This window comes from Myotis nattereri (assembly GCF_964212035.1).
Source record: "Myotis nattereri genome assembly, chromosome: 3".
In the NCBI taxonomy this organism is placed as follows: Eukaryota; Metazoa; Chordata; class Mammalia; order Chiroptera; family Vespertilionidae; genus Myotis; species Myotis nattereri.
The window spans coordinates 187,945,257-188,083,390 of record NC_138077.1 but is presented as its reverse complement, the minus strand read 5'-3'; the positions used below and the strand labels follow the sequence as shown (position 1 = coordinate 188,083,390).

Here is a 138,134-nt window from a genome sequence, read left to right as displayed (position 1 = left end):
GAAACTTTGCAGGCCAGAAGGGAATGACAAGAAATATTCAAAGTGATGAATGCCAAGAACCTACAACCAAGATTACTTTATCCAGCAAAGCTATCATTCAGAATTGACGGTCAGATAAAGAGCTTCACAGATAAGGAAAAGCTAAAGGAGTTCATCACCACCAAACCAGTATTATATGAAATGCTGAAAGGTATCCTTTAAGAAGAGGAAGAAGAAAAAGGTAAAGATACAAATTAAGAACAACAAATACACATCTATCAACAAGTGAATCTAAAAATCAAGTGAATAAATAATCTGATGAACAGAATAAACTGGTGAATATAATAGAATCAGGGGCATAGAAAGGGAGTGGATTGACTATTCTTGGGGGGAAAGGGGTGTGGGGGATGCGGGAAGAGACTGGACAAAAATCGTGCACCTATGAATGAGGACAGTGGGGGGGGGGGGGGCGGAGGGTGGTAAGGGAATCGGGTGGAGGGGAGCTATTGGAAAAAAGAGGAACAATTATAATAATCTGAACTATAAAGATTTAATTAAAAAAAAAAAAAAAGGAAATTGCCGGACGCTGGTCCATTCTTGCTGCTTGACACAGTCGCTGCAGGGAAGAAATATCTGCACAGCATATGTTTCAAGGGACCTGGGGTATATGGAAGGGGTCCTCAAACTTTTTAAACAGGGTGCCAGTTCACTGTCCCTCAGACCGTTGGAGGGCCAGACTATAGTTTAAAAAAAAAATTATGAACAAATTCCTATGCACACTGCACATTTCTTATTTTGAAGTAAAAAAACAAAACGGGAACAAATACAATATTTGTATTTGCATGTGGCCCACAGGCCATAGTTTGAGGACCCCTGGTATATGGCATACTGTTCTTAATATGTTTGCTCCCCTTCTTAGCGCTATGTGTTTTAGCCAAGGTCACCTCTCTGGGAAAGGTTGTTTCCCCAGGTGGGTATTTTCCCCTGGAGTTAGGAATTAACAGGACTAAGGAAGGGAATCAGTAAAACCCCTTAACTAAGTGCCAGGCAGGTAGTTAATCACTTTAACTAGGAACAATCACGCTTAACTACATAATCTTTACTTAGGATAATCTCCTTCAGTTACTTCCTTGTAGCTTAACAGAACAATTGACTAGTGACCTTGGAATTGAGATAACAAATGCCCTAACCTTTGGAATAGAATGGATAGGATTAAAATCAAACGGTATAAATACAGATGTAACAGGAGAATAAAAAGAGACAGAACTTGGCTGGAGAACCTGGCTAGGCTGCTGATCAACTGAATGCTGTCTCTGTGTCATTCCTTCTTCGCAGACTCCATCCACACCTTTGGAGACCCCTGGACCTGTTGGGGTTGGACCCCAACATCTGGCACCCAAACAGGGACCCTTAGGATGCAGACTCACCTGTGTGGATTCCAGACCGTCTAGTCGGACCTTATGTCTCACTGCCCTCCGTCTCCACCTCACCCTAGCACACCTGACCAGTGCCGATGTGCAGCCCTGAGCTGGAACAACCTGTCCATTGGGAGGATCGCATGTGTCTGTCCATATGTCCCAGCTTTGCCCCACATCTCCTTTCCTCTTTTTTTTTTTTTCTTTTCTTTCTTCTTCTTTTTTTTAAATCTGACTACTTGTTTGCTGGTTCTTTGGCCTTTCTCCTTCTCTCCTGAACACAGCCTTTTCTAGAATCTCCCTACCCTACTGTTCCAGGAAGAGCACCTCCTTTCTCTGCCATGACTGGGGGTGTCTGGTATATGCCCCATACGTGGAGTTGTCTTGTGCCAAGAGCCTGGCATCCTGGGCTTAGAAAGCCCTGTCCGGGGACTTCCTTTGTCCAGTATTGGCCCCTTGTGTCAAGAGGGACCACCTTCTCACAGTCCATTTGCCCACAGCTGTTGCCTGGGCTTTCTGTTCACGCTGAGGTTGAGGCCTTGTGGTGGCCGGTGCCATGGATCTGTCTCTTGCCCAGTGGTGTGAGCTGGGCCTTCCCTGGAGAAGAAACCTTGGTTCCCCAAGATATGTGACCAGAGCTGGGGCCCCGCCAGCAGGCGAGGGGAGCCCAAGGCAGGTGCTGGGCATGGAGGCCATGGGCGCATAGGCTACCAAGGAGACAGAACTGAACCTCTTGCGGGGGCTGGGGGGGGGGGGGCACTGCCCCTCCCTCATTCGCACACCTCACATCACACTGTTTGGCCCCAGAGGATGGCTGGTTAGCCAGAGACAGGTAAGATTCCTCAGGGAAGGAACAACCTAAAACAGGCACGTCGCAGAGGGGGCCATCAGGAGACAACTTAGGGGTCAACAGAGGTCGGGCACAGACCCTCACCCCCCCAACTTTGCAGAGGCCTGAACCCTCACCCCTTCTGAGGAAGGTCTCCTGCCCCCATGGCTGCTTCGCTTCCCACGCCCAGCTTTGATCGGGACCCAGGTAAAGACAAACTGGCTGACAGCAGCTGCCCTCTCACTGCAACAGGACTTGTTTCCCATTTCTACCTTGGACCACAGGGAAAGGGGCAGCTGAAGGAAAGGGCTGTTTCAGGATGCTGCCTTCTTCCCTTTCTTCTCCCTCTTTTTTCTAAACACTTCCACCTCATCCTCCTCGGTATCATCCATATCAGCCGACCCAGAGGGCGCAGCTGACTCCTCCCCGGACACTGACACCACCATCAAGCGCAGCCCTGATGGACCCTTTGATCCAGCCCTTCAACTCGCTGACGCCTTGGGAAGCCCATCGCCAATGACACTGCCTGCTAGCCAGATCAACAAGGACAACCAAACCCCTGACTTGAGGACAGCTGAAATCCCTTGACTGAAGAGGCCAGCAACCTTCTATAGGAACAAGGCTCCGTGTGCACTCCATCCACTATGTTTATAGCCATGCTCGCTATGATTGCTTGTCAGTCTTCTTCCAAGTCTTAAACAACCCAATCTGAGAGGTGGCCACTGATTTACATGCACTATCATTTTAAAAAATAAAAAAGGGGGAATTTGCCGGAAGCCGGTCCACCCTTGCTGCTTGACACAGCCGCTGCAGGGAAGAAACATCTGCACAGCATATGTTTCAAGGGACCTGGCGTATATGGCATACTGTTCTTAATGTTTGCTCACCTTTTTGGCATTATGCGTCTTAACCGAGGTCACCTCTCCGAGAAAGGTTGTTTCCCCAGGTAGGAATTTTTCCCTAAAGTTAGGGAGGGAATAAAACCCCTTAACTAAGTGCCAGGCGGGTAGTTAATCACTTTAACTACAAACAATCACCCTTAAGCTACATAATCTTTACTCCCTGGAATGGAGATAAGAAACACCCTAACCTTTGGAATAGAAATTGACAGGATTAAAATAAACTGATATAAATACAGATGTAACAAGACAATAAAACACAGAACTTGGCTGGAAAAAAAAAAAAGAACCTCGCTATGCTGATCAACTGAACGCTGTCTCCATGTCATTCCTTCTTCGCCGACTCCGTCCGTATCTTTGGGAACCCCTGGACCTGTTGGGGCTGGACCTCAACAGGGAATGAGGAAGTGATGTGGATGGAGAGGGACACTGCATTTTTTTAAATGGGCTAAGCCCTCCACTTTTTAAAAATATGTGTTTTTATTGCTTTTAGAGAGAGAGGAAGGGAGAGGGAGAGAAAGAATAGAAACATCAATAATGAGAATAATGGACTGGCTGCCTCCTGCATGCCCCCTACTGGGGATTAAACCCAAAACTCAGGCATATGCCTTGATGGGGAATCAAACCATGACCTCCTGGTTCATGGGTCAATATTCAATCCCAGAGCCACAGGCAAAACACTGCATGTTGATGGCAAGAGAATGGAATGGGAGAGAGTAGAACAGAGACAGTATTTGAAACAGGGATGAGTCTAGCCATAATGATGGGATCAAGATAAGGAGATGGAATGTGGGGAGGAGATTAAGATGAGGGACAAAGGAGATAAGACACAGATAAGATGGGATAGATGCACATAGGATAAGGATAGTATATGGGGGATGGTGTGGGGTCATGAGAATACCAATGGAGATGAAACTGAATATTTTCTTGAATGAAAAGGGAAGTAGAATGGGCTAAAAAAAGAATGTAATAAAAATAAGAATGGAATGAGATGGAGTGTGTTATAATGGGCAGGGGGAAAGATTCACTTGTTCCTTCATTCCCAAATATTTACTGAGCAGACACAGGGGTGAACAAGAGCAAGTCTCTCCTTACATAGAATTTATATTCTAATGATGAAGGCAGAAAATAAACAAATCTGTTATATAATGTTGCCATAAGAAAGGCTACAGGAGAAAATGACAGAGAGTGATGGGTCGCTCCATTCTGGAAGGGTGGTCAGGAAAGGTCTCTCCAAAGAGCAGACACAGGAGGGAGTGAAGGGAGAGAGGAGGTCACCCGAATAGCTTAGAAGAGCTTCTGTCTCAGGCAACCTCTCTGCTCGGGGAATAGGTCCCTTCCTCTCCTAACCCCTCAAAGATTCTGGTCTTTGAATATTTCTTCTCTTGCTTCATCAGTCTTTTCCTCTCTACTGGATTAATCCCATAAACATACAGAAATAGTCTGCTGTTCTTTATCCAGCAGACAAACAAACCTTTCATGGCTCTAACTCGTCCTCCAGCTAGCATCTACTTTACTGCACCTTTTAACAGAAAAATTCCTCAAAATAATTGTCTAGCCACCGAACTCCAACTCCTCTCTGTCCATTCTCTTTGGAATACTCCCATGAGCTTTTGCTCATACCATTTTCTAAACTGCTCTGGTCAACACCACCAATGACCTTCCTGTTATTAAATCCAGTGGCCAATTCTCAGACCTCAGTTTACTTGGCCTTTGACACAAGTGACCACTTCCTCCTCCATCAAATCTCTTTTCCACGAAGCTTCCAGGATGCTGCGTTTTCCTGCATTTATTCTGCTTTTCCTCCTACATCACTGTCTTTTTCTTCCGGGGCTCATCTCTCCTGCCCCTTAATATTGGAAGGTCGTGGGCCTCTTCTGATTTCTATCTACCCTTATATCCTTGGTGGTCTCATCCAGTCTTCTGACTTTAAATTCCACTTTCACACTGATAATTCACAGCTCAGGTCAGTCCCCTGAATCCAGACTCATACACCCAACTGGATTCCTAACAGGCATTTCCATGAGCACATCCAAAACTGAACTCCTTACCGTCCCACCCAAACCCACTGTCTTCCCGACTCTGTTAGCAGAACTCATTCTTTCTAGTTACTCAGGCAAAAACAAACAAACAAACAAAAAACAACAACACCCACACACTGGGAGTAATCTTGGGCTCCTTTCTTTTTATCTCCCCACTTCCAAGTCTATCAACAAGTCCTGTTGTATCTGCCTTCAAAGTATGGTCAGAATGTCTCCAGTTCTTACCACATCCATCATCATCACCTAAATCCAAGTCACCGTATCTCTGGCCTGGTTCTTATTGTCCCAGAGAAGGAGGAGGAGAGGGAAAGGGCAGTCCAAGCAGCAGAGGGGAGGAACCCTGTGATGGGGCAGAGGACCAGTTCCGGGCAGTTACACAGGATTGGAGCTGAGAGTGGGTGACAAACAGTGGGGAGAACTAATGCTGAGGAGGTGTCAGGAGTCACAGTGTGGAAAGCCTGAGATGCCACCTTAAGGAGCTGGGCTTATCCTGAACCAATGAGGAGTCATTGAAACCCAGCACAGAAAGCCACTCTATCAACACAGGGAAGCAATAAAAAATGCAGAGACAAAGAAACAGATCACAAATGACAGAAATGGAGGAAAGCAAACTACTGGATATAGAGTTCAAAACCACGGTTATAAGGTTTTTCAAGAATTTAGTGAGACCCTCAAGGATATGAAAAAAGACCAACTAGAAATTAAGCATACACTGACTGAAATAACGAATAACATACAGAGATCCAACAGCAGACAAGAGGATCCCAAGAACCAAGTCAAAGATGTGAAATATGAAGAACCAAAAAACACGCAACCAGAAAAGCAAAAAGAAAAAAGAATCCAAAAATATCAAGATAGTGTAAGGAGCCTCTGGGACAACTTCAAGCATCCCAACATCCCAATTATAGGGGTGCCAGAAGAAGAGAGAGAGCAAGATATTGAAAACTTATTTGAAGAAATAATGACAGAAAACTTCCCCCATGTGGTGAAAGAAATAGACTTACAAGTCCAGGAAGCGCAGAGAACCCCAAACAAAAGGAATCCCAAGAGGACCACACCAAGACACATCATAATTAAAATGCCAAGAGCAAAAGACAAAGAGAGAATCTTCAAAGCAGCAAGGGAGAGACAGTCAGTTACCTACAAGGGAGTACCCATATGACTGTCAGCTGATTTCTCAACAGAAACTATGCAGGCCAGAAGGGAGTGGCAAGAAATATTCAAAGTGATGAATAGCAAGAACCTACAACCAAGATTACTTTATCCAGCAAAGCTATCATTCAGAATTGAAGGTCAGATAAAGAGCTTCACAGATAAGAAAAGCTAAAGGAGTTCATCACCACCAAACCAGTATTATATGAAATGCTGAAAGGTATTCTTTAAGAAGAGAAAGAAGAAAAAGGTAAAGATAAAAATTATGAACAACAAATACATATCTATCAAGTGAATCTAAAAATCAAGTGGATCAAAAATCTGATGAACAGAGTAAACTGGTGAATATAATAGAATCAGGGGCATAGAAAGGGAGTGGACTGACAATTCTCGGAGGGGGAGGGAATGGGGGGTGTGGGAAGAGACTGGACAAAAATCGTACACCTATGAATGAGGACAGTGGGGGGGTAAGGGCAGAGGGTGGGGTGGGAACTGGGTGGAGGGGAGCTATGGGGGTAAAAAAGAGGAACAACTGTAACAATCTGAACAATAAAGATTTATTTTAAAAAAATAAAATAAAATAAAATATCAGTACCTTGGGTCTACCCATGTGCTCCTCTCCTATCCAGTACACATGCATCCCCAAGACGTCACCACTATCTGAGGGTTTTATTACATAAGTAGATGCTTAAGGAAGATATTGTTTGGTTATCTTTGTTTTCCATCTTTATGAAAATGTAGTTTTTTGAGCCCTGGCCAGTTTTCTCAATGGTTAGAGCATCGGCTCGCGTATCAGAGGGTCTCAGGTTTGATTCCCAGTCAAGGGCACATACCTTGGTTGCAGGTTCCCTGGCCCTGGTGGGGGTGCATGCAGGAAGCAACTAATCAATGTTTCGCTCTCTCCCCCTCCTCCCTAATTTTCCACTCTCTCTAGAAATCAGTGGAAAAAATATCCTCGGGTGAGGATTAAAAAAAAAAAAAAGAGTAGTCTTTTGAGATGTGCTTTTTCACTCACAATTATGCTACCAGGAATATTCTGTGGTAAACGGATATTTGAAGTGTTCCATTTTTTGGATCTTACAGATAGTGCTATTGGCAACATCCTTATCACATGTCTTCTGATGTGCAAGGCAAAATTTTCCCTTGGGTATATATCTCAGAGTTGAATTTCTTGGCATGTGACTGTGCAATAGCATAAGATAAGGCCAAATTGTTTTCCACTGTAGCTGTTCAATTTTCAAACCCACTATTAATGTATAAGAGATCTCATTGCTCAAAATTCTCTTCAGAAGATATTGTCATACTTAGTTTTTGCCAATTGAATGCATGTAAAATGGTATCTCATTCTGGTCTTGATTTACATTTCCCTGATTATTAATACAGTTAATCATTTTCATCAGTGTATTGACCATACATGATTCATTTTCTGAGAATGCCTTTGTCAATTTTTTCACAAAATTGCTTCCCTTTTTCTTATTGTTTTAGAGGAGTTATTTATACATACCAAATATTAATCTCTTGTTGATTACCTGAGTTATAAATATCTTCCCCTTATTTGTGGTTTGAATTTTTATTTTTTCTGAGGTGTCTTTTAATAAATAGAAGTAATATTAAAGAGTATTAAAGAGCTATTAAAGAGTATTTTGATTAATGTTATAAGTGCTGTTATACCAAACAATTCTCTAACATTGGAATTATGATAAAATTTGATCACTTGTTCAGATTTGTATTATTTAAAGGGTTATCAGAGTTCCTTTTTGGCATTGATGTTGATATTATTCTCTTTTTTAAAGACTTCATTTTTTTTCAGTTACAGCTGACATGCAATATTACATTTGTCTCAGGTGTACAGATAGTGATTAGACATTTACATAACTTGCAACATGAACCCCTGGTATGTCTAGTACACATCTGACATCATACATAGTTATTACTGACTTTATTGACAATATTCCCTATGCTGTACTTTACATCCTCATGTTTTGTAACTACCAATTTGTACTTCTTAATCCCTTCACCTTTTTCACCCAGCCTTTTAAACTTCCTCCCATCTGGTGACCATCTATTTATTTTCTGTACCTGTGAGTCTTTGTTATAGCAGCCTGAGCAGACTAACATAGTTATGTTTGCACTGATGTGTTCAAGTTGTAATGCATTAAGCTACACTTTATGATTTATGAACTTTTCTGTGTAATGATTTCAATTAAGTTCATTAAACTAATATGTTTATGTATTATTTGCACACACAAAGCTAAAAAACTTAACATCATTATCAAAATAAGTCAACTTTTCAACCTTTCTAATTTATAGATGAATCTTACTGTGTTCATAAATTAAGTATTATTAAATTATACCATGGCCAAAGACAATTTCACCAGGAGAAATTTGCTGGATAGGCTCACAATGAAGCAATTCATTTACATACTTAATAGAAGCCATTCAAGCAAAAAGAATGTTTTCTAAATTCCCGAACACTAATTTGTAACCAATTAGCTTTAAATTCAATCATATCAGAACTAGAGGCCCAGTGCATGAATTCATGCATGGGTGGGGTCCTGCCAGCCCCACCCCCTGGTCAAACTCTGGGTGGAACTCCCGGTTGAGGGAACAATTTGCATATTAGCCTTTTATTATATAGGAAAGTTTCAGGTTCGAAACACAAAGAGTATGGTACCTTCTTAGAAGGAGAAAACAGTTTAGAGACAAAAATAGTTACCGTTAAGAAACCTCTGCACTGACTGGGTGGCTCAGTCGTTTGAAGAGTCCTCCCGTACACCAAAAGGTTGTGGGTTTGATCCCTGATCAGGGCAAGTCTGGGAGGCAACTGATGGATGTTTCTCTCTCACATCAATGTTTCTCTCACTCTCTCCCTTCTCTCTCTAAAATCAATAAAAACATTTCCTGGGTGGGAATAAAAAATACTTTTTAAAAAGAAGAAACCTCAGAGGAACCAAGATGGCGGCATAGGTAAACACCTGAACGTGTTGCCTCGCTCAACCACATCAAAACTACAACTAAAAGACAAAACGGATATCGCCCAGAACCACAGGAAGGCTGGCTGAGTGGAAGTCTGACAACTAGAGGGAAAGAGAAAAGTGCATTTAGACTGGTAGGAGGTGCAGAGGTGCGAAAGAGCGGAGATACAGAGGCGCGCGAGATGGGCTGGCAACTGGGTATGCTGCGGTCTTTTTCAATCAGGAGGGAGATACAAACTCCTGACTGCTCTGAACTCCAGTTCCGGGTAAGACTCTGGGGACCCAGACTCATACAGGGAGAAACTGGACTGTCTGGCATTGGGCTGGAACGCGAGGGCAGCTTTCTCTCAGAGGTGCTCACAGCGATCATTGTTCCTGCACAGGGCCACAGGACACAGAGACCCAGGGATCTTTCCAGGGCAGGGCTGACAGGCAACCATCGCTGTTTGCACCGCCCTGTGATTCCCTGAGACCCCGCCCTACCCAATTTACAACCCCACCCAAGCTGTGTGCATCGGCTTTTGCATAGCATCGGCTTTTGCATATGAGTGGCCTGGCCTTTTGCAATCTAAAACCTAACAAACTGCAGCTGGGTCAAAGAACCCCAGAGCTTCCAAAAGAAGACCTAAGGCTCCTCAGCAGCCTGCATTGCTTCACATCTGCGCCTCATCTGGGCACCTCCAAACCCCAAACAAAGAGGAGGAATCTGCAGATCTCTCTGTAGCTCCTGCTGGATGGCCTCAGGCAGTGGCTGACTTTGCACCTCTTTGGAGATCCAAGAGCCAGTGTACCCAGTGGTCAGAGTGAGACCACACCAGATTTACAGCTCTTCAGATCCATAGGAGACACACTCAGGGGGCAGACTCAGTGAGCACCAAAGCCCCACTGAAGCAAGTCCTGCCCCATAAGGGTGTCTCCTGCACAGCAGTTCTCCTACTATAGACACAACTGGTCCTCACAGCCAATTGGTCTGGAGGTCAAATCCTCCCAGTGATACCAACAGCAATCAAGGCTTAACTACAAGACTGTGCACACAGCCCACAAAGGGGTGCACCAAGAGCGTCCACCTCAGGTGACTGGGAAGGCTGAGACACTGGGCCCTATAGGACATCTAGCACACAAAGCCACTCTATCAACACAGGAAAGCAGCCAAAATGTGGAGACAAAGAAATAGGTCACAAATGAAAGAAATGGAGGAAAGCAAACTACTGGATATAGAGTTCAAAACCACGGTTATAAGGTTACTCAAGAATCTTCTAGAAATCTCCGAGAAATTTAGAGAGACCTTCAAGGATATTAAAAAGGATCAATTAGAAATTAAGCATACACTGACTGAAATAAAGAATAATATACAGAGATTCAACAGCACACTTAGAGGATCCCAAGAATTAAGTCAAAGATTTGAAATATGAAGAAGCAAAAAGGACACCCAACCAGAAAAGCAAAAAGAATCCAAAAATATAGTGTAAGGAGCCTTGGGACAATTTCAAGTGTACCAACATCAGAATTATAGGGGTGCCAGAAGAAGAGAGAGAGCAAGATATTAAAAACCTATTTGAAGAAATAATGACAGAAAACTTCCCCTACCTGGTGAAAGAAATAGACTTACCAAGACCAGGAAGCGCAGAGAACCCCAAACAAAAGGAATCCAAAGAGGACCACATCAAGACACATCATAATTAAAATGCCAAGGGCAAAAGACAAAGAAGGTCAAGGGGGGAAAAAAGGAGACAAATGTACTACTCTTTGTAATACTTTAAGCAATAAAAAAAATTATGTATATATAAAAAAAGAAAAAGGTAAAGATAAAAATTATGAACAACAAAGTGACAACAAATACATATCTATCAACAAGTGAATCTAAAAATCAAGTGAATAAATAATCTGATGAACAGAATAATCTGGTGAATATAATAGAATCAGGGCATAGAAAGGGAGTGGACTGACATTTCTCGGGGGGAAGGAGGTGTGGGGGTGCGGGAAGAGACTGGACAAAAATCGAACACCTATGGACGAGGACAATGTGGGGGGGGTGGTAAGGGCATGGGGTGGGGTGGGAACCGGGTAGAGGGGAGCTATGGGGAGAAAAAAGAGGAACAACTATAATAATCTGAACAATAAAGACTTATTTTAAAAATAAATAAATAAATAAAAATATTTATAACACACACAGAAGGAGGAGAAGAAGAAGAAGAAGAAGAAGAAGAAGAAGAAGAAGAAGAAGAAGAAGAAGAAGAAGGAGAAGAAGAAGAAGAAGAAGAAGAAGAAGAAGAAGAAGAAGAAGAAGAAGAAGAAGAAGAAGAAACCTCTAACTCATTCACTTTTATCTTTCCTTCCCCCACCAAGCCCTTCTTTTCTCCGGTTCTGACAAACACCGCCTCGTTTCACTGTGGGTATGATATCTCTGAGTCCTCCTTCTGCTCCGGGTGAGTCAAGGGAATCAGTAGAATCAGAGTATTTCTCATTTAACTGGAATCCACAATCACCAGGCATGCATCCAGTTCCACTTGGAAAGTTACTGGCTGTACCTTCGTATTAAAATCACCTCACTCCGTCTGCTTCAAGAAAGGGAAAGTTCCTACCTCCACAGTCTTTGGTTTTCTCACTTTTTTTTTTTTTTTTTTTGTCATTGCCATCAGCTACTCCCACATTTTGCCTCTTTAACCATTTTCCTGACTTTTGCTGGTGAAGTTAGGAGAAGCCACACACACACACACACACACACATACACACACCCGCTATGACCTCCTATGGGCCTGCTTGCTTGCTTTATTTTATTTTATTGTTGACAGTATTACAGATGTCCCCCAGTTTCCCTTGGTGGCGTTAGCCTGCCTTACTTTGCCACGTCCCAAATCCGATATTGCGTAAATTCCTAAAGTATCCATGCGAGGGCACCATAACCCTTCCTCTGACTAAGTTGTTGCAGAATGGGTTCTGGGAATTCCCAGGGGCATCTTCCTCTTCCTATCTAACTCACCCAGTTTTTCTGATTATCCCTAAGCACCTAAGAAGGAAATAGGTGACAAGAATCAAAGAGGAAGTAGCACCCCATCCATGCCCCTATTCTTGTGCCCTGGCCCCAGGACAAGATACTCTCATGATCCAGGCATTCTTCCCCTCATGACGTGACTGATGGCAGATGCGTCATTAGTGAAGTTGATTTGACTGCGCTGGATCTTTGCCAATGCTCCAGGGAAAGGCAGCGGGTGGAGTTGGTCTTGGGTATCATTCAAACGTAAAGGATTTGTCAGCCATGGCAGTCCCATCTCCTGGCCAGGCTGGGTCCTATCTAGACTAGTTCTCCTGGTCGTCACCACTCTTTCCTCCTCCTTCTCCTCCTTCCTGCTCTTCCCACCCTTCACCCCAGGACCAGCTCTTATAGTTTTATCTCCCCAAGTTTTATATATATATGAGAATATTTACTTGATAAATCAAAGAGATAGAAAAAGTAATTCCTAGAAGAAATGGGATTAGAAAACAAGTTCTAGAACTAGCAGAAGGGCCGAAACCGGTTTGGCTCAGTGGATAGAGCGTCAGCCTGCGGACTGAGAGGTCCCAGGTTCGATTCCGGTCAAGGGCATGTACCTGGGTTGCGGGCATATCCCCAGTAGGAGATGTGCAGGAGGCAGCTGATCGATGTTTCTCTCTCATCGATGTTTCTAACTCTCTGTCTCTCTCCCTTCCTCTCTGTAAAAGATCAATAAAATATATTTAAAAAAAAAAATAGAACTAGCAGAAGGGCCCTTGGAGCTTGGGCGTGAGGAAGCTAATTAATGGAAAACCCCTGGGGGGTGGGAAAGGGGAAGGTGTAGAGAAAGAGAAAGAGAAAGGGAAACAGAAAGGGAAAGGGAAACAAGGCATGGGTGTGCCCCCCCCACCCCACCCCCCCCCCCCGGAGGGAGTGCTCACGGGCTCCTCCGCCCGAAATCCCCAAGGTTTTTTCATCAAACGTCATGATTAATCCCTTATCAGCCCACTCAGAGGAAGGGGCGGCTTAATGCTATCAGCGCACGGCTTTATCTTAGAAAAACAACAATGAGCAAACTTTCATAAGGGAAACATGTCTATGACCAAACCTTGCTAACTGTACATCACTTCTTACTGAACATAAATATAGTCTAGATGGTGGCTGTTGGGAGTGTATGTTTTAAAGCCAGACTGCCTTGGAGCAAATCCTGGATTTGCTATTTACTAGTGATGTCGCCTTGGGCAAGTTACTTAACCTCTGAGCATTGGCTTCCTCCGCTGGCTTTTATGTTTTTAAGTTTTTTCTGCTATAACATTTTAAAAAATAAGTGTTTATTGTTGAAAGTATTACATATGTCCTCTTCCCCCCCCCCCTTGCCCTCTCTTCCCCCCCCCCACATCCCCCCCTGCAAGGGTGTGACCTTTGCCCTTCTCTCTCCTAGGCTCCAAGGACCCTTCTTTTTCTTCTGTAACTTGTTTCCTGAGCCTACGCAGCCCAGTTGGCTCACCTCTACTACCTCTGTGACTCTCTAAATAAACTTTCTTTTGAATAAATAAATAAATAAATAAATAAGAATATCAGCAGCTGGGGAGAGATCAGTGGCGGGGGGAGGGGGAGGAGGAGACATGTAATACTTTAAACCAGTGGTTCTCAACCTTCTGGCCCTTTAAATATAGTTCCTCATGTTGTGACCCAACCATAAAATTATTTTCGTTGCTACTTCATAACTGTAATGTTGCTACTGTTATGAATCGTAATGTAAATATCTGACATGCAGGATGGTCTTAGGCGACCCTTGTGAAAGGGTCGTTTGACCGCCAAGGGGTCGCGACCCACAGGTTGAGAATCGCTGCTTTAAACAATAAAGAATTTAAATTAAAAAAAAAAAGAAGAAGCCGGAACCGGTTTGGCTCAGTGGATAGAGCGTCGGCCTGCGGACTGGAAGGTCCCAGGTTCGATTCCGGTCAAGGGCATGTACCTGGGTTGCGGGCATATCCCCAGTAGGAGATGTGCAAGAGGCAGCTGATTGATGTTTCTCTCTCATCGATGTTTCTAACTCTCTATCTCTCTCCCTTCCTCTCTGTAAAAAAATCAATAAAATATATTTAAAAAAAAAAAAAGAAGAAGAAGAAGAAAGTAAGAGTATCTACTCCACCGGATTGTGGTAAAGGTTAGAAGAGTTAATATATATGTATGTGACCCTATACTAGTAAGTTCTCAATAAGTGTTCGCTATCATTATTATTATCCTTCACCAAATCTTGTGGAAAATTCCTCAGACACAGGCTGACATCTGTTTCATTTTTCTTTATTTGTATTTCCAAGTAAGCTCATCCTAAATGGAATATCAATAAGTTTTCTAATACAACAAGACTGGGTGATGATGACTTATGTCTGGGTGGCACAAATCTGTGTCCCATTAGCTAGTGATGACATTGGATGACGCGCACCCGAGTAAGAGCGATTCCGTATGCTGATGACAGTGTCTGGAGAATATTGAATGGCAAATGACCATGGAAGATACGTACCCTGGATGAAAATGGGTTTAGGATTAATTAAACAGGGTTAAAATAGTTTTAGTGTAACACTGGGTTGTGTGTGAAACTGGGTTATAGTGGAGAAAGGATTTGAGTGACATGGGGTTGTGGGTAAGACAAGATCTAGATCAAAGCAAGTTTTCGTGTCAATGGGCAGTAATAACTGTTTAACTATTGTCTGTCCAACAAAAACAAGAAACTCTGAGTTGTAGCCTTTTCATATCCTGTGGTGTAAATACTCCCACAATGGCTATTTCAAGCTCCCACTGAGGTAGCACAATGAACCACATCGAAAGGGCTGAGAAAGAGGAGAGCCTCTGGGATCGAGCTCTGAGCACCTCCACCATTTTAGGATTGGCAGAAGAAAACAGAAGGGAGGCCAAGAAGTTGCCACCAGAAAGGAAGGAGGGCAATCAAGCAATTATGTTATCAAAAAAGCTAGAGAAGAAAAGTGTTATAAGAAGGAGAGTGGTCAACAGAGTTGAAAGTTTCTGAGAAGTTAAGACAGATTCACTCACAGAAGGCATGTGAGGGCACCCATAGCCCTCATGGATCAGATCCTGCATCAACCCAGGTTCATCCACAACCCCTGCACAAGGGGCATCTGTCATCTTGGCCTGCTCAGGTGGCCTTCTCTCCTGGGTAGCAGCACCCTCCTTGTGAAAAATAACTTTCCCTCCCAATCAGTGGTTCTGGTCTCAATTAGAGCGCCCTGCAAAACACTGGCAATCACAGGGCCACGCTAGCCAATCAGCTGGTCTCTGGATGTCAAAGTGCAGTACTGAAGTGGGTGGGGGGAGCGTGTGCCTTGTCTTCTGACATCACTAAGCCGGCATGATGTAGGACTTTCGGCCATGTGGCTTCCTGGAATGGAAGAAGCCTGTCTGAAATAGAAACTGTAAGTAGAAAGGGAAAGAATGTTTGACTCCCTGAACCCGGATCTATTGTTCTTCTCTCCAAAGGAGTCAACACATTTACTATTGCCGGGCACTATTCTAACCACTGTGCAAGTATCAACTCAGTCATGCCCATCATCTTGGGAGGGTGCTGCTCGGGCACTCCCTGTTAGAGATGAGGTTTCCCCAGGTCTCAGAGCGTAAGAGCTGAGAGTCAGATAACTCTCTGCTGTGAGGAACTGTCTTGTGCTTTGTGGGATGTTGAGCGGGACCCGGGCCTCTCCCCAGCACTTGCTGGTCGCACACCTTCCCCCTAGTTGTGACAACCAAAAGTGTGTGTCCAGGCACAGCCAAATGTCCCCGGGGAGGGGAGGATTGCCCCCCATTGAAAACCACTGCTGCTGCTCTCCTGCCTCCCAAATCCCTTCTGAATTGCTATCAAGTCACCCAGATCCTGTGTTGGCCCAACTCAGGGTCACCGAATCTGTGTGTCAAATACAAACACAGATGTCCCTCAAACACCCAGTGTCCCTCAAACCCTGGGTCACCTACAATGCATTGCCACCTAGAACCTGTTGTCTAAAATCCCATGTCACCTACCAGTCTGTGTCACCCACTGTCCTATGGTTGAGATCCGTGTAACCTGTCACCCGTGATCCATGCCCTCTGTCACCAACCAGTTTCCCAGTCATGGCCACAGAGCTCTTCACAGAGACAAGGAGACAGAAACACAGCCGCACTACACAAGGCAGGGAGGGGCAGACACTCACAGAGATGGAGACAAAAAGAGGCCTGACCCCCACAAGGCCACAGCTGGTCATGCTAAATGGGTCACTGGGGACCCACCAAGCTCCCTCCCCCCACCTCTGGATTAGCCCTGGGGGTGGGCAGGCTAGATTCTGAGAGTAAGGAGCTTAGACCCAATGTGACAGCTAATCGCCCACACAAGGCCTCTGTCTAGGTCACCAAGCCCTGAGCGGCCCTACCACCCAGGTTCACTCTTGTTCCTCCATCAGGTACTCCATTGACAAAAACTCATCCTGATATACATGGGGGCGGGAAGGGGGGAGGGCGGTTTGGTGGGCAGCGGGGGGGAAGAGGTCAAACCCTCTCAGCTTCCCCTCTAGTTCTTCTACCAGAATACCAACAGGAGGCAAGAGACATCCACCAGCATCTAGCGTGTTGGTGAGGGCTGGGTGGGTGTCTGGACAGAGAGCTTGAGTTTCCCACTAGATTGTGTCAGGAAGGATCTGGCTGGGACCGGAGAAACTTCTTCCTCTGAGCTGAAAGACATGGTGGGAAGTGGATGGTCCCTTCTTTTCAGGACCCCCCTAATCCACAGGGCCCCTGAGCATTACCAATATGAGATAACTAGAGGCCCGGTGCATGAAATTTGTGCACGGGGCGAGTCCCCCTCAGCCCAGCCAGCACCCCCTCCAATCCAGGACCCCTTGGGGGATGTCTGACTGCTGGTTTAGGCCTGATCCCAGGGCAGTCGGACATCCCTCTCACAATCCAGGACCACTGGCTCCTAATTGCTCACCTGCCTGCCTGCCTGGTCGCCCCTAACTGCCCTCTTCCCCCCTAACTGCCCTCTTCCCCCCTCCCCTGCTGGCCTGATTGCCCCTAACTGCCCCTTCTCTGCTGGCCTGGTCTCTCCTAACTGACCCCCGCCCTGCCAGCCTGGTCACCCCTTACTGCCCCCCCCCGCCAGCCTGATCATCCCCAACTGCCCCCCTGCCAGCCTAGTCACCCCTCACTGTCCCCCCCTGACAGCCTAATAGCCCCAAACTGCTTCCCCTGCCGGCCTGGTTGCCCCATGCGGCCTGCTGTTCAGTCGTTTGGTCGTCCCTCGCTAATCCCCCCTGCCAGCCTGGTTGTAGGCCTCCATCTCGTGAGGGTGTGAGGGTTAATTTGCATATCACCTCTTTATTAGATAAGATTAGGCCTATGATTGGGGGCAATAAAAGACTTTAAAGCAGCCCCACCCCACACACATTGCTGGCCTGGCCCTGTTGCCATGGTGATGCCCTCGTTGCTCCAGAGGTGGCTATTGGCTCTTGGGGGGCGAGGGGGTACTAGGGGCAGTGGATCCTTGAGCTGAGGCGGGTTGGGGTGAGAGGTCAGTGCTGTCTGGGAACATTCTTGACTGTGGCGGGGCCTGAAAGCCCAGGGTTCGTCTCCACTCCTGCTTGTCTCAGCTCAGGCCCATCTCCACTCACTCCCCTCACCTCTGGCTTCACACCCTCCGCTGCTCCCGAGAGGGTGTCTCAGAGTCGGAATCCACCTGTAGCTCAAGGCCCAAGTGCAGGCTCTGGTATGAGGGCTGGTCAAGGGGTTCAGGTGGGGAGCACAGCATGTTGCCCCAGGTAAGGACTCAGATTCAGTGAGGAGGATGGAGCGTGAAGGCTTGGCATAAAGGCTCTGGGGGGAAATCCAGGCAAGTCATTTGTTCGAGGGTTCAGGTTTGGGACAGACGTGCCCTGGACATGACATGGGCTTTAGTGGAGGCTCAGAGTTAAGGACCCGAGAGTGAGGGCTCAGGTGGGGCTCAGGTGAGGGTCTGTGCTGGTCTCTCCCTTTGGTGGTAATTTGTTATTAAAAACAATTGTTAAAGTACTAAACTTTAGGTGAGTAACTTTTTGAACGTATACATTAAAAGGGATTTAAGGGCAGTTACATGCCTAGAGGCTTCTCTTAACCTCTCTGAGGTTGAGTTTTCTTATCTCTAAATTGTACCTTGCTCATAGAGTCATGGTGAGGATTAAATGAGGAAATGAATTAAAGTTAACATAGAATGATCTCAATAAATAATAGCTTTTTTAAAGCGTGTGCTTAGAAACAGAAGAGATCCAATGAAGAACACCAGTACCGTAATTGTGTGGAGCCCTGCCCAGCCAGCCAGCTGATGTTATCGGTCCTGGAGGCAGCAGCTATTGAATGATCAATGTTTTCCTGCTCATGGAGGAAGACCAGGCTGTACAGGGAGAAAGTGACAACATGCACATACACCAAAGGAGAGAGAATGTCGTGAACCACTCTGGGAACATGCTGAAAATCTGTAGCTCGTATGCATTGTAATGTAAGCAGCTGATTCTCTAATAGTACATTAATAATAACAAAGACCTCGCGCAAAAAAACAAAGGCCCTTTCTAAAGCTGGATGTAATTGACATATAATATTGTATAAGTGTAAGGTGAACAAGATATTGATCTGATACAGTTATATAGCAATATGATCGCCACTGTAATGCTAATACCTCTATCAAATCACATAACTATCATTTCTTCTAGTCGCAGGAACAATTAAGATCTTGTCTCTTGGTAAGTTTAAGGTTTATAATATAGTTGAGTTGTCTTTTTTTTTTTTTTTTTAAATATATTTTATTGATTTTTCACAGAGAGGAAGGGAGAGAGACAGAGAGCCAGAAACATCGATCAGCCGCCTCCTGCACATCTCCCACTGGGGATATGCCCGCAACTCAGGCACATGCCCTTGACCGGAACCGAACCTGGGATCCTTCAGTCCGCAGGCCAATGCCCTATCCACTGAGCCAAACCGGTTTCGGCAGTTGAGTTGTCTTTAAAAAAAAAACTCTAATTCAGTGGCTCTCCAACTTTTTGAACCCAGGATCCCTTTTACATTTTTTAAAATAATTGTGGACCCAAAGGGTTTTATTTTAGTGGGTTTTATCTATTGATATTATTGTGTTCTAAATTAAAACTGTAGGAAATTTAAAATATGTATTAATTCAAAATAATAATATAGATGTATTATATGTTAACAGAAAGAAAATAGTTACATATTTTCCAAAATAAAAACTTTAGTGAGGACAGTGTCACTTTTGGAAATCTCTTTAATGTCTGGCTTAATAGGAGACAGCTGGACTCTCAGATCCACTTCTGCATTCAATCTGTTGCAATATGTGTTTTTTGTTGAAATATGTGAAGGAAACCCAGCCTTACAACATACATATTTTGAAAAGAAAGAAGTATTTTAATAGCCCTCTCAGTTAATTGCAGCTATGCTTCTGTGATAATATACCAAAACTCAACAGGTGTAGTTTCTTAAAGGTCAATTGCAGTATGAATCTGAAACTATATAAATGAATTTGTTTCATATTCTGTTACATTAAAATCCATTGGGCAGTCTTGCACTTTTTTCCCTCTTTATTTTGTTATTGGGGGACAGTCTTGCACTTTTTTTCTTTTTTAATCCTCACCTGGGGATGTTTCCACTGATTTTAGAGAGAGAGGAAGGGAGAGAAACACAGATGTGAGAGAGAAACATTGATCAGTTGCCTCCCATACGTGCCCTGACCAGGAATCAAAACTGCCACCTTTTTGGTGTGTGGGACAACGCCCCAACCAGCTGAGCCACCTGGCCAGTGCACGTCTTTTATCTCTGGACAATTTGGTTCTAGTACTAGTTATCTGGTTCATTGACAAATATTGATTCACTGAGTCATGCAACCTTCCAAATATTGACACATTTCATTTTAAAAAAAACACAAAACACCCACATACATTCGTTAATGTCCTTACCAATCTCATCAAGATTGGGAAGCTTTCAAATTCACGGTAGCAAATACAAGTTTTTAAAGTTCTAACTTTCTCTTGAAAGCTCTAATTTTATCATTGGCAACAAACACTAATAGTTTTTCTCTCCTGAAGTGACAGGCTCACTCCATTCATTTTCCAGAAAAATGTATGTCAAACATCCCAGTCTGAATAACTATTTTTTTGTCATTTGTTCTTTTTCAGTGAGAAAAGCGGCTTTCGGCTCACACCTCAACCTCAGGAGTGCTTTTCCTTGATATAATGATCACACTTCAGTAGGCAGCAGACATGCTTTATATAGACTTCACATTAGTCACACAAAATATTAAGACGACATGTACTCACAGGCTGAAAGTTAATAATATCAGTAATTTTACTGCTTCATTAAGGAAATTTCTAAGTGAAACTAGTCTTTTTTTTCTTCCTTTCTCCTTCCCTCATCCCTTCCCTTTCCTTTTTTCTTTCTTTCCCGTGCATGCATCTGGGTGAGGCACATGCAAGGACTGCTAGTGCAGCTGGGAGCCACACCTCAGTCCCTAACTGGGTGCCAGCAGCTTACCCACTGCTGCTCTTGCATCATCAGCACAAATATCAACAAAGCGAAAACGGCAAGTCACAATGTAGTTTTCTTATGAAATGATTTTGGCCTGCGGATCCCCTGGAAGGGTCTTGGAGACCCCCAGATTCTGTGAACAACACCTTGAGAACCAATGAGAACCGATACATTCAAATTAAATAATTAGAATAGCTTAATGTCCCTTTTTAATGATTTTTTTGAGATATCACTCAAAGGTTTGTAAAATGCTTTCATAAATATCCCGGGGGTGAGGGGTGGGGAATGAAAGCCAATTCCATTTGTGGTACTATTTACTTTACTTCGCCAAAAAAAAAAAAAAAGGCAGGGGATAGGGAGGAATTAGAACCGGCAGGCCCGTGGGAGTGCATCAGGCATGTGAAGTCATCCATCATGTGTGTCATGGTGAGCAGTCACAGTCCGGGGACTGCAAAGGCAAGTGGCGCTGGGAACTCAGGGCCCTCTGTCACCTCCCCCCACACAGTTTCACTAGCCACACCACGCCCCTCCACGACACACATACAGGCGGACTGATTTCACAACACACAAATGACGAGCCCAGCGGTGGTTATACTCACACCATACAATCACACAGCCACAGCAAAGCCACACAAAAAGTCCCAACAGCCCCGCACTCAACCTTACTGTGCTCAAAAACAAGTCACACTATTTTATAACTGTGATTGGAGAATTTCAATGGCCATACCCCCAATCATGGTTTCACCCAAACTATCAGTACGGCACATAAAACCTCTCCTGGGTCACCATGGGTCTGTGTGCATAATGTCCTCAGGTGAGAACATGGGTTTTGGAGACAGGCCAACCTGGGTTCAAATTCAAGTTCTACCACTTACTAGTTCTGTAATCTTGGGCACATTATTTAACCTGTGGGAGCCTTCGTTCTAGAAAATGGAGATAACTCCTACCTTGTAAACTTGATGTGAGGGTGACATAAAATAACCAGACAAGTGACAGTGTCTTGTCTGGCCAGATGTGCCCTGGGGACCCAGCTGTAATTGCCATGTATGGCAATTGTCACCAGAGGGCACCAGGGCTCTAAGGTGTCTGTCCAGGTTGCTAGAAGAAACTAGGCCAGAAAAGCCAAGGGTGAGGATGTGTATGAGGCTGCGAAGACTCTGAAAACCCCAGTGATGCCCAAGCCACCCAAATGTGCTGCTGGGTAAGTTAGGTACCTCCTGGGGAGCATCCTGATCTCACCCAGGAAGCAGGATGGGTACGACCTATATACCAGGCTTTCTTCTATGCCTCCCTCACACATATTTAATCCTCACAATAATACTGTGATTGAGTGGCTACTAGTAGTATTTTTATTGAGGAATGTTAAAGAAACTGAGGTCCCAGTTTACTCCCTATTAAATGGAAGACCTAAGTGAGTGGTTGGCAAACCCGGCTCGCGAGCCACATGCGGCTCTTTGGCCCCTTGAGTGTGGCTCTTTCACAAAATACCACGTGCGGGCGCGCACATACAGGGAACGCTGTGGAGTGAAAGAAGATGTAGTGTCGAGGATTGAGAAAGGTATGTTGAGATGGTTTGGACATATAGAGAGGATGAACGAAAGCAGATAGACGAAACAAGTATACAAGACGAGTGTGGATGGGAGAGTTGGAAGGGGTCAACCTCAGCGAACGTACCTCAATCAGATTGAGGACGTTTTTAGCAAAGGCCAGCTTAGGAGTACCCTAATTAAGTTAATAACAATGTACCCACCTATATAGTTTCAGTTTAAAAAATTTGGCTCTCAAAAGAAATTTCAATCATTGTACTGTTGATATTTGGCTCTGTTGACTAATGAGTTTGCCGACCACGGACCTAGGCTATGAATGAGGAAGCCTGGCTTCAGAATTCATATTCCTAACCATTGCTCTACATTGCTCTCCCAGGGACCCTTCCCCTCCTTCTTCCTGGGGCTCTGCCAGGACTCTGACCTGGGCCATCTGTCCTGGAGCTCAGCCAGCCCCAGCTGGTCCCTGCCTGCTCTCTGGGACAACTCATAGTAATAGACTTATCAGGCATGTGGGCGAGACAGATAAGGCAGGGCCCTTGAGCATGGCCTTATCCAGTCCTGCTATCCCCAGCTGCTGGAAGTTGTGGGGAGGTGCCAACAGATGGAGCCACACCCACCCAGGCAATCATACCACCCATGCCCAAGGCTGCTGTCAATCCCTATGATGTCATAATTCCCTATGATATCATAATTTGTAGTGACATCATTGCTCTGTCCCTCCTTCAAATCTGAAGGGGTTACTTAATGGGAATTGGGGAAGCAGAGTTAGGCAGGAGCCCAGTCTCCAGGTCACTAGGCCCAGTTGGGTGGCCTGGGCAGAGGGGTCACAGGATCCTCCCCAGGTGGACGGCTATTTGGGTGTTGGTTGTTCCATTTATAGCCACCACTCTTCCTATCTTCCCAATCCAAAGAGGCATTGCATCCGGTGGGGACAGGGGTTGTGGGGAGGACTCTCAGGCCTACTGCAGGCAGCTCTGGGGTCAGCCCGCTGCTCCCCACAGAAAGGCCTGCACCTCAGAACCTGGGGGTCTGAAGGAAAAAAGGCCTTATATCCCATCTTTTGGAAAAGCAGTGAAGCAGGGAAGTTTTATAAGCATGGCCAGACAGATGGATGTAATCAGACCCACTCTGACATGTCAACTTGCTGACACAGTCTGTGCTCACAGCCTCACACCAACACCATCACATGCCAGCAGCCATTCATTTTCACACATGGGCCACAAGCAGCAACATCGTGCCCCGGCGAGAATAGACAGGCACATTGTTGCATGATCCATATAGAAGAACAGGAGCCCCTTTTCTTTCATGACTATTCCTAGAGATTAGCACAATTCCCAGCACACAGTAAACATACACTCACAGGTGGTGAGTAAATGCACACTCATTACACAGGTCTTGCAACCCCGGGGAGGGCAGGGCCTGGAGGAAAATCTATCCCTCCTGTTGCCCCTCTTGATCTCTGCAGACCCAGAAAGGGAGCATCAAAGGAACACTGCTGCTGCTTCCAGCACCGCCCCCTCCCACCCCCCCGTTCCAGCCCAGCTTCAGTAATGTCCATTCCCCAGGTAGCACCGGTCACTGAAGGGACTTGGGTCATGCAGGACACCACTCCTTCCCCTCCAGGTTCTTTCCCAGTGAGTTGGACATTGGCTCTCTGAAAGTTGGGTGTTGAGAACATTGAGTGGGTCCTAGCTGGTTTGGCTCAGTGGATTAAAGCATCGGCCTGTGGACTGAAGGGTCACAGGTTTGATTCTGGTCAAGGGCATATGCCCGGGGTTTCGGGCCCAATCCCCAGTAGGGGGAGTGCAGGAGGCAGCTGGTCAGTGATTCTCATCATTGATGTTTCTATCTCTTTCTCTCCCTCTCCCTTCCTCTCTGAAATCAATAAAAAATATATATATACTAGAGGCCCAGTGCACAAAAATTTGTGCACTTGGGGGTGGGGGGGCGCATCCCACAGCCTGGTCTGTGCCCTCTTGCAGTCTGGGACCCCTCGGGGGATGTCCACCTGCTGGATTAGGCCCGCTCCCCAGGGGATTGGACATAAACTGGCAATCAGACATCCCTCTGGCAGCCCGGCAGCCCTTGGGGGATGTCCACTTGCCAGCGGGGAGCAGACCTAAGCTGCAGTCGGACATCTTTAGCGCTGCTGAGGAGGCAAGAGAGGCTCCCACCACCACCGCTGTACTGGCAGCCATCAGCCTGGCTTGTGGCTGAGCAGAGCTCCCCCATGTGGGAGTGCCCTGACCACCAGAGGGCAGCTCCTGCATTGAGCGTCTGCCCCCTGGTGGTCAGTGTGTGTCATAGTGACCAGTCATTCCCAGTCTTTCTGCCGTTAGGGTCAGTTTGCATATTACCCTTTTACTATATAGGATAGAGGCCTTTTGCACGGGTGGGGACCAGCTGGTTTGCCCTGAAGGGTGTCCCGGATCAGGGTGGGGGTCCCGCTTGGGTGCCTGGCCAGCCTGGGTGAGGGGCTGATGGCTGTTTGCAGCTGGTCACACCCCCTTCAGGGTGGGGGTCCCAACTGGGGTGCCTGGCCAGCCTGGATGAGGGGCTGATGGCTGTTTTCAGGCAGGCCACACCCTCTGTAGGGTGGGGGTCCCCACTGGGTTGCCTGGCCAGTTTGGGTGAGGGGCTGAGGGCCGTTTTCAGGCTGGCCAGCGACTGAAGCTCCCAGCCTCTCCTTTTTTTCTTTTTTTTTCTTTTTTATTCTGAGGTTTGTTTGGCTTCTATAATTGAAACTTTGTTGCCATCCTGCTCACTCCAGCTCTGAGGCCACAGCTGGCTGAAAGCAGGTATCTGGGGTTTGCTAAGCTCAGGGGTCCTCAAACTATGGCCCGCAGGCCACATGCAAATACAAATATTGTATTTGTTCCCGTTTTGTTTTTTTACTTCAAAATAAGATATGTGCAGTGTGCATAGGAATTTGTTCATAGTTGTTGTTTTTTTAAACTATAGTCCGGCCCTCCAACGGTCTGAGGGACAGTGAACTGGCCCCTGTTTAAAAAGTTTGAGGACCCTTGGTTTAGCTTCTATAATTGAAACATTGTTGCTTTTGGGCTCAGAGCCGGGCCACGGCAGGTGGGGAACCTTGGCTTCCTCCATCACTGGAGCAAGCAAGCCTCCTGCTCACTTCAGCTGCGTGGCTACCGGTCACCATCTTTGTCGGCAGTTAATTTGCATATCTCACTGATTAGCCCATGGGAAGCGTAGCAGAGGTACCGTTAATTAACCTTTTTGTCTTTTATTAGATAGGACTTTTTTATTTTATTGGTTTTGTACAGAGAGGAAGGGAGAGAGATAGAGAGTTAGAAACATCGATGAGAGAGAAACATCCATCAGCTGCCTCCTGCACACTTCCTACTGGGAATGTGCCCGCAACCAAGGTACATGCCCTTGACCAGAATCGAACCTGGGACCTTTCAGTCCTCAGGCCGACGCTCTATCCACTGGGCCAAACCGGTTTCGACTATATATTTTTTTTTAATTAAATCTTTATTGTTCAGATTATTACATTGGTTCCTCTTTTTTCCCCCCATAACTCCCCTACACCCAGTTCCCACCCCACCCTCTGCCCTCACTCCCCACCCACTGTCCTCATCCATAGGTGCATGATTATTGTCCAATCTCTTCCCGCACCCCCCACACCCCTTTCCCCCCCAAGAATAGTCAGTCCATTCCCTTTCTATGTCCCTGATTCTATTATAATCACCAGTTCATACTGTTCATCAGATTACTTATTCACTTGATTTTTAGATTCACTTGTTGATAGATGTGTATTTGTTGTTCATAATTTGTATCTTTACCTTTTTCTTCCTCTTCCTCTTCTTAAAGGATACCTTTCAGCATTTCATATAATACTGGTTTGGTGGTGATGAACTCCTTTAGCTTTTCCTTATCTGTGAAGCTCTTTATCTGACCTTCAATTCTGAATGATAGCTTTGCTGGGTAAAGTAATCTTGGTTGTAGGTTCTTGCTATTCATCACTTTGAATATTTCTTCAGTGGATGGCCTGCAAAGTTTCTGTTGAGAAATCAGCTGACAGTCGTATGGGTACTCCCTTGTAGGTAACTGACTTTCTTTCTCTTGCTGCTTTGAAGATTCTCTCTTTGTCTTTTGCTCTTTGCATTTTAATTATGATGTGTCTTGGTGTGGTCCTCTTTGGATTCCTTTTGTTTGGGGTTCTCTGCACTTCCTGGACTTGTAAGTCTATTTCTTTCACCAGGTAGGGGAAGTTTTCTGTCATGATTTCTTCAAATAGGTTTTCAATATCTTGCTCTCTCTCTTCTTCTGGCACCCCTATAATTCGGATGTTGGTACGCTTGAAGCTGTCCCAGAGGCTCCTTACACTATCTTTGTATTTTTGGATTCTTCTTTCATTTGGCTTTTCCAGTTGGGTGCTTTTTGCTTCTTCGCATTTCAAATCTTTGACTTGATTCTTGTGATCCTCTGGTCTGCTGTTGGGAGTCTGTATAATATTCTTTATTTCAGTCAGTGTATGCTTAATTTCTAGGTGGTCCTTTATCACAACATCGAGGGTCTCACTAGATTTCTTGAGGATCTCACTACATTTATTGGCAGTTTCTAGAAAATTCTTGAAAAACCTAAAAAGTGTGGTTTTGAACTCTATATCCAATAGTTTGCTTTCCTCCATTTCTGTCATTTGTGTCCTGTTTCTTTGTCTCTGCATTTTTTATGCTTCGCTGTGTCGATAGAGTGGCTTTCTGTGCTAAGTGTCCCAATTACCTGAGGTAGACACTCTTGGTGCACCCCCTTGTGGGCTTTGTGCACAGTCTTGTTGTAGTTAAGCCTTGATTGTTGTAGGTAAAACTGGGAGGATTTGACCTCCAGGCCAATTGTCTGTGAGAATCAGCTGTGGCTACAGTGGGAGAACTTCTGTGCTGAAGACACCCTTATGGGGCAAGACTTGCTTCAGTGGGGCTTTGGTGCTCACTGAGTCTGCTCCCTGAGTGTGTCCCTTGTAGATCTGAGGAGTTATAATTGGATGGTCCCACTCTGACCACTGGGTACACTGGCTCTTGGATCTAAGGAGGTGCTAATCTAGCCTCTGCCTGTGGCTACCCAGCAGAAGCCAGATGTAAAGCAATGCAAGTTGCCCTGGGGCCCTGGGGCAGCTGCAGTTTGTTAAGTTATTTTCAGATTGCAAAGGGCCAGGCCTTTCATATGCAAAAGCCTCTGTGCAGGCCTTGGGCGGGGTGGGTCCCAGGGGATCAACAGGGCCGGCAGAGCGAGTAGTATGGCTGCTCTCAGACCTGCCTTTAGAGGTCCTGGCAATCGCCGAGAGTGCCTCCGAGAGAAAGCTGCCCTCGAGTTCCCACCGATGCCAGACAGTCCCGTTTCTCCCGTATGAGTCTGGGTCCCCAGAGACTCGCCCGGAACTGGAGCTCAGAGCCTGAGACTCCCTCTCAATTGAAAAAGACAACCGTGTCCTCAGCTGCCAGTCCTCTCAGCATGCACCTCCGCACCTTTGTATTTTACTTCTGCACCGGACCTCCTCTGAGTCTTGGTATGCTTTTCTCTTTCCTTCTAGTTGTAGAATTTCCACTCAGCCAGCTTTCCTGTGGTTCTGGATGATGTCCGTTATGTCTTTTAGTTGTATTTTTGAAGTGGTTGTGCGAGGCAGCAATCTCTGGTGTTTACCTATGCTGCCATCTTGGTTTCTCTCTCCGCTATATATATTTTTAAAAGAACATTGAGTTGTCTAGATGTTGGGCTCTGGCCATTAGGCCCCCTGGGTGTGGGCACTGGAGGTTCTGGGTATTGGGAACTCTGAGTTGGGGGTTTTCTACAGTGTGGGGAGCTTTGACACCCTTGACGTTTGGGAATTCTGGACTTTGGGAGCTCTAAGGTGTTTAGGTGCCTGGGCAATAAATGCTCTGGACGTCAGTGCTGCCGCCCCACCCCAGGGAGGGCCAAAGTCGGTGTTCCCAGCCTGTATGCCTAATTTACCTGCAGCCACTGAGGTCCAGCCTGGAGCTCTGCTCTGAGCCCCGTGATTGGTTCGTGCTGGCCCGATGGGTCAGGGCCAGAGAAAGTACAACAGAGTGTCCTGAGGGGCACATGGAGCCCTGGAGACAGCTCTTGGATCTAGAACCAATCTAACTTGCTCCTCTGCCTTGGGACAGAGGAGGGAAGGTGCCAGGCACTGATCACTGCGCTTGCTCCAAGTTCAAGGGAGAAAGAACCTGATGGCCGAGCCCAGACCGGCCACTGACAATCGTGTTTTCCAGCTGCTGGGGCTCCTAGGAGGTAGAGAGCACTGGTCAGGACAGGCTATGCCCACCTTCCCCCAACTCTCCACAGGGTCCCTCCGCACCCCTCCGCCAAGGTGCCAATGCTGCCAGCTCCTACAGTGCCCTCCAGAAGTGGCCCCCGTCTGGCCTTATCCCTGTTTCTACCAGACACACACCTTCACTGATTCTGTGAGTCCCAACAGAGGCCTTGATCCTGCAGGCTGATGACAAGCAAGGAAACCAGCCAGCACTGGGGATCTGATGCTGGGCGCAGTCTTCCAAGGAAATAGCACTATAACTGGAGGTTCCTGAGACACGCCTCAGCCCACAGTGGGTGGGGCCCAGCCAGCTGCCTTTTCTCTTGCTGCCCTGCCCCGGCAGAGGGCAGGCCAGATATCTGACCCCCGGTAGTCCTCCTGTCTGTTCTCAGGCCTGATCCCCCCTGCTCTGTTCACACACCCTTCCCATCCTGTGAGTCAATTGCCCACATCTAAAGGATGAAGGTCATCCCAGCTCTGACCTAGGCTCAGCCCAGACCTGCCTCCCTTGGGGCCTCTCTCTGGTTGGAAAAAAACAGCTGCTCTAGTCCCTGCCTCATGAAAACAGCTTTTCAAACTAGAATCTTTTCTCACAAGCTTCTCAGGATTCAACTCACTGTGCGGTTTCCTGAAACCCTATCTGGATCAGGATGGGCACAATGTACACATTTATCAATCTTTCTAGATGTATACAAATATACTTTCTGTTATGTCATCTGTTTGTCTAAAAAAAAACCCCTTGGGCAATATCTCTAACTTCCCCAAACATCCCAGGGGAAATCTTCTCTTTCCCCCACCCATGGTCTAAGGAACTAGGCTGTCTCCCCATGGTCTTCCTCTCTTCCTGGTAGGGCCTCAGAAGGCTGAATCCTGAGCACCCCACCCCCAGCCAGGCCTGAGGGGCTCCTAGTATCCTGAACACCCCTTCTGCCTCCCTTGTATGGTGCCTCCATGTCTGAGGTGGGAAAGCCCCACTTTCCCTGGGCCATGACAATTTTAAGAACCTTCACTGACACAGTGGTCTCTTCTCACTCCTCCCCCCCCAGTCAAAGGGAAAGGAAGCCATGGCCCCCTCCTCTCACTTTCTTCCTTGTCCCCACTCCACTACTTGGGGGTCCTCTTCCAACAGCCTCTTTCCTGCCTTCCCTGTGTGGTGGCCCTTTTTTGACAAGCCTCAGGTGGGAGGGAGAGACCAGAAGCAGAATGTACTAACAGTGATGGCGAACCTATGACACGCGTGTCAGAGGTGACCCGCGAACTCATTTTTTTGGTTGATTTTTCTTTGTTAAATGGCATTTAAATATATAAAATAAATATCAAAAATATAAATCTTTTTTATACTATGTTGCAAATATCAAACAATTTCTACATGTGACACAGCACCAGAGTTAAGTTAGGGTTTTTCAAAATGCTGACAGGCCGAGCTCAAAAGGTTCGCCATCACTGTTCTAGTATGTCCTGGCAGGAGAGGCAAGAAGGGCTTGGATCAGATCTGCCCAGTCCCCAAAGGTGGGCACACACACCACTACACAGAGCTGCTGCAGTGCACACACAGTCGCTCTTCCACACAGACACACCTACACAAATCCACAGACACCACAGACTGCTCAGTTAGAGGCGCACCCGCGTGCGTGTGCGCACACACACATGCACACACAAGACACCTACAATTCATTCATAGGATATAAAGCCTAAACATCCTATACCTGCTAGGTGTGGCAGAAAGTAAAAATGAAAATCTTGCTGATGAGACCTGCCTGTCTTCTTGGATCTGATCAAGTCTCCAACCTGAATAGGTTGTAAGTTCTGAGATGGCAGGGCCCTGGGGAAGGTCTGTGGAGTACCTGCCTATGGCTGAGAGTCCAGCCAGCAAGAAGTGCCTGTGCTTGATTCCAGCTATCTTGCTCAGTGCCTCTGATTGTAAGTTAATAAAGTGGACTCTCACCCGTCAATTGATCTTGTACAAGTTTGGCATGTGTGCCTCCGCTGCTTAGAGGTTGATTGTCCCCAGGGAACAAAGAAAACCTGTTTCCTGGACAGACAACAGTGAAGAACGTACTCAGGTAAGGCTGGGAGATCAAGGACTGTTCTGACAGCCAGTCCTTACTGGCCCTTCTCCCTGAAAGCTGGTGGCTCTCACAGGGTAAGCCAATGTGGAGCCCCTTTCCACCACTGCCAAACATCGCTCCCAGAAGAGCCTGGAGCAACGTGTTTCCCATACAAGTATCATTACCTTAGCTTATCCCCTCCATTTCTCCGGGAGGAAACTGAGGCTCGCCAAACCTCCTTTTGGCAAAGTCTCCTTTAGCTGGTATTGGAACCCTGGTCTGTCTCCCCGGGGAGAGAAGAGGAGGCCCAGGTTCGTGTCTGCAGCCCTGTAGCACAATGGCCAGAGTAGGGTTGACCAAGCCAGTGGTCAAAGGAGGGTCCCTGGAGAAAGGATTACCTCTAGAGCTCCAGCTCTGAGGAGCAGGACCAAGGCCTTCACCCAGCTGTGCCCACATCCCTAGCGGCGCTGTTCCAAAGGGAATGGAATCTGCTCAGACGCCTCTCTAGGGGCAACGCAGGCGCAGAAGGCCGGGGGACCTGGCAGGCTAACTGGAGCCCCAGCCCCCGAAGTGGTCCAGGTCTTCTGGCTTCATTCCAGCCTCGCCCGAAGAGGACGACATCTGCTTCCTTCCAGGGCCCCAGCTGGAGGGAAGAGAGGCAGGGACGGAGCAGGGGGCTCCTTTGTGGAGCCCACTCCCAGGGGTGAGAGGGGATCAATCATCTGAAAGCTGGAGTGACTTGTAATTTTATTCCCTGGGAGGAGGAGCCTGAGAAGTCGGCCAGGAGGGGTGGGGATGCGGGGGGGTTGGGCAGCCAGGAGAGCAGTTCTGGGAGGGGAGGGACTTGGCTAGGTCTCCCAAGCCTTCTCAGTCTCTAAACTTTCACCAAAGTCTTGGCCCCCGCCTCCCCGAAACCAAAACACAACAAGCTCTGGAGGAGCCGGGAGCAGCGCAGCGGGGCGGGCGGACTCGGGGCGGCACTCAGCCTCGGAGGCTGATGCAACTTTCCCTTTAAGAAAGCCACCTGGGCGCAGCGCGGTGCGGACCCAGCACGCTGGGCAGGGGGCTGCAGCATGGTAAGGGGCTGGGGGAAGGGGGCGCTGCGGCGCGCGCCTCATCTGCCCAGCCATCGATCTGGGTGTTTGGTGGCTCCTCGGGATTGAGCCCCAGGACCAGTGTGCGTGCGGCGTGTGTGTGTGTGTGTGTGTGTGTGTGTGTGTGTGTGTGTGTGGTGGGGGGGGGGGGGCATCGAGCATGCTTGCAGGCATCTGTGGGTAAGAGTGTGGGTGCACGCGCGGGGATGTACGTCTCGCCGCTAAGGTTGGGGTAGGTGCGCGCGTCTGGGTGTCTCGCTGTCACCAAGGAGCTGAAGCCGGCAGGAAAGGCGGGGTGTGTGTTTGGGGGGGCGATCCCGGAGTGGGGGCACTGCGTGCGGACGCCCGCTCTGTCGGGGGCTGCCGGCGCCGGGCTGTGCGGGTAGCACCGGAACCAGAGCGAGTCACGGTCCGTCTGGGCGCCGCTGGGTCTGGGCGCCGAGGGTCCGTGGGGGCCCGGAACCCGCAGGCCGTGCCTGCGCCCCGCCTGCAGCTCCGGCCCCATCGCTTCGCCCTGCCGCCACCCTGGCTGCCTATCTGGCCGCTCCAGCCGGCTGGGCTCCCTATCTACCCGCCCACCTCCCGGCCTGTGCGGGGTCCCGGGGGCTCGCCGGTCCCGGGAAGCCGCGCCGAGGAGTCCGGCGCTCCCGGCTCTTTGTCCGCGACTCCCGGCCGTGGCTTTGGAAAGGGACTAGGGCCGAAGAGTTCTTTGGGGGCTGCTACCCCGGGAAGAATCTGCGCCCTCCCCAGTCCAACCTGCATTCTGGGCGCTTACAGGGCGGGCGCGGGCGGCCACAGGTGAGGGCAGGGGCCTAGCAGCCCGGGGCGCCACCCCCAAGCGGCGCCCCGCACCCCGAAGCCAAGGCCAGAGGGAGAACCCGCCGGGGCCGGGGCCGGACGGGAGGGGGCTTGCCCAGAAGGCCGGGCCCGGCGGGAGTCGGCCGGGGGCGGGGAAGGGGGCGGGTACCTGCGCGCCGCGGTACTTTTCCACGGTGGGGGCGGGGGCGGGACCGCCGCCTCCTCACCAGCGGAGAGGCCCACACGTGGTGGCTGATGTAACCCCCTTCCCACCTCACAATCCCGATTACAGCGGGCGCACCCCGCTTCGAGGAACCGGGGCGCTCCGGGTGGTGCCGCAGCCCCAAAAGCGACCGCGCCCCAGCCTGCCGGCCGGGGCCTCCTGGCAGTCTGCGGGCCGCTTCTTAAAGGAGCCGCGCCTACTTTTGGCCTGCTCTCCGCAGGCCACGCCCTCTCATTGGTCTCTCTTAAAGGAGCCACATCCCCGGCTCTCTGACAGCTCCCGCACAAAGCCTGGGTCTATTTCTTTGCTGAAACAAGCCGGATGCTGCCGTGGCAGCTAAATAAAGATCGGGGTCGGGGGGAGGGGGGCAAGGAGTGGAGGAGAGAAGGACCTGAAATGTTAAAGCCTCCCAAAGTGAGGGACCGTCAGAAGGTTGGGGAGTATTGGGTGAGGGGATGGTTCTAGGAAGGGACTAATCGGCGACACTGAGCATGCCCAAATGTTTACAAGGACTGCAGAGAAAACGCCCCCTTCCTTGGCCTTCACTGCGACTGCGGCGGGACCGCTGTGCCCAGCCCTGGGGACACAAGAGCCGCAGCCCTGCCCTGGAAGATCTCTCCCGCTGGCGGGGCGCCAGGTTTGGACACAAGTAACTGTGCTGCTACACTGTGTGTGACGAGAGTGTTAATCAGATGTACACAGTGTGCTTTGGCGGTACAGCGGACAGGTTGACTGCAATGGGAGGAGAAAAAAGGGCTCTTTGAAGGTAGTGGCATTGGGACAGGTTTTGAAAATGGATCGGATGTATACAGATGGAAATGGAGACAAAGGTGCTCGAGGCAGAGGGAAGCACCTGAGCAAAGGCATGGCAGCAAGAACCCTCTGGGACTGAGGGACAGTCCCACATGGCCGCAGGTGGCCCTGGAGAACCAACCTGGGCTCAAGGCAGAACCAGGGGCCCTTCCCTGCTCCCACAGCCCCTCCGCTCCCTTCATCATAGGGAATGGGGATTATGCTTCCTCCTCTTTTAAATGGTGAGGTCCTTGAAAGCAGGGAAAGAGCCTGACTCTTAATTCCCCAAGGAGGACTCCAGGGCTTGGCCCAGATGGACCCTTAAAATTGACTGGCCTGGCAATCTTGTCTGGGGAAGAGGAAAGACCGAGCAATGAGACTAAAGGGTGCCAGGTCCTGTGACTGCCCTCTCACCATGCACCGTTGGGTAGCTCACAGGCAGCTCAAACCCATTTTGTCCCACCCAGCCCATTCTCTCCCTACTCCAAACCTGCAGTATTCCTGTCTCTGGGACTAGCATTGGCTTTTTCCTGTTGCACCAGCAAAAACCAAAGGCCCTTCCTTATCCCTCACTCCCAATATCCAACTCATCACTCATTCCTACCAATGTCATCTATTTTCTTCTCAAATCTGTATACCTTTCCCCACCTCAGCATCACTTTCCTACCCAAGACCTCATCTCTGGCCTTGCCTATTCCTAATTGATTTTTTCTGTTCCATTCTCTCTTTTCACCAGTCCTTTCTCCACGCTGTATCTATGGAGATGTTTTGAAAATGCATATTCCACCAATCGCTCCTCTACAATTACAACTCTGCTTTAAAGCCCAAAATAGCTGCCATTGCCCTCGGGATAAAGACTAAAATCCAGGCCCCAATGGCCCTGACCTTGCTCCTCTGTCCCCCGTCATGTTTGGCCACTTTCTCCCTGGCTATCTGAGCCCCAGCGTCAGCATCTTTCCTATGTCAGTTCATTTGCTTAAATATTTCTTCCTCTTCCTTTCCTCATTATTGCCACTTTGCCTAATTAACCACTTCTGACTCTCAAATATCATTTCCTCGGGGAAGCCTTCTGTACTCTCAGACAGGTCAGGACCCTCTGCTTTAAGGACTTTCTCCTTCACACCCTTTACCTCAGTCTTTAATTATATACATTTGAGACACCAGGTTCACTCATTCCCCCTGTCCCCTCTGCTGCAGGAAGGCAGAGACCCATGAGTTCTTGGTGCGAGCACAGGTCTGGCCCAGAGCAAGCCTGAAATAAATATTTGTGGAATAAATGAATTGAATTGTGGCCAGCCTCAAATGACTGATAAACAGTTTGGGCCATATCCTGTTGGCCTTGGAGAACTATTGGAGAAAATCAGAGCTTTGGGGCTGTGGGAATATTTATGGGTTGGAGGGGAGGAAAATGTGAAGGACTTGCAGTCAAGTAAAAACTGAAGAAGCAGAAACTTCAGAATTTATCAAGGATTATTAGCACTATCTTCCAAGTAGAGAATACTGGGCTCCGAGGGGTTCAGTAACTTGCTTGAAGCCACATACCTAGTGAATGGCAGAGCCAGAATGCCAGCCCAGGGGTACCATATCCCAGAGCCAAGCTCTTCATTGTATGCTGAACTTCAGACCCACTGCTTGTCAATGGTGGCCCCTATATGGGTTAGGCCCTGCAGTGGTTCTCAACCTTCCTAATGCCGCGACCCTTTAATACAGTTCCTCATGTTGTGGCGACCCCCAATTTCATTGTTACAAATTGAACACAATTAAAGCATAGTGATGAATCACAAAAACAATATGTAATTATATATGTTTTCCGATGGTCTTAAGTGAGCCCTGTGAAAGGGTCGTTCGACCGCCAAAGGGGTCGCGACCCACAGGTTGAGAACCGCTGGGTTAGGGATAGGTCCCATGGTGCCTGGGTAATGTGGGTCTCCAACATCTGGAAGAAGGCCTGGCATGTCATGAGCATTCAGTTGGTTCTTTTGAATTGGGTGTGTGGGACCATTTAACATAAATGGCAGAGGTGGAGAAGCAGCAAAGCTTTTCACCCAACTCATTCTAGAGCAACCACCACTATTCTGTAAGCACCCCGAGGACATGGGCTGCATTTGCAACCAGTGCTCTGGGTGAAGGCATTCTGCAGCCTAAATTCCAGGAGCTTTTCCAATTTACTCACCTGACCACAAGGCATAATAATTCTCAATCCATAAGCTGGTTCTTAGTGCCATCTGCTATTATACTGTCATTATTTGTTGGCTGAAGAGGAACAGCCTTGGGGAAGGCAAATCTAGAACTCACAGCTTGGAGGGAAGGGTGTGGTGAGTGAGGAGGACAAGGGTATGATCTTAAGGAAGTACACCACCCCACAACCCCCTGACTGCCCCCAAAAGACCAAAGTCACGAGCAGAGACCTCTTGAGGAGGAGTCAGAGAGGCCAGTCTGGTTGACTCACAAAAGGAAAATGGCGATAAGTTACATCCACACTTGCCACAGGCTATGCGGGAGACCTAGTGGCCAGGGCCAAGGCTTAAAGGAGCCAAGGCTGATTTGCATAATTTCCCCGGTCTCTTTTAGCCTCCCAGAGACTTCCTGGGCCTGTGGGTGAGAGGTGGCCCTTGACAGGTCATTGCAGGTGAGGCAGAAAGGCACAGAACAGTCTTTGAATAGAGCCTGCTCCCTGGGCGGGGAGGGGAGGCTCCAGAGACAGAGCCCAGTCCTTCCTGGGACCAGGCCCAGTGGTGGTTGACCGTCCTTATGCATCTGACCCAGGATTTTCGTCCTATGAGAGAATTCTTTGAGTCTCCCTGAAGGTTGATTCATCTCCTGTGGAATCCTCAGGTGGATTCCTCTCCCATGGCCTGTCCAAACCTGCCCTCTGTCATCTGCAGCCAACATTAAACTTGTGTACACCTGCATGGTCCTTGTCTGCGCCTTCCTTCTGTCTGCTGCCCTTCCAGCCCCACATTGCCTCTCCGATGCTTCCTACAAGTTCTTGGCTGACTTGGACCATCATTCCAGTGCCTGGGCCTTACCCATTTCCCCTCCATTCAACCCACACCTCCCGCAAGCCCAGCACTGTGCTAAGTGCTGGACACGGAGGGGTAAATGAAACACAGTCCCAAGCCCTCAGGCAACTCACTGATTCACGGCTGAGAAACTTAAAAGTAAATTAGTCTGAGTTGATAAGGACACTAGTAGATGTCTGCACCAGACAGAAAGCTGGAAGCAGTTTGTTTATTTTGGTTGAGGGAAAGGCTACAGAGAAGAGGTGACGGCCCTAAAGGATTTGAAGAATTTCACCTGGTGAACAGGCGGGAAGGTGTTGCAGACGAGACAGCCTGCACAAGGGCAGGGAAGCATGCCCGCACAGGACATGTGTGATGTGCCCAGAGCTTATGGTCCAAGTTAGTGACATAACAACAAGCCCAGCCGCCCCGGAGCCCAAGCTGAGTGGCATCAGGCTGAGGAAAGACCGTTCTGGCTGCTGAGTGTGCTGATCCAAGCTGACCCCGCTTCAGGGAAAAGGTTGAAGCCGTCCACAGACGATGAAAGAATTGGGCCCTGTCCAGTTTTCTGTTCTTTTGTCTTTTATAGAATTGGGCATCTGGAGAGTCAAAAATAGACTTTTGCCCCTTGGGACAAGAAGCCTAGAGACGAAGGGATGCAGGGGAAGGGTCGGGAGAAGAGCTAAGGAGGAGCTGATCCAGGGTCATCGAGAAAGGAGCAAGATGAACAGCGCCTGGCGAGGGGTGGCCAGGCTCGGAGGGAAGGGAGGCCTGCCAGCTTGTGGTCTGGGCCCTGTGCTACCTGCTCTGGAGCCCTGAGGGCCACACAGGCCCTGCCCTGGCCCTGCCTGCATGGCTCAGTCCTCACTCTGTGCTCTCTCCACAGCTCTTGAGGTCTGTGGCCTGAAAGGTGCTAGAAGCAGAACCTGTGATTGCGGCCTGGGACTCCAGAGCCCGAAACCCACTGCCACCATGGTGGGAAAAGGTGCCAAAGGGATGCTGGTGAGTACGGGGACCAGACTGCAGGGAGCAGGGGGACATGAGCACTGCCCCCTCTGGGGCCGTCTGCCAGCTGCTTGCCGTATGGCAGGAAAGCCTAGGAGGTTTCGTGGGGCCCACGTCTGGCACTGCCAGGGGTCCTGCGTGCTAAGGTTGTCCCAGGCACTAGTAGGCAGCCCCTCACCTGGCTGGTTGGTTGGCACTGCAGCCCCAAACCCACCCGTACGTAGCAGGGCAGATTCTGCCATGGAGCCCGTGAGGAGGCAGGAGGCCCACTTCCGGTCCTTTCACCAGAGACACCCTGGAGAAGGCTGTGGATCATCCTGCTGGGAGGACAGCAGAACCACTGGGCTGTCCTGGGGCTGGGACACTCCCACCCCTACCCCACCCCCACCATCACCCCATGCTCTGTCTCCCACAGGGAGTGTTTAGTATGTGCTGATCAAGGGGTCCTCTGGCCCTGGCTGGTTTTTCTGTACTTCCACTCTGAAAAATAACAAAGAATATTTCGCTTAAGTCCACTCCTGAGGCCTCTCAGAAAACCTCCCTCTCCCCCTTCCCCAAGCCATGGTCCTTCCTGGCCCGCTGCCCCAGAGCACAGGAGAGGTGGTGGTGAGGTGCCTTGAGAAGCAGAGGGCGAGAGCAGGGACTGGTGAGGGCTTCCGCTCACGCTGATGGGCCGAGGAGGGTGGCACTGGCAGCAGGAACCAGGGAAGAGATGCCAGGCCCTACCCCAAGGCAGTGCTTGTATTTCTTCTCTCCTGGGATCTTGCCTCAGGGACAAGCTAGACTGGGGCGCTGTCGGGGGAGGGAGCTAGTGACTGAGCATGGCCCCTCCCTTAGTGCCTCCCTTTCCCACATCAATTCCTTCTGCTGCTTTTCTCATTCAGTTGAGTATTGATAGACCGAGGGTCTGTGCTGAGCCTTCCCAAAACAAGCCATCTGTCACCAAAGATTTCTGGGAGTCAACCAATCTGGTCCAAAGGAATGGCTAGGTGGTGTCCTAAGAAACATCCAGACCTGTAGATAATTGTTGAGTTTACTAGAGGCCCAATGCACGAAATTCGTGCAAGAGTAGGCCTTCCTTCCCCCGGCTGCCGGCACCAGCTTCCCTCTGGCACCCAGGACCCAGGCTTCCCTCGCCGCCCCAGCTTCTTCCGGAAGGACGTCTGGTCTAATTAGCATATTACGCTTTTATTATTATAGATTTGGGCCAAACTGACAAAAATTGCTGGGAAGAGAAACCTCAATGGGTGGAAAAAATATTCTGGAGAATAGCAGTTTTGCAGCTTATTTTATACATTATAACCAAAGGCGGTGATGTAAGGGGAGTTACATGAAATTCCTTGGTGATAGATTAGGGAGGCTGGAGAAGCAAAGCAGGAGGGATAAAGAGTAAAACAGAGTTGGGCACAGGATAGTTAACCATTAACATGTACAGAGATGGTGTCTGGGAATCCGTGGTCTTGTGCTCTGGTGTGGGTGGTTGTACCCTGAGGGGCCTGGGAACGGGGGTGACTCTGACATTTCAAAGGTATGTTAGCTTAGTCACAACAAGACAATGGACAGGCTCACTTAAGGTCAAGATTCACTTTTGTCAAGGTGTGTGGGCACCAGGTGTTAGACCAGTGGAGTCAGATTGGACCTGGGTTCAGCAACCTCAGTACTTGAGTTCTGGCGAGGAAAGAATTCAGACCCAAGACTCAAACTATACCAGAGCATTTTTATTTATAAAATCGGAGGTAGAAGAAGTAATTCATAGAAGAAATGGGCTGAGGAAAGTGAGGAAGGTAATGGCAATGCACCTGGGGTGGGGAGCAGGCAAGGTGTAGGCTTGCTCCTGGGAGGGAGCGCCACTGGGTCCTCTGTCTTCGGGGTTTTAAGGGAGGAGAGGGGAGGGGAGGTGCCAGGGGGAGATCTCAATAGAATATTCAGCAGCTTTCCAGGTGCGTCCTTTCAGGGTCTGGGTCTCCACTGATGATTGGTGAGCGCCAGAGCAGGGGTCATTCCCCAGTGCAGGTGGTCCTGAGGTCAGCCTTGGCATTGCTTGTCTGGTTTCGTTTCTTTTCTGGACCTGGAGCTGAAATACACCTGAGGCCTAGATGCTATCTCTAGGGAGGAAAGGTCACCTCGGTGGTGAGGTCTCATCCTACAATTGTCCTTTGCTAGGCATCCCAGGCTTTCCCCCCGGTGACCTTTTGTAATCTGGCCCATCATTCTTGCTCACTTCATGTCTATCTAACTGCTTACCACAAAGGAAGCTTTTAGTTAGGAATTTTAAAAAATATATATTTTTTGCCGAAACCGGTTTGGCTCAGTGGATAGAGCGTCGGCCTGCGGACTGAAAGGTCCCAGGTTCGATTCCGGTCAAGGGCATGTACCAGGGTTGTGGGCACATCCCCAATAGGAGATGTGCAGGAGGCAGCTGATCGATGTTTCTCTCTCATCGATGTTTCTAACTCTCTATCTCTCTCCCTTCCTCTCTGTAAAAAATCAATAAAAATATATTAAAAAAAAAGAGACAAAATAATTATAAAATATATATATATATATATATATATATATATATTTTTTTTTTTATTGATTTCAGAGAGGGAGAGAGAGATAGAAACATCACTGATGAGAAAGAATCACCAATTGGCTGCCTCCTGCAGGCTCCACATGGGATCGAGCCTGCAACCCGGGCATATGCCCTTGACTGGAATCGAACCCAGGACCCTTCAGCCCGCAGGCCGACGCTCTATCCACTGAGCCAAACCGGCCAGGGCTAGTTAGAAATGTTTATGTTCAGACCATGCTTCCATGGTTACTTTCAGGCCTGCCCTGTGCTTGTTAGGTTTACTATGTGGCCCCTTTTCCGTCTACAGTGGTCCTGCTCCAGGCTCAAGGCCCTCCATCCTGCCCCTCAGGCCCGCTCTGGTCTAGCTCCCTCCTGGTTGGAACAAGTCTGAATGAACCAAGTTTCTGAAAGTATCTCTGAGCTCCCCTGAACTCCGGGTGCTCAGCAGTGGGCTGAGGTGGAGGCCTCCTACCTGCACACTTGCTAGGGGTGGGTTTTGTGACAGAACCAAGAAAGACCTCCACTTTCCCAGAGAAGTCTGGGAATTGCCAGGGGCCTGTCTAGGAACTTGGAGATTCTGAGCCCCGTGAAACCTAAGAAGCCCTCTGCGTACTCCCTGGCTGCCCTTCTTTCTCGGGAGTGACCCTGGGAGGACTGAGGCAATCAGGCAGGAGAGATGTGGGACCCACCATGGGCCGTAGGGAGCATGAATCACAATGTCCCAGAGCCCTTGCCAGAGCTGAGCTTCCCGGGGCTGCAGGCCAGCCTGCCTGTGGAAGGGAATGCTGCTTTGGGACTCCGTTCCCAGCACCAGGATGTGCCTAAAGATAGCTGGGGCTCGGTTTCCTCGTGCCCTCCGCCCTCTGACTTCGGCCCGCTGCTGCTTCGTTTCAGGCTCATAGCATATGTCCCCTGGGCACCCCTGTGGTTGCTGAAATTCTATTCCTGCCTCTTTTTCGGTTCTGCTGGTGACCTTGGGCTACGCTATTTGTCTATTCTCGGGCCCTCGTTTGGAACCGAGGCCTCCTCCATGCAGTGCCTCTCTCTAGAATCAGCCTCTGAGGAGCGCCACCTCTGCTAGCTAGCCGAGGGAGCTGAGCAGCACTTTACTAGGTGCTGGTTCCCCTAAGGACACGTGGCTAAGGATGCACCTTTCAGACCTGCCCCTTCCCTGGATGTCATGGTGGAGCAGGACACAGGGCGCTGAGGGCCGTCCTGGTCAGTGGTTTCTGCTGTCATCTGTGGCCTGGTACACAGGGCGTGGGCCTCCCCGTGAGGAGGTGTCCTCATTTCCATCCACTTTTTTGTCTTTTGTTGATGGTGGTGGTGGTGGTAATCTGAGGATATTTTTCCTTTGATTTTTAGAGAGAGTGGAAGGGAGGGGGAGGGACCGAGAGAGAGAAACATCGATGTGAGAGAGACACATCAATTGGTTGCCTCCCACATGCGCCCTGACCAGGGCTGGGGATCAAGCCTGCAACCGAGGTACGAGGTCGATGCCCTTGATCATAATGGAACCCAGGACCCTTCAGTCTGCAGGCTGATGCTCTATCCACTGAGCCAAACCGTCTAGGGCTCCAGCCCCTTTTGCTCTAGGTTTGGGTGTGAGGACATGGGACCACTGGGTCTCTTCAGTGTCCACAGACATCCTGTGTCATCCTTGGAGCTTCTGCCTGGCTCTTCATGTGGCAAGTGCCCCATGGAGGAGCAAGCTGCTTCCTAGCACGTGCCCAGGCCCACATGCCTGCTGCATGTGACCCAGCCCCCACTCCCAGCCCAGATGGTCTCTGCCAGGCCAGCTCAGCTGCCTCCCTCACGCCTCAGCAGCTCCTAGGACAGGGCCATGCAAGAACCCAGCTGGCCAGGGTGCCTCCAAGCCTGGGAGCAGCTGGGGTGCTTAGGGGCACTGGGGGGGTGGTGGATGGGGCGGTCCTTCCATGGAGACCTCATAGAGATCTCATGCCTCTGTACACATGGTGGTGGGGTGCTGACGGGGGCTCAGAGGACAGAGCTGGAGGAGCGAAGGCCAGGACAGAAGAGCCCCCCTGGGTCAGCTTTAACCCTGCTGCCTCGCCCCAAGTACATAAGTTGGTGGCCCCAGGCCCTCCCCCATTCATACAGTGTCTTGGGCAGCAGAGACCTTGGGGAGCCTCTTTGGTCTCTCCCCAGAACTCACTGGTTGCTTCTGTACTGGGACAAATAAGATCAGAGTCACCCGGGCCAGGGCCCTAGATGCCAGAGCATCTAAATTCTCCCAGAAGGCCTTGCAAGCACCACAGCTTGCCTGGGTCAGCTCCACCCTGTTCTGCTTTGACATGAGGGTTTGGATACCTCTTGTCTGCAGTATCCATCCCAGGGCCTGGCGCACAGTGCACACTCACCCAGCCCAAGTCCTGGCATGTGGCAAGTGCTCAACTAGCATAGGCTTGGGCACTCCCTTGGTAGAAGGCTGTTGCCTACTAAGCACTCAGCACGAGTCCCAGCATGTGGCAAGTGCTCAGCTAGTACTGATTTGGCACACATTGGCCCCTTCCTTAGTCAGAGCCTATCACACAGTGGGCACTCATCTAGCACAGTGCCAGGCACATAGTGGGTGCTCACCCTACTCAGGGCCAAGCATACATTGGGTCATCACCTGACAGAATTTGGCACATATGGGGCACTCACCCAGTGCAGGACTTAGCATACCACAGGGGCTCACTGGCTTGGGGCTGATACATGGTGAATGCACTCTGGCACTCAATGGGACTTGGCAGTATTGGACTTGACACACAGTGGGCACTCTCTCAACACAGGTCCTGGCACACGGTGGGCACTCTCTCAACACAGGTCCTGGCACACGGTGGGCACTCTCTCAACACAGGCCCTGGCACACAGTGAGTGCTTTCCTAGCGCAGACCTGGCATACTGTGTATTCTTCCATTATTTGGCTTGGCTCATAGTGAGCACTCTGCTAACACAGGTCCTGGCCCATAGTGGGTGCTTTCTTTATATAAGGCCTGGCACAGGAGGTGCTCTCCTAGCCAGGACAGCCTAGACGTCCAACTAGATGTGCAACTATCCTCTCCCCAGTGAAATGAACACTGTCTAGACCCGAAGGATAGGCCTACCCCTCCTCAAGCTTCCTCTCTGGACCTAGGACCCTGCCCTCCCTTCCCCTTGGTCTCCTTCCCCTCCCCACCTGCCCTGCCCTGAAACCCACCTGCCAGTCCTGTGCTCTCCTTCCCCTCATACAGCTTCCTTGAAGCTCTCCTCCCATGCCCAGCGCTTCTCAGTCCTAACTCGGCAGCACCTTCCCTCAGACTCAACAGGACACAACAAAGCCCCTAGACTCCTTGCCCCTCTGGAAGCCTGCCCACTCTTATTAAGAAAAGTCAGAGGTGGGGGTTGGGGAGCTGGCCTCCCTAAGTGGGGCTGGAGCAGCTGGATCCCACTAATGAGGCCTCATTACGGCCAGGGCCCAGCTGGGCTGCTGCCGCCTCCTGTCCCCATGGCCAGAGCCAGAGAAAGCCATCCAGCCAGGGCTGCCTGTTCTGGGCACCCAGCCCAGGCCAGGGCAGCTAGAGCCCAGAGCCCACCCTGGGTGGAAGTGAGCATTTGGGCATCATGGGTGACTGGGCCTTCCTGGAGTCAGTGGCCCAGCCAGGGCCTTGGCCTTCAGTCTGTGCCTGCAGGAAGTCAGCGGAGCATGTCTGGGGACCTGGCTGCATGAGGCTGGCCCAGTGAGTGGCTGAGTCCGTGGGGTCTGAGGCCATTCTTAGAATACTTGCTTGAGCCAAGGCCGGTCAACATCTTTTCCCCCCCAAACTGGGGATTAAAATGTACCTACCTCAAGGGGTTGTTGGGAGGATTAAATGAGTTGATATGTATATAGTGTTTAGGACAATGCTCATAGTAAGCACTTAATATGCATTGTCGTTACTATTATTACTAATGCTCACTAGCTTCAATAGTGAGTGGATATTATCCCCATTTTACAGATGAGGAAACTAAGACCAGATGTTAGGTGACCACATGTTGGTGAGAAACTGGCAGAGCTGGGGTTGGAACCCAGGCCTATATGACCCTAAAGCCTGTATCTCCTTTTTTTTTTTTTAAATAAATACGTTTTTATTGGTTTTGAGAGAGGGAGGAAGAGAGAGTGAGAGAAACATTAATCAGCTGCCTCCTTCCTGCATGCCCCCACTGGGCATGAGCTCTGACTGGAATCGAACTGGCAAACTCTAGGTGCATGGGATGATGCTCAACCAATTGCCACACCGGCCAGGGCAGCTGTGCCCTTTTTATTTCAGCGTCATCGGGCCATGTTCCCTCTGGAGTCAACTACACTCACCAAACTCACAGGAAGGCTGTTCCTTACATCAGAATTCATTCATGCTTCCACTTGACGAATGTTTCCTAAGATCCGACCAGGTGCCAGGCCCTCTGCCAGGCGATGAATGTCCAAGAGCTACGCCTTCCCAGGACCAGAGCTCTCAGGCCCACCTTCCTGGCCCCTGGCCTGTGTGCTCACCATCAGTAGGAGACTGACCAGCGACTGTGGCCTCAGAGAAGAGGGTCTGAGGCACATCCCACCCCAGTCACAGCGACACCTGCTGGACTCTGCCCGCCCACGCAGCACGCACCCAGAGCAGCACCTTGGTTCTGGGCAGCCCAGAACAAATCCCCAAGGGTCCTTATTCCACAGCCCCCTTTGTCTGGAGTCTGTGGTGACCCCCCTCCTAGCCAAGGCCATCTTCCCTCGGACAGGTGAAAGCACAGTTCCCACCGTCAGGCACATTCTCCTACAAGGATGCCTTAGCATCTCGGCTAGTTGGGGACCCCCAAGTCTGGGGCAGGGAGACAGCCCCAGGGCCTAGCAGCCCCAGGCCCCGCCACTCTAAGAAGTCTGAGCTGCTTTGGATGCACCTGACCACCCTACCGGGAGCCCACCGAATGCCAGGCCTAGGGGCTCAGAAGCATCTGAGCCCCAAGGCCCAGCTCTGGGCGAGAAGTACGCCGCCCTCTCACTCTCTCCTGAGCTCGCTCTGCCTCACTCTGTGGTTGTGAGAGAGAGAGAGAGAGAGTGTGTGTGTGTTTTGTTCCAATAACTTGCTGGGAACAAGAGAAAAACACAACAAGCCCCATGCCTCACTCTAGCTCTGGAGCACCCTCGCTGGGCTGCATGGGGACTGGCCGGAGGGGGAGGGCCAGGGGAGGGGTAGGCCGAGCTCCGGGAGGAGATGAGGTGAAAGTAATTGCTGCTGCCCAGCCAGCAGTGGGAGAGGCAGGGGATGCGCAGTGTCGCCTGGAGCTGGCAGAGGTGTGAATGAGCGGTGGAGACACGCGTGCTCCTCTCTGAGTGCTCACCCGGGATGGCCGCGGCTCATGGACCTGTGGCCCCCTCCTCCCCAGAACAGGTCAGTCACCTTCCAGAAGGTCGAGCCCTGGTGCCAGGCAGTCTGGGAGGCTGGACTGGGGGTGGGGAGAGGGGCTGAGTGATCTGTGCCAGGGAGGGGCAGGCACAGCCAGCGAGCGAGACAGACACCAGCCAAAGTGACCCAGAAAGTTGCAACTGTGCAAAGGAGTGCAGGAAGAGTTAGCTGTGTGGTGGGGACACGGGGGGAGGCCAGTGGGGGTGTGAGGACTCCCCCAGCCCAAGGACCTGCTGAGAATCTGCTCTGTGTATCAAAGCTGCATTGTCCCAGCTCCCGGGGAGACGGACCGGAGGTGCCCAGGAATTGTACTAATCAATACAGCCCCATTGTCTGCCACGGCAGTTACTCCTATGGGGAGCGGGGGTGAGGGGACAGGGGACATGGTACATGGACTCGGTGGTGAGGGTGGGGGAAGGGGACAGGGTGAAACTCAGCTGGAAGGTGAGACCCTATGGAGTGTTCACTAGTGCCCGGTAGGGTGGGTGCTGGCAGGCCCTCATCCCTGGAAGTTAGGGATGGGCAGGCTGTCAGGCACAATGGGGCTGATGGCAGCGAGGATAAGGGGACCAGGAAAGCCACCTGCCATCCTGTAGGGCATCCTAACTTGACCTTCAGGAGACAAGAGAAGGAATGTCCTCTGGAGAGGTGTGGGTCAGTTTGGGGAGAAGCATGATGCAGAGCTGCCCTCAAACCCCAGGACTACCAGGGTCAAACACCAAGGCCACTTCCACATGCCAGCCCGCTGCCAACCAACTGGGGTAGAGACTGCCCACAGCTGCCGCCGCCTGGAGCAGGCTGCCTGGCTTCTCTAGGGCAGAGGTAGGGCCCACCCAATGCCCCCGTTCCTGCTCCCCAAGGCCTGGAGCAGAGCCTGGCATGACTGAGAGGTGTGTCTTCCGTCTGCTGCTCCCCAACTGGCAGGTCGCTCTCTGCCCATCATGGCGCTGGGATGAAATAGCACAAGGCATGTCCTTGCCCTCTCACCTGCTGTATGAGGCCTGGGCTCTGGCAGGGGTGGGGGGGTGCCTAGAGATTACCCTGAGGTTTTCCTTGAGGAACGAGGCACTAATCGCCCCTGTGCCCTGATTGGCCTCAGGTAGATTTTCCCATGATCCTTCCTGCTCCTCTGGCTGCGGCCCTGACTCTCCCTTGCTTGGATACGAGAGGCTGGAAGGCTCTGTCCCTGCAGGACAGGTGCTACCTGAGGGCCAGCCAGGCCCTGGACCGATGGGAGAGAACTTGGGGAGCAAGAAGCGAGGGGTGTCAGGAGGTCGCGGGCTCTTCTGAGGCCGCCGCAATTTACCGTAATGGCTGTTCTGCTTCAATTTCCCCCTGGGGCTCGGAGAAAGTTGCCAGTGATCTGGATTTGGCTCACGGTCAGTCTGGGATGTGAGGTCTTGCCCGTTCTCCTCCGTAAAGTTTGTCTTGGATGGACTACGTCCCATGAGCAAACCCTGGGTCTGCAGAGTCCCAAACAAGCAGCCTTCGGGGTCCCAGGGGGCCCGCCCAGCCAGGCCGCTCCAGGATTCCTGCGTCTTCTGAGAGCAGGAGGGGGAGCTCACAATTCACAAAAGTACCCAGGGGCGCGGATCCCGGGGGGCGGGAGTCGGGAGCCCGCGCAGGGGGCTGCGGCCCAGGCTGGAAACCTGGGTTCTCTGAGTCGTGCATGGAGAGAGGAGGGGTCCATCCTGTGGGGTGGTCACCTCTGCGGGCAGCCTTTGTAGCTTTGTTTCCTCTTTCACACTTTCCTGTAGTTTCTAATTGTGTGTGTGTGTGTGTGTGTGTGTGTGTGTGTTAAGCTTATAATGCTTTTGTAATCTGAAAGAAAAGCAATAACATTTTTTTAAGTCTAGAAAGCTAGTGGGAACTGATGGAAAACACAGGAGAGAGTCAGAAATAGCAAAATTCCAGGCAAGGCAGAACTACCCAGTGCTCGGTCTGCTGAGGTTGTCTAGTCTGTCCTGTGATTTCATAGGTAAGGCTGCTGAGATGCTGAGCGTGGAGCGGCCCTGCCCAGGGTCACTGGGGGAGCCGGCTTCAGAACGCCAGGTTCTAGCCCCCAGTGCAGGGTCGGGCCCTGCCGAGCCCAGGGCACAGTGGGAGACCCGGATTCTGCCCTCAAAGCTGAACAGCCTTAATCCCAGAGGCTCATCTAGAGCAGGGAGTAAGCCAGGCAGAGGGCTATGTGAAGGACTTACGTAAGTGACTGCTGGGGGTGGGGGGCTGTTAACCCAAGGTAGGTCACCAGTCCTGTGCAGGGAGGACACTGCTGCCTCAATGCCGGTTTCTATGGGGAGGGGGCATCTGACGGTCACGTTAGAAAGAGAGCTCCAAAGCCTGCCTCCTGCCTGGCCTGGGGGAGCCCGCCTACAAGGCAGGGTAGTCCCCATCCTGGAGACCACCCACCAGGCCAATGTGGGGGGGTTGGGGAGGATGGTAGGGGGCTGTCCAGGGAGTCTGGGGAGGAGGGGCTGCCCAGAAGGGCCCCAGGCCACTATGGTTTAATTCACTTCCAAGGTGTGAGGAAGGGAGAGCAGTGAGGGACAGACAGTGGGAGACGGTGACGGGCAGGAGAGGCCTGGAGCCCGGCCAGTTGGTGGGGCTGAGCTAGGTCAGGCAGCCGGGCCATCAGTCTGGGTCACACCGTGAGCACAAAGGGGTTCTTTCGTGGGCAACTTCAGGGTGGGGGACCACGGCAGTGCCAGTTATTAATAATATCAGTGGCCCTGGCTGGTTTGAGCATCGGCCTGCAGACTGAAGGGTCCCAGGTTCGATTCCGGTCAAGGGCACATGCCTGGGTTGCGGGCTCGATCCCCGGTGGGGGATATGCAGGAGGCAGCTGATCAATGATTTTCTCTCATCATTGATGTTTCTATCGCTCTCTCCCTCTCCCTTCTTCTCTAAAATCAATAAAAATATATTTAAAAAATAATAATAATAATATCAGTGATACAGCCGTCCACCCAGCAGATCCAAAAAGTGAGAAGCTTAGTTTAGGGAAGATCATACAAGGCACAAAAAACCATGTGGCCTTGAAAAAGGCTCCCCAGCCAGGGACCTCACTGCCCAGGAAGGAAGTAGCAGGAAGTCCCCAGAGGGGGGCTGGAGAAGGAAGGGAACCAGACTTCCGGGAACCACCTATCCCCACCCAGTGCGATTCAGAGGTCTCCTCCTCCGCGTTCTTGGACAAGGGCAGGCTAGCTGTGTCCCCCACTGAGGACTGAGCCGTCACCCGCCAAGACCCCCGACCACTCCAGGGGCTTGTGCTGGAACTGAAGCCAGAGGCCTGGCTGTGGGCAAGGCTCCCACGGGTGGGGGGGGGGGGGCACAGTGCCGAGCTCCAGGGCCAGGGAACGCCCCCCGCCCCCGTGGGACATGGGTGCTGCCTCTGCTGGGAGCTGCTGGCACCACCTGCGGTGTGTCATTTCCCTGACCTCCAGCTCCTTCTGCACAGCTGACCCCTAATGCTGTGGGTAACTTCCCACCAGCGTGCAAGCCCCAGCTCCTCCCCTCCAACCTCCCCTCCCCCCCTCCCCTCGCTCCAGGCCCCAGTCCTGGGGGCTCCGGCCACCCGGTGTGGCAGCCTGGTTAGCGCATGATCCGTTATGTGCTGCTCATTAACGGAGCACGCTGGCTCTCCAGGGCTCAGTCAAGCGGCTGCCTGTGGCGCGTGGCTGGGAGCATCACCACCCTCCCGGCTCCATCCATGCCAGGGAGGGAGCAGACCGCAGAGATCTAAGTCTGTTCCTGCAGCACTTGGTTGTGGGGGCTGGAGCCAGGAGAGAGGCCTCAAACCGCACGCCTTAGGGACCTTGGTGTCTGCCGGGGGCCTTACCCTCGCCTTGCCCATGAGGCCATCCTGGACACTCGGTTGTCTCTTTTACAGCCGTAACCGCTACCCTGGGACCCCACCCACTTACTCTGCAGCTGCCACAATCCCCCATTGTGCCCCTAAGTAAACGAGCCTCGGACAGAATGGAACTGCTACTGTAGGTCAATGTATAGGAGCCTATTTGGCTGAGATTTGTTAGGACATGAATGAACTACCCCAAGCAGGCTTCACACCCCCTGAAAAAATGCCCCTTGACCCTGCGGTATTGCTAGGCCTGTCCCAAAGGAGGCTCTGGGAGGTGGTGACAGGCTTGGGCAGGATTCTGTGGGGCCTGTCACAGAGGGCACACTTGGGCTGTGAGCCACCGTCTCCCACAGCCAAACTGGCCTGCAAGCCTCTGCCTCGGGTGGCCTTCCCTGACCGCACCCCCACCCCGGTCCTCCTTCACGCTCCTGCGACTTGAGAAATGCCCCTTGGTGGTCAGGTTGCAGTTGCATGTAAAACGTGGTTTATTTATGTCGTCGATGGCTGACTCCTCACTAGATTCTGGCAATGAGTGAGTGGGGTGTCTGCTTATTGTTTGATGCCTCGTGCCTGGTGCAGGGCCTGGCACACGGCAGGTGTCAGTAAATCTCCGTGGTTGCACGAATGAATCAATAAATGAATGAACGCAGGCTGACAGAAGTTGCTCTGGGTGCTTCTTGAAGGAGACCCCACAGCTCCTCGGGCTGTGCCCCAAAACTCCCAAGGGGTGTGCAGGCCAGCGTCTGCTGGGGACAGTGCTGCATTAGGTCTGCAAGACACTTGCTCCACAAGGGTGTCCATGGTGTGCAAGCCCAGAGGGACCCCATGTGCCCACGGTCGGAGCAAGGGGTGCGGGAGCAAGGGGTGCGCAGCCAGGGCATCCGCTGGGCGTGGGGCCCCTGGGTCTGCCTTCCCAGTGCCTGTCCCGAAGGCCCAGTCCCTGGAGCCCTTCCTCCCTCTGCATTGTCAGTCAGTGTCAGGGTCCGCCAGCATTTCCCAGCACCGGCCTCTTTGTTTACTGGCTAACGGACGGTTGTCCTTGAATGCGTCCCTTTCAGGCCGAGGGTCAGCGTCACTGCCTGTTCTCCCTCAGAGGCCGAGCCGCTCTGTCTCTGGTCCTGGGTGCTCTCCAGGGACTCCTGTCTGTGTCTCTCCGGAGAAGAGCCCATCTCTACGAGGTGTCTCTGTGCTTTTCTGGTGACACATGGGGTCCCTAAGTCTCTTAGTGAGACCCCTCGGAGCCCCGAGGCTGCGGCTCAGGGTGGCTGGGGTTCCCGCTCACCTGGGAGGTGGAAGGGGCATGGCTGGGAAAGAGCACATTCCCCCTTAGAAAGGGACTCGCAGCCACTTCCAACCCGGGTCCCAAAGGCGCTGCCGTCAGCGCGGCCTCCCAGCCGGGCCTGCAGCTCCCCAGGCAGGTCTGGCGTTGTCTTGGGGCAAATCCCCTCCTCGGCCCCTCCTGACCAGGCCCCTCTTCGGCAGGGCCCCTCTCAGCTCAGAGACCCCTTCCTGGAGTCATGCCCTCTGTTTCCCCTAGCAGAGTGTCCTCCACGTCTGGTGTGGTGCCTACAACTCTGGTCTCCTCCCCCAGCCCCTGGCCGGCACCACCCAGCTCAGGTCAGCTTCCCCAGGGCCCCCTCCCCAGCCCTGGGCAATCAAGATGGCTCCACTGGGCTCCCCCATCCTGAGTCCCAGGATGCCCTTCCCAGTTCTGGCCCAGCTCAGTTGCTTCCCCCTTTCCCTGCCCCACAGCCCACCCAGTGCCCCCCGGAAAGACTTCAGCTGGGGGAGGGGTCCAGCATCCCATCCTCTGCGGCCGCCTGTCATGGGCAGCGTGCTCAGCCTGGCAATGTGGTGGCGGCGGGTGGGGGGGCCGTCTGGACACAGGCCCCTTTGTGCCCAGCCTGACTTGGCTGCTTGGTATGAAGCTCAGCTGTTCCCAGGTCCTCACCCAGGGAGCAAAGGGAACGCTTGAGGGGCCGGGGCTGGGGTGCTCCCTGCCCTAGCTGCTCTCAGTGTCTCACCTGGCAGTCATTGGCAGCAGCTCCTCAGGTGGGATGGTGCCCTGGAGTGGGTGCTCGGGGGCTCGGGAGGGAAGCCCCACTTGGCGCCCTCTGGCAGCTGCTCCTCCCTGCTCTCGCTTCTGCCAGGTCTGCTGTGGCTCCTGCCAGCAGAGACGAAGCCCAGTGTGGGGGGCGGGAGCTCGGAGGGTCCATGGTGTCCCCGTTGGGGGAGGAGCAGAGGACCAGGCATGGAAGCAAATGCCTTGCTGATGGTAACTTCTTTCCTGTCCCTACAGAATGGTGCTGTGCCCAGCGAGGCCACCAAGAGGGAGCAGAACCTCAAAAGGGGCAACTGGGGCAACCAGATCGAGTTTGTACTGACGAGCGTGGGCTATGCCGTGGGCCTGGGCAATGTCTGGCGCTTCCCATACCTCTGCTATCGCAACGGGGGAGGTACCCAGTGGGCACAGGGCAGGGACCACCCACTTGGATAGCGCCCACTCACCAGGGCCCAGGCCAGCCCCCCCTGGTACAGACCTCACTCCCCACAGGCTGGCCTCCAACCCTGATCTCCTTCGGCCCCATCTCTGGCTTTGATGCCCTTTACCTAAGGCCCAGACCACCCCGACCCTGGCAGTCTGCCTTCTGGGCCTGCCCTGCCAGCCTGCTCCCTCGAGGTGAAGAGAGGTGGAGGAAAGCACCCCAACCTCCCGAGGTTCCCTGTCTTCTATCCCGTGTTTCAATAGCCGCCCCCACTCCCCCAAATAGATCAGGGACATTTGAGGATCCCAGCAACGAATGTTTATGAAATTGCTTGGCTAAGCCATCCAATCCCACCTCACCATGGTGCCCTGGGGCTTGGGTTCTGCTCAGAGCAGAATTTCTGGGAGCCTCTGACAAGATCAAAGACAGGCCATGGGTCGTAGCCTCAGACCCCGGCTCCTGCTCAGTGCGAGGCACACCCTCCTTGGGTCCTAGCCAATTACAGAGGTTTGGCTGTTGGGTTCCCAGCAGGAAGAGGGAGGGATCCCCCCAGCCTGCCCTGAGCCGCCCTCTCCCTGCCTGCCAGGCGCCTTCATGTTTCCCTACTTCATCATGCTGATATTCTGCGGGATCCCTCTGTTCTTCATGGAGCTCTCCTTCGGCCAGTTTGCAAGTCAGGGCTGCTTGGGGGTCTGGAGGATCAGCCCCATGTTCAAAGGTGAGGCCTGGGCTGGGTACACACACACACACACACACACACACACACACACGGGCCTATGGGGGCTGTGCAGCCTCACCCATCTGTACAAACACTGCCAACCCCCGTGGAGCCCTCATGCTGACCCCATGCCTCACATCAATGACAAGGCCATGGACACACGCTGGGATCCATGTTTGCTTGGCCTCCACCCTTCCCTCCTACTTACGTGTATACACAAAACCCCTTCACCCCCCCAGCTTGCCCTTGCCAAGGCCCTGACCTGTCCCTTCTGTGGCCTTCCATGAAAGCCTGCCCCTTCGGCCCTTTAAAATGAACCTGGCCTCCTCCCGCTGATGTGTGAGGCTGCTGCTCTCCCGCCCTCCCCCAGGTGTGGGCTACGGCATGATGGTGGTGTCTACGTACATCGGCATCTACTACAATGTGGTCATCTGCATCGCCTTCTACTACTTCTTCTCGTCCATGACAAACGTGCTGCCCTGGACCTACTGCAATAACCCCTGGAACTCCCCCGACTGCGCCGGCGTGCTGGACGCCTCCAACCTCACCAATGGCTCCCAGCCTGCCGCCCTGCCCAGCAACCTTTCCCACCTGCTCAACCGCACCCTCCAGAGGACCAGCCCCAGCGAGGAGTATTGGAGGTGAGGCCCCCCTTGGACCTGGGCTGCAGGGACACCTGGTGCCAACCCTCGGCCCTCCCTCTCACCATCAGGCAACCGTCCGCAGCGTCGGTAGGGTGCCTGCCGCACGGTCAGCCCTCTGCTGGGCACCGAGTGAGGCAGAGATGCATGAAGAGGTGCAAGGAGTTCACGGCCTGTTCCGAAGAGGCTGACGCACCAGAGAACATTGGGAGACGGGATGTTGAGTTGTGGAGTCCTTATGAGGTAGCAGTCAGGAGAGTCAGGGAAAAGGGGGATGGCTTCCTGGTAAGGAGGACAGTTCGAGCAAAGGCCCTGGGGCCCAGGTGGGCAACGGCTGGCCTTGAGCCTGAGGGGAACCTGTTCTGATGACAGTAACAAGTATGTGGGGAACACATGGCCGTGAGGTGGCCTAGGAGGGCACACCGGCCTTCTTGGAGAACCTGTGAGAATTAAGCTTAGATTTAATGCCGCAGAACACAAGGAGCCATGGCAGTCTCCTGAGCCTGGGGCTGTCACCCTAAAGCTGTGCTTAGGAAAGACAGGTCCCACTGTGCTCTGTGGTAATGGAGACCAGAGTCTCAGAGCTGCTGGAACACCTTGTCCCAATGGTGGCTGTAAGAACATCCCGGAGGAAATTCTCTATGTCAAGCTGGAGAACCTGTTGGCAGAAGGCTTTGGGTGTTGATGGGTAAGCCTCGCTCATTCACTCTACAAACAGTCACCACATAGCCTGCCAGGCCCTGTGTGCCCATGCGGTGTGAATGGCCTAGGGCTCCTGCCCTGAGAAGTTCGCCGTCCAGTGAGGAGACAGGTAGCAAATACACCGCGAGCAGGTGCTTTGTGCAGGAATGTGCAGGGCTGCGGTGGGGGCACCACAAGGTCGCGGTCAGTCCTAAGGGGATGGAGGCAAGACGATGTGGCTAAGAAGGCTTCTCAGAAGAGGGAGAGAAGGGGTTGGGAGAAACGAGCAGGTAAGCAGAGGCAGAGAGGTGACAAATGGGGCAGGTGGGACACTGAGTATTGAGACAGAAGAAGCCAGCGGGCATCACATGGTGCAGAGCTTCCCTGGCCAGGCTAAGGGTTTGAGGCTTTCTCCTCTAGGTCACGAGAGCCATCGGAGAGATGGCCAGGACCCCAGTGATACTCGAAGTCTTAGTAGATCCACATCCTCTAAGCCCAGTCCCCGAGCTCACACTCCCCAGGCCCAGCTTCCCATGCTGGGCTGTAGACATTCAAAGAGGGCCAAGAGGTTCACTACCCTTGGGGGTTCAGGGGTCACTGTGTAGACAACAGGGGAGACTCCGTCAGTCACTGGACAGACCATTTCTTGAGCACCTGGCAAGGTCCCGGGCCCTGCACTGGGAGGGGAGTCACACAGACACTGCCTCATGGAGTTCACATCTGGTGGGAGAACCAGGCAAATAAGTACCCACTTCTGTGTTCTGCATTTTAGACATGGTGTGGATGGGGCGACTTGTCCTAGCCTTGGGGGTGAATCTCTCTAGAAGCTCCCAGATGCACAAAGCCCCACCCACATCCCCCAGGTGTTCCAGGAGAGCTTGCCATAGGGCGGCCTGCCAGGGATTCCCAGCCCGGTGGGGCCACCCAGGGCAAAGCTCTGGGGAATTTATCCAGTGCAATCAGAGGGGACGAAGAAAACTGGTTGGGGGGGGGGGGGGCAGTTGAACTCTACTTCTCAGCCAGGGCTGGAGCCAGGCCTGCCCAGGGAGCTGCGGTACCAGGCTGGAGTCCCTGCCAGCAGGATGGCTTCCCGATGCCCCCTCCTGGAGAACCTGGGAAAGTGACCCTTGAGAGGGCTGCCCAGGCTGGCTTCTAAAGGAAGAGAGAAGTGAGCACCCCTATTTCTTGGGCACCTACTGTGTGCCAGGCTTATTATCTCAGATAATACTATCATCCCTGTTTTTCCGGTTCTGAGACCAGCATTCAGAGGCTAAGGAACTAGGCAGCACTGCTGCATCAGGAAAATGCTCCGGGTCCCATCTGGCTCCTCTGTGCCTGGCGCCTGATGGTAATTAGGCCAACGCTACCCGGCAGGTGTTCTTGGTCCACACCCTCCAACACCCCCTTGGAAAGCTGCGTGATCTCATTGGAGCCCCTCACAACCTTATTAGCTAGCTTGCGCAGATGTTATAAAATATTCCGATTTTACAAATGAGGAAAGCAAATCAAAAGAAAGATTAAACAGCTTCTCTAAAGTGAGAGAAGCCCTGAGGGCAGATTTCTGAGCCCTTGTCAGCCTCTTGCTCACCCTTCTGGCCCACAGTCCTCCCTCTCCCACCTACTATTTAGTCTTGTTTTGCAGTCCTCTGCGTGCTGGTCTGATTCCTGCTCATAGCCCTAAGCTGAGACCAGGCCCCCTCACCCTGCAACCTCTGTTGGTACCCAGCACAGCACCCGACACCCAGTGGGACTCGGATCCCAGCACCCCTCTCCCAGTGTCTTCATGGCGACTCTGGCGTCACACAGACCTCATTCAAATCCTGGCTCTGCCATTTACCAGCTGTGTGGCTTTGGGAAGTCATCAAGCCTCTCTAAGTCTTAGCTGTTCCTCTATTAAATGGGGATGCTTACAGCACCCACCTTATTGTTATAAAGATGAAATGAGAGATGCCCTAGCTGGTTTGGTTCAGTGGATAGAACGTCGGCCTGCAGACTGAAGGGTCCCAGGCTCGATTCTGGCCAAGGGCACATGCCCGGGTTGCGGCCTCCATCCCCAGTAGGGGGCATGCAGGAGGCAGTCGATCAACGATCCTCTCTCATCATTGATGTTTCTCTCTCTCCCTCTTCCTTCCTCTCTGAAATCAATAAAGAAATATATATTTTTTAAAAAGATGAAATGAGACGATGCAGCAAAAATCACTAAGAACAGTAGGCACAATGATTGCCACTGCTGGAGATGCAAAGAAATAGACAGGGGGGCAGGGGGGAAATAGACAAGTTTGTCCTATTCTCAGGCATTTACCATGTGGTTTGGGAAATTTAAAACTAATGCAGAATTAGTCCAGAGATGAACTGCGTCAAGAACCAACTGGTAAATATGTTGGGTTCCCAGAGTTTTTAGGTTAAACATTTAATTTCAAAAGCACATGGTCCAAAATCAAAACCAAACCAAAAACTCAAAATGGTGCCATAAAAATAAAGGGTGAATTCGTTATTTGGCTCCCAGGTTAGCCTTCTAAACTCTTTAGTCTCTAATATTGCAATAAAAAAATAGTATATCACACTGTCAGTTTAACATATATAATTAAGGTTAAAAGTCTCTTGAACAAGAAATGATTTCTTTACTTTGGATGCTGGTGTTTGGAGTGAGGTGACTCCGTACTAGCTGCGGGACCCTCTGGCTATTCTGGTGGGCAGAGCTTTTCAACATCGATGTGCCCTCCGTCAGGCCCGGCCTGGGCAGCCCGGGGTCCCCAGTCCAGTTGACTTCAGGTTTGAATTTCTTTGTCTGTCTACCCCAATGAGCCAAAAATATTTTTTTCTACCATGGCATGTGCCACAAAGGAAAAGTGGTTGGCAAACACTGCTGGAGGGGACCAGGAGCCCCTCCTTGGTGGTCCCACAGCTCCTCAACTTCTCCCATCCTATGTCTTAGGTTCCTCCATCAACAAAGAGCCTGGAGAGGGCCTATCCCCAGGCCTGGCTCTGATGCCTCTTGAATGAACCATGGCAGTGGCAGGCCTTGGGCAGGAGAGGGAAGTGTTTGGACAGCGCCCTCTGCAGGTCACTGTGTGAAAGGGCGACCTGGGGGAAGATTTGAGGGAGAGAGGAAGGTCAAGGTGCTTACAAGTCCAACAGGAAGACTCGCCAAGCAAATACCAAATCTCAGGTCTGGCAACATTGTCCCATGAGGTACAGAGTAACATCTCATCAAAAGGCATTAAAAATGTCATGAGGTTTGAGAACTAGTCTGGGGGTTGGGATGGGGGGTGAAAATAGCTAAGAATGAGCTAAGTTGAGAGGTCCTAACTGTAAGAGGGGAAAGAAGGGAGCCTGTATTTACCTAAATTTATCTACAAATTATTCTGGGTTGGTGTTAATATACCCATTGTACATATGAGGAAACTGAGGCTCAAGAGCTTGTCTCTTGCTCATCATTTGTAGCCTGGACAATTGTACCAACCACAGTTGTCCAGGTTTTCCTCCAGGTTTTCCCTTTTTACCTCCCAATTCTTTTACCACAATGTTCATCCATTGATACATTCAGCAAATATGTATTGAGCACTGCTCTGTGCCAGACACTGTGCTAAGCACTGGGGGATACATCAGTGAACAAAACAGTCAAAAACCCCTGCCTTCAAAGAGGGAAGATGACAAACAAAATAAATAGGCAAACTTTATAGTATAACGGAAGGAGACATGTGCTGCAGAGGAAATTATAGCAAAGAAGTGGGTAAGGAGTGCGGGGCTGGGGCCAGGGCTGCAATTTTAAGCAGGGTAGCTAGAAAAGGCCGCTTGGCAAAGAGGGCCCCTGAGTAAAGACCCAAAGGAAGTGAGAAAGGAGGGAGCCATGTTGACAAACCCAGCTGCATAATTTGTGGGCCCAGTGCAAAATGAAAATATGAGGCTCGTTCAAATGTATTAAGAATTTCAAGATGGCAATGGTAGAACATTAAACTAAGCACTAGGCCTTTTAAAACATAGGGTCCTGTGTCACTGCACAGGCCACATACCTATGTGTACATATGGATATTGGGAAAAGAGCATTTCAGACAGAAGCAACAGTATGTGCAAAGGTCCTGAGGTGGGGGCGTGCCTAGCATGGTTAAGGAACAAGGAGCCCAATGCAGCTGGAGCAGTGAGCAAGGTGGAGAGCAAATGAGGAGAACGGAAAGATGGCAGATAGGGGACAATAGATCACTTAGGGCAGCGGTTTTCAACCTGTGGGTCGCGACCCCTTTGGGGGTCGAACTACCCTTTCACAGGGGTCGCCTAAATACATCCTGCATATCAGATATTTACATGACGATTCATAACAGTAGCAACATTACAGTTATGAAGTAGCAACGAAAATAATTTTATGGTCGGGGGTCACCACGACATGAGGAACTGTATTAAAGGGTCGCAGCATTAGCAAGGTTGAGAACCACTGACTTAGGGCCTCATAAGCCCTGGAAGGACTTTAGCTTTTCCATGGCCAGAGATGGAAGCTGCTGCAAGGTTTTAAACCAAGAAGAGACTCTTGGAGTGCTCTTACAAACACCTGTCAGAGGCTCCCATTGCCCTCAGGATAAAATTCAAACTTAGCCCTGACTTCATGGCTCCATATGCTCTGGTGTCTTCGCCTTCTCTACCGACAGGCCCAAGCTGGGCCGTGCTGTTTCAGGACCCCCCGTCTTGCCATGTGCTCTTTCCTCAGCCTGGCACGCACTTCCACTTCTCTTCACCCACCTCCTCCCCATTCCTCAAGCCTTAGCTCAAACCTCACCTCTTCTGAGAAGCCTTCAGCGTGTTCCTCCCCGTAGGGTTGAGACACCCCTCCTGGCGGTGCCCACATGCCTGATCCAGGTCTGTATGCCCAGCCCCTAGCACAGGGCCTGACAAACAAATGTCCAGGTGATGGAAAGAGCACCCGCTAGCGTGGCATAGAGGCCACAGAGACCCATGCATATGCAGGCGTGGCATCGGGCCTGTGTGCTCCTGAGCCTGCAGCCTACTCAGCATTCGGCTGCCTCCCTCGGCTCATCAGAGATGGAGGAGACTAATGTACATGAAGAGATCACAGAAGGCTTCCTGGAGGAGGTGACGCCTGCTAGGATGTATCTAGTTTGGAGGAGAGGACATTCTGAAGGGAGAAATGTACAAACAAGGACCTGGGGTGGGCCTGAGTGGGGACAGAGAGACCTCCACACCCCAGGGGCTGAGGAGATCTGGCCCAGGCCTGGAGCGTGGCTTCTAGGGGCCTTTGGGGGTCCTGGGAGAGGCTGCAAGCAGTGGACTCCCTGGGACAGCAGGCAGGGAGCTGGGCCCCCACGGTGGCTCCTGTCTCACGAGTGGGCTCCTAGCACCTTGTGAGAAAGACGGGAGCTGCCAGGCGGGGCCTGGGCCTCGGGAATGTGCTGCTGGGCCTTGGGGCTGCTGCTCAATGCAGAGTCTCCCCTTCCCCAGGCTCTACGTGCTGAAGCTGTCCGACGACATCGGGAACTTTGGGGAGGTGAGGCTGCCCCTCCTCGGCTGCCTCTGTGTCTCCTGGGTGGTCGTGTTCCTCTGCCTCATCCGAGGGGTCAAGTCTTCAGGGAAAGTAAGTGCCTCCCCTGCCAGGGTCTCAGGTCTGTGCCCCCAGGAAGGCCCTGCCTCCCCTGCCTGGCTGTGTGTGTGTGTGTGTGTGTGTGTGCGTGCGTGCAGGGGGGTGATGAAGGGCCATGGGAGGGATGAGTGGTGGTTGGGGGGGGTGGGGGGCGGGCACGGCGGGAAGAGCCCAGAGGAGCGCAGCGGCCTGTCTTGCGCAGGTGGTGTACTTCACGGCCACATTTCCCTACGTGGTGCTCACCATCCTGTTCGTCCGCGGCGTGACCCTGGAAGGAGCCTTCACAGGCATCATGTACTACCTGACCCCACAGTGGGACAAGATTCTGGAGGCCAAGGTGGGCTGTAGCGGGCCACCTGGAAGGGACGGGGAGGGGCAGAGAGGCGCCTGCCTCTGACCACAGCTCCCTTTTCACAGGTGTGGGGGGACGCTGCCTCCCAGATCTTCTACTCCCTGGGCTGCGCGTGGGGAGGCCTCATCACCATGGCTTCCTACAACAAGTTCCACAACAACTGCTACCGGTGAGACTCCTGCCAGCCCTGGGCCCATTCCCTGCCCTCTCCGCGGCCTGACCCCGGCTCCCCCAGGCCCACCAGATCCAGCACAGCCTCCTGGCCCCCAGGGCCCTCCCTCCCACTCATGGCCTGGAGGTCCTGGGAACGCTGGGTCTGGATCAAGCCATCGGAGAACGGAGAGAGAACCTTGACAGGAGAGAGAAGAGGGGTGGGGACAGTGATGTCCCAGGGACCTGTGAGGACTCAGGAGCCTCAGGCCCACTTAACAAGGTCCAGAGCAGACCAGAAAAGAGGTTGGGGACACCTCCATCCCTAGAAGTTGCCGTCTCTAAGTCCTCTTCTGGCCCCAATCGGGCAGAGGGGAGCAAGCCGTATGCCCTGAATTGGCCTGTTTTCCTCCCACCAGGGATAGCGTCATCATCAGCATCACTAACTGTGCCACCAGCGTCTATGCTGGCTTTGTCATCTTCTCCATCCTGGGCTTCATGGCCAATCACCTGGGTGTGGACGTGTCCCGCGTGGCAGACCACGGCCCTGGCTTGGCCTTCGTGGCCTACCCAGAGGCCCTCACACTGCTGCCCATCTCCCCGCTCTGGTCCCTGCTCTTCTTCTTCATGCTCATCTTGCTGGGGCTGGGCACGCAGGTAGGTGGGCCGGATTGGGAAGGGGGGAAGGCGCGGAGCTCGGGCCCCTGCTCTGATGGCCGTCCCTACAGTTCTGCCTCCTAGAGACGCTGGTGACAGCCATTGTGGATGAGGTGGGGAACGAGTGGATCCTGCAGAAAAAGACCTATGTGACCTTGGGCGTGGCCGTGGCTGGCTTCCTGCTGGGCATCCCCCTCACCAGCCAAGTAAGAAGTGAGGGGGAGGCTGGGCTGGTGTTGCCAGGGTTCCAGGGGATACCGGGTCTGGGAACCCAGCCACAGACCCTGACTCGGCTGCCCGCTGGCCCGCAGGCAGGCATCTACTGGCTGCTGCTAATGGACAACTATGCGGCCAGCTTCTCCTTGGTCGTCATCTCCTGCATCATGTGTGTGTCCATCATGTACATCTACGGTAAGTGCCCAACCTTCCACGGCCTCCCGAGCCCCAGCCCCGGGCTGCCCACGCCGTCCTGCCTGGCCACTGACGCCCCTCTCTCCAGGGCACGAGAACTACTTTCAGGACATCAAGATGATGCTGGGGTTCCCACCGCCCTTCTTCTTCCAGATCTGCTGGCGCTTCGTCTCTCCAGCCATTATCTTCGTAAGTTCCTGGGCTGACCTCTCCCTTATCCTGCTGCCTCTTGGCAAGTGTCCTCGTGGGAACCAGCGCTCCCATGAGGGCTCCACACTCTGGCCATTGTAGTCTAAGGAGGTTACATAGAGTCAGACAGGCGTGCGGAGCTCAGAACCACCCTGGCCCTGGCCTTGAGTTCGGAAGGGAGCACAGAACCCTGAATCTGAGTGGAAGGGGACAGCAGTCCGGCAGCAGCTGAATCAGCCCTCCCTCCCTGGGTCCCCAGAGGGGCCTCAGGAGCCATTATTGATATTGGTGGCAGCCTCTGTCAGCCGCACTGAGCATCTGCCTCCAACCCATCACAGCCCAGGTGCTCAAGGTGTCCGGGGTCCGTGGTGTGAATGCATGAGTGTCCCGGAAGCAGGCTGCGCCCGAGTCAGCTGTCAGCTCAGGATCAGGGGCAGCCTATAAACCTCTCAGGCACTGCGGTGGGCTGACTTGGGAGAGGGAGGCCTTGGTTTCCACCAATACCCAGTACCTGGGAAACCCATCTGGGAGCTGAGTTGGTGGCAAGAACTCCCAACACTTTCTACACAGTTAATATATTAACTCACTAGAGGCCTGGTGCACGAATTTGTGCACCAGTGGGGTCCCTCGGCCTGCCTGCGGGATCGGGCCAAAACCGGCTCTCCGACATCCCCTGAGGGGTCCTGGATTGCGAGAGGGCGCAGGCCAGGCTGAGGGACCCCACCGGTGCACAATCAGGGCCAGGGAGGGATGTGGGAGGTTCGCCAGCTGGGGAGGGACCGAAGGAGGGCTCCAGGGCGTGTCCAGCCCATCTCGCTCAGTCCCCATCAGCCGGACCCCAGCAGGAAGCTAACCTACCAGTGGGAGCATCTGCCCCCTGGTGGTCAGTGCACATCATAGCAAGCAGTTGAGTGGTCTTAGCATATTACACTTTGATTGGTTGAACAGACAACCGGATGATCGGACACTTAGCATATTAGGCTTTTATTATATAGGATGAACTACAACTCTCCGAGGTATCTTTATGATCCCCACTTGTCAGATGAGGAAACTGAGGCATGGAGATGTTAAGTAGCTGACCCAAGGTTACTCAGCCAATAAGAGGCGGTGCCACTATCCTAAGCAGGCAGTCCAGTCTGGAGTCCGCGTGCTGGGCCAGCACCACCCCACACACCCCACCGGGAGGAGTTATTACTGCCTTTAGATTTTGCTGCTTTGTGCTCAGGGTGGGAAGTGGGAGCAAGGGGGTTGATAGTGTAATGGTCACTCCACAGAGAAGAGGCAGGGCCATCTCTGAGTGACAGAGGGGTCAGCCCAGTGGCGAGGGCAGTGTCCAGAGCCGTGCCCCTGTCACACCCGACTCCTCTGTGCCACAGGGAGCTCGGCATCGTGTTTTCACTTTGGCTCATGTTTCTGAACAAAAGGCCCCTGAGGGCTGAGGCCCCAGTACATGGGGTGTGGGATTTTCCCTGAGCCTGGCACAGGCACCAGCTCTGGCCACTGGCCCAGCTTTGAAACAGGAGGAGCGGAAGTCTCCTGTAAGTGGTGAGAGGCCGGCAGGCACTGCTGCCAAGCGCCGTGCCCTCTGGGGCCCAGGCCCTGCCTGAGGGGAGCTCATCCCCCGCAGCTCCGAGGAGGCTGCCCCCCTGGGGAGAGAGCTGGAGCACCAGCCTAGGCAGGTCAGGGGCAGGAAGGAGGTGGGCACAGAAAGGACCCATAGGGGCAGCCTCGGCCTGGGTCTAGGATCTTTGAGCCAGGCAAAGTGGGCAACGTCCTCTCTGTGCACAGAAAGTCAGGCTGAAGTTAAAATATAAGGTGAGTAGCTCTAGCCGGTTTGGCTCAGTGGATAGAGCATCAGCCTGCAGACTGAGGGGTCCCGGGTTTGATTCCGGTCAAGGGCACATGCCCAGTGGGGGTGTGCAGGAGGCAGCTGATCAATGATTCTCTCTCCTCATTGATGTTTCTAGCTCTCCCTCTCCCTTCTTCTCTAAAAGTCAATAAAAATATGTTAAAAAGAAGAAACATACGGTGAGGACTCCAGGCCCTGTGGACACGTTTTTACATTTCTTTTTTGTTGTTGTTTCTTTTGTTAATTCTCACCTGAGGATTTTTTTTTTTTTTCCCATTGAAAGAGTGGAAGGGAGGGAGGGAGAGAGAAAAACATAGATGTGAAAGAGACACATTGATTGGTTGCCTCCTGCCCGGGGATCAAACCTGCAACCCAGGTACATGCTCTTGACCAGAATCAAACCCGAGACCCTTTGGTCTGTGGGATGACACTTTAACCACTGAGAAAAACTAGCCAGGACTGTTTATACATTTCTGAAAAGCTATTTTTGACAAACTCCATCCTTTTGTCAGCTCAGTTAAGGGATTTGTCCAACCTAGATCAGGTTCTAGGTTCATTCAGGAAACTTGTTATAAGCTCCTACTATGTGCAGTGTCCCGGGAAGGGCCCTCACAATGGATGTGGGTCTTGACCTCCAGATTTGGTCACTGGGAAGGCTGGGGGAGACTGAGCTTTAGGGCTCAGTTGAGAGCTCAGGCGAATGCTGAGCCCTGCTGGGGAGCAGCACACATACACCCAGGCCCTCTGGGTGCCCATGGCCATTGGCCCATCCATCATCTTTCTGCTTCCTTTAGTTTTATTTTTTAATTATAGTTGACATACAATATTATATTAGTTTCATGTGTACAACATAGTGATTCGATATTTATATACTTTACAAAGTGATCACCCAAATAAATGAGTGCCCATCTGACACCATACTGACTTCTGCGCATGGGCCACGAAGTTTCAATCGCACTGTATGTGCGCGCCCGCACGTGGTATTTTGTGGAAGAGCCACACTCAAGGGGCCAAAGAGCCGCATGTGGCTCGCGAGCCGCAGTTTGCCGACCACGGCTTTAGGTTTTCTGTTGCTGTGGCAGCCAGGCTTTATGTCTCATCTCGCCTCTTCCCGAAGCATCCCCAGCCAGACACGCGTCATCCCAGCCTTTGGAGCCTCCCAGGCTGTCCATAGGCCACGGGCTCTGCCTTCCCTCTCCCTCATGCTCCCACCTCCCTGCACAGGTCAGTTCAAATCAGCAAATGAGATTGTGCCAGGCCATGTGCTGGGCACTGGAGAGCCAGAGCTGATGCAATCTCAGGAGCTCCCAGGTCCATGGGGACCATTAAATATATGCTTAGCCGATGGGAACTGCCTTTCCGGGGGAGAAGATGGGGAATCTGGAGAGGCTTCTACTTATTTTATTTATTTACTTATTTATAAAATCCTCACCCAAGGATATGCTTTTTTGATTTTAGAGAGAGAAAAGGAGAAAGAGAGAGAGAAACATGGATTGGTTGCCTCCCGCAAGCGCCCCAACCGGGGATCGAACCAGCAACCTGGGTATGTGCCCTGACCCAGAATTGAACCCGCAACCTTCTGGTGCACGGGAAGACGCCCAACCAACTGAGCCACACTGGCCTGGGATGGAGCGGCTTCTTGGAGGAGGTGGAATTTGCTTAGCTGCGGTGGAGGATTCTCCAGAGTAAATGAAAAGGGTGGGAAATGCCGGGTATAGCCGAGACATTCAGACAAGGGGAACGTGGCCAGAAAGATAAGCTGAGGTCTCGATGTGAGGAAGTAAACGCCCTAAAGGCCAGGAAGGGAGCTGCTTCGAGTCTTTGAGCAGAACTGACTTCCAAAGGTGACAGCAGCTTACGGGTTCCCTGGCTGGACCGGAATTACAGGGAAGCCAGACCTCTCCCCTTCCATCGTGCGTACATGCCTGTCATGCCCTGGACCCTGGTTCCATCTGCTTCTTCCACCACCCAAACGTTGACATTGGCCCTGCCCTCCCCCAAATGCCTCTTTTTATCTTGGGAAACTGGAGAGGAAGGGAGGGGGTGCTGATAGGAGGCCTGAGGCCTGGGTGGGGCTGGGTGAGGCTCATGCCCACTCCCACCCCCCACTCTCTGCAGTTCATTCTCATCTTCACGGTGATCCAGTACCGGCCAATCACCTATAACCACTACCAGTATCCAGGCTGGGCAGTGGCCATCGGCTTCCTCATGGCGCTGTCCTCCGTCATTTGCATCCCACTCTACGCACTGTTCCAGCTCTGCCGCACAGAAGGGGACACCTTCTTCCAGGTGAGGGGGGAGCCAGATGCACTGGGAAGGGGTGGATGAATGGGGCTTAAGGGCTCTCCTCTGACATGCCTTGCCCCGCCCCTCCCCTCCCCTAGCGTTTGAAAAATGCCACAAAGCCAAGTCGAGACTGGGGCCCCGCCCTCCTGGAGCACCGGACTGGGCGCTACGCCCCCATCATGCTGCCCTCCCCTGAAGACGGGCTGGAGGTCCAGCCACTGCACCCGGACAAGGCCCAGATCCCCCTAGTGGGCAGTAACGGAAGCCGCCTGCAGGACTCCCGGATATGAGCACAGCTGCTGGGAGTGCCGCAGCCCCACCTGTGCTCCCGCCACAGAGACTGGGGAGGCAGTGGACAGGTGTCACCGCCTGCCCCGCCATGCCCTGCGCAGGGCGGCTGCTGGCACCTTGGCCACCACTGCTAGGGCGGTCATCTGTGCTCGTGTCCCCAGTGTTTACAGGTCCTTTGGATGCCAAGATGGAAGCTGGGGGAGCAGGAGAGGGAGAAGGCAGGGTTGCTGGTTGGGGGCTAAAGCACTTTGAAGGGGTTCTCGGGCCAGGTCCCCAGAGGCCTGCCGTGCTTTATGTGGCCTCTGATGACCCCACACTCTGCCCTGAGCTGAGTCTCTGGGTGGGCCCCGACCTGTCCCTGTCCTTGGGCCACCAGCCTCCTGGCCAGTGTTCCTGCCCTCAGAGCAGATCCCAGCCTCTGCCCGGGCAAATCTGGATCTTCCTACCTGGGGGCAGAGTGCGGGGAGAGGGGCTGTGCAGTGTTACTTGTCAGGCTGTGCCACCCAGCCCTGTTTGTCTGTGTAATTATTTTTGTAAAAACTGTCTTATCTGTGGTTGCCACTCCCTTGCCCCAGGCCTCAGGCCCCATCTGTCTTCCAGGCCGGCCTGCACCTCACTCAGCTGCTCTGGGGTTCCCGAGCCTCATTGCAGCCTGGCTGCCAGGCCTCGTGAGCAGAGGCCCGTGACTCAGCAGCCTGCCCAAAGCACTAGTTCCTGGGGGCCAGGGGTGGAGTGCTGCTCAGCAGGAGGTTTAAGCTCAGAGCCCAGGGGAAGGGACCCTACATGACACCCCCTTGCCCTCCCGCCACCAGGCTAAAGGCCCAGTCTTCCCAGATCGGGCTGCCCTTGATCACGTGCCAAATGGCTCCAGCCCGTGTGCACCATCCCCTCTCTGGAGCCGGAGCTCCTTTCCCCAAGCCCTGCAGTGTCCGTGTGTCCATCCTCATGTCCCTCTGTGCAGCGACAGCCCCGGAAGAGCCGCCTCTAATTCTCTGTAGCAATAACGGTGCGCCACCCACCCCTGTCCATCGTGCACCACTAGGATTTTAAAGTCCATAGATTTTAATGAAATTTCTATTCCTGTCTCTGAGCTGCTACTGTGCTTTGTCTGAGTCCCGCAGGGAGACAAGACTTGGGGCTGGGACGAGACCTCGGCGCTGTCTGCACCCAGGCTCTGTGAAAGCCTGGGAGGAGAGAGGCCAAAGGCCGTGATGGTCAGGACCAGATACCAGGGACTTGGCAAGGGGGTGGGAGGAGGGTCAGACAGACGGACAGCCTTGGGGTCCTATCCAAGACAAGATCTGAAGCAGACGAGGCCATGGCAACTGAGAGGTGGCAGTAGCAGGCGGGGCGAGGTCCAGAAGCCAGAGCCTACTTTGTGGCCAGCGGTCAGGTCGGGGCCTGGGGCACTGCACTGGACACTGAGGTGGAAGCTGGCCTTTTCCTGGGGCTGCACTGGAGCTTCCGTCCCCAGCGGCAGGTGGCAGCCAGGCCTGGAGGCCTGCGTTCCAGAGGAGGAGCAGGTAGGTGGCACTGGAGAGGCCTTGCCCAAACTCCAGCGGCTCCGCGGAGGCAAGGCAAGGACCTGAGGCCCTGGCTGGAGGACCCCAAGGGCTGCTGCCTGAACAAGGAGTAGCCGTGAGAGGGCCATCGCCGGACCCTTTGCCCACCCTGTGAGGCTGTCCGTCTGCTCTGGCGTACCTGTGGCTGGGGGAGGCACAGGAAGGCCGCAGAGGTGCCTGCAGCTCCTGTTGCATGGCCGCCTTCTGCTCCTGCAGCTCTGGGGGAGAGGGATGCCTGAGGCGCGGCACCCAGCTCTTCTGGGTGTGTCTAGGTGGGGCGTGGGGAGGAAGCTGGGGACTCGGGGGCCTGCTCAGGCTCCTCACCTGCCAGGGTGGGCTCTAGGGTTGCTTCAGAGGCCTGGCGTGCCCCTGTGCACGCCTCCAGGCAGCGCTGTAGGGAGAGCTGGCTCAGGGCCCCCGCTTCACAGCAGGGGTAGGACAGGGCAGGGCAGGAGGCCGAGGCCAAGCAAGATCTTGGCAGGGCCCAGAAGCAGCCCACACCACAACCTCGTCTCCACCACCTGAGGGCAGCCCCCAGGAGAACACTACCCACGCCCCCCTGAGAAGCCCAGCTTGACAAGGGGGTGGTTGGACCAGACCCAGGCTTAGGAAAAAGGCCAAAGATTGGAGAGCAAATCCAGCCGGTTGTTTGAAAAGTGCTGACCTTGGACTTAGGGGCTCAACCTGAATCTCGGGCTTCTGGGTTCACGCACACAAGAAGAGCACACGTGAGAAGTGGCTACAGGACTCACGCAGCCTTTGCATGCATGTACGCACACAGACACACATGTACACGGGCTCAGACACCAGGTGAGAGGTGGTTGTCTACACTCAGCAGAAAGGCTGGGGGGCGGGGGGCAGGGCTGCAGCTCACCTGCAGGACGGGGATCTCCCTCTCCAAGGTGTGACACTCCTCCTCCAGGAGGCCCCTGGGACACGTGGGAGTGCAGCAGCCGGAGCCAGTGCCGCAGGACCGGGTCTCAGCGCAACCCTCCACACAGCCCCAGCCTCCAGCCCCACCACAAGCCCCTCCAGGCCCTCCCTTCTCCGCCCACCTTGCCCTCTGCTGCCCAGGGCTGCCCAGCACGGCCCTCCAGCCCCTGCCAAGCCTCTTCCTGGGAAGAATGTGTCCTCTCCTTGCGTACCTCACAGCGCCCACCCGGACAGACACTGTCATTTCTTCTGTACCACTGCCCCGGGCCTGCGACACCTCTTGCCTCTGTTCTCCCCCACATCACAGCCCTTCCCCTGTTTAAACTCTTCTGTGGTTTCCCCCACTTCACCTCAAGGTAAAAATCCTCGGGCCATGGTCCCTGCTAGCATTCCTACTTGGCTACTTCCTGGCAGCAACCTGCCCACTCCATTTCTCAGCCTTACTCTAGTGGGCCGTCCCCCCTGCCCCTCAGGTATGCTGCCTTCCTCTCCTCTCTCCTAGTCCCAGGACTTCCAGATCTATCCAGTCCCCTCCCTGTCTCCACCCCCACTACACACCCGGGGGCCTCACCGCAGGTGTCTAGCAACCCGGTCAATGTTGGACAGGCCCAGCTGGTCCTTGATGAGACGGAGGTCTCTGTGACTGCTGCTGGGAGATGAAGGCAGTGTCACCCCGTGTGGCCTCGCCCGAGGCCTTCAGGACACAATGCCACTGCTCTTACACGACTCTGTGTCTTTTCTCATAAAAGCAATATGATACAGTCCGAGGAGGAGGAGTTCTGGAATCTAGGTTTGCACATGGGCTCTGCCACCCTTGGGCAAATGGATGCTTCTTTCTGAGCTTTCGTTTCCTCATCTGCAAAACGGGGCCCTCACTTACCTCACAGGGCACAGGGTTGTGAGAATTAAACGAGTTGCTGCCATTCATTTCTTATGAGCATGCCTCTGCTCATTTATCTCATTCCCTCCCAGCCCTCCTCCTGTTCCGTAAGCCTGAGGGACAAGTGATTCCTGGACACGGCCTCCTTTCCTCCCACCCGTGTTTGCATAGAGTGTCCCCTCTTCCTGAAAAGCTCTTCTCTCTTTCATCTGCTCTTCTCTCTTTCATCCAAGACCCAGGTCAAACCAGTCACCTTCTCCAGGAGGCCTTGTGGGCCCCCAGGCTGGGCAGGTGTCTCCTGGGCCTCTGCCGCCCTCATGTGCTCATGCCTATCACCAGTGGCTGTAGAAGTGTCCAGCCTCAGAGCAGGAGCTCCTGTATGGAGCCGGGTGGGACCCTCTGCCGAGCAGAAACAGATTCCCTCCTCTCCTGTCCCCACTTACCTGGGTTCACCAGCTGGCCTCTGGGACGCCTCCTGTGCTGGAAAATCACACCGGGGCTCCTCCAAGGCAAAGCGCAGCACCCTGGGGCTATACTGGACCCACGCTTGGGTCTGGTCCCTGCAGAAGGTGCACATGAAGAACACTCAGGGTCTCCTTCCAGGGAACCACAGGAAAGGCACCCCTACTCTGCACTGCCTGAGCCAGAGGAGGCAACGAAGTGATCAGCTCCGTGGGTCAGATTACTAGGCTCTCCCACCTGTCCCGAAGCCGAAGCACGGCCCCTTGTCAGGGTTAGAGCGAGCCCATCTGGGTTCTGGGGACCGGGCCCAACCCCAGGTGTGAGCTTCCCACCTGCCCTCATAGATGGCCTTCTGGCGGAGACACTGGAGCAGCTGCCGCAGCTCCCGGCGCACGAGGTCTCTCAGCAGGGGCGGTGGTGCCAGGAGGGAGGAGGGGTCGGAGGTGGGGCGGGAGCCGGGGGCTTGGGAGGACCGCGCCTCTTGGAGCAGAGACCGCAACATCGCCACCTGCAAGGGGAGCTGAGACACCTTGCGACGGGGAAGGCAGTGAGGGAGGTGAGAAGGGGGTGGGGTGGGGCGGGGACGGGGGAGGAAGGGAGTCAAACAAGACGGGGGGGGGGGGGGGGGGAGGTCCCACAGGACCTCGAGTCACCCGGCAGAGCCAGAACCCAGAGTAGATGGGAAATCATCCGAGTCAGGGGTCCGGCCAGGCGTGTGCCCACCTTCCCACTCGCCCCACCTCTGCCCGCAGCTCCAGGCTCAGGTCCACCATCGTCTCCCCCAGAATCCTCTTCACTTCGGGCCGCTCCGGGAGCGGCACGTGCTCCTCCACCAGCTCCCAAAGCGACGGGGGCTGCCCCGGCATGGCCCGCCGCGCCGCCGCCCCACGCGAGTCCCGGGCTCAGACCGGCTGGGCCGACGGGCCGCCCGGGCCCGGCCACGCCCCCGGGGAGGCGCTCGCCCGCCTCTGCCGAGCAGCACCCGGCTCCGCCGCCGGGACCCGCGGCTGAGTTACCCGGCCCCGCGCTCTTCTCCCGGCTCCGGCGGACTCTCGGGGGTCGCGGTTCCCGGTCACGGCCCCCAGGCGCCGGCCAGTGACCAGGGCCCTAGTCCCGCCTCTTCCGCGCGGCCGTCACCCGGGAAACTGGGCCGCCACCCAGGCCCCGCCCCCGCCCTCTCCGGGTCTGGAAAGCCGCACCCACTCGCTGGGCGTCCGGCGGCAACTGATGGGTGGTTTGGGGGTCTGAACCACCCAATGATCCGAAGGGTCCTGACCCCAAGTACCTGGGTGTCATCCCTGGCCACTTCGGGCGGGACAGGTGGAAGAGCCGAGTAATCTGAGCGCGCGGAGCTGCTTACTTCGTTGCCTCTTCTGGCTCAGAGGCCATGCAGAGTAAACCTTTCCCCTTGGAGACCCCGGCTCGGCTCGGAGGGGCCAGGCGCCCTCCCACAACACACCCAGGGTCTGGGTTCAGGGACCCAGATCCCCATCCCCAACCAGGCAAAGGGGCTGCTCCATTCACGTTTTTACTAAAGCACCCACACAAGTTTCTGTGCAATGTACAAACCCAAGCTAGCCCTGGGGCTACTGCCTTTGCTCTGAGACAGGGAGATGGGAGCCAGACCGACTGATCCAAGCCCTACCTGCCACCCGCGCAAAGCCCAAGCCCAAGATCGCAGGCAGTAACACAGCACCCCCTCTGTCCCCTCCTGGTGCTGCTCCTCAGCAGGGGGCCACCAGTTTGCCCCCTACAATGTTGAATGAAAAAGGTTTCCCCTCCCCTGGGAGCAAGGGGGAATCCCCAGGTCTGAGAAGTCCCCCTGGAAGTGGCACTGCCCCCGAGTCCTACCTCCCATTCTTCCAGGCCCTAGGGGACTCAAGGGAGGGGAAACTGAGGCACAGAGAGGTGGAGTGACCTAGCCCAGGCCACTCCATGAGGCAGTGCAGGGGCTGGCCCAATCCTGACAGTAAGGGGGGCTGGGCTGGGGAGGGAGGAGTAAGGAGGAATGGCCCCAGAGGCCCCCCAACTCGAGGGGCCTGTTCAGGATGGATGCCCCTCCAAAGTAGGTTCTGAAATTTCCGGTGCAGCTGGGAGGGCCTATTGAAGACCCTCAGAAAAACAGAGCCCACAGTTTCAGTCCTGGGAGATCCCCCTCAGAGCAGCCGCCAGCCAGGCTGACGGTCAGTCCTCTGGCCAGCAATCCTTGGCACAGGAGCCTTTGTCCTTTAGTGTCAGCCCCGGGGGGGCCATGATGGGGGTCGTCCAATGTCCACTGTGATGTTGGTGAAGAGCGGCTGCCTAGACACCTCCAAGACCTGATACCGCACTGACCCGATGCCGTCGCGCTTCATGGTCAGCTTCGTGTTTTGAATCTTGGTAAACCTAGACAGGATGGAAGTGAGTCCAGGTCAGGGCTAACCACCAAACCCAACATCTCTGGGGCCAAGGGTCAAGCCATCCCAGCTTCTTCCTGGGGTGACCCGGTTCTCCTTGCCACCCCTCCACCTGCCTGGAGCTCTTTTGCTCTTACAATTGCCCTCCAAACGGATCTCACCCCCAAAGTCCAGAACTGTGACATCCCCACAAATCTCTTATCTCAGACCTTCCTTCTTTAGACCCAGACATAGGGCATCCCACAGACACCTCAAATGCAATGTGTCATCTCTGCTCCCCAAACCATCATCTCGGCCACCCTCTGTTCCTCATCCTTTAGTCACTCCTTCAACATTTACTGAGCAGTCCCCATGTGCCAGGCTCCACCCTAAGCACCAGGAACACAGCCATAAACAGGCCAGCAAGGTCCTTCTCACAGCAAGTCTCTGCCACTAGGGGAGACGGGTAACAGACAAGGAACACAGCCTTAGTGCTAAGAACAGAGAGGGAGACCAAGAAGACTGACTTGGAAGGGGTGACTGTGTGACATCAAGCTGACAGCAGGAGGGAGAGCATTCTAGGCAGAGGTAACAGCACCTGCTGACCCTAAACGGGGAATGAGAATTTGCACAGCTGTGTGGCTAGACCCTTAATGGGCCAAGGGAAGAAGCAGTAAGACTTCGCTTGGAGGTTACATCATGTATGGGCAGGGCTCTGTAAGTCGGAGGAAGCAGGTTCTTTATTCTGTGAGCAAGAAGACGTGGAGGGATCTTTAGCCCAGTTTGGGGAAGGAAGGGTCAGGGAACATGAACTACAGAAGGGAAAGGGGAAGCAGGGAAACCAGTGAGAAGTCACTGCAGTGGTCCAGGCAAAAGGAGATGTAGTGAAGGGAAATACTGATGGGCTCAGATATGTTTGGGGGTGGCACCGATATGACTTGCTGATGGTTCGGACATGTAGGGTGAGTGGAACACAAATCCGGGAGAACTCCTAGATTCAAGGCAAAAGCGGCTAGGTAGATGAAACCACCACCCACAGAGTACCTTTAGCTAGAACATCTTGCTATCTTGTCACTCACCCACCCACGGCAGACATCACTAATTGATGATGGCTATTCCTGAACCAGGACCAAGGCTCCCGGCACTGTGCTTCTAGAAGAGCTGCACTCCCATCCTCATCCCACCTGCTTTGGTCCTCCCAGTCCTTCTGAGCTCAGCTCAGACCCCTCTCTGAGCTCTCACTCTCAGATGCCCTGAAGCCCTCTCCTCCCAGTCTGTTGTCCCTTCCCTGCTCACCATGATTTTTACCTAAACTGCTTTTTCATCAGCTCCCTGGGCACCCGGTGCTTCATGCTTCTACCAAACATCAACCCTACGTCAGTGCGGCACTCCCCACTCTTACACCCTGGGCTCAGAGCGGAACCACCCTACTGTTCCAGCTGGAGCAGAGCAGCCTCGCTACCAGCATGCCCCTGGGGCCCCACGGATTCCTTCAGGCCTGGTCGGCTTCCCTCCGGCTCCACGCAGCAGCTCGGCAGCCCTCCACCTTCCTCAAGCTCCAAGGGCGACCCCTTCCATGACTCCCCAATGCCCCTGGGACAAAAGTGAAACCGACAACCTGGGATTTGAGACCCCCAACACCCATTGATGATCTTCTTTACTGTTAGTCTCCACTCTCAGAAATTTTAATGCCCCTGAGTTTCGGACTCTCAGCATATACCATGCATGTTCACATCGCAGACTCCGACACATACTATTTCCTTTTATCCAAACTGGCCTCCTCTATGAACCTGGAGAATACGGCACTGTGCCCAAGGTAGATGGGTGACAAATATTTGCTGAAGGAATAGCTGTCAAACTCCAGTTTACTACACATTCTCCAGGAGGCTTCCCACCATCCCTCTGCCAGGACAGCACCTTGCCCTGACCACCCTGTGCCGTAACTGCCTATCTCCCTCCCTGGAATGAACTTCGTATGGGACATCCAGCTCTGGACCCTTCTCCCCAGCAGCTTTGGCACCAGACAGTCCCAGAACAGTGTCAGGAAGCCCTTGCCTACATTTCACATGCTCTCAGGCACTTCTCCCAGCCAGCGCCAGACACCAAATGTCGCTACACCCTCAGAGACAGAGCTGCCCACTCCAATCTCAGAGGGTCAGTACTGTCTTTCCAATCCCCGGCCCACACGCCCAGGGCTCAGGCCTTTGTTGAGCTCCAGGCCCAGGAGCTGAGCCCAGTGCGGTCTCTCTCATCCTATCTGCTCTGGCACAAGTGAGATCTGTGGGGACACCGACGGGAATGCAATCTACTCAATGACAACCTCAGCCCTGCCTTTATGTTTTAGTCACTGCTAGGAATCAAGCCAGGAGAGAGAGCTGCCTGGCTGAAGCTGAGCTGGCGGGTAGGGAACAGGGACCAGAGGCGCTGAGATTCACGTCGAGGGTCGGGGGCCTTGGGATCATCTCTAGGGATCCACTGCACAGGGGGTCACCCCAGGGAGTAAGGGGTTAGGGGCCCTTGGGGTCGGGGTGCTGGGGGTCACCTCTGAGGATTGGGCTCGTTATGCTTGTCCCGGTCGTGCTTGATCATGCGGTAGCGGCCGATGCGCACGTCTGGGCGTGAGATCTTCATCCCAGTCAGGGAGATCCTGGGGATGGGGACAGGTGGGCTGGAGCAGGCACCAGGAAGGGCAAGCGGCCCCGCCCGGTCTGCCACACCCTCTCATGCCCCCCCACCCCTCCGCGTCTACTCTCCACCCTGTCACTCACCGGTTGAAGATGTCGTCATCCTCACCACCCCAGCCCCAGTACTCATTGGGGAAGCCATTGATTCTCAGGAACTGGGCTTTGCTCAGGCCCGACACGCCTCCAAAGTAGCCAGCGTAGGGCAGCCTATTGTGCAGGAGGGCGGGCGTCAGTGTGGGGCCTGAGCGGAGGATGGAGATGGGGTGGGAAAGAGTGTGCCCCGGGCCAGGGGCTAGGGGGGCACTGGGGCTGGGAGTGAGGGCCTGGACGTGTTAGGGGAGGTGGGGGTGGGGAGTTCTGGGTTCAGCTGCAGAGGCAGCTCTCACCGGAAGCCGAACTTGTCCATGGCGATGGCGAAGTGGCGGGGCTGGTCGCCGCAGCGGTACAGGTTGCGGTCATCCATGGGGACCAGGTCCACGTCACTGAAGATGAAGCAGTCGTAGGAGGCGTCCTCCTTCAGCGCCTCTAGGAAGCCCACGTTGAGCAGCTTGGCCCGGTTGAAGGTGTCCTCGCCATGCTGGGGTTGGGGGAGGGATCAGGTCAGCTCTGGTCCTGTGACTGGCAAGCACCTGCCATTTACCACTGTCCAGAGTGGTCCCCAGGGGCCTGCTACCCACCCCCCGCCCCTTCGTGGCTCCTGCAGACTCCCAGGATCAAGTCCAGCTCCTTACCCTGGGCCCGGCCTTCCAAGGCCTTTCATGACTTGGCTCTAGTCTCCTCTCTGGCCACTGCCCTCAGCCACCAAGGCCCAGCTCCACTGCATCCCTCAGTGGCCCGCTCTTCCTCGCCTTGGCCTTGGTGTGACAGCGCCCCTGCCCGGGGGCTCTCCGCTGCTTGCACTCGCGTCTGGAAGGCCTCCCTGAACCTCCCCGCCGCAGTGTCATTATTCATCCCCTCCCACGTGCTTCACGTATGCCGGCGTCCACTTAAACTGTGATTTAGAGCTCTTACTTCAATCTTCCCTCACTCAGACATGCCCTGCGGCCTGGTCTTTGTGCCAGGCGTCTTGTTTGTGCCACTGGGGATCCTGGAGATGAGCAGCCCTGAGCACACCGCATCCCTACTGAGCACAGTCACCAAGTGAGACGGACAACCAGCGCCCCGAGTGCCCAGAAACCATGGGACTGAGCTACGGAGCCTCAGCCACCTGTCCCCTCTGGCTCGTCTGGACCTACACCCAGTTCCCTGGGGAGCCTCTGACACCAGGACAGGACGGGCGAGGTCACTCGTCTCCCAAAAAAATGACAAGCTCAGGCGGTCATGGTCCAGTGAGCCTGGGCCCCAGCCGACGATCTCCAGGCTGGAGCAGGAGAGGCTCCTGTGGGGGGTCCTCCAGGGGCCCTTCTGGAAGGAGAGAAGCAAGAGTGGCCCTTCCTCACCACCAGCCAGCTGGGGACATAACGGGGTGGGAGCTGCTACCCCGGGGCCCTGAACTGCCCAGGGTCCTTGGTTTCCTCCCTTCTCCCCCTGCACCCTCTCTCCCTCCAGCCCTTGGAGCAGCTGTCCGTCATCTCCGGGCTCATCGGGACTCCTTTCCCACCTCTCTCACCAGCCAGGAGCTCCCACAGGGCTCACACGCACGCCCAATTCCCTCCCCTCGGGAAGAGAAAACCTCCCTCTAACCACTGCCCTACCTTTCTGCCGTCCCTTGTTGGCAGAGGTTTGTTTCTTTTAAGGAGCTGTCTCCAATCGCCTGTTTCCATGTTGTCGAATCTGATTCTTCAACCCACTGCAATCTGCTTCCGCCCCCACCATGCCCCTGAAATGGCTCTCGCTGGGCCCGCCCTGTTGCTAAATCCACTGGACGCGTCTTGGTCCACATCCGTCCTTCCTCCCACGGCAGCGCTCACGCACTCGCCACGCTTCCTTCTTGATGCTTATTCCTGGGCTCCCAGAGCACCGCACCCTCCTGGGTCTCCTCAAACCTTTCTTGCCAACCCTGGCAGCCTCTGCGGCCATCTCTCTTCCTCCGCCCGTTTCTTCCACGCTGGCCTCTCCTCCCAGGCCCCATGCTCCCTGCAGGGTGGACATTGTTGGTTTTAGGGACCATCTACATACTGGTGGCTCCCAGAGCCCTCTCTCCACCGCAGACCTCCCTCCAAGGTGGACTCAATTGACCAACTGCCTGCTAACCACTGCTCCACACTGCCCCAGGCACTCACACTCAGCACACGCGGAAAAGAACTCAGAGTCATGCTCTCCCCAGACCTGTCCGGGCTCCTGCGTTTCCATCTTGCTCACAGGCGCAGCGAACACCAAGGCAGAGCACTCCCGCTGTCCTGGCGTCTCCCTTTCCTCCACCGGTGTCACATCTCTCCCTTCCCCCCCACAGCCACCGCCTGACTCACACCATGTCCTCCATTTCTTTCCTCCACGTCATAGCCTCTTCCCACTGGTCACTCTGCCTCGAGTCTCCTCTCCCAGGCCATTCTCCACGGGCAATCAGTGATCTTTCTATAAAGAAACACACACTTCGCTCCCCCCTTAAAACTTTACAATGGTGCCCACCACCTTCGGGCTGGATTTCAAGGGCTTAACAGGCCTCCTAAGGCCCTTATGGATTTGGCCTCCATCAGCTCTTCCAGCCTCATCTCTGTTACCCACCCTTCATTTTGGACCCCACACCTCAGGCAACAATTCCTGAACACACGAGACCAGCCCTCTCGCTGAGGCCTCTAGTCCCTCTGCCTAGCATGCCTGCCTCCGCCAGTCGTCTGCCAGCTGATGCCTGTTCATCCCTCAAGACCCACCTCAACCACTGCTTCCTAAGCTGCTCCCACAGCTCCCTGCTCCAACTCCAGGCTCACACCACCGTCCTGCAGTCTCCAGGGATCCAAGCCCAAGTCTGGGAGTTTTCTGTGGGGAGGAGGGCCTAAGCCAGGTCCTCTGTGGGCTCCAGTGGCCAGCCCTGGCTGGCCCATGGCAGGGTTCAGAAAGTGAGCCGAGTCCCTGGGCTTCAGTTGGGCCAGCACTTGGCACTAAGGCAGACTTCATCCCTTCTTGAGAACTAACTCTTCTTCTCCTCGGCCCTCAACACCTCATAGCCGGCATCCCCTAGGTCTCCACCACCACGAGATGGGACCCACCAAAGGCAGACAATGGGGCTCATGCCCATTAAGGCCAGGCACACATCCGCAGTGTGCATGCCAACATTCACACTCTCGTATCCCCTTCACGAAGATGCACACCGACATCCATGTACCCCCACAGGTAATTCACATATCCCCACAACCATGGCAGACGAGCACCACGAATGCCCCCAAACCCACACATGTACCAACAGGCACACGGGCTCCACACTCACAAGTGCCCGTGGGTCCCCTGGTGGTTAGCACCCAGCCTGGGGGTCACAGACAGCACACCTGGTTGATGACATAGATGCCATAGCGCAGCCGCTGCCGCCTCAGGATGGGGTGCAGATAGTGGAGCCAGTAGCGTAGGTGGTGCTCCCGGTGTCGAAAGGGGATGATGACTGCCACTGTCTGGGCTGGGGTGCAGTCGGGCGGTGTATAGCGGCCACCCAGGAGCACACCCGGGTTCTCCCTCTGCACCCGCTCCAGGGGCATGGGCGAGGTGAACTCAATCAGCAGTCGGCCCACTGCAGGCAGGACGGTGGCGGGAATCAGGACTTCATCCGAATCCGGGGACACCAGCCCTCTCCCTCGGCCCGGGGGTGGGCGAGGGAGCCCGAGGAGTAGCCCTCTCACAACAGACCCGGACCCTCGGCACCCCATCGGTCAAGACTCCACTCCCCATGGGATGGCTAGGTCCGCTGCCCACCCCTATGGGCAGGCCCTACCCTGCAGGCTCACCAAGACCAGGTGGCGAGTCAGGACAGGGCGGCAGGAGGGGAGCCGAGGAGCCAGGCCGGACACTGGGGGCCTCAGGGAGTCCGGAGCTGGGGGCAGTGGCGTTCGGCCGGGAGCAGTTGGAGCTGCTGCTGGCAGCTGGGTGAAGGACACGGGCAGGGCCTCGGGCACTGAAGCGGCTGAAGAAGGCCAGGTGCTGGGCATAGACGTCGAAGTAGAGGATGACGGCCACGAGAAAGTGCAGCAGGCAGAGCAGGAGCACCGCCTTGCAGACGCGCTCCAGCGTCCCCCCCAGCAGTCTGCTCATCCCGCAGGCGGCCTCCGGCCCGCCCAATGGGCCCGGGCATCCGGCTGCCGGCCTGAGCAAAGGTAGGAAAGAAACCGACCCAGCCGGTTAGGGCTGATGGGCAAGGCTACCCACCCACCTCCTGCCCACTGCTCCTACTCACGGACCCGCATCCTCACATTTACCTGCTCAGGCCCTGTGACACTCACGGACTCACATTCTACCTGCAAATAGACACACAGACACAGTTCCTAGCAACTCAATACTCACACATCTTCATGCACCTGAGTACTTACCCACGTAAGCTTACATTCCTTGTCTACACACACACACACGTATTCCCAGGAACATGGACCCGTAGCCTCTGACCACACTGGTTCATACCTAAACATGGGAACATGTACCTAGAGACCCACATGTGTGCCTGTGCCCCAGAAAACAGACACCCCCCAGGGCAGTATGCTCATCCCAGGACTCCGGGTCTGGGGAAGGGGGCCATTTCCTGAGCACCTGCCATGCAGGAGTGCTCTGTACCACGGCTTCACTTAGTCCTCCCAGGAGCATGGTGGGCAGTGGTTTGGTCACACAGGTCCCAGGGGCAAGCAGGCCAGGAGGCTGGAGCCAGGCTGGGCAGTGGCCCTCAGCATCCCGATGGCCCAAATACAGGATGTCTGTGGGATCCCTTCCTTCTGGAACAAGAGGTCAAAATACAGGGTGTGGCACGGGCACCCCCTATAAGACCTCAAGGGTTGGGCTGAACTCTCAGGGGCCTGCCCAGCACTGCCGGTCCTGATCCCCAGAACAGGGATGCTGGAGCCCTGGGGACGGAGGTGCAGCACTCAGCAGGCAGGAGAGGGTCCTGCTGGGCACAGCGCCAGCTGCGGTCCCAACAGCGCGGCCACACTTCTGAGGCCACTTCTAGCGGCGCTTCAGGTTGCAGGGGGCATCACACAACCCTACAGACACCCTCGGTCCCAGCTAGACTCACCTGCACTGAGACACACACAACTACAGACAGACACACCCAGGTGACAGTCACACACAAGTTACACACTCACAAACAAAGCCGCGGGTCCTGCACTTACACAGCCGCACCTACAAGCTCCCGGGCGCCTCACAACACGCGGCCCCACGTGCGACCATTCCCACCCCTCCTGGGGCAGGAGTTCTGGGTCAGGCTGGCCACCGGCAGCGAGGTGCGTTTGGGCAGGGCTGGAGGGCTGAGCCGCCTGAACACGTGGCACCCCGGGACTGGGGAGGCAGTGGAGACCCGGAGGATGTGGAGCCAGCCTGGGGGTGGGGAGGCGTGGATTGGGGGAGTGGATGGAGGCGGGGGCCGAGGCCAAGGGGAAACGTGAGTGGAGCGCCTCCCCGCGCCACGAGGCCGGGTGAGCAGGGACAATAAAGGAGGCCGGTCGGGGGCGGGCAGCGGAGCCCAGCGGAGCCCAGCGGAGCCCAGCGGAGCCCAGGGATGGGGTGGGGGTGGGGAGAGGCAACGCCAGGCCGGGCTGTGGCAGCTGGCGCCTCTCAGCGGGTCCTGGGCGGGGATCGCGGGGATCGCCGGGCCGGGAATCTGGGGGCCCGGAGCTGGGGGCCGCGCGCGCCTCCCTCTCACCCGGCGCTCAGCAGGGGGCGCTGCTCCGGCTGGGGCTGGCTTCCCGGCTCCGGCGGCTGCAGACGGCTCCGTCCCCCATGGCCGGGCCCCGCCGCCTCCCGCCGCCGGGTCAGCGGCCCCCGCGGCCCCCGGGCCGCCTCCCGCCGCCGCCTCGGGCCATTGTGCGGAGCCACCCCGGGGCGCAGGGCGGGGCCGGGCGGCCGGGCAGACCCACGGACCCCGGGCCGATGGACCACAGTGCCGCCACCTCCCTCCCGCGCTACGGCGCCTCGGAGGGGCAGGCCCGGCCGGCGCATCCGCGCGCGCGCCCCCGCGGCCCCCGCCTCCAGCGCGCCCGCACCCGCACCCGCCGCGCGCCCCCGACGCCCGCCCCTGCCGGCGGCCCAGCGAGGCGGAGCGAGGGGACGGAGGTGGCACAGGACCCGGGCGGGGCGCGGGGAATCGGTCAGGCTCTCTCAAGGGCTTGGATTCAAGGTCCGGCCTGGAGAGGGTGTGGATGGGTCAAACCCATCGGGGGAGGGGGGGTCTGGGTTGGAGCGCGAATTCGGCCGAAGGGGCTGACTAGGGTGGGGAGGTTAGGGATTCGGCAACTCATTGATGGGAGCGTTATTCAAGGTCGGCCAGGGCCAGCGGAGGGGGCGGTGGCTGAGCAGGACCCTTAAAGGCATGGACAAAAGTTGGTGGCTTGGGCCTGGCGGTGGCTGGGGCTTCTAGGGTCACAGGAGGTCGGGTTAGATTGGACAATGCCCCAGGACAAGGGATCAAATTAGTCACTGGCAGGGGATGGTGCTGGGATAGGCAGAGGCAATGAGCTCCAAGCCCCACCAGGATAGGAAGTGCTGGATGCCTGAGGGCAGAGCCAGGTAAGTAGGCATGGCCAGTTTGGATTTTGCAGACAGAGTCCCAAGGGCACAGGACTAGGCGGACACTCCCCGTCCTGCTCCCCACGAACACCTGGGCCCATACCTCCCTGGGCCTTCATGCCCTTCAGTACAGATTTTCAGGGGCACAGAGTCCGCAGCCCAGCACCCTTCCCATCCCACCCAGGCGCCAGCTTTGCCCAGAGCAGAGACAGTATGTGTGAGTGGCAGGAGGTTGAGGCCTACAGGCCTGTTTACCCTCCTGGGAAAGGTGGTAAGAAGGGCAACCACAGCAGCACTGACCCAGACAAATGCCACATTTATTTCACAAACACTGGGAAGACAGGGTGGGGGTGGAGGTGGGATGCAGGTGCAGAGCTGCACAGTCATCAGCAGCCCACTCCCCACACTGAGGATCCAGCCAGCCAGTGCCTCCAAGTCGACAGGCAGCAAGAAGTGAGTGCAGGGAGGGCCCAGAACACCAAGCCCTGCGAAAGGGGCACAGCTCCAGCTGCCCCAGGAAAACCACAAATAAATAAGAGTGGGGCGCGGCCCCACACAGACCATCTAGTCGCCCATCTTCACTCTGGAGGTCTGCAAAACAAGAACAGGAGAAATCAGGTAGAGAAAGAGGAATAGGTAAGAGTGACAAATGACAGAAGATCAGACCTAACAAACTCATGGTGAGATGGGCAGATGACAACAGAGGGACAACTGGACCAGAATGGAGATGCTATGACAGACAAACACAGATGAACAGGGACAGTCAGGCTGTGGGACAGAAAGGTGGAGAGAAGTGGCATATAGACAATGCCAGTCACCAAGAGTCAACCCAGTCAGGCACCCCGTCACCCTCAGGTCCTCAAGCGGATCGTTAGCCACAAACTCAGACAATGTCAGACAGATAAGACACGATTTAGACATGCTATTCAACTGACAACACAGATACACACAGGCCCTGCTAAACACAGTCCAACATGCCGAGACAGACTTATTTGGACACAGACAAGATCCCAACCATGGAGACAAACAAAAAGAGAGATACTAAATGAAACACAGACACAAAACAACAAGGGGAAAAAAAAAATAGGACAGTTGTCAGTGTTTCCTGATTAGAAACAAAATTAAGCAGAAAGCTTCAAAAGGGGAAAACCAGAAGATGGGAATGAGGTGGTAGAAGCTGTTCAGGGGTTCCACGGGTGGAGGCGGGAGCACTGTAGCTCCTCTGGAAGGAGGGCAGGTCTGGGTTAGGGACAAGGACAGAGGATCCCCAGCATTCAGCACCTGTAGGATGGCAACGATGACCCCAAAGAGGCCGATGGCGCTGCCGAAGATCTCCACGATAAGAATCTTCACAAAGAGGCTGGGGTTCTGGGCATCAGCCAGGGCGGCCCCACTGCCCACGATGCCCACGCAGACGCCACAGAAGAGGTTAGACAGGCCCACGGTGAGGCCGGCTCCGAACATGGAGTAGCCTGGGGGAATGGAAAGGGAGCAGTGAGGCCAATCACAGCCCCACTGTGCAAAGCAGGCCCAAGTAGGTGACCAAATATCAAAATGAGGTGTCTAAACTTGGGGTAGGAAGAGGAAAGCAGATGCCCTAGCGGTTTGCCTTCACACAAACACCTACCTGCATGATAGTTTCGGTGGCCAATGGCTTTGGGGTCAGTGGCACTGAAAGGCTGAGGGAGGCAGAGAAGTCATCAGAAACCAACCTCTATGCTCCTCTGTACTCCCCAAGCAATGTGCAGAACACACTGGAATGGATCCCCCCCTGCCCCCCATACTCCATACCTCAGCCATGTTGCTAAGGACAATTGCCATGATGATGCCGTAGATAGCCACAGCCTCACAGAAGATGATGCTGGAGATAGCAGTGGTGGGCACAGGGGGTTGAGAGGAGAAAGCGATTAGAAAGCAATCAACCTTCCTCCTCACAGAGTCCCCCGTCACCTTTCCCCCACTAGCATCCCACCTTATCAGGAGGCTGCTCGGGAGCAGAATGTCAAGTCAAACAAATGGGCAGCTCCCGATGCAGCTGGTTCTGACAGCCTTCCAAGGGCCCTAACTTACCTGACCAGGTTCTTGGTCTTGATCCGAGGGGCCTTCACCCCTCCCCCAATGATGGATGAGCCAGTAATATAGATGCCCCTGGTGGAAGGAGAAGAAACCAATGAGCAGAGGCCAAGCTTGTCAGTGCCCCCAGGGTGACTAAGGACCCAGCACCACCACCTGCTATGACTCAATCCCCACCCCCGAATCACACCACCCCAACACTCACCACGCTGCCCCAACCACAGACAGGGAGATAGCTAAGCCAATGCCCAGGTTTGACCACATGAAGGGGGAAGTCTCTGTCAAGAACCTGGGGTGGAGACAGGGAGGAAAGCAATTCAGTCTTGGTGGAGAAGTGAGCACCAAATTCACTCCCCCACACCTCCAGTCCCACCAGTACTGGTTGCTAAAAGACTCCTCATCTCCCAAAGGTCCACACCCCAGGCAGCTGGGGACGGGGTGGAGGAGGGGGCTCAAACTCGAGAAGGAAGGCTGCAAGAAGCAGGCCTGGGGGAATCCTCTCCCTGCCCGCCCTTACCATGCCACATCAAAGCGGAAGCCCAAGTCAAAAATGGTGTAGCAGATCCCTGCAGCAGTGAGAAAAAAAAAGGGGGGTTAGGGGCTGCTCTCTAGAGAGAAGCTCCCCAACTTAGATATGAAGTTCCTGCCCAGCTGATGGGCCCCCTCAAAGGACTGCCTACACCTAAGTCAAGCGGGCCCCACGCAAAAGCACGGCTGTCTGCTCAGGCCTCCATTTCCTGCCACTCCCTCAGGAACACCGCGCTCGGTGACACCACCTCCCAGACCCAGACCCTTCGGGGCAGCAGCTCGCAGGCCTGGATTCCCTGGAATAAGGGAGGGAGCCAGGGCTCTGGCCCAGCTCCACCGGATCCCGCCAGCCCGGTCCGCGCCGCTGTTGCCCCAACAAGCTGGGAGTGGGGGTTGGGGTGGCGAAACGACCCGAAAAGGAGGAACTGGAGCCGCCTGCTCAGGACCCAAGCAGGCCGGTCCGGAGCAAGAGGGGGTCGACAGTCGCGAGCCGGGACAGGGGGGCGAGACGACCGAACGCGACCAGGGCTGCTTCGGCGGCCCCCACCTACCCCCGCCCGCGCCCCTCCTCCAGCAGCGGGAGATCGGGTCTCCTCGGTCGGGGTCAGAGGCCCCCACGAGCGCGCGGCAACTCCCGGAGCCCGGGGGACAGAGCCCGCGCTGCAGCCCGGCGGTCCCGGGGCCCCACGACCCCCGCCGGGCTCCAGACCGGCCCGCCCGGCCCGGGTGCTGGCCCCGCCCGCCAGGGCCCGGCCTCACCCACGCCGATCATGCAGGCCCAGAAGGCCACGAAGACCCCGGCATAGAGGAGCGCTAGCCCCGTCATGGCGGCGGTGACGGCGGGGCACGGGTCGGTGGAGACAGAGCTGAAGCCGCGTCCCTGCGTCCACCGTCCGCCCCGCAGCCAGTCCGCCGCCCGCGCCGTCACCTGACTCGCCCACGTGACGCGCCGGCACCACCTGACCCGGGCGGTCTGGTGCTCGCCACGCCGGAACCGCGGCGCTGAGCATTGTGGTTGGTGTAGTTTCGCGCTGCAGAGGCGGCTCGGGCGCCCTCCGCCCTGCTCGGTCCAGCCCTGCCTTGCACCCGAGCCTGCGCGCGGGCCTCCCTAGCGTGGCCTCCGACCCAGTGCGGACCCCTGTCCCGCTAGGGTGCTGTGCTCCATTCCTCAAGCTCTTCCCTCTGCCTGACGCCCGCTGCCTAGGGCTCGCCCTGAGCCTGGCTAGCAGCTACCGAGCTCAGAAATCGTTCTTCCCGGAGCCTTCCGCAACCCTGAGGCAAGGTGGTCGCCTGCTCTGGGGTCCTAAGAAACTTCAGCAAGATCATGTCACTGTCTTTAAAATGCCCTAGTGGCTCAATTCCACTCTAAAAGCCATAGTCCTTTCAATGGCTTACGAGGCCTCCACCAATGTGGTTCCGAACTTCATCTCTATTACGCCCCCACCAACTCCTCTGGCTGCACGGGCATCCTTGCTACCCCTTGAACATACCAGCCATACCCTCACCGCATTGACCTTGCACTTGTTCTCTCTGCTTCTCCTAATTTTTATCCGTGTAACTCGCTCCGTAACTTCCTTTCAGTCTTCTTTCACCTTCTTCATAAGGCCTGCTCTGACCATCCTGTTTTGATCTCACTGTTGTATTTCCAGTGCCTGGCACACAGTGGGTTGTAGTTCCAGTGCCTGGCACACAGTGGGCTCAATACATATTTGTAATTGTTAGTTACAAAATAGTCAAGGGGGTGTAAAGTATAGCATATAGGGAATATAGTCAATAATATTGTAGCAACTATGTATGGTGCCACGTGGGTACTTGAATTATTGGAGGAACACTTTGTAAAGTATATGATTGTCTTAACTACTATGCTGTACACATGGAACTTAACACAAAATATGTAAACTGTAATTGAAAAAAATTGTTTTATTGATTACATGCTGAAATGTTTTAGGTATTGGAGTTTAAAAATTATTAAATTTACAAAATAAAAGAATATCTAGTCGCCGTAGCTGGTTTGTCTCAGTGAATAGAGCATCAATCAGCCTGAGGACTAAGGGGTTCTGGGCTCAATTCTGGTCAAGGGCACATGCCCAGATTGCAGGCTTGGTCCCCAATAGGGGGCGTGCAAGAAGCAGCTGATCAATGATTCTCTCTCATCATTGATGTTTCTCTCTATCCCTCTCCCTTCCTCTCTGAAATCAATAAAAATAAATAAAAATAAATGCAATAACAAAATATTTTTAAAAATTTATTCATTTTATAAGTGTTGAAGTTATATATTTACACATTTACCATCTTCTAAATCTTACTTTGTTCCTATTTTGTACATGTTATTTTTTGCACTCAAATGTTTATTTTATACATACATTTTACTTATTTATAAATATATTTTTATTGATTTTAGAGAGGAAGGGAGAGGGAGAGAGAGAAATATCAATGATGAGAGAGGATCATTGATCCATTCCTCCTGCACACCCCCTACTGGGGATTGAGCCCACAACCTCCAGCACATGCCCTTGGCTGGAATCAAACCTGGGACCCTTCTGTCCTCAGGCTGATGCTCTATCCACTGAGCCAAATCGGCTAGGGCAATACATACATTTTAAAGGTGCTTACACTACATTTGCAATATATTCTATCTTGTCAACTGGTTGATCCCTTTTGATTTTGACGTATTGGTTTGCTCTACAGCAGTGGTTCTCAACCTTCCTAATGCCACGACCCTTTAATACAGTTCCTCATGTTGTGGTGACCCCCAATTTCATTGTTACAAATTGAACATAATTAAAGCATAGTGATTAATCACAAAAACAATATGTAATTATATATGTGTTTTCCGATGGTCTTAGGTGACCCCTGTGAAAGGGTTGTTCGACCCCCAAAGGGGTCGCGACCCACAGGTTGAGAACTGCTGCTCTACAGTGATAGGGATTTTAACATACTGAAAGTTACATGTTCAACACCCTGGACATTGCCAATATGCCAAGAGTCTCAGAAAATGCGTGAAATGAAGAAGTGAGTTATTTCACTTCACCCCTCTCAACCTGTAGGGTCCGGCAACTCCACTCTGCCTGAAGCGCCCACCATGCTGGGTTAAGAATGGCGTGTCCTTTATCCAGGTGTCCTTTTCACGCCTTCTCTCCTGATCCTTTTCCCTCCAGGTGATTCAGCTTATCACCCCTTCTGAGAAGCCTCTTTTGGGCTCCAGCTGCCCCTGTGGGCTTCCCTCTCACAGAGTACTGGTTCAGTGTGTGGTGACTGTCTATTTAACTCCTCTCTTCAATTTTACACAGTGAGGACAGAAATTCAAAGACAGTTCAGATCTCCACCCACAGGACCTGCAGTGCTTGACGAGTAAAAAGAAACAGAAGAAAAAGTATCTGATTTATTCAAGTTTCTGTAATCTCCCTGAGAAACAAATCAGCGTCAGTACAGACCAGCACTGTCCACCAGAACTTTCCGTGAAGATGGGAATGTCCTATAGCTGCGCTGTCCTCTTACATGGCTACCTGAGCAGTGAAATGTGGTCAGTGTGACCAGGAAACTGAGTTTTTAATCTTACACTGTTTAAAATTTAACTAGCTGGTATACTGGACAGCACAAGTATAGACCAGTTGACTGGGGGCAAATTGCTTCCAGAGGGGACACTTGCCAGTGTCTGGAGATAGTTTTGATTATCACAATCAGGAAGTGTATGCTCCTGGCATCTAGTGAGCAGAAATCAGGGATGATGCTGAACATGCTACAAAGCACAGAATAGCCCCTCACAATAAAAATTATCTGGCCTTGCCCTAACCCAGTGATGGCGAACCTATGACACGCGTGTCAGACGTGACACACGAACTCATTTTTTTGGTTGATTTTTCTTTGTTAAATGGCATTTAAATATATAAAATAAATATCAAAAATATAAATCTTTGTTTTACTATGGTTGTAAATATCAAAAAATTTCTATATGTGACAAGGCACCAGAGTTAAGTTAGGGTTTTTCAAAATGCTGACACGCCGAGCTCAAAAGGTTCGCCATCACTGCCCTAACCGGTTTGGCTCAGTGGATGGAGCGTCGGCCTGCGGACTCAAGGGTTCCAGGTTCGGTCCGGTCAAGGGCATGTACCTTGGTTGTGGGCACATCCCCAGTGGGGGTGCACAGGAGGCAGCTGATCGATGTTTCTCTCTCGTTGATGTTTCTAACTTTCTATCCCTCTCCCTTCCTCTCTATAAGAAAATCAATAAAAATATATTTTAAAAAATTATCTGGCCCAAAACATCAGTTGTGCGGAGGCTGAGAAACCCTGGTCTAGACCATCTATAACCTGCCTTTGAAAAGGACAGACCCTTCACTGCACACCAGGAACTGGGATTGGCCAGAGGTCCTGGGCTGCTCCTAGAACAGACGGGCCTAGAAGGCGTCAGGAATGCCCCAAATGAGTCCCCATCAGTCAAACATCAAACATGTTGCTAAGCCAGTATGTGCTAAGCCGTGTGCCAGTGTCAGTACAAGACGAAGCTGGATCCTATCCTTAGCGAGGGGCTGCCTGCTCTCCTTCCATCCAGGCTCCTTCAAGGATCCTGGCAGAGGGGTGAGGCTGGTACAGGGAGCACTAAAAGGTCTTAGCAGTGATTTTTTTTTACAGCTCTTGCCTCAGGTTTATTTGTACAGATAGCACAGGAGGACACTAGTTCCATGCAGAGAGTAGTCCAGGGGTCACACCAGTCCTCTGTCCTCACATCAGCAGACAGAGGCCTCCTCTCCTGTGGAGCCTTTATGGGGGTCTGGGCACCTCTGGGAGCCTACACCTGAGTTGCAGCTGCCGCCTGAGGCTTGGTTTGAGCCTTGCCTTGGCCTTTGGCCAGGAGTACCTGAGACCCTCAGTGATGGGGACACAGCACATTTCCCAAGTTTGGGGTGAATGATGTAGACAAGTTGACTGAGCTTGCAGCTGACCCTCTGGGATCTCAGCTTGACTTCCTGGGCTTTATGAAGGCCTCGATAGCCTTGGCACGTGTGCTCATGGCATGAGTGTTGTTGACGTGCCTCTTCTTGTTGTGCTTTTTGGCAAAGCGTCTGTTTCTCAGGAACTTTGGATCTATTTCCTTCCTGATGCCTTTTCTGTGCCATTTTCGGAACTGGTTGTGCATGGTGTGGTTCCTGGGCTTGGCCAAATCTGCACTGAAGCCTGCAGCACCTGGGACCAGAAGAGTCAGCAGCGATCCTTAAGTTCATCTGTGTCTCTGGCCCCACAGGGTATCAGCTGCTTCCCTCATCCTCATAGGCGATGGCAATTCCTCGTCTTCCGCTTACGACTCCTGTCACTGGTGTCTGACCCAGCTGAGGCTGCAGCCCTTGCCAGCTCCGAGAACTAAGGAACGAGGCTGCAAAGAGAGGGGACTGAAGCTGAGTGGCCGGAATCCGGGAGAATTCCGACGGGAGTGGAGACTTGGCACGCTTACCTGCGGGGCTACTCTCAACCAGCTCCAGCTGAGGCCGTGGGGTCAGGGCTGAGCATCCAGGATCATTTGATGGCTTCCGGGCAGGCGGGGGTCGAAGCTCCCCAGTAATGAGTGACACATCTGGGATGTCCCACAGTTCCGATTCAGGTGGTGGGAGGGGCACGTGGAAGGGAGAGCCTAGGAGGGAAAAAGATGATCCATACTGGCCCCCTGCTTCCAGGCCCCACCTGTTTCCAGCTCAGGCAGTGCCCCACCACTCACCAGGCAACAAGTCTGCGTAGTGTGTGAGGTGGGGAGCCAGGCCTGGAGATGGCCAGGCAGGGTTGCAGGCAGCCTCCAGCTCACATGGTGACAATACAGGCCGGAAGAAGCCACCAGAAGGCTGGGGAGCTAAGGCACCAAGAGGACAGGCCAACAGCACAAAGACATCCACCTCAGGGAAGTTGGCAAGCTTGGGAGGTGTGGGCCGCCCCAGAGCTAGCACATAGCTATGCTTGCCGGCAGCCCGAGTCAGGTTCCGCAAGTGTGCCAGTGCCTCCCGGTGTCGGGCCACGCCCAGCGTGCCCACCAGCAGCCCCACCACGCGAGCGTCTCTGGCCCTCTCTACCAGATATCGTCTACGTGCCCTTAGCCGCCCAGCCCGGGCACCTTCATCACGGGTCCCCCCTGTGTCTGGGCAGCAGGAGGAGAAGGACCGCTCTGGTGCCCAGCCCAAGAGCAGCCGGCTCAGGTCAGGATCGAGGTCAGGGTCAGAGCTGGCCCCAGAGCCTCCCACATAGAAAGCATCATACTCTTCCAGACACCTTCCTGGGGCCAGCGGGAAGCGACGCCCAAAACGCTGCAGGGGTTCAGGCTCTGTATTGAGGGAGCCCGCTGGCAGGGGAAGAGCTGGGCTGGCGACAAGCAGGTCCGCGTACCGTGGGCGAAGGAGAGTGGCCAAGGCCTCTGGAAGAAGGAAGTGGTGTCAGGGTTGGGGCCTGGTAAAACAAGAGCTCCCCTGCTCCCCAGAAGACTGAGTGTGACCCACGGCAAAGGCTGGGGTCAAGCCCACAGTGAGAACTCTCTGGGATGTACTGAAACGGGAAAATGAGCAACAAAATAGCGGACCCCCCTCCCTGCATGCGCAGGCAAAACCCCTCACCCAGGGCGTGGGCGCAGGCCGGCTCGCTCAGCAGCGCCACAGGGGCGGTGGGGTCCGGGTTCTGGGCCTCGAAGGCTTGGGCGCAGAGCTCCCAGGCCACAGGACGCTGACGGAAGACGAAGGCCACCGGCAGCGGGCGGGCTGGAGGGCTTAAGCAGGCAGGGCCGAAATGCACAAGGGCCTGCGCTCCCGCTTGCTCCGCACCCAGCACATCCACACAGCAGCTGCAGGGGAGATGCCAGGGGTGAGAAAGGTTTCACCGGAGAGTTCCTGTCATCAGTGGGAAACGTGTCGGTGAAGAAAACGATGTGATGGAACGACGCCCTCACTGCGAGGAGGGCAGTCATCAAGCATCACCAAAGAGCAACAGAGCCATTAGGGGCAGGCACTGTCCTGGCGGGAAAACACCACAAACCCTGGGTCCCTAGGCCTCCGTCCTGAAGCTCAACGTCACACCTGCCATAGGCTGTGTCCCCCAGAATGAACATTTTCGACCCCGTGGTCTCCTCCAGTCGTGCGGCCACAACCCCAGCATCTCCCAGCAGTTGGTCGGGGAACTGCAAGGCCACCTGTAAGCATAAACCGTGGAGTCAGAAACCGCCTCTCCTCCATCGAGGGTCGTCTCTTCAAGGAAAACCTTCCGGGAGTCCCCACCCACCCGGAGTCCCCACCCACCCGGAGTCCCCACCCTCCGGGAGTCCCCCCCACCCCCCAACCTTCAAAGCCTCTCGTCCCAGAGAAGCACCTCCCCCCCCCCATCCGCACAAAATCACCCCGAGGCCCCGATCCTACGGGCGACCCATCCGAGAGGTGAGCCATCCTCCCCAACCTGCCCTCACCCGCTGGCACGCCAGGTCACGGACAAACCCGACGACTCGCTGCAGCTCGTACACTCGGTCCAGGTCCGCGAGAGGCGTGAGCAGCCCGGCGGCCCCCGCCTCCCGCTGCAGCGCCGCCTCGGCAGAGCTGCTGAATGTAGACTCCATGAGGTACAGCTTAGGTGGCGGGAAGCAGCGGGGATCCCTCGGCCTCCGCGTCCTCAATGGGTCACAGTCCTTTGATGAGTGCGGGGAGCTTGGGACTCAGGCCGCCAGCAGTGGAACAGCTAGTCGCGTGTCCAAAACTCCCATTCCTCGCTACACATGACCCAACCGGAGATTACTTCCGGGTCTCGAGGGGGGGCTGATAGCAATTTACCAATCTCAAACCAGCACAGCTCCGGCTCTCCAATCGTCGCCTACCAAACCGCCCATCGGCCTCACAGCACAAGGCCAACCGGAAGTACTTCCGGGGGAGATGCGGAGCCTTGTGGGTATTGTAGTTCCTCTAGCCCTCCCTGCCAGACGCAGGGAGTTTTCTGGTTCAGCCCACTGCCCACTCTCAGAAACATCCATTCCCTGAAAATAATTACTCCAGTTTGAGCAACTCCAACTCCTCCAAGGCTGTCTCCTAATCTGCAGAATGGGGTTTGTAGCAATAGTACTCCTAATAGGACTGTTGGGAGTCTAAACAATTTAAACATAAAACCTTACAAGTAGTCCTTTGCATATTACTGAAAGCATTGCTATTACCCGCAGTCCGTCAGGTAGGCAAACACTGAGTATTACTGTTCACAAGGCACTATACATCCTCAGAGTTTACAGTTTTTAGAGTAAGAATTGTCCCATTTTATAGGTCAGGAGGCTGGGATTCAAAGAAGCTGTCTGTCTAATAAGACACAGCAAGTCAGTGGCACAATCTATCAAACCTAGGTCTGATTTCAGAAGCTGGGCTTTTGACTTCTCATTCTCTAGCTCATGTGCTACACTGGTCATGGGGGAGGGGCAGAAAAGGAGGAAGAAACACTGGTTAGCATGTAGTAGGAGAAGAGAATTGAGACATCAAGAGTAAGGTGAGTCTCGAGCAGGGGCAATGGGACAGAGTGGCCTCAGGGGGTGGCACATGAACGGCTGGCATGGGAAGAGATTGATTGGGGATGAAGAATGGACACAGAATTTGTGCAAAAGTTGGGAAAAGAACAGGGGAAGGAATATCAAAGTAATCGGTTCTATCATCTCTAAGGAGCCTCAGGTTCACGACAGGGTGGGGAGAACCCAGGCCCATTCTCCGATCTCACTGAGGAGAAGGCTGGGGTGCCTGAGAGGCAGCCCAGATGTGACTGTGACTGAGGAGACAGAAAGGAAGGGGACCCTGCAAAGGGAGAGCAAGTGACAGGAGCTGTCCCTGGTGCTGACCAAGCTCTGACCATCGAGTTGGGGACTTAGGAGTATACAGACATTAGGTCCTGCCTTCCTTTTCCTCTGGGGTCTGCAATGCCTCCTCCCACACATACTCAGTTCCACTTTCTATACCTCTCACCAACCATGTACAAGTTTGGGTGCCTCCATAACCCCACACCAGAAACCCATCCTGAAACTCAAAGCCACTCTCCAATTCTTCCCTCCCAACTAGACCCAGCCTAAGTCCCAAGTCCTCTACCTCAGAAGCCTCCCATTTATATCAGAAATAAAACTTCCTGCCCAGCCAGCATGGTTGAGTGGTTGAGCAACAATCTATGAACTAGGAGGTCACGGTCAGGGCACATGCCTGGGTTGCAGGCTCAATCCCCAGTGGGGGGCATGCAGGAGGCAGCTGATCAATGATTCTCTCTGATCACTGATGTTTCTATCTCTCTCCCTTTCCCTTCCTTTCTGAAATCAATAAAAAAAATTTTTTTTAAAGAAATAGCCCAGCAGGAATGGCTCAGTGGTTGAGCATTGACCCATGAAACAAGAGGTTACAGTTCAATTCCTGGTCAGGGCACATGCCCGGGTTGAGGGCTTGATCCCCAAGAGGTATACAGGAGGCAGCTGATCAATGATTGATGATGTTTCTCTCTTATTGATGTTTCTCTCTCTCCCTCTCCTTTCCTCTCTCTCTATAAATCAATAAAAACACTTAAAAATAAAATAAAACTTCCTTCATGCAGCCTTCATGGTCCCATTCTCCCAGCTTAGCATGGTTAAGTATAGACTAGATCAGCCTTTGTTTAGACAGAACAAGGCAGAACTAGGGACTCAGTACTCAACACTGTTGATTAAATAAATGTATGCATTCATGAACATGGAACTAATTTAAAGGGGAGAGGGTGCTGATACTACTGCAATCCCCATCCCACCCCAAGAGCAATGGCAACATTCTGAGTGGCTCTGGCAGTATCTCTTCCACCCTAGGAGCTAGAGGTTGGCTCTACCAGTCCCTATCAAGGCCCGGGTCCAAGCATCCTCCCTTCCTCATCCCAGGCCTTCCGGGTCATCCAGTTAGGTGGCGGTGGCAGTAGAAAGGAAGCAGAGACAACGGCGCAGTGAGGGTCGAGGTTTACTCTTTGGGGGCAGGGAGGAGTGAGGAGTGGGGGGGACGGGAACGCCCCTCAGTAGTCGGCTGTGTAATCTGTGCCATGCAGTCCCCTGCACAACAGTGTGAACTCCTTCACCATCTCCTTCACCCGCCTCTTGTTCACTCGCTCGCTGAAGGAGAGAAGGGAGACCAGGTTAGCACCATCCACCACTACTTCATCTTCTCTTCCAGACCTGAGCCCAGGCCCCACCAGCTCTGCTCACCGAAGGATCTGCTGGCTGAAGGTGTCCTTCTGTTCAGGGCTGAGGCGGGCAGAGGGAAAACCAGGTGGCTGCAGTGCCTCCTTGATCCACAGGCTCAGGAGGCTGAAGCAGTGTTTGTTCAGAGCAAATAGGATGTCGGCAAAGCAGTCCATGAGGCTGCGGGAGGCTTGGCCCCCAATGGCCTGAGGAAGACAGGTTCTCAGTACCAGGGCCTGTCCTTTCTCAGCAAGGGCATGCCCCCCCCCCACCCCCTCAGACAGTTCCTCTGCCTAACTGCATATGACAAGTGAGTGCTGCTTTTTGAGAGCCAACTCTGACAACTTTCAGACATTTAAATGAGGAAAAAACAGAATCAGAGAGTTTATGGAACCAAAGGCTCAAGATTCCCCAAAGGGCAGCTGCCACAGAAGCAAGGGCTACCGTACCCACATCAAGCGCCCCCCTGCTCCATCTCACCTCCAGCACTGCTATGAGCAGCATACGGCCATCCTCCTGTACTACCTTTCCCACGGGTTCTACTTCCCCACATCGAGGCAGTAGCTCTGTCTGCAGAGGATAAAGAGGGCTGTCAGCCCAGCTCCTTCAGTATACCACACCCCTACCCTCTGGAGTCCCAGGGGTTGGGGGGGGGGGGGCGTTGGTCAGGGGCAGCACGGGACTCACAAAGAAGCCACAGGAGGCCTTGACAGTAGGTGCCTCAGGGAACTTGAGGGCCAGCACAGCTGTGGGAGAGGCAGAAGCAGATCAGATAGAGCCTGAGGATCCTCCCAAGGGGGCCCCAGGCCTACTTGTCCAACTACCCCACTTACCACACTGGAACACAGCTTTGACATCCAACCGTTCACACAGGAACAAATCTGGCTTCCGCTTCAGAGCCTGCAGGAGGTGGAGCTGGTAAGCCCAGCCCCAGCCAGCTGCAAAGACCACCCCCCCCACTCACCTGCCACCCCAGGGCCCAACTTCACGCACCACAGGTAGATGCTGTCAAAACCAACTACCCAGCCATCTCTGGGGACACAAACCATCCCAGAGTTCCAGAAGCCAGGAGAGGAGCAGCCAAGGAATGCTGTGTACATGTACGTGTACATGAATGCACAGTGTATATGAGAGAGGTTGGAGGTCGTAAGGCAGATAGCTTGGGTCCCAAGTTACTCCCTGAGCAAACACCTTCCCCTCTCCCCTCCATCAGGGCCAGATTCCTGCAGGCTCAAGTACCAGCAGGGATTTCTCTTGATTCATAGAGGCAGTTTAGGCCCTCTGTATTTATTAACAGAGCAGCAGGAAGAAGAGATGGCAACTGGATGTGGAACACAGTCCAACAGCCTCCTCCCATGTCCTGTCACTCCCCAGACACCCTTTAGATCAGAAAGAGGAAAAATAGAGTAGGAGCCTTGGAGCCATGGCCCTACCTTTTACCTAGGATACCCTGTGTCCAGGGCCATCACAGCCATACCCAGCCCAGGATCCGTGTTGCCATGTGGGGGAATGGATGGAGTACAGGGGGCAGAGAGCCCGCCCCAAGTGGTACCAGGACATGACTGGCACATCCCCAGGTCACAGGAGATGCTCTGCACAACTCCAGCAGTCATCAAATGCTGCTGTTCCCCAGCAGCCTCCAAAGGCATAACACACAGTCCCCTAACTCTCCAGCCCCTCACATACCTTCCAGTCTGCCATATTCACTCACACGCATCCTCATGGAAACACCCTACTCACCCTCAAACACACTTCCCTTACACACACACACACTCTCCCACATTTGCAACGCACCCTCACTTCATATTCACACACTCAAACCGCCACATCCCCAAACCAGCTCCACACCCACACCCTCAATCTATCAATCTTCTAGCACGTGTACTCTCTCAACACATCCATCCACAAATACACACTCAAACACTCTCACCCACAAAGATACACCCTCACAGATACCCACACATCTATTCATCCAGGCCCAGAACACTCCCTATTCCCCACGCCTTTTACCCTGCCCCCCAAGCAAACTGTAAGTTACAAAACAGTTAGAACCGTGCCGCTTTTGCGCACCATTATATCCTCAGCACCTAGCAGAGTATCAAGCATGTATTACACAATAAATATTTGTGGAATGATTAATAAAACCCCCACATTATTTACCTTTACCCACAGGACCCCCCCAACCTGCAGAAGCCCCCTAACACACAGAACTCCCATATGCTAACCTCACATTCCCACAGCCCAATACATACCTTTTCCAAAACACACATACCCTAATACAGAACTACCGATACCACAATATATATACCTATCCTCCATAATACACATTCCCACAGCCCAACATGCACATGCCTCCAACACATATCAACTTTCAAAATCCATCAATGCCTAACACACATCAACATAAAACACACACCAACACACATATCCACATGTCAACTACAAATCCAACATAATACTCATACAACTTACAGCAGTTACATGATTTCTGTTCTCACCAAACCAAACTCAAAACATACAAAGTTCCGACACACTTATACACACACACAACCTAACACAGTCTCACAGTGGAGCCAGCACCCCGCCTCCCAGAAGCAGCACAACCTGTCCGGCAGCCCGGCTCTGGGCTCTGGGCTCCATGGAAGCACATTCATCTCAGCCCCTCCCTTCGGAGCCTACCTCTCAAGAGTAGGCTGGAGGCACTGAGGCAGGCAGTTCCCGGCAGGAGCACGGGGACAATGAACCCCAGGCCCTTGAACTTCAGTTCTACCCCTGAACTTCTTGGGCACCCCAGCCACACAGGAGCTGCTGGGCACAGTGACCACCCCCTCCCTTCCCAACCCCCACCAGGCCAGCCCACTGCCTCCCTTCGGGGTCAGCCTCTCCCTGGTCTTTGTAGAAGACTGAGCTAGCTGAGGCAAAGGGGCACTAAAGGAGGATGTTGGGTTGTCAACTTCCACGGAAACAGATGAAGAAACTCTATTCAACTGAACAGAAAAAAAATTTGTCAACAGAAAGCTAAAAATAGGCTTAAATTGAATTTCAACATAAGAGAAAGAGAAAGAGAGAGAACAGAACGTGAATGAATAAAACTAAAACACACCTGTGCCAGGAGTTGCATAAATGAATCAACAATATCAGGATGATCCCTGGGCCCTAAAATATAATAAAGATGGAACTTAAGAAAAAATTATACAAACAGCAACTCAACCTCATATAGTTATGTGGGACTGAGAGCCTGCAGGGAGACAGCGTGGGGGCACATGAGCAGCAGGAAGCAAGATAAAGAAACAAAACATACAAAAACCATGAACTGGGAGAAGCCCAACAGAAAGAGACGGCAAAGTGAAGGACGGGCCTGCCCCAGTTCCCTCCCAAGGGGCCTTCCACCTACTCCCCGCTCCTCTAGGTCAGTCCCCCAAGTTGTCCTGTGGTGCTGGAGCAATGCTGGACTCCACAGAGCTGAAGAAACAGCCCCTGAATTCTTGCTTCGGCTTCTGGCAGTTTGGGGTGGCCCTAAGCTGCTTCCCCATCACTAGCCATCCGACAGGAGGGCAGAGCTGGTTGGTTCTTGGAGGCTGGCTGAAGGCCCTGAAATGGCCAGGGAACAGAACCTGAGTGGGTTCCCCCTCACTTCAATGGCCTTAGTGCTCTTGGTCTGGCCAAGGAAGGGAACCTACTGGGTCCACTTAAACCAGAGGGCTCCTTCTTGGGGAGGGCAGTGCCCAATATGCAGTGGGGATGGCCAGGCAACCCATTGGCAGGGCCTAGGGAAGGAGACTGCCCCTTGAGGCCAAAAATGAAAGTCCCACCCAGCAAAGCCCCTCCACATGGACAAGGCCTCAGCAGAGAGCCAGGCTCAGGCTGAGGACCAGCTCCCACCACCAGCCCACATGACGAAGGGAACCCAGTTAACGTGTCGCCCCATGGTGCAGTGGAGGGCAGAGCCCGAGGAAGGGAGGGCAAAACTGGGGCAGCATACAGGTGAGGGGACCATCCTGTCCAGCAAGACAACCAACAAGCCCAACAAATAGGATGCTGGACACTATTCTGCCTCCAGTTCTGATAACTGTGGCAAGGACACGGCATGCGTCTGGAGCTCCTGCCCAGGCCACTCCCCTCTCAGTTGCAGACACTGCAGGAACACCTGCCTGAGACACCACTAAGGAGCTGTGTGATCTTGCGCAAGCCACAAACACTTGGTTTCCCCACTGTAAAGCAGATAATAATCTCTTCCTTGTTTCCTTCTCCAGGCCACTGATAAAGCCCGCCCCTTTCACATCTGAACCCCGAGTTACTCAAGTCCTGGAAAGTGAGGCCTGATGTGCCCCATGCATGGGTCATACTGCAGACAATAGGTTTGATATTCAACAGTCGCCCTGCTGGCTTGGGCCAGACAGTGAAGGAGAAAGATTCTGAGGTCAGGGAGCCCTCACCCTCCTTTCTTTAACAGTGTCTGGTACCTGCTCCATGCTGGCCTCATTCTGGACACTGGGGATGCAGAGAGAAGAGACCTAGCCTTGTCCTTCAGGGGCTTAGTTTAGGGAGAGGGAGAGTGACAGACGTGAAGACTGATTATTGAGTGTAACTGGCGCTGTATCAACAGTGTGTACATGATGCAGTTTCAGCAGGAAGTTAGATTCAGAGAAGCTTCTGAGGAATGATGCATGGGTAAGGTGTGAAGGAATGAGAGCCCACCCAGTAAAAGAGCTTAGGGTACTCCTGAAAGGGAGCAAGGCACAGGGATCAAATGGGACATAAGGGAAGAGTCAGTGTGGCTGGACAGCTGGAGTCATGGGGACACTGGGAGGAGAGGACGGCGAGAGGTATGCAGGCGCTACACCATGTGGGTAGGAATGGGATGAGGGCAATTGGGAGCAATGAAAGGGTTTTAAGCCAGGAAGGGAAAATGCTCAGATTTGTGTTTTATAAAGAACATTACAGCTGCAGGGTGCAGAATGGATTGGAGAGAAGGGCAGATGCCAGGAAAACCAGTCAGAAAATTGTTGAGGTAATCCGGACACCCTATACCGAGACTTTGGACATAGAGGGTGGGGAGCAGGGGACAGACTGTGGGATAATCAGGAGGCAGGACCACCAAGACTTGTCTCCAACTAGATAGGAGGAGTGAAAGGAGTAGAGTTGAGGATACCCACATCTGGCCTTCTGGCTCAGCTCTCTCCACACTTTGGACCTACCCAGAGCCCACCACAGCAGAGGCCAGTGTCATGTGACCAGACACCAAGGACACAAGCAGAGAGCACTCTGGCTCCAGCTGAGACCCTTGGTGAGCCTCAGTCCTGCAACCACGAGTCCAGGCACGATTCATGAGGCTGCTGGAGAGCAGTGAGTTTCATTTCCAAGTTAGAAGCCTGATTAGACAGCAGGGGAAGCTTGGAGCTCCCTTTTGCCAATTCTCTCAGGCTAAGGGCCAGTGAATGGGGACAGGGGGTGGGACCACAGCCATAGGCTTTTGGCCTGGAAGGGAATAAACTTTATGTGTAAAAGCCCCAAGCCAAAGGCCCAAAAGATGCTACTTAATGCCCACAATAATCCTATCAAATATAAGAAATCTCCATTTCACAGATATGGAAACAAAGGCTCTACAAAGGTAAGTGACTTGCCCAAGGTCACACAACTAGTTGGTGGTGATGAGCTTAGAATCTAGGTGTGCCTGATTTCAAAGCCCATGCTCTTTCTACTTTTCATTATATTCCAAAGAAAAGGAGCCAGCCTGGTACCCAAGCCCCTCAGAGCTTCTGGCCCCATCTTTCCCATCATCCAGACTGGCCCTTAGCCCAGCAGGCCAGTAGAAGACATCATTCACTCTCTTATCCACTTCAATCTAAGGTGTCAACTATTTGCAAGGTTGACAATTATGCTGTGCTTGATCCCGTAAGTTTCCCATCAAGTCCCATGTGCAACTCAGGGGACAGAGAACATAGTGGCAGCTTTGGCTCCCCAGTCAGGGAAGCAGAGGCAGTGGCAGTGGCGGCGGCAGCAGAGACCCTGGTCAGGACCTACCTTGCTGGAAGAGAGTGAGTGTGACGGAGGTGACGAGCAGGAAGAGGGCCTCGATTGGGGGAAAGTGGGCAGGCTCGTGGGCAAAGATGTGGACCAGCTACAACAAAGCAAGGAATGCTGGTCAGCTGAGGCCCTGCATCCCTGGAATGCAGGTGAGGACCTCTGGCAGGGCAATCATCAACCCACTCCACCCACCTACCCCATCCTGGTCAGACAGATCTCTAATTAGGATGAAATCCAGAAGACTGTTGTCCCAATCAGAAGGCCCACCTGTCGAGTGAGGTCAAGAGCAGAGGCCTGGGGGATGGTGCTGTACATCCGACCCAGCATCTCACACAGCTGTGGCACCATGGGGGCAAAGTCATCCAATAGCGTCTTAACAGACTTCTCGAAAATAGCGCACACCGCCTTGGGGGGAAGCAAAGGGGCCCATGAAAGAGAAAAAAATATTGTATTATAATCATCAAATTTGCTAAGACACTAGATCTTAATTATTCTAACTACTAAAAAGAAATGCTAGCCGAAACCGGTTTGGCTCAGTGGATCAAGCGTCGGCCTGCGGACTGAAAGGTCCCGGGTTCGATTCCGGTCAAGGGCATGTACCTGGGTTGCGGGCATATCCCCAGCGGGGGATGTGCAGGAGGCAGCTGATCGATGTTTCTCTCTCATCGATGTTTCTAACTCTCTATCTCTCTCCCTTCCTCTCTGTAAAAAATCAATAAAATATAAAAAAAAAAAAAAAAGAAATGCTAATTATGTGACATGACAGAGGAGCTAATTATGGCTATAATGGCAATTTTATCATGTTACCATATAGAAATGTATCAAATTAATATGTTGTAGACCTTAAATTTACACATTGTTATATGCCATATATATTTCAATTGAAAAAAAAGGAAAAGAAAAGGGGCCCTGGTCAGCAAGTCACAATAGGCTGGAGCAGAATGGAGGCCTGGCACAGAGGAGGCCTGGAAGGGGCCCTTACCTATGAGCCTTGCCTGGCTCTGCGAACCAAGGAAGGTAAGGAAGTCTCACCCTCACCCTGAAAGGCAGGAGGCAAAAGGGCCCTTTTCAGAGGGGCACAGATGGAACTCTGTAACTCTTCCTACTCACATCTCCACTATTTCCTCTCAGGGAGCAGCAACAGCAACAAAATCCTGAGTTAAAAAGAGACCAAAGGCAGGTCTCTGATGCGAAAGTGGATCCCTGGCTGTCACTCAGCCACATCACAGTCCTTTGGTTGAGCATTTCCTGTGATACTGGGAAGTTCTGAATGCCTCCCAGAGGATTCCATGTATCTATGGAAAAGGATTTGCCTCCTTTATTTCCTCAAGACCATCGCAGGCTTAAGTGGGGCAGCAATACCTTCCTCCTGCTCCACCTCTGAGAAAAGGCACCATGGGGCAGAGAGCAAGGGTTGGGGCTCACCTCCACCACCTGGGCATCATTCAGCCATTTGCTCAGCACCTTCTGGATAAGCTGGAAGACCTGCTGCAGCACCACTACCACCTGCAGACACAGGAAGAAGATGCCCCCACAACCACTGTCACCCACTGGAGAAGGACCTGGTAGTAGGAAGTAGGCCAGGAGTTCAAATTCAAACCTATTACCCCAGACTGCGTATTGAAGACGCAATGCATGGGACCCTGGCAGAAGGAGTGTTTGCTCAATGCCCTATGAATGAAAGAGGATATTTGAGTACTAGGGATCCTCTTAGAAGAAGCCTCAAATTGTAAAGCAGGGATATTATGAGTGCTTTATAAGATTATTAAATTGTAAGGGGTATTGAGTCGGTGGAGGTGAGGAAGGTATACAGGGGATAAATGGTGATGGGACAAAAAAAAAAAAGAGGAAAGAAGAAAAAAAAGATTACTAAAACTTTGCAACTTCTTCTCTATTTCTGCTCAGTAAAACTCTTAGTGCCAAAAGCCTACAGGCTTGCCCTAGATAGGCTTAGAGTAGACAGCCCAAGGGATGCATAATACGGGCAGCTTATGCAGGAGCAGAGAGCAGAATGAGGTCCTGGGAGGTGAGGGAAGGCAGGATGATGACTACCATAGAAGGGGCTCTGTGGCAGAGATTTAATCTGGAGCCAAAAGGTAACTGAAACTAGAGTGGGGAGTTGAGCAGAGGGGCCAGGACACTGTGGCTCCCTTCTCTTCAGGAGACACACTAAAGGGGGTACAGGGAACAATGATCAAAGTAGTCCATCACATTTGTACAAAACTTCACAATATGCAGAGTACTTTCGCTCAAGACCATATCTGCTACCCAACAGCTCTATGAGATGAGCAAGCCAATGTTCTGATGTTCACAGTTTTGAGTGGGAAGCTAAAGCTTGCCCCAGATCAAATAGCTTACAGTGGCCACCCAACACGCTGTGCCTGCCCGAGCTTACCACAGCATTTATCACACTGCTTTGTGACAATCTGTTTACATGTATTTCCTCTAGATTGGGAGCAACTCGAAGGTAAAAACTATTACATGCAGAGCATGTACCGTAAGCATCCTTGATGCCCACAGGGAACAGTGAATGCTGAAGTAGAAAGGCCCTGGAATTAGGGGTTAAACAGGGGCCCATAATCACATCACTTAGGGGTTGAAAGATAATGTCAGTGTCCATTATGGGGTGGGGAACCACAATGACATCATCCTAGTTGGGCTGGGGACAAAGACACCACCCACAGGGTGAGATAATGACATCACTCCCCAGAGAGAGGGAGGCAATGATAAGATCGTTCACAGGACCAAATGCATCATGCCACAGGGGACAATGACAATATTACCCATAGAATTGGAGGTGACAATGACATTCCCACAGGGTTGGGAGGTGGGGGCAATGGCAATGACAACATCACCCACGGGGTTGGGTCCCTGCGGCACTGGCAGCTTCCGGAGCTCAGAGCCTTCATGATCATCCTCGTGATGACTGACATCCAGCGTGGTGAAGAGGTTGGAGAGAAGCCCCAAGATGTGGACAATGGCCAGCTTGTTGGAGGGATTAGGCTGTGGGGAGAAGAGAACCAAGTTCTGGATCTTCCAGTCCCAGCTTGGCCCCCTGGCCCCAGCCCTGACTGCCAGCTCCAACCCTATCCCTCAGCAGCATAGTCTACACAAAGGGTAGCCCCAGAATCCCACCCCTGCTCCTCCCTGGCCACACACACACACACACACCAGCTCTCACTCACTATCTCCTCTGCCAGCTTCTCCAGCTGCTGGATATAGGGCGAGATGAGCGAGTGCAGGTTCTTAAGGATCTCCTCCACCTGCAGGGCTGACAGCAGGAAGCCCAATGCCTGCATCAGCCACATGCACTGACTTGTCTGTGGGACAGAACATGGAGGGTGAGTCCTGGACACATCTGGTTGTGGATGGGAGAATGAACCAACTGGAAAGCTTCCAAGAACAGAGTGTAAAGAACAAGGCAGAAGAAAGGATTTCTGTGGGTTCCTGCAATATCCCCAGGGAGCCCCCTAGAAACTTTTGAGCTCACCTTGTGGATCTGTTTCATTAGCACATCCTAGGGATAAAAAGAAGAAATACTGTATCAGAGCAGTGCAGAGTGTGCCTGAGGCCCAGGTCCTCCCAGGGCCCCTGCATACCTGGGAGACTGCCACGATGTTGGCAGCATAGGGTGGCAGGTCATACTTGCATTCTCGGCAGATCTTTTTGAGGGTGGACACAGAAGAGACAGAGAGCTCAGGATTGCCTAGGGCGTGCAGTACAAGGGGAAGAACGCTGTTGATCATGACGGGGTGGTCAGCCAGCCATTCAGACAGAGCTCCTGGAGGAAGAAGGGAGAGAGAGAGGAAAGGATAGCTGAGGCAGACCATGTCCCTTTGAGACAGGCAGAGCTGCCGGGCAGGGTCGAGTTGCAGCCCCAATACAGAGCACTGTTCATTCAGAGGACTGAATGGGCAAATATGCATGCACATGATCAAACATGATCCTTAAAGCTGAGAAGCAGGACTAGCCTCACTGAATTGCAGCTCAGTACACTCACTAGGAAGGACCCTTAGATGTGCCAGGACAGTTAGTTGGCTGCAAAACCAACTGTGTGTGTGGCCATGTGTATCTCTCATTTTGGATGGGACCCAGGAGGCTGGCTGTAGCAGGGGATGGGTGCCTATGGCTCTAGAATGTGCTCATGGGTGTGTACCAGGTCTCACCAATGGTGAACATGACGGTATCCGCCAGCTGCACGTTGCTGATGCTGATCCGTGGGATGAGGCCAATGAGCCCAGGCACCACATCAGAATAGTTGACATCAATGGTCTCTGCGATGGATTGGAAGCCATAGAGCAGGGCTTCTGTGTGCTGGGGAAAGAGGGTGCCACTGGCTTGGCCGAAGAGCAGGGTGCGACAGATCTAGGAGGGCTGAGGGAATCAGGCTTGAGGGGTACCTGCCAGGAGTAGGGCTCCTCTGAGCTGGTGAGCAAACGGCCCAGCTTGTCATAGAGGTTGCTGAGCAGCTCGGCCCCCAGCATTTCATAAACATACATGAGCGTGTCTGAGATGTCCACCCTGAGAAGCAGATGAAGACCTTGTACACAGCCTGGATCTTGCCCCCAAGCCCAGGAACCCACCCTGGTAACCTCACAACCATGTAAAAGTACCTAGAAAATAGAGAAAGGAGCCCCAGGATTCAGGAAGCCTGTGCTTGGGCCCCTCCCCTCATTGCCTTCATTATTTCAGGACTCCACTTAGAGCTAGGATTGACCTGCTACCATCACCTGTAAATTCGGAACTGCTCCTTCTCATCTGAGGACCAGAATCCATATTCCTCATCAGGAGGGAACTGGGCCTTGTGCAGAAGCACATCCACCAGCTGGAAGTAGACTGGCCTGTACACTTGCTGGTACACAGCCTGCTTCTCTGCCTCAAAGGACAGAATGTCATCCTGAGAGCCAGGGAAGAGTATTAGCCACCTCACCAGCAGCCACAGAAGCCCATTAGCCACCTTCTTCCATCATGGCCCCCTCCTACTGGAGGTCACATAGACACACCTGCAGTGTATACCAGAAGGTGAGTGTCAGGGAGCTGGTGGTCTCATTGACAGGATAGTGGCCAGGGATACCCGTGCAGAACATGATCATGTTGACAAGGGCCAGGAAGCTCTGCCAGTGCTCCACTTGGTCAAGCAAGGCCCTTGGAGGAAGGAGATATAGAAGGTCACTCAAGAAGGCGCCATAACCTCCCCTCCTTACAGTGCCCTGCTATCCCATCCCCAGCTGCTCCACTCCTCACCGAGAGTGGTTCTCGCCCAGGGCCACAGCAATGCGACAGATGCCATGGGAGGTCTCCATGTCCCCATTCTGCACTGCCTGTCGCAGTTGCTCCTGCAGTCCCAGCACCAGTGGGATGAGTTTCAGGAGTGTGTTCACATACCTGGAGGCATGAGGGGAGGAGACGCATCAGAGCTGTCTGCCCATCCCTCACCAGATTTGAAAGAAAGGTACATTCGCCCAGTTTTCCATTAAAGTCCCCCTCCTCACATCAACTCCAAAGCAAAAGAGAGATCAGGGCCTACATGGCAGCTGCCCATGTTAGGAAGAAGCTTAGGTCAGAGACCTCCAGGAAAACTCTGGAAAGGAAGTATAAGGTCAGTATTATGGGTTGAATTGTATCTTCCTATTAGAATTGATGCTGGAATGCATTAAGACTTTGGGGGAGATTGAATAAGTCTTACCCTCTAGTTCCTAGTACCTCAGAATGTAATCTTATTTGGAAACAGGGTCAATGCAGATAAGGTCACAGAGCAGGGGGGCCCCTAATATGACGGGGATCCTAAAAGAAGACATCCACGTGAAGACGGAGGCCCACAGGGAGAATGCCAGGTGCTAACAAAGGCAGAGATGGGAGTCACACAGCTCACGCCAAGGAATACCAAAGGTTGCCAGCAAACCACCAGAAGCTAAGCGGAGGCAAGGAAGCCATCTCCTATAGGTTTCAGAGGGAGCTGATACCTTGCTTTCAGACCTCTAGCCTCTACAAGTGTGAGACAGTAAATTTCTGTTGTTTACCCAGTGTGTGGTACTTTATGACAGTAGGTCTAAGAAACAAACACAGATACTGTTTGGGGAGACTGGAAAGGATGGGAGATAGAAGAGTTAACAGGAACTGTTAACATGTTAAAGACTTTAAAAGGCAGCAACAGCTCCTACGAGCATCAATCCCCATCTTCCACTTCACCCCCTACCAAACCCTGACTCCTATGTAATCTGGTAGCAGTAAGAAGGGAAAGCAGATGAGGAACTCAGAGAGAGCTAGGGCAAAATGAACAGGACTTGATGATTAACTGGATGTGAAGATGGGAAAGAGTCAGGGAAAACCCTCAGGTTACTGACTAAAAACCAGGTAGACAGTAGGACTATAGTCCTGGAGGGGTAGGTGGAGAGGGACAGTACCAAATTTAATGAGAGGCTGAGGGCAGTAAGTTCAATGTTAGGCATGTTGAACCAGAGGTACCTGATGAGATATGCAGGTAGAAGTGTCCAGAGAGTTGGATATAAAAACATGAAACTCAACAGAGAGGTTAGAGCAAGAGACATAGATGTTGTGTTGGAGTCATCAGAGAAGAGCTGGTAATTGAGGTTATAGGAGTAAATGAGAACTGCTCAGGAAGAAAGTGTTGAATGAGAGAAGACGTCCAGGTCAGAGCCCAGAAGCACAATGACCCCTAACGGAGGGGCAGAGGAAGCACAGTACACAAAAGAGACTGAGAGAAGGCTAGCTCCCTCCCACTGGTCTCCTCCCCAGTAGCCGGCTCTGTGGAGACAAGATTAAACAGAGGAAGTGAGTGACACGCTCATCGGGGAATCAGATGCTTGGGACTCCTCTGCTGTCAATCATGCCGTCACCATACCAATCTATGGAGAGGAGGTGGGGAGAAACTGCGTGCCTAGGAGTTCAACATGGACTTGCCCCAAGCAGGTTGTTAGGTAAGTAACCTAATAACCTTAGGGGTAAAATGTAGACAGAGGCAACCAGTCCAATATGTTGGTCTTCTCCACACACCCCTTTTGGTGAGATAAGACGTCCATACCAGGATATCTCAGACCAGAGACAGCCCCAGAGGGCGCTGCCTAGAGACAGCTGGGATAGCTTCAGTCTCATGACCCTGACACAGGCTGTACCACCAGACAATGGGCACCTTCAGGCCAGATCTGGCACAAAGAGCAGGGGCAGGGCCAAGGCCAAGATCCCCGAGTTCCCAGCTGCTAAGATGGGGGCAGGAGGTAGTGCCCTGCCCCCTAGCACTCCCACTCCATTCCAAAGCTGCTCACACCTGCCAAAATTCTTGTATACAATAGGTCCTCAATGAATTTTCTTAATTTCTCTTATCTGAGCTTTATAATAAGATAAATCAAGGACAATATAGCCCAGAAGGACTCAGAGTATTACTCAAGGTCATATAGCAAGTTAGAGATAGGTTCCAGGCTGAGAGAGGCCCTTATACTGCTGTAGGTCTGCATCTTTTTCAGGGTCCAACCTGAATTTCCCCAAAGGATCTATACTGATCTCAGCCCATATCTCAAGTCCTAACTGATGGGGGCTTCCAAAAGCCCAATTCACCTTCTGTCCTCCCCCAGTCACCAATGAAAAGCTTTTCCAGAATTAAAAACATATTGGGGGGGGGCATTTCAAAGGAGAGTCGGGCAAGCAGCAGCAGTTGTGGAGGAGAGGGAAAAGGGTGGCAAGTACAAGCTTAGTCAAGGGGAGGGCTGATGTCAGGAAACCTGGGTGAGGCAGTGGCTGGATGACCCAGAAGTCAAAACCACTGAAGGTGACTTTCTCAAGCCAAAGCTAAGAAACGAAGACTACAACACAGCAAGGTCCAAACTCGAACTCCAAGCTGGGTGCAGCCCACCCACTGGGGAAACTCTTGCATAGATTTCTTATCCCTGGGCACCTGTGCCTGAGACTTGTGAGTAGACAGGAAAGCACACCCAAAGCCCCTAAAGTTTGGGGAGGGAGATAAGAGAGGATGTCTTTAGTGCCATGGCTGAGACTGGGTTCAAGTGGGCTGATTGCAGTTCGTTAGCTGGAGCTGCTGGGGCAGGGCTGCTGGGACTCCTTAGCTGCCACTCACACTGAGCTCAGCCCAGACCTGCAATTACAGATCCAGGAGCAGAACTGAAAAGGGGAAGAGTTGCTAAGCAACAAAGGGAACTGCAGCCAATAGGCACTTCGGAGGCTGTGTGCTTTCTCACTGGCTTCTTGCTTGCTCATTGGTTCATAGAAGAAGAGGCATCAATTACCTGCCAAAGCCCTAGAGACTGGCTGGGCGGGTAAACCTGGGTGTAAGGACATCCCACATCACCCAGGCACTGGCCCTGGCCAATTCCCCTGACCCAACTGTCTGAGCCTAGCCAGCACTTGAGCTCTGGCTGCCAAGGAAGGCCTTGACCTGAGACTTGCTACCCACCTTAAGTTGAAAACGTGGGAAACCAGGGGAAAGGCATCATAGTAACTGCTAATGCAACAATGATACTAAATACTAGCAAATGCCGTTTCTGGAGTACACAAGAACCATGCTAGACCTTTCACAGACCTCCTCTTATTTAACCCTCATAACAAAATAATCTTTACAGAATACCAGGGACAGGCCCTGTGTACATTATTCTAGTTAAATAATTAAAACTCTGTGAGGTCAGTATGATCACATACATTTTACTAATGAAGAAACAGGTTTACCCAAGGTCTCAGATCTAGTAGATGGACCGTCTGGGATTCAAGCTCAGATGTGATGAACTGCCAAGGCTAGTGCCATTAACCACTCCCCTATGCTGTCTCTTTCAGTGTTATTTTCCCCTCCAATTCTGCCAGGGGTTCCCAAAGTCCCATCTCTGAAATGTTAGTGTCAGGCCTCCAGTCTTCCCCCGGCCAATTCACCTTATTCCAAAAATCTCATTATGCCATTTTCTCTGCTTAAAATCCTTTCATATCTTTACATCATCCTCAGGATGGAAACTGAAATCTTAAACTGACAAGATTAAGGCTGATAAGGTCCTACATGATCTGGGCCCAGATCTCCTATAACTGGCCCTTAAACCCTGCTGTCTAATCATACCCTTCATCTGTCTGAAATGTCCTCGCCATATCCATCACCTCCATCTGACTAACTCTTACATAGCCTTCAAAGAATAGCTCAGTTGTCACCTTTTCTGGGCAGCCCTTCACAACCCACAGACTTGGTTCTTACAGCCCCTCTGCTCTCTCCATTAGAGTATTCATCACGTTGACTATACTTGCCCATTCATGTATGTACTAGGTTATGAGCTCCTGACTTGCAAAAATCAACTCATTTATCTTTATGCTCCTAGTCCTCACTACAGGTCCCAACGCACAAACAGGTGCTCAACAAATGTTTGCTGAACACCTTACTACTCTCATTTTCTTCTGAGTCCTTGAATGTGCATGGTGTGTCCGACACAGGTCTTTGCACCTGCTGTTGTTTCTGAAGCTTGTAACATTCCCTACTCCCCCAACCTCTTCCACCCCTTGTCACTTTGGCAGCTCCTACTTTTCATCTGTTCAAAAAATATTGAATGCTACCAAGTGCTGCAGGCACAATATGACCAAATAAAATGGCAGAGTGCCTTCCTCACAGAGCGGAGAGACTAATGGGGAGATACACATTAATTTATAATGAAACCGGGTTATGGACTAAGAAGGAAAAACACTGGGAGCTCTGAGATAAAATAATAGAAAACGCCAAACTTAGTCTTAAAAATCATGAAGAACGTGAAGTTTAAACTGAGACAGAAGTGATGTGTCAAGTACATGCGATGGTTCAGAGCCTGGAAGGAGCATGGGACATTCAAGGAACTGAAAGGACTGTGAGAGTGAAGAAGGCAAGGAGATGAGCATGAGATGAGGCTAGAGATGTCATATTGTGCAGCATCTCTGTGAATCAAATGAAGGACCCTGAACTTTCCCCTATGAGCAGTGAGAAGCCACAGAAGGGTTCTGAGATGAGGCTAGAGATGTCATATTGTGCAGCATCTCTGTGAATCAAATGAAGGACCCTGAACTCTCCCCTATGAGCAGTGAGAAGCCACAGAAGGGTTCTGAGCAGAAAGGAAATATTGCATACTCATTTTCAAAAGATCACTCTGGCTGCTGGGTGGACAATGAAGGGAGGGTACAAGAGTAAAAACCAGGGGATTAGCGAGAAAGCTCTACAATAACCTGGGGAGAGGTGATGACAGCTTGAACTAGAGTGGCGGCAGTGGAAATGGAAAAAATAGATTTGCAATACGGTCAGGGGCAGAACAGCCAGAACTTGGCTGAGAGAAAAAAAGAGAGTCAACTATTTTAACTGAATAATTCATTGGATGGTTAGTTGTCTAGTGTCTGTCTGTCTCCCTTTCTGAACCATGGGACAGGAACCATGTCTTGATTGGTTCCCTGCTGTATCTCCAGCATAGGACCATGCATGCAGTAGGCACTCAAATAGTGTTTACTGAACAGATGGATGGATAGATGCATGGATGGCCAAGCAGACTGCCCCACTCTGGGAAGGTGGGGACCAGCTCACCTCTGGGCATCAGGCTGTGAGATGGCATTGACAATGGCCTCCACACTGCTGTCGAAGAGCTCTGAGTCCTGCAGAGCAGCGAAGGCGGCCTGAATGAGAGCCTCACAGTCCTGCAACGGCACCTCCAGCTGCACCCAGCTGGAAAAGCACTTGAGTACCTTCTGACGCACACAGCTGGGTGAGCTGGGCTGCTGCAGCAGCTGTTCCAGCAATGGGAAGACAGCCCCACACTCCACGGCCAGGCTGGCCCGCACCAGGCCTTTGCGATACTGGGGCAGGCGGCTGGTCTGAAATTCCTCAGGCAGCACTGTCAGCAGCTCCAGCAGAGCCAGGCAGCGACCCTGGCCATCCACCGGTGAGTCTTCAGCCTGGAAGAGTCGTACCATATCTGCCACAGCACATGGCCAAGCGTCAGGCATCATGCTGAGAGCTAACGAGGCCAGCGCCACACACAGCCGAGTCAGCACAATCTTGGAACCACTGGCAAAGCGAGTGATCTGAGTGAAGAGCTGCGCCTTTAGACTTTCATATTGGTCAGTGGGGATGTCACTCCAGTAGCGAGAGATCTTGATGTGCAGGGCACTGGCCCCAAAGTACTGGATCTCAGGCACCTTGTCAGGCTGTAGTAACTGCCAGCTGAAGTGCCAGGCCTGTGGGGAGACCTGGGCCTGCATCAGCCACTTCTGAGCCAGGTTCTTGTTCTCAATGTTGGGGTCGTAGTAGAGCTGGTGCAGCGCCTGCAGGACAGCACAGGATTGAGCAGGTGCTGGCCACTCTGGATCCTGCCAGAGCCCAGAAAACAGGGTGTGATTTGGTCCCGCAATACCGCTCTCTCTTTCTGACTTGGGGGGGGGCCTGAACAGAAAGGGAGAGCTCAGGGCTCTGCAGTTTCCTGGGCCCAGGGACCTGCCATATTTTGAGAACCTGAACTTTCTTCATGCTCTACTATATCCTCTTCTCCTTATAGCAAAACATTATGGATTCAAAGAGTGAACCTCCACAGGACAGCACACACACACACACACAAAGAGGAGGCTGAGCTCATCAAAGGGGAGGCATGTGAGGTAAAGGGCAAGGCCCAGGTGGAAGGAATGGCTCCACAGGGATGAAGCTAAGCCTGAGAAGAACATGAAACAGCCTGAGGGGCCCCGACCCTCCCAGGCACAGCTGTTCCAATCAACTCCAAAAGCTCCATTTAGCTCCCCCAGGATCATCCCTGGGTCACTCCAGATGCTGGCACCACAGCCCGTGTGAAATCTGAGAAGGACTAAGACTTTGCCAGGCAACCCTTGTGCAGAAACAAAGTGGAGAAGGGGATGAGAAAAGCCCTCATAGAGCGCCTGGAAGATCCACAGAACTGGTCCAGAGAAGTCTTAGCCTGCTGCCCTGGCAAGTGCCCAGCCTGGAATTCTCAACTAGCTGAATCCCCAGGGTCCCCATTCCATTGGGACTTCACACAGCAAGAAAATAGAGGTTTATCTCCCTGGTAGCACACGGAACAGTGCACCACCATGCCAACACTGCCCAGCCCCATGGGGTGGAAGAGTGAGACCAGGCCTCTGGCGGCCTCAGCAGTCCCCATCCAAGCAGGCTTAGCCCTATCTGTCCCTCTGACCGCCAGTTATAGCCACTGTTGCTGTTTGGCTGCTCCAGGAGGCAGAGAACAGAAGCCGAAGGGACGCATCCTCACCACTGGGTATGGCAAACAGGGCTCCAGAGTAACAAATGAGTATCCGCAGCTATTCCTCATTTCCCATCAAGGCAGCCCTACCTCCCCATTAATCCTGGGGGGTGGAGGAGGTCATTCTGCATTCCAGGCCTCTGTGGGCGAACCCAGAAGACAACCAGAGAAGTAGTGTCCAAAAGAGATGGACTGGGCAGTCTGGGAGGGCGCTGGCAGGAAGCTTGATGGGCAGGTGGGTAGAAAACAACCCTCAGGCTGCCAGCAGAACCAGACCCCTGGGACCCAGCGCAAAACAAAGGGGGCCCAGCAAGGCTCCTGCCCGCCTTCGTCCAATCAAGGAAGGACGCTTCTCCAAGAGAGATGAGAACATAACCCAGACTGTTTTAGTCCCCGGTTATTTTCTGAGCCCCTGGCTCAACAAAGAGGGTGCAAGACGGCTCAGCATCGGCATGGTTCCTGGGGACTGAGCCGCAGGTCTCCTGGGTTCCTGGGTTCCCACTGCACTGGGGCTGGAGAACAGCCAGCCTGGCTGCAGGTCTAAGCCAACGGACCCCCGAGTATGTCTCCACAGAGGACCCGTGTCTGCGGAAAGCCACATACAGCCCCTTACGACACTGTAACACTGCTGTCTGCCTGCCCCGAGACAGCAAATGCCAGGTGTCCTGGGGGCACCAGCCCAGCGGGCACCCAGCCCAGGCCTGGGCTCTGGCCTTCGCGTCGGTGCCCAGAACTTCTGCTCTGTCACCGGAGTGCCCACCCCGGGGCCCTCGTACCTTCTCCACGTTCTCCACAGTGAAGTCCAAGGCTGGTGCTGCTCCAGCCCCTGCAGCCCCCGGCTGCTCCTCCCGCCGGTCCATCTCGGCTCCTCCCCAGCAGGGAGGGGGACCCTGACCTGACTCCTGCCCCAGCCCCTTGGCTGCCGGCCCCCTGGCTAGACCCCGGCTTGAGGGCCCAGGGAGTGGTGTGGTGACAGGGGACCCAGGATGGGCATGGCTGCCGAGGCCTCCCCACCTCGATTGGGGGGGAGGGGGCTGGCCAGAAACCAAAAGGGGTGGTCTTAGGAGGAGATCCACTGAGTGGGGTGCCGAGGGGGAGCCCTCAGGGAGGAGTTCTCAGGCGGGGGTCCCAGTGGTAGGTCACGGCTCTGTTTCCAGAATCTGCGAGGAGGAAGTCATAGGGGAGGGAGGCCTGTGGGGGAAACCGAGCCCCGGCCCGTGAGAGGTCACAGGGTCGATGGCCTGTACCCACAACACCCTCGTCGGAGTGCGCTCCCGGGTCCTACGAGGAGGTCACTGGGGTGGGAGGTCACGAGAGAGAGAGAGCCCTTGGCGGGTTACGGAAGGCGTTCCAACGAAGCGCGGGGGTGCAGCATCGACACTCTGGGGCGAAGAGTCCGTAATGTTGAGGGGCGGTGGCAGATCCCCTCCGCTGGGCCCGGCCCTCACTCTTCTCACCGCCCGGCTCCGGCCCCGCTACCGCCGCTGCCTCCGCCCCAGTGACTGACAGGCTAGCCGGCCCGGCCGGGACGGGGCGGGGACCTCAGCGAGGCGCGGGCTGCCCCGAGCGCCTGTTCCCGGCACCGACGACTCAGGCGCCGACCCTCCCCCGCGCCTGCCCTGACCCGGCCGGCCCGGCACCGCCCGGCTCGGCCCAGCGGAACTGCGCGGAAACTCATTCCGGGTCTTTGGGCCTGTCCTCGTGCCAGCCCTCACGCCCCTGATCAGGCGACGGAGCGGCGCGCCGCTCGAGGCCCCCGCCGAGCCAAGGTCCCGTCGCTACGCACCCTGGGAAATGTAGTCTATACTGCGCCTAGCGGGAGGGCGGCGCCTCGCGGCGGAGGCCGGGAGCACGTGGGCTGGGGCACCACGGGGCCCCGGGAGCCCCAGGCTTACCAGGGCCGACAGACACTCCCAGTCAAACTGGCGGGGAAGCTGCGGAGCAGCTCCTTAGGAGTGTGTGACTCAGGGGCGGATGGCTGGAGGTGGGAGCCCAGGTCGGAGGAAAAGGTGTGTGTGTTGGGGGCGAGGCGGGGAGCGGTGTGGAGGATCGGTCGCTCTGGTGCTCCGCTGCGGGTGCACCCGGAGGCCCAGGAACGGGGCCGGGTGGAAGGAGGCGTCAGTACTAGGAGAAGAAAGGAGGCTCGGTGCGCCTCAGGAAGGAGGACGGCTCTCGGAACCACCCAGTGAGCAACCAGGGAACCACATACCATGGACAGTGCTCGGAGAATTTCATAAGGTTCTTGGAAGCAACTTCTATTGATGTGTAATTAGAATAAGACCAGCTCACACCTAAGTGCTACGAACGGTACTTTGCATACCCTTACGCATCAGTTCTCAACAACTACAAGGCGGGGAATTTTATGCACCATTTTCAGATGAGGAAGCAGGTTGGGGAAAGTGGAGCTCATCTTGGCCCTGGACACTCAGGGTATCAGAGATCACCAATAGATATGCTCAGGGGCAGACCCCAGCAGTCCCTTTTCTTTACCACTTGTACTTTTTCCTTAAAAAAAAAAATTTTTATTGATGAGAGAGAGAGAGAAGAAACATTGATGTGAGAGTGAAACATTGATAGGCGGCCTCCTGCACGCCCCCTATCGGGGATAGAGCCAGCAACCCTGGCATGTGCCCTGGCCGGGAATCAAACCAGCAACTTCTTGGTGCACTCAGGACGGCCAGCCAACTGAGCCACACCAGCCAGGGCATCACGTATCCTTTTATTAACTCTTGCCAGCTACCCCGGAGGGGGCTAGTGGGGAGGACCTCTAATACCTGTGTTCAATGGAGGAAAATAGCATTGGCAATAGCCACCTAGGCCTGAGAAGGCAGAGGAAGGCTTCCCTGAGGAGGAGAAACTTGAATGGGGGAGGGGATGCTCAATTAGCAGGTTAGCAAAGTCCAGGTGGAATCCAGTCACAACAAATCTTTATCAAGAAAATGTTTAAAGTACAGCGAGTAATTTGTGTTCAGTCTAAAGCAGTGGTTCTCAACCTGTGGGTCGCGACCCCTTTGGCGGTCGAACGACCCTTTCACAGGGGTTGCCTAAGACTATCGGAAAACACATATAATTACATATTGTTTTTGTGATTAATCACTATGCTTTAATTATGTTCCATTTGTAACAATGAAATTGGGGGTCACCACAACATAAGGAACTGTATTAAAGGGTCGCGGCATTAGGAAGGTTGAGAACCACTGGTCTAAGGGGATATAGGTGAGGTGAGGAAGAGGGAGGGATGAGTAACAGGTGAGGTTGGAAAGACAAGTTGGGAGCAGTAGGCATTTGAATGAGTTTAGACTTTATCCTAAATGCAATATGAAGCAGTCATGGGATTTCAACTGGGCGTTGATGACTGGATTTGCATTTTAGAAAAGTCTACCTGTATTATGTAGGATAAATTGAAGGAGGAAAGAGTAGAAGTAGGGGAGATTTGGAAGGAGGAAGCAGGAAGGCCAAAATAAGGTGACTGATTCCAGGTCTGTGCCTAGGGCTGTGAAATGCCATGGCTCTGATGCGGACTGGAGATTTCACTGTGCCAGAAGGAGGCCGAGGGGGAGGGTTACAGGACTTGGGCCTATGTTCAAAACCCGTCTTTGCCTCTTTCTAGCCATAGACCTTGACTTCTTCTGAAACTCACTTTATTTATTTATTTATTTTTTTAAAGGAGGGAATCACTTCCTAATTCATTTTATTTTTTTTTAATTTTTTTAAAATATATTTTATTGATTTTTTTTTTAAATATATTTTATTGATTTTTTACAGAGAGGAAGGGAGAGAGATAGAGAGCCAGAAACATCGATGAGAGAGAAACATCAATCAGCTGCCTCCTGCACATCCCCCACTGGGGATGTGCCCGCAATCCAGGTACATGCCCTTGACCGGAATCGAACCTGGGACCCTTCAGTCCGCAGGCCGACGCTCTATCCACTGAGCCTAACCGGTTTTGGCTGAAACTCACTTTAAAAGATTGACAACAAGCCCTGGCTGAGTAGCTTAATTAGTTAGTGGTTCTCAACCTTCTGGCCCTTTAAATACAGTTCCTCATGTTGTGACCCAACCATAAAATTATTTTCGTTGCTACTTCATAACTGTAATGTTGCTACTGTTATGAATCGTAATGTAAATATCTGATATGCAGGATGGTCTTAGGCGACCCCTGTGAAAGGGTTGTTCGACCCCAAAGGGGTCGCGACCCACAGGTTGAGAACCGCTGATAGAGTGTCATCCCGATACACCAAAGTTATGAATTCAGTCCTTGGTCAGGAATCAACCAATGAATGCATAAATAAGTGGAACAACAAATCTCTCTCTCTCTCTCTCTCTCTCTCTCTCTCTCTCTCTCTGTAAAAATAAAAATGAGAACGGTAATTCCTCCAGTGAAGGAAAAACTGAGATGGTGTATGAATAGGGCTGGACCTAAAGGCCAGTTTTCTTCCTGCTTCCAATCCAGGACTCTCATCCCTGGGGCTCCCCTGGAGAGAAAACTGCCAATCTCATTAACAATGGCTCCTGAACATGTTTCACAAACACCACCTAGAACAATTGAAAATAGGCCTGGACCCTGACCGGTTTGGCTCAGTGGATAGAGTGTCAGCGTGTGGACTCAAGTGTCCCAGGTTCGATTCCAGTCAAGGGCATGTACCTTGGTTGCGGGCACATCCCCAGTGGGGGGTGTGCAGGAGGCAGCTGATCGATGTTTCTCTCTCATTGATGTTTCTGACTCTCTATCCCTCTCCCTTCCTCTCTGTGGAAAATCAATAAAATATATTTAAAAAAAGAAAAAAGAAAGAAAATAGGCCTGGGGATGTTGGAGATACTTTGGGGTGCCAGACCAAAAGGGACATCTAAGATGTGGATAGCATTCCAGGATAACTTAGAGCAGCGGTTCTCAACCTGTGGGTCGCAACCCCTTTGGGGGTCGAACGACCCTTTCACAGGGGTCGCCTAAGACCATCGGAAAACACATATATAATTACATATTGTTTTTGTGATTAATCACTATGCTTTAATTATGTTCCATTTGTAACAATGAAATCGGGGGTCACCACAACATGAGAAACTGTATTAAAGGGTCACGGCATTAGGAAGGTTGAGAGCCACTGACTTAGAGCCAAGTGGAGAATGACACGGGCTCTTCTAAGGGACAGGAGTAGGATATATAGGAGCCAGAACCTGTGACAACCCTGGGACGGGTCCTCAGATTCAGGAGAGAGCATTCTAAAGCTGTATCTACGACAAATTAACTTCTCAGTTTGAAGTTTTTCAGCCTTCCAAAATAGTGTGAATTTGGTCTGCAAAACCAAAAAAGGAGTGCTTATAGTTAAGCATTCTCAGGGAAGGTTTCCCGCTTCCACTTAGCACCAAGGTGAAATAAAGGCAATTTTCTCTGTGGTCCCCAGGTTTGAGGGAGAGAGGTTAGGTAGAGGAGTGGGCCGATTTATTTCTATTTCATCCTTAAGTGTGGGCATGGCCTTTGGGGTCCTGGCCTTATGGAGAAGTTTCTGGGTAGATGCCATAAGCTCAGGAGCCCTCACAAGCCAATGCTCAGGTTCACCAGGTAAGAAACATGCCCTCACTGTATTGTCATATTGCATATTAATTAGCACATCAATAATGTACAGGAAAGGTAGATTAAATATTTTTTATCTAAGAAAAAAAAAAACATGCCCTCAAGGTGAAAGCCAACTATTAAGCTTCCTACTTTCACTTATTATTACTAGAGGCCCAGTGCATGAAATTCCTGCACAGGAGGGGGGGCATCCCCTCAGCCCAGCCTGCACCCTCTCCAATCCGGGACCCCTCAGGGGGATGTCCAACTGCTGGCTTAGGCCCGATCCCCAGGACATCCCTCTCACAATCCAGGACGACTGGCTCCTAACTGCTCACCTGCGTGCCTGCCTGATCACCCCTAACTGCCCCCCCTGACGGCCTGGTTGCCCCCAACTGCCCCCCCCCACTGGCCTGGTTGCCCTTCACTGCCCCCCCACTGGCCTGGTTGCCCCCAACTGCCCCCCCCCCACTGGCCTGGTTGCCCTTCACTGCCCCCCACTGGCCTGGTTGCCCTTCACTGCCCCCCACTGGCCTGGTTGCCCTTCACTGCCCCCCTGCCGTCCTGGTTGCCCCCAACTGCCATTCCCTGCCAGCCTGGTCGCCCCTCACTGCACCCCCCACCCCCGCCGGCCTGTTTGCCCCACACAGCCTGCTGTTTGGTCATTACTATTACTGTGATGGTGTCCTGGACAATTTGCATATTCCTCTATTATTAGTATAGATTATTAGCCTGAATATTTCTTGTGTTTTCCAGTTCATAGATGCATTAAACTTTTAAAATATATATTTTGTCTAATATTTTTAGTTGTTTTCAGCAGAAAGGTTAGCCTGAGTCCCTAGGCTACCATGTTGCAAGAAAACCCAATGGGCAGTTTCAGTGCTTGTGTGACTTGATTTTTCTGCTGCATTAGGCCCTGTTCTGTTTTCTTTTCTTTTCTACTACTCTGATGCTCGTTTTGGTCTCCTTCACAGGCTTGCCCCTCTTCCCCTCCCTGTTCCTTAAACGCTGGTTCTCCAGGCTTTGTCCTCTGCCTCTCCTCCTCTTCATCAATATCTCACTACTCCTTCGGCTTTGAGCTGTGCTGCCCAGGTCTCTCTTGCCCAGACTTTTCTGAATTCCCAACCCTCATATCCAGCTGCCACCAGGTTCCTTGCCCTCTGAAGGTGTCCTAGACACCTCAAGTTGAACTCATGACCTCCCCCTCCCACCTTACTCCCACCACATGCTAAAAATTCTACATCCCCTAAGTTCCTTACCAGCCACCCAAGCGAGAGCCTTGGAAACTCTCCCTGTCATCAAGCCCTCACAACCAGTCCATCACCAAGTCCGGTTTATTGAGTCTCACATCTCTTCTGTCCTTCCACACTGCTTCTGCTCTAGATCAAGACCAGCATTTGTTTCCTGAACAGTTTTCATTGTAGCAGCTGTAACTGGTGTCCACTGTCTTGCCCCTTCTAGTTCATATCAGACACAGCAGCCAATGATCCATCTGAAACACATCTCTAGCCAATCCCACTGAAAAGCCTTCAGTGGCTCCTCTCAGGACAAAGTCCAAGCTCCTTAGTATAGCATGCAAGGACCTTCATAATCTCTCAGCCTTTTGTCTTGATGAGGGCCTTACTCCAATTCTACGTGAAACTGCTGGCTATCCTGGGACACACCAGGCTGTGCCATATTTCCCTGCCTTTGTCCATGCTACTGCCTCTACTGAGAAGGCTCTGTGTCAGGTTGGGGCCAATTAGGAGAAACCACCCAGTAAGTACACAGGGACAGTTTTGGGGTTTTTTTAAAGTATATTTCTTTATTGATTTCAGAGAGGAAGGGAGAAAGAGAGATAGAAACATCAGTGATGAGAGAGAATCATTGATTGGCTGCCTCCTGCACACCCCCCGCTGGGGATTGAGCCTGCAACCCAGGCATGTGCCCTTGGCCGGAATCGAACCTGGGACCCTTCAGTCCGAAGGCTGATGCTCTATCCACTGAGCCAAGCAGGCTAGGGCATGGGACAGTTTAATATAAGAATTTTGAACTGTAACAGGGCATTGAGGTGAAGAGGGATTGGCTGGTAAGGAGTGAAAAGAACTCTAAAGAATTTAGGAGCAGTAGAATCTTGGGGCTGAGACAAGAGATAAGGAAGGCCCTCATCCATACCCCTGTCCAAGGCTGAGATCCAGACCTTGGTAGACAGGGTATGGTCAGTGAAAAGGGTGAATTTATAGCTGAGAGGCAATGCGGTGATGAGGGATAACCAGTAAAGGCCCAATGTCCCTCATCCACCTTGTGCAAATATTTAATTTTTCAAGGCTTGGTTCAAGTGCCACCTACTCTACTCCATGAAGACTTCTGTGGCTCTTCGTCCCCTTTCAGGTAGAATCCTTGCCCACACTGACTTACATTACCCTAGTCATACTTCCACTGGGGGACTTATGATGGTTAGTTGCACTTTTTTTACCTGTTTACCCTCACCTAGGGTTTCCAGAAAAAATACAGGACACCCAGTTAAATTTGAATATAATCTATTGCACGAGGCACACTGATTTTAAAAAGTGTTTATTGTTTATCTGAAGTTCAAGTTTAACTGGATATCCTATATTTTAATTTGCCAAGCTTAACACCCTTCCTCCACCTCCAACTATGGTCTCCTTCATGGCAGAACATGTATCTGGCTGACCTCTGAATTCCCATAACTAGCCCAATGCATTACAGTTAGTGCTCAATTAATGGTAAAAAAATAAAATAAAATAAAAAAATAGTGACTTCTCTGGCTACAGGGTTGAGACTGGAAACAAACCAGACAGGAGGATGAGCAAGAAACCATTCCCCAAATATTAAGGCTTCAACATAATAGAGGATGGTCTCGTGAGATCTAAAGATCTGAGGACTAATGGGAAGTGACCGAGCTCAGGGAGTCTAGGATGTTTCCCAAGTGTCTGGCTTGTATCCGTGGATGGAAGTTGGTGCCATTCACACACAGGGGCGCACTGGAGGAGGTTTGGAAGCTGTAAGCAGGGATATCATGGATGTGTAGAAAAGTGTGGAGAGTGAATCTGAAGGAGAGGACAGAAGATTTCCAGGACAAATATGTTAAGTTTGAGTTTTCAGAGGATAGTTAGACAGAAGTATTGGAAATATGGACTTGGCGCTCAGGAGAAAGGTCCAGGCTGGAGATAGAATGTAACCACCATCCGCATGGAAGTGGTAACTGAAATCACGGGGGTAGATAATGTTGCTCAGGGAGAGAGTAGAATGGGAAGAGAGGACGGCCTAGATCAAAGCCTGGAGGAACACTTGCGAGGCAGAGAGAGGAAAAGAAGGCCAAGCGTCGCCTGAGAATGAGCAGCTGGAGGGACAGAAGGAAAAGAGGGTATGGGCTCAGGACAGTCGATGGGAGACAGGTTTTCAAGGAGGGATGACAAATTGGAGTACTTCTGAGAGTTCAGAGGACAAGGCTGAGAAGTAGCCATTGGGTTTAGTAATGATGAGGTCACTGGTGACCCCAGCAAGAGCTCTTTTGGTGAAGGAGGACAGTATATATATATACTTTCACAGTGTCAGTTTTATTTAATGCTGTGTTTTATTTGAGCAGGTTTAAAGTAAGAGGGAAAGGAGATATTCAATTTTAAAAGGTTGAAGAATGGGGAGGCTTGTAAATAATTGAGACCGAGTGCCCTGATATGGAGTCCTGACTACAGATGGAGGAATTATTTTAGCTACAGGAGGACATTAATGATAGTATCTAGAACAGAGTATGACACCTCAAGGGCCATGGACGCCTAATTTGGGGAATTTTTTAAAAATATATTTTATTGACTTTTTACAGAGAGGAAGGGAGAGGGATAGAGAGTTAGAAACAGCAATGAGAGAGAAACATCAACCAGCTGCCTCCTGCACACCCCCTACTGGGGATGTGCCTGCAACCAAGGTACATGCCATTGATTGGAATCGAACCTGTGACCCTTCAGTCCGCAGGCCGACGCTCTATCCACTAAGCCAAACCAGTTAGGGCGGGAATGTTTTTTTAAAATATATTTTTACTGATTTTAGTGAGGAAGGGAGAGGGAGAGACAGATAGAAACATCAGTGATGAGAGGGAATCATTGATCGACTGCAGGTCGCACCCTGGGGATCGAGCCTGCAACCCGGGCATGTGCCCTGACCAGGAATCCAACCGTGACCTCCTGGTTCATAGTTCGACACTCAACCACTGAGCTACGCTGGCTGGGCAACTCCTAAGGAATTTGAATGAGCTGCAGCATCTGTGAACCCCCTAAAATTGTTTACCAGATCTACACATCAGAGGTTTTCAAGCATTTCTTTTCTTTTCTTTTTTTTTGCGGGGGGGGCGGGGGGTAGCGGAAGATCCTTGGCTTTTATCATATTCTCTAAGGATTCTCCAACTCCAAAACAGGTTAAGAAGCACTCCTGTGAACAAGAAAGGTGATCTCATATGGCACAATTCTAGATTGTTCTCTGATCTCTCAACTTTCTACCCATCTTATGCTTTTCAAGATGAGACCTCAGTCACCCAGTCCACATACATTCAATCACAGGGGTCTTCAGCCGGGGAAAACGGCAATCCCGGGCAAGAGAGGAGAAAGAAAGCAATTGGCAAGGGTGGAAGGAGCACACGGAACGCTGAACCTTGATTCTTGAATGAAGTAAATCTAGAGGACAGTTTTGGGTGCTCCCCAAAGTGGAGAAACAGTCACGTCAAAGAGGTCTGTAGTTCTCTGTCTTACAAGAGGTAGTGACTTGATACGCTTTGGAGGAGACCATACCGTTGTTCTGGGAGGCCACTCAAATGGGCCATGTCGTTTTGAAAGTAAAACAAAGACTACAGTTGAAAATGGAGACCCTAAAGCCACCTGTGGCCCCCGGGGTGGAAGTTCTCTGCCTGGTGAGGTCAGGTTGCCAGGTGCCCTCTGCTAAGTTGTATGAAAGGAAGTGTAGCTCTTGTTTTCTTTGGGGAAAATGGCTTTATTATTTTGTGTCTTGTTTAAAAGAGGGGTTTGAGTTGTGGTGAGCTGCAAACAGACTAGCTCTGTGGGAATGTTCCTCTTGGAGACGTTGCCATTTCATCTGGGACTTTGTGAGATGTTGGGTACAATCTCCCTGGTGTCCACAATGCAGCCTTGAGTTGGGGGGACCCTACTCCCTCAAGAACTGGCAATTTGGGGATGTTGAGAGCCAGCACCTTTGGCTTGGGCTCAGACCTGCCTCTTGCTGTGAGCATTGTCAGAGATGGCTTTAGTCTGTCTCCTTAAGTGGCACTGAGGGGCGGGGGTTGGGGGATATGGGAACTAGGCCAAGCGTTCAAGTCTTTCCAGCAGGGCTCCCGGGCCCCACTGACCCTGGAATTAACAGGATGTCCCCCTTTACCCTCAACCAGGGTCAAGGAGGTGTGTGTAAACTGTGTGGCACTAGTGCCATTTTCTTTGCGGGGGGTTGGGAGTTGCAAGGGTGTTTGGAGACTGAGGATCCTGAATCAGTTTGGAGGTAGAGGGACCAAGGGGGTGTGTGAGGGTAGCAAGAGAGCACCAACATTTGGGGAGCACCTAGAACTGGGGCAGTGAACACAGAAGAGTGGAAGCACAGCTTTCTCCTCCTTGACCCAGAATGAGCACAGCCCTCAGAGGGCTCTTGCCAGCACCTCACTCTGGCCAAAGGGGCCCCTGTGCCGAAGCAGGCAGGCACGTGGGCAGTCTGGAAGCAATGTTGGTCAGCAGTGTCAAATGCCGGAGGGATCCCACCGGGACCCGCCTCCCTCTCATGATGCTCTCGTGCACCCTGGCTGCAGCTACTGCCTCTGTGCTCACAGCTGCCCAAACGGCCTCCAGCCCAAATCTCCCCCCTCAGTCCTAGACCAGCATAGCCCACAGCCTCCTGACCGCCCCTCTGGGTGTCCCATGGTTCCTCAGACTCAGCATCCTTTCCAAATACACACCCCCATCGTATTCCCAAAGGAGAAAACCATCCAGGACAAACGAATAGGACCCAGGAAACAAGGTTTTGTGGGACATGCAGAGACCCTTAGAGGGATTTCACTGCCTTTTTGGAGGTGACTCAGGGACAGTGTGGAAGGCCAGGGTCAGCATTAACCTCTTCCCCCTTCCCGATGAAGGTGTGTGACTCTTAGCTTCTTGTCCCTTCTCATACTCTTTGCCAAACTGCATTTAAATAATTATTTATGTAATTATTTAATGTCAGTCTCTCCTAGTTTAACCTTAGGACAGAGATCATGGCCCCTTCTCTTCTGTGTCCCTGATGTCTACCCAGAGTCTGACATATGAGAGATACTTAATAAATATTTGTAGAATGAATAAATGAATGTTCTTGTTCATCACCCAAGATGCAGGTCCCTCTCGGGGCCCTCAGTCTTTTCCTGCATTCCTAGTCCTTTGATGCTCAGAGCTTCGTCCCCCCAACCTAGCCTCCCACTGGCCTTTTCAGATGCTCTCTTGCCCTGGATTGCTTCATGCAATGTGGGTGGTGAGCTCGCCATACTGGACCATCTGCAATCAGAGGCAGTGAATACTCCTGTCAGAGTGCCCTGAGGGTAGGGCACTGATTGACCAGTGCCTGGGGTGTGGTAATGTGTGGTTTTCTGTATCTTTACTCATGAAGCAAGGGCCCCAGGATGCCTGAGGTCACAAGGGTCGGGCTTTCTCTATCAGTAGCCCCAAGCCCCAAGTGCTGGGGACTGTGCAAGGGGTCGTAAGCCAGCCTGCCAGGACTGGTGAGCGAACCTTGGCCACCCACTCTGTGTGCCATGGCCCCGCGTCCCAGCACTGCTGGTTAGAGGAAGCAGCTGGAGATCCCGGATGGCCAGGCCTGGGATTGCTGAGTCAGCCTGCAGTGGTGAGTGGGAAGGTCGGGGCATGATCTCCAGCCAGCTGCTTCTACCCATCTAGCCTCCACTGCCCAGGAAAGGATCTGACAAACCACAGAAGTAAATAAATAACTTAGAAATAATAAATAGGGGTCCAGGTCCCAGGAGTGAGTACCAGGCCGCTCCACCACCGGCACTTCAGCAATGCGACTGCAGTGTGTCGCCTCCCATTCTGTCCCCCCAGGACCAGGGCGGAGGCTGGGACCGCAAACTGCTGGGTTCTCCGGAGGAGGAGTCCTGGCTCCGTGGCCTGCTCAGTGCCAGAGTCTGTGTGAAGCGGTCCTGAGGTCTCCGTAGCCGAGGTGTCTGGTGTCTGTAGGGCTGGGACTAGCAAGGTGAGGACTGTCGTCCCTCATCCTCCAGGGCTGATGCCCATCACCAGCCCGGCTGAGGCCTCTGGCGTCCATCTCTGGTTGAGGCCCGTGGTCCCTTCCAGGCAGGAAGCGTCCCCATGTCGGTGTGCCATCCGCAAATCCTTGGAGAGAGCTCTCAGCCCACGCAGTCGCAGGCAGTGGCTGAGAGCTGCTCCACGGTCCTCCAGGTGCTGCTGACATCCATGAAGGAGACAGCCTCGTAGCGCGTGGGTCGGCAGCAGGGCTGCCTGACCGGCCGGGAGCCCGGAGGCAGCTGCAGGGCCCCCTTGTCCAGCAGGTTGGCGAGGCTGAGGTCGTGCTGGGAGCGCGCGCGGCGGCAAGAACCGCTGCAGAAGCCAAAACGCACCAGCTCCTCGGAGCTGTGGCCCAGGCCGAGCGCGCCCACCGGCACCAGCTGCAAGCGCAGGCGGCAGCTCCGCTCCCCCACGGCCCGCGCGCGGCTCCGCCGGCTGGCGCGGACACCTCGGACCCAGGCACGCGCGGCCCGGCCGCCACGGGAGGGCGCGGGCGAGGGCGCGGGCGGCGGGGGCGCGGGCCGGGACGGCTTGGGGGGCGGCCGCCGGGCTCTTCCGCTGCAGAGACGGGAAGCGCGGCCACCTAGAAAGAGACGGAGTCATGCGTGCGCGGGATTCCCGGCCGCCCCGCAGCCACCCCGCCCCTGCCCTCTCACTTACCGGTCAGGTGGCCGGCGGGGGGCGCCGGGGCGGGCGCGGGGCCTTCGAGGGCGGCCGGGCTGCGGGGCGCGAGGCCCAGGGAGGCCTCAGCAACACTGCTCAGCAGCACCAGAGTGGCCAGCGATGGCCACAGGGCAGGCTGCGCAGAGAGACAAGGTGGGGCCTCAGGGAGGAAGAGGGCACCCAGGTGGTCTCAGGGTGGAGGGAGCCCAGGAAGGGCTGGGGCCGCAGAGCTCAGAGCGGGGCGTCTAGTTGGGTGGGGAGAGTCGGGAAGGGCTTAGGTTGGAGTCTGCTGCCTAAGGGAGCCAAGAGGAGAAATCACCTGAGGGCATCAACCTGCCGCCACACCAGCGGTTCTCAACCTGTGGGTCGCGATCCCTTTGGGGGTCGAACGACCCTTTCACAGGGGTCGCCTAAGACCATCGGAAAACACATATACAATTACATATTGCTTTTGTGATTAATCACTATGCTTTAATTATGTTCAATTTGTAACAATGAAAATACATCCTGCATATCAGATATTTATTTACCTTACGATTCATAACAGTAGCAAAATTACAGTTACAAAGTAGCAACGAAAATAATTTTATGGTTGGGGGTCACCACAACATGAGGAACTGTATTAAAGGGTCGCGGCATTGGGAAGGTTGAGAACCACTGCTCCACACTCCTGGTCCCTCCCTGACCACTTTCCTTTTCACTTCTGACTCCTGCCCAGGGCAAACCCGACTCTCCCTCCCGGATCCAGACACCTCCCTCAATACCAGGTGGGAGTCGTTGGGAGAGCCACTCACCTGCCGCCTAGGCGGGGGCCAGCGGGGCAGCACAGAAGGGCCTCCACGTCCAGGCTCCATCTCTGTCAATACCAGGATCTCCCATCAGCCTAGTCGACTTGTTCCCCCACCCTCTTCTTGAGGCAGCTTGGAACATTGAGAGAGGAGTTATCTTTGAGAAGGTCATCCCTCCATTTCAGTTTCCCCAGGTGAGGAACAAGGGGTTGGATAGGCGGACTCAACCGGGAGAAGTAGCTGCATCAGGAACTTAACTCTGGGTTGGTGCTTTGCACCTGTTCTCTCTTCTCTGTCTGTCCTTACAACCCCATGAGGTAAATGGCATAATCCCCATTTTCCAAATGAGCTCAGAGAAGGTCAACAAGTTAAGGTCACAAGGCTAGACTCACACAGCTGGGGGAGGGGGTATTTGGACATATCCTACCCCCTCCCCAGCCTTCCTGCTGCAGGGCTGGAGCTGCCAGAAGGGAGTAGCTGGACCCCTTTGGTCCCCCAGACAGCGTTCTCTCCATGCCATGCAAGGAGCAGCTGTGGCCTGAAGAATTAGGGTGCTTGCTGGTTGGTCCAAGTTTTCTTATGACAGTGAGGTTCAGGCCTCAGCCTGTGCTGCCCACCCAATGCTGCCGAACCTTGTTCTTCTGTGATCTTTGGACCCAGAGCCACATGAGTTGTCTCTTTTGATCACAGATGTCCTTCAAGAGCCAGCAGATGGGCCCTCTAAGAACCTGGGGCCTGGGCCATGGTTCCCCATGGCCACCAGGGGGCAGCATCTGTCAAGCACGCAGACTCAAAGTGGGGTGGGCTTTTCCCTACCCTCAGCCAGACTCAGGCCTGAGCAACTCCCCGGGGGCCAGCCAAAGCTCCACACCAGCCTGGTCTGAGAGCTGAGCTGCCCCGGGCGCTGGTGCAGGTCTGTCCCCCTTCCTTCCACTTTCCTGTGGATCCAACAGCTGGTCCCACTCTTAGAAGTTTCCTGCATGAAACTTCTTTCCTGAGCCCAGCTAGCCTTTCTGAGCCCCACCAGATTTCCTGAACCCCAAACACCCTTGGGGCCCCACTACCTGGCCTGCTGTTGGGTCCCAACTGTCACCTGCATGTGTGTGGGTCAGACCTCCACAGGCCTTCCTGGTGTGGTCCATCTCAGGTCCAGGTGTGTTCAACTAACTGAATAGGGCCACGGAGGGGCCGGGCCAGTGACTTTTCTCATTGCTCGAGGGAAAGCCAGGCAAGCCAGCCCTCAGGACCTCCTGTGCTAGGGGGACCCCAGGAGCAGGTGTCTTGAGGGCAGCTAGCCCCTCTCTTCCTCCTGGTGGTTTGGGGCCACTCGGTCCCCCAGCCTTTGCCTCCCCATCTGCAGCCAGAGACTCACCATGAGGGTCCTGCACCCTGTTCTCCTAGGCACCGTCCTTGGGACCAGTGCTGGACTTTCCCCGCAGCTGAAAGGCTCATGCCCAGGGCTATGCACCTGGCGGTGCCTCTTTTAGCCAAAAGCGTGGCCTTGGCAGCCAGTCTGCACCCAGTAGCGGCAGCAGGAGCCTCACATTACAGTGGGTTGGCAGGGCTAGCACAGTCCCTCAAGCGACCAGAGGGACTGAGGGGGCTGGGAGGGGCAAAGAGCTGCACTGGGGCCAGGAGAGGGAGGGTGTGAGAAAGTGGTGGGGCCTCTCCTGCCCGCTCCCCCTAACTCCAGGCTGGGATGAGGGTGGGCCAACAGCCGGCTTACCTCAAGTGCAGGGCTCTGGGTCCAGGATGCAGCGAGGGCTGGGGCCCGAGGGACCTGCTGCTTGTGGAGCCCGTGGGCCGTGTCTGGGGGCCGGGCCCAACTCCATCCCTCAGCAGCCTCATGCCTGCCGCCGCCGACCGGTGTCAAATTCCAGTCCCGGCGTCACCGGATCCCGGGGTGGGGCCCCAGCGCCCCCGCCCCGCCCTACCTTTCAGGGTTCACCTGGTCGCTCCACCCGCTGGGATCCGGTCCCCCCCTGGCTCAGCTAAGTCCCCCAAGGTGAAGGGGCGGACACTGGGAAGTGGAAAACCCAGGACACGGCGTGGAGAACTTGAGCGGCGGAGAGGCGAGGAAAGTGGGCGTTCAGTTTATAGACACGCGAAGTAGGGAGTTGGGAGGCCGGGCTGAGGGCGGGAGAGGGAGGAGACAGGAGAGTCCCAGCCTTGGGCCACCGGCCCTCCAGTTGGCGCCGTCTCAGGGCCCTGGCTGGCCACCCTGCAGTGACTGCTCTCTGCTCGCTGGCCCACTGCTAGTTTCTTCCTTCAGCAGACCCGCGGGACTCCTTGGGTGGGCCAGGCCCTGTGCCGGGGCTTTCAGTCTGACCCTGCTCCAGCCGCCCCACCACCCTTCACCCGGGCTGCCTGGGGCTTGGAGAGACACACCTGCAAACACTGCCGCTAGGAGTGGGTGCCCAGTGCTGAAGAAGGGGGGGTGCGGTTCACGGAGGAGGAGTATTTCATGTGCTCATGAGCTGGGGGATAGTATTTCAGAAGCCTAATTATGGCAAGTTGGCAGGTGGGGTGGAAGTAGGGTGAGTAACATGCATAGAGGTAAGGAAAGGCCAGATGCTGTGTCATACCCGCGAGTCTGGACTTTATCCTGATGACACGGGACCACAGAAGGGTTTCAGGCAGAATAATGGTGCATCAGACTTACATTTCTCTGACTGCTGCAGTGGGGAGGGTGTTTTGGAGAAGAGGGGTGGGGATGTCAGGAGGCTGCTGAGGGAGTGAGTGGGAAGCAGAGTAGCGGGGAGAGTGGGGGCGGGGGGGGGTACTGCACGGGTCTTTCTGGATCACAGCTCTTTGAGAACCCAGCTGGTGCCTGACTGATGGGCTGAGGGAGGGCAGACACTGGCATGCTGCAGGCCGGGTGACCAGGTGGACGGGATGCATTCTGGCAGGAGAACTCCCTGGGGGCGGGGGTGGGGGAAGGGGGCAGCGGGAGCTCAGGTCAGTGATGGACATGCTGAGTCAGGAGGACCTGCGGATTCTCCTCCTGGAAAAGTTCAGGATGCTGCTGAACTTGCAGCCTGGAGTGGAGTGGAGGGAGCTGGGCTGGAGATGGCACTTCGGGAACTGGACCAACTGACAATTGGAAACCGTGGGTGGAAATGGAAGTGCTCAGGGAGTGTGTGTGGACCAGCTATGGCCTGGCCATGCGTTAGAACACCCGTAGGACCTCTTAAAACTGCCCGCCTCCGGGCCCCACCCCAGCCCTGCATCAGAACCTTGTGCTGGTTTCCAAGTCCACAGGTGGTTCTGGTGCCAGCCAGGGCTGAGACCACTGCTTTCGTGAGAGCAGTTTCTGTGCACAGGGGGAGGCTACAAACCAGACTGCAGAGAACTGCGGGTGGTGTGGGGGCTGTCTGCGGGCCCGAGGACCCCTGAGGGGCAGGAGGCCAGGTGGTGAGCAGCTCCACATATGCTGCCTCTTACAGCTGGCTGCCCAGTTGGGTGGCTTCCCTGGGGCTTTACCAGCCCTGGCTGTGGCTTGCAGGCATGCTGCCTATGCCCTGTACAACTCTAGGGGGCACCATTCACGCAGAATACGACGTGCATTGGAGTGCTTCGCAGCCGCCCAGCAGATCCGAGGGAGTTTCTGGTTTTGCCTGTCCCTCAGTCAGGGCCTTGCTTGCCCCTCAGTGGAGGAGGCTCCTGCCTGAGAACCAGCCACAGCAGTAAGGGCACACGTGGGATGGCAGGCCAGAGGCAAGGGTCCCAGCCAAGGCGGCAGCTCTGGCCGGAAGCTCACTCCATGGTCTCAGCTGCTGGCCTGTGCTGGGCCCATTCTCAGGCCTGCATGGGGATTCTAGGGAAGGGTCAGGGGTCAGGTTCCAGGGCCCTAAGGGGTAAGGTGGGAAGAGACATCCGTTCTAATAGTCGCCAGAGTGCCTAGAGCTGGGCTGTGCCTTCCTGTTCTGAGAGAGAAGGGGGGGCAGAGGAGAGAGGGTGTGCCTGTGTGCTCAGGTGGGGGTAGGACAGCCCTTTCCAGGCTCAGCCGGGGGTGCCAGGAATGGGTGAGGTCTGTGGGCTTCTTTGTGTTGGGGGCTCAGCAGGGTATCCTTCCTGTACTTGCAGGAACCTGTCCCTGCAGTGATGGGGCTGTGGGACCCAGAGGCACTGTCCTGGAACCATGGGCTTCAATCCCCTGCCCTTTGGGCAGGCCCTGAGGCCCCCGTCTACTTCTCTTAAGGCAAAGAGGGTGCAGGACTGTGTGGGAGGAGAGAGGCTCCAGAATGCCCCTGGGCCTGCAGTTGGCACGGAAGTGAAAGGAACCCAGGAATCTGAGCTGAAGGATGACCCTTGGGTGTAGCATAGCTGCTGAGGCCCCAGGGTCCCGTTACTTGCAGGAAAGAGAAAGCAAGTGGAGACCAGGCTCAGGGAGGAGCTTTATTGCTTCCAGGATGGCTGCCCAGGATGGCTGCCGCAGCCTGCGTAAGGCCCTGAAGCCTCACTTCCCTCTGGCCCAGGCTCCAGGCAGAAGCCAAGGACCTGGCAGTCCTGCTGAAACCCAGAACAGCTGCCAAGTTGGTCAGTCCAGGCCTGGGCACTGCCCTGCGATCAGCAGCTGGGGAGGGGCCGTTCCCTTCGGGCTGGGCCAGGCCTCGCCTCCTGAGCTCCGAGTTCTCTCTGCTCTAGCCCAGGGGCTGTCTTGTTGGCTTAAAGAATGGCTCCGGGGCTTCCCTGTGGACAGTGGGCAGCTGGTATGTGGGAGTATCCCATCTTCTCCTCAAGAAAGGCCAAGCAATGTCATGAGCTGCAGGGGGCTGGCATGAGCTCCCTCCCAGCTCCTTGCAGCTCCTGAGCAGAGTACAGGCTAGTCATGGCACTCCCACTCCACAGGGAGCCTATGGCACCCCCGCCTGGTGGGCCCTCTCTCTGCATGGCAAGTGTACCAAACTCGACATCCCCAACCTTATTTAAAAATAAATTATCCCCACCCCCCACCCCAATTCACAAAATGATAGTACACCAAACACTGATTGGAGAAATAATTCCGGCAGCCGCCTTGCTGCCTAACGTCCACCTCTGGCACGCTGGGCCCGCGGGGCATGGCCAGCGGCCTCCTGGCGCTCTGGCTTCAAGGATCCAGGCTGAGAGTGAGGCCGAGGGCTGGTCTCTGAGCAGACACAGCTCTGGCTGCCCTGCCAAGGCTTCGCCACCCCTGGGGCCACTTGGCACTGTCCTTCTCTGGGTCTCAACACTCCTGTGCCTCTCAGGCAGAGCCAGACCAAGGCCAATGAAGTGGGCGGGTGGCGGTGGCTGCTGCCTGCTTGTGGCGGTGCTGGGACCTCCGTGCCACGTGCTGGGCCCATCTCAGATGCCACTGGTGAGGTCAGTGATGACGCGCGCTTTCACCAGCTTCCGCAGAAACTCTTTCTCCCGCTCAATATTGTGTGTCCAGGACTGGGAGGAGAGAGATGGAGAAGCGGTCAGTGGGGCAGCCTTGGTGGCTGCTAGGGCACGGCCCCACTAACAGGTGCCTCCCAGGGTTCAGTGCCCTATTCTGACCACCACCCTCCGACGCTCTGTGCCACAGCTCACCCCCCTCCCTCCCCAGAACTGCCTCTTAACTTCTTGTAACCTTAGGAGGTACAGGCTTTCCAACCGTGTTCGCAAAGACCTCAACCCTCCTTGTCCAGCAGCAGGTCTGGGGCACCTAAGTCCTAGGCACCCTGAGGACTGGCAATGTGAGTCACCAGGCCCTGCCCAGGCCTGGGGGTGGACCTGCTGAAAAGAGCCTCTTGGGGTGGCTTAGTCACTCTCTGGCCTGATGCAATCCACTTCTCTGGGCCCGGGGGCCGCTGATGAAACCCTGCCTCTCAGGTCAGAGGAGCCCAGAGGCCACAGGGCAGCGGGCCCATGTCACTGTTAATGTGGAAATTACAGGGAGGATGCTGCCTTCTCCTTGGGTGAGACTGCACCCAGGCTCAGGTTCTTTCCAACCCCAGTCCTCATCAGGAAGCTTTGGTGACTAAGTCTCTCAAAGGAAGAAAAAGGATTAAGTGAATGAATGAACGCCGATAGCCTGGTTTGGGCATTCATCACATCGTCGGGTGCAGAGCTTGTACCCACCCGACTGCTCTGCTGCGTCTGTCGGCACTGAGCCTCACCACAGCCGCAAGATCGCTGAGACCTTACAGCCCTGTCTGGTCCTTACTCTGATCCAGTAACTCTCTCCAACCTGTCACTATACTCTCTGCCTTCAGCGCGTTGCCCCTGCTGTTGCAGACCCCTGGGTGACGTGCCCTCATTTCTTAGAGATGCAAGCATCTGTCTCACCCCTCTGAAGGCAGGCACAATCTGGCACAGAGCAGGTGCTCAATAAGTATGTGTCGAATGGAATCAGATTTTATAGGTAAGACGATGGAGGCCTGGAGGAATGGCAGGGCCAGGATCCCAGCAAATGGAGACACTCAGACAGCTCTTTCCTTACCCACCCCTTCACCACCCCCAGGGAGAAGTAACCAGTCTGACAGATCAGCTTCAAGGGCGCCCCCTGCGAGTCACTGAGGAGTGAAAGGTCAGCAAAGGACTGGGTATTTGATGATATGAAGGAATTATTAATTTTTCTAGGTGTCATCGTGGTACTGTGATAGTAGAAAATAGCCCTTATCTTTTTGAAAAACTTACTGAAATGTTTTTGGCTGAAATGATCTATCTGAGACTTGTTTCCAAATCATCAGTGGGGAGTAAAAGTAAGAGGAAGAAACAGATGAAACAACACTGGCTGTGTGCTGGTCACTGGGGGGTGAGGGATCGGGGGGAGGGCCAGGTGGCAGCTACATGGAAGTTCGTTCTACCATTCTCCGTGTTGATGTTTGACAGCGTTCGCTATAAAAGAGTAAACACGTCTGCCTGGGGTGAAGCTCTCTTGCCCAGGCAATGCCACCTCTCGGGTGCTCTCTCAACTCCTCCTCCGGGCAGGCGCACAGATGACCGGAGCCCTCGGCACTGCGCTGTCTGCACTGTCTACGGCCTGGGGTGTGATTCTGGTCCCGTGTCCCCAGCCTCACCGGGACCTCTGATTTTGGAGGCAGATGTCCATCCCACTCAGCGGCCACTCTCGGAGAGCCTTCCTCCGGACAGCTCTTTTTCTGTCTGATGTCTGCTCCTCCTCCCTCACCCCGTCACTAAATGCTGGTGCTCCTCGGGTGCCGACTGCCTGCACGTCCCAGTCTACCGTCTCCCTGGGAAATTTCACACACGCCTGGCCTGTGTCTGGACATGCAGTTGTGCTCACAACTCACAGATGTACATTTCCAGCCTGGATTTCTCCGCTGTGTCCGGGTCAGGAGTCTTCATCTCTTGCCTCGACTGCTGGGCAGCCTGCTAACTGGTTTCTATTCCTGCCTTGCACGCCTCGATGTCACACTGCGGCCACAGCAAGGCCACTACCTGCTAATCCTTGGCTTAAAATGCTTCTGCCTCTGTGGCTCCCTCCAGCCTTCAGAGCGAAGCCCAAACTCCTCGCCATGGCAGAGACAGCCCCTCGTGACCCAGCGACTGCTTACGTCTACGGGCTCCCAGGTTTACATGGAAGTTCATTATGTTCTTCTCTACGTTTATGAATATGTCTGACAGGGTTCACAGTATTTGTGTAAGAGAGCAAATATATAAGTAAACAGACGCCGGGGGCAGGTAAAAGCTGTGAGAAGAGTTTGGAGTGGGTGCTGGCAGGGGACAAAGAAGCAACAAGACACATCAAGAGAGACAGAGCTGGATGACTAATGGAGTCGGGGTAATGAGGAGGCAGGAGCCGCTGGTGAGGGCAAGGCGGTTCGGGAACCGACCAGGAGGCGCTTTCCACTCCCGAATCCCATTCCTGGCAACGGGAGGCCTGGGGAAGACCGTTCCTGATCTCCCACGAGACTCCCAAGGCTTCCTTATAAACTTGAAATAAGCTCCCATTACTTGAGGGAGCCTGCACGAACCGAAAGAGCCGCAGACAGTCCAGACGGTGACCGGGGCCATGGCTGGGGCCAGCAGTCTCCGGCAGAACCTGCCGTGTGGGGAGAGGCGGCCTGGGATGGCGCCCGGGCCGATGCTGGCTCTTAAGGGGTGGACCGCACTCAAGGACACCGAGCCAGAGAGCGAGAGAGCCTGGCGAGTGAATCAACACCAGAAGCTACTGACTCCGAAGCCTCCGCAGGAGAGGGTTTCAAAGAGGAAGGGGTGGTCAGCGCAAGTGTTTGAGACCGGGGAAGGTGGGACTTCCACGTGCCCATCGGATTTGGAGCCTGGAGGTAAGTCACTGGTGACCTTGGTGGGAGTCGTGTCAAGTGAAGGGGCAGCCAGACTGCGCGGGGCGAAGGACCAAGTCGGGGTGAGGAGCGCACAGGGGACACCCAGCAGGAGCCGACAGTCCCCACCGCAGCCGTGTTCTCACGGGAGGGGCAGGGGGCTGGAGAAGGGCGTTCGAGGACCGGGGAGCAGGAATGAGGGCTGGCTGAGATGAGAACTATGACAGAGTTCCTCCAGCAACCCCACACCAGTGCAGGAGCAGAGAAGCTCCTCAACGTGCTAACCCCAGAGGTCCAGGTTCTAGGCTGGGACCAGGGCAGGGCTAGCGGTAGAAGTGAAGGTAGAAGAGGGACTGATTTCCTCGTGAGCTCTTGCCGTGAGGGAGAGATGCGGGAGATGGCGACAGGCTGGGAGACCTGTAAGGCTTCTTCCACTTTAAGGAGCCCGAGCACATGGATCACCTGGGAGGTAATTCTGGGTTATAACAAGCTTCAGGGCTTGGCCATGGGGAGGGTGGAGGAGGTACAGGGTATCCTGAGACCCGGAGGCAATGTCTGTGGGTTGTGTGAGGGGGCAAGGAGTCCTCTGGGAGAAAGATGACTTGAGGTAGAGAGGGTGGCTCTGAGCTGCTGCCAAGATTAGCGTATGACGGCTGGGGAACCGCAAGGAGGCAGGTGCGGGACCAGGGCAGGCAGAGGGCTGGAGAGGGAAGGTTCAGGAAGGAAACGGGACAGGGTTCTGGGTTCTTGGGGAGGGGCAAGAGGGTGCTTCGTGGTCAGAGGCCCGCAGGCAGGAATGGGCCTCCATAGCTGGGTAGTGGCACCTTCCTGGAGCTCTGGGCAGCCGGAGCAGCCGCTGGCTCATCTCGTCACCATTCACGGTGAACAGTCGGAGCCTGTCCTCGGTGCTGGAAGTGCCCCCCCCGGCCCTGCCCACCCAGCCCCTCACCTCTTTGATGGCTGACATGCGCACGGTCTCATAGTAGTGCAGGGGTGCGTTGGGTGTGCTCATGTCGTAGCCAAAGCCTGCGACTGCCACTTCGTCACAGCCATGCAGCGCCATGGTCACGGCCACACTGCCCAGGGTCGGGATGTTCTGCAGGAGGGGCAGGCGCAGAGTTCAGCTGGAGGGCTGAGCAAGGCTGAGATCCTCAGTTAAGCTCCCCAGAGCTGAGCTCCATTCCTGAGGACTGGACCCCCGCCCCCGCTCCGTTCCTCCTCCCGCCCCCCGCCCTGTCCGTCTGTCCTTTCTTCCCGAGGTCCTTCTGACCCAGTTCCCCACCCTCTCCTGGCCTAGCCTCTCACCCCGCGGCCCATGAGGCCATTGTTGAAGGGCAGTCCGATGAGGGTGAAGGCAGCTTCCTGGATGAAATACGGGTTGAGGATACGAATCTCAGGGGGCTCCTTGGGCACTCGAGTGGCCACAGACTTCCAGAAGCCGTCCGATGCACTCTGTGGACACAGCACAGCTGGGCGTGAGCTGGGCACACAGCTGTGAGGGGACTGTGTGAGTGGCAGGACTCACAGTGTTTACAGGCAAAGGCAAATGAGAAACGAGGTGGGGGCGTGACGTGTACTGGAGGACCCGGGGCAGGTGGGATAAACACAGCGGGGAGAGGGAGGACGTGGTGTGTGCTGGGGACGCAGAACGTGTGAGAGACGGGGTGTGTGGTGGGAACAGTGAGCAAACAGTGGTGCCACAATGTGTAATGAGGGTCCAGAGTGAGCTGCATGGCAGAGCAGAGGGTGTGGGACGCTCAGGTGAGCGGCTCTGCCCGAGGGGGTTCTTGGGTCATCAGGAAGACCCAACGGCCCAGCTGGCCCCCACCCTGCGCAGCTACTAGGGGCCCAGGAGGAGCCTGCCCTCTCTCTCCTATCTGCTCTGCTGGGCTCGCCTCCTTTCCCTTGTGTTGTCTCTCCTGGCTCTCAGCCAACTGTTCTAAAGTGAACCTGAAAAATAAAGACAGAACGTCAGCTAGTACGGGACCCAGACCAACACTCCAGGCCCAGTCCTGCCACCGACCAGAGCTGGTGGTCACGTGGCAAGCTCTCTGAGCTTCAGTTCCCGTAGCTGCAAGATGGGACCATTCTTCCCTCCGTGATCTCAGGACCATACAGGACCGGCTTCCGCTCTGAAACCTGACATCCCGTGTGCAGTCCAGGGCCACCCCTTCCCCTCCTCACTCTCCCTCCCTCTAGTCCTCAGCCCTGCCTTTCTGTTCAAGACCCTGAAGCAGACACTTCAGCTACCCTCTCATGAGTCAACTCCCTGCCCCCGGCCTCCCTATTGCCCCAGCCCAGGAAAGCCCTGAACTTGGCATCGGCTCTTTACCACCCTTACAGCTGGGCTCCTGTGTACTGCTGGAGGAACTCACAGACCCGCCCTCAGACTGGAGGCATCGCCACGCCAGGGGCTCCAGCCTGTTACTCGCAGGGAGTTTGTTATTTGCCTAGAAAACCTAAAAGAATCAATAAACTTAATGGGTAAAACAATTTAGTAACAGGATCTGTACTCCAATAGGAAAGTCACTAGATATAATATAAAAGAGATCCCATTTGCAATCCGAACAAAAAAATAATCAAATACTGATCAATAAACTTAAGTCTGTGGGATCTGTAGTAAAAAGAAAAAAAAAAAAAGCTGCAATCCTTTGAGAGATCTAAAAAATTATTTGAAAAAAAAAAATGGGAGACAAGCCATATCTTGGATGAGAAGGCTGAACATTAATACAATGCCACTTCCTCCCAGATTAAAGTAGGCTTAACTTAATTCTAAGAAAAATCCCAATAGGATTTCTTTTTTGAAATGTACCAAAAGGATTCTAAAAACCCATCCAAATATTTAACAGATAAATTTAAAAGTTAGATATGAGAGTATATTATAAGTCTGCAACGATTAAAGCACTGACAGATGTCTAAGAATCAACACAAAGATCGATGAGCCAAGACAGCCCAGAAGCAGGTCAGTCTGCATGCACGCGCTTAGGTTCTAGGACGGGAAGCTGCACCGTCGGCGGGAACAAGGCGAGTTTCTCAGCAAGTGACATTTGAAAATTTGCTACTTAGGAAAAAAAGAGCCACTCACTGCCTCTCCTGCTAAAAGGAAAAGGAAAAGGAAATTTAGATGCATATTTTATCACTGAGCTTCTTAAACACTACTGCAATGTTAGAAATGAAGAAGAAAGTCAATGAATTCTGACTTTGTAAACACTTTTAGTGCTTTGGTTCATAAAAAATATAGTATGCAAAATTAGGAAGGAAACAAAGAAGTGGGAAATATTGTCATAAATAATACATATTTAAAAAATTCATAAAAAGTCAAC

General features: G+C 53.4%; 8 protein-coding genes across 28 annotated transcripts in view; 1 reads left to right on the top strand and 7 right to left on the bottom strand.

The window, feature by feature from the left end:
* The first annotated feature begins 31,632 nt into the window (after nt 1-31,632).
* Nucleotides 31,633-66,825, top strand: SLC6A9 (solute carrier family 6 member 9). Of its 2 annotated transcripts, XM_081088318.1 has the most exons (14): nt 31,633-31,772; nt 37,492-37,607; nt 51,737-51,893; nt 52,510-52,641; nt 53,012-53,282; nt 59,412-59,544; nt 59,753-59,887; nt 59,968-60,071; nt 60,472-60,709; nt 60,781-60,915; nt 61,021-61,120; nt 61,209-61,309; nt 65,277-65,447; nt 65,543-66,825. In XM_081088318.1, the coding sequence occupies exons 2-14, from the start codon at nt 37,578-37,580 to the stop codon at nt 65,732-65,734; spliced, it is 1,899 nt and encodes a 632-aa protein (XP_080944444.1). In that variant the 5' UTR covers nt 31,633-31,772; nt 37,492-37,577; the 3' UTR covers nt 65,735-66,825. The 2 variants fall into 2 exon arrangements, with proteins under 2 accessions (XP_080944444.1, XP_080944443.1); XM_081088317.1 differs by lacking the exons at nt 31,633-31,772; nt 37,492-37,607 and adding an exon at nt 45,415-45,563.
* CCDC24 (coiled-coil domain containing 24) lies at nt 66,784-70,504 on the bottom strand. 13 transcript variants are annotated; one of them, XM_081088328.1, is made up of 8 exons: nt 70,313-70,504; nt 69,905-70,101; nt 69,554-69,670; nt 68,802-68,879; nt 68,172-68,226; nt 67,622-67,688; nt 67,437-67,515; nt 66,784-67,356 (listed from the first exon to the last, which is right to left on the bottom strand). In XM_081088328.1, the coding sequence occupies exons 1-8, from the start codon at nt 70,436-70,438 to the stop codon at nt 67,125-67,127; spliced, it is 951 nt and encodes a 316-aa protein (XP_080944454.1). In that variant the 5' UTR covers nt 70,439-70,504; the 3' UTR covers nt 66,784-67,124. The 13 variants fall into 13 exon arrangements, with proteins under 13 accessions (XP_080944454.1, XP_080944445.1, XP_080944455.1 ...); XM_081088319.1 differs by having other exon boundaries at nt 66,784-67,352; XM_081088329.1 differs by having other exon boundaries at nt 68,802-68,876.
* Nucleotides 70,505-71,082: 578 nt separating this feature from the next.
* B4GALT2 (beta-1,4-galactosyltransferase 2) lies at nt 71,083-80,638 on the bottom strand. The gene is made up of 7 exons (XM_081085250.1): nt 80,402-80,638; nt 78,504-78,859; nt 78,054-78,289; nt 75,018-75,208; nt 74,716-74,838; nt 74,490-74,594; nt 71,083-71,957 (listed from the first exon to the last, which is right to left on the bottom strand). Exons 2-7 carry the CDS (start codon nt 78,805-78,807, stop codon nt 71,807-71,809), a joined length of 1,110 nt encoding a protein of 369 aa, XP_080941376.1. The 5' UTR covers nt 78,808-78,859; nt 80,402-80,638; the 3' UTR covers nt 71,083-71,806.
* Nucleotides 80,639-81,560: 922 nt separating this feature from the next.
* Nucleotides 81,561-84,807, bottom strand: ATP6V0B (ATPase H+ transporting V0 subunit b). The gene is made up of 8 exons (XM_081086682.1): nt 84,625-84,807; nt 83,855-83,903; nt 83,543-83,626; nt 83,335-83,412; nt 83,056-83,125; nt 82,892-82,943; nt 82,546-82,736; nt 81,561-81,855 (listed from the first exon to the last, which is right to left on the bottom strand). The coding sequence occupies exons 1-8, from the start codon at nt 84,689-84,691 to the stop codon at nt 81,829-81,831; spliced, it is 618 nt and encodes a 205-aa protein (XP_080942808.1). The 5' UTR covers nt 84,692-84,807; the 3' UTR covers nt 81,561-81,828.
* A 3,685-nt stretch (nt 84,808-88,492) lies between these two features.
* Nucleotides 88,493-91,594, bottom strand: DPH2 (diphthamide biosynthesis 2; the record flags this gene model as incomplete). 3 transcript variants are annotated; one of them, XM_081085747.1, is made up of 6 exons in its annotated part: nt 88,493-89,235; nt 89,314-89,490; nt 89,575-90,258; nt 90,455-90,678; nt 90,911-91,023; nt 91,294-91,594. In XM_081085747.1, the coding sequence occupies 6 exons, from the start codon at nt 91,438-91,440 to the stop codon at nt 89,111-89,113; spliced, it is 1,470 nt and encodes a 489-aa protein (XP_080941873.1). In that variant the 3' UTR covers nt 88,493-89,110. The 3 variants fall into 3 exon arrangements, with proteins under 3 accessions (XP_080941873.1, XP_080941874.1, XP_080941872.1); XM_081085746.1 differs by having other exon boundaries at nt 88,499-89,490; XM_081085748.1 differs by lacking the exons at nt 90,455-90,678; nt 91,294-91,594 and having other exon boundaries at nt 90,911-90,989.
* A 2,198-nt stretch (nt 91,595-93,792) lies between these two features.
* On the bottom strand, nt 93,793-113,782 carry IPO13 (importin 13; the record flags this gene model as incomplete). Of its 3 annotated transcripts, XM_081086261.1 has the most annotated exons (20): nt 113,054-113,782; nt 110,597-111,333; nt 105,301-105,441; nt 105,060-105,201; nt 104,787-104,953; nt 104,457-104,577; nt 104,223-104,370; nt 103,656-103,837; nt 103,547-103,573; nt 103,242-103,376; nt 102,916-103,059; nt 101,482-101,562; nt 100,324-100,461; nt 100,054-100,150; nt 97,133-97,185; nt 94,863-94,929; nt 94,717-94,775; nt 94,510-94,599; nt 94,054-94,235; nt 93,793-93,960 (listed from the first exon to the last, which is right to left on the bottom strand). In XM_081086261.1, exons 1-20 carry the CDS (start codon nt 113,135-113,137, stop codon nt 93,864-93,866), a joined length of 2,892 nt encoding a protein of 963 aa, XP_080942387.1. In that variant the 5' UTR covers nt 113,138-113,782. The 3 variants fall into 3 exon arrangements, 2 of the variants coding, with proteins under 2 accessions (XP_080942387.1, XP_080942388.1); XR_013995663.1 differs by lacking the exon at nt 97,133-97,185; XM_081086262.1 differs by lacking the exon at nt 93,793-93,960 and having other exon boundaries at nt 94,087-94,155.
* Nucleotides 113,783-125,209: 11,427 nt separating this feature from the next.
* ARTN (artemin) lies at nt 125,210-127,164 on the bottom strand (the record flags this gene model as incomplete). The annotated part of the gene is made up of 3 exons (XM_081088236.1): nt 126,566-127,164; nt 125,769-125,907; nt 125,210-125,691 (listed from the first exon to the last, which is right to left on the bottom strand). The coding sequence occupies exons 1-3, from the start codon at nt 126,623-126,625 to the stop codon at nt 125,210-125,212; spliced, it is 681 nt and encodes a 226-aa protein (XP_080944362.1). The 5' UTR covers nt 126,626-127,164.
* Nucleotides 127,165-130,936: 3,772 nt separating this feature from the next.
* ST3GAL3 (ST3 beta-galactoside alpha-2,3-sialyltransferase 3) overlaps nt 130,937-138,134 on the bottom strand; it is a gene marked incomplete at its 5' end in the record, with an annotated part of 189,068 nt that continues 181,870 nt past the window's right edge. For all 4 annotated transcript variants that reach the window (XM_081085824.1, XM_081085823.1, XM_081085821.1 and 1 more), the window contains 3 exons: nt 130,937-131,974; nt 135,761-135,907; nt 136,117-136,263. In XM_081085824.1, coding sequence (XP_080941950.1) covers nt 131,885-131,974; nt 135,761-135,907; nt 136,117-136,263 — 384 coding nt within the window. In that variant the 3' untranslated portion in view covers nt 130,937-131,884. The remainder of the gene's footprint in view (nt 131,975-135,760; nt 135,908-136,116; nt 136,264-138,134) is intronic.

What these genes read in the sequence shown, in the direction of transcription:
- SLC6A9 (XM_081088317.1), top strand. Translation starts at nt 45,519, where the DNA reads ATGGCCGCGGCTCATGGACCTGTGGCCCCCTCCTCCCCAGAACAG. An exon ending in CCCAGCGAGGAGTATTGGAG is followed by an intron (nt 53,283 to 59,411) that starts GTGAGGCCCCCC and finishes CCCCTTCCCCAG; the next exon opens with GCTCTACGTGCTGAAGCTGT. An exon ending in GCATCCCCCTCACCAGCCAA is followed by an intron (nt 60,916 to 61,020) that starts GTAAGAAGTGAG and finishes GCTGGCCCGCAG; the next exon opens with GCAGGCATCTACTGGCTGCT.
- CCDC24 (XM_081088319.1), bottom strand. Translation starts at nt 70,438, where the DNA reads ATGCCGGGGCAGCCCCCGTCGCTTTGGGAGCTGGTGGAGGAGCACGTG. An exon ending in AGGCCAGCTGGTGAACCCAG is followed by an intron (nt 68,880 to 69,553) that starts GTAAGTGGGGAC and finishes TTCATCTCCCAG; the next exon opens with CAGCAGTCACAGAGACCTCC. An exon ending in CCTAGAGCCCACCCTGGCAG is followed by an intron (nt 67,516 to 67,621) that starts GTGAGGAGCCTG and finishes CCTCTCCCCCAG; the next exon opens with AGCTGCAGGAGCAGAAGGCG.
- B4GALT2 (XM_081085250.1), bottom strand. Translation starts at nt 78,807, where the DNA reads ATGAGCAGACTGCTGGGGGGGACGCTGGAGCGCGTCTGCAAGGCGGTG. An exon ending in GCATCTATGTCATCAACCAG is followed by an intron (nt 75,209 to 78,053) that starts GTGTGCTGTCTG and finishes CCCCAACCCCAG; the next exon opens with CATGGCGAGGACACCTTCAA. An exon ending in GATGACGACATCTTCAACCG is followed by an intron (nt 74,595 to 74,715) that starts GTGAGTGACAGG and finishes CCCCATCCCCAG; the next exon opens with GATCTCCCTGACTGGGATGA.
- ATP6V0B (XM_081086682.1), bottom strand. Translation starts at nt 84,691, where the DNA reads ATGACGGGGCTAGCGCTCCTCTATGCCGGGGTCTTCGTGGCCTTCTGG. An exon ending in TCCTTAGCAACATGGCTGAG is followed by an intron (nt 82,944 to 83,055) that starts GTATGGAGTATG and finishes TGCCTCCCTCAG; the next exon opens with CCTTTCAGTGCCACTGACCC. An exon ending in CCACCGAAACTATCATGCAG is followed by an intron (nt 82,737 to 82,891) that starts GTAGGTGTTTGT and finishes CCATTCCCCCAG; the next exon opens with GCTACTCCATGTTCGGAGCC.